General features: G+C 38.3%; 6 protein-coding genes and 1 pseudogene across 9 annotated transcripts; 3 read left to right on the top strand and 4 right to left on the bottom strand.

Annotated features, from left to right (window-relative positions):
* The first annotated feature begins 35,263 nt into the window (after positions 1–35,263).
* LOC114281750 (downstream neighbor of Son) lies at positions 35,264–49,369 on the top strand. Of its 2 annotated transcripts, none has more exons than XM_028224310.2 (15): positions 35,264–35,565; positions 35,743–35,875; positions 40,769–40,842; positions 40,918–41,062; positions 41,210–41,298; positions 41,385–41,532; positions 41,621–41,814; positions 43,641–43,861; positions 43,951–44,049; positions 44,249–44,370; positions 45,986–46,087; positions 46,564–46,673; positions 46,855–46,942; positions 47,767–47,954; positions 48,972–49,369. In XM_028224310.2, exons 2-15 carry the CDS (start codon positions 35,765–35,767, stop codon positions 49,189–49,191), a joined length of 1,911 nt encoding a protein of 636 aa, XP_028080111.2. In that variant the 5' UTR covers positions 35,264–35,565; positions 35,743–35,764; the 3' UTR covers positions 49,192–49,369. The 2 variants fall into 2 exon arrangements, with proteins under 2 accessions (XP_028080111.2, XP_028080112.2); XM_028224311.2 differs by having other exon boundaries at positions 35,265–35,565; positions 35,756–35,875.
* Positions 49,370–50,287: 918 nt separating this feature from the next.
* Positions 50,288–51,699, bottom strand: LOC114281749 (putative carbohydrate esterase At4g34215). The gene is made up of 2 exons (XM_028224309.2): positions 50,803–51,699; positions 50,288–50,667 (listed from the first exon to the last, which is right to left on the bottom strand). Exons 1-2 carry the CDS (start codon positions 51,418–51,420, stop codon positions 50,434–50,436), a joined length of 852 nt encoding a protein of 283 aa, XP_028080110.2. The 5' UTR covers positions 51,421–51,699; the 3' UTR covers positions 50,288–50,433.
* Positions 51,700–85,818: 34,119 nt separating this feature from the next.
* LOC145803692 (uncharacterized) lies at positions 85,819–86,568 on the bottom strand. The gene is made up of 2 exons (XM_082897007.1): positions 85,949–86,568; positions 85,819–85,855 (listed from the first exon to the last, which is right to left on the bottom strand). Exons 1-2 carry the CDS (start codon positions 86,566–86,568, stop codon positions 85,819–85,821), a joined length of 657 nt encoding a protein of 218 aa, XP_082753133.1.
* A 10,920-nt stretch (positions 86,569–97,488) lies between these two features.
* LOC145803691 (uncharacterized) lies at positions 97,489–100,153 on the top strand. The gene is made up of 3 exons (XM_082897006.1): positions 97,489–97,764; positions 98,055–98,477; positions 99,506–100,153. The coding sequence occupies exons 1-3, from the start codon at positions 97,489–97,491 to the stop codon at positions 100,151–100,153; spliced, it is 1,347 nt and encodes a 448-aa protein (XP_082753132.1).
* A 6,941-nt stretch (positions 100,154–107,094) lies between these two features.
* On the bottom strand, positions 107,095–112,653 carry LOC114281748 (transferring glycosyl group transferase). Of its 2 annotated transcripts, none has more exons than XM_028224306.2 (2): positions 111,132–112,653; positions 107,095–107,600 (listed from the first exon to the last, which is right to left on the bottom strand). In XM_028224306.2, the coding sequence occupies exons 1-2, from the start codon at positions 112,418–112,420 to the stop codon at positions 107,360–107,362; spliced, it is 1,530 nt and encodes a 509-aa protein (XP_028080107.2). In that variant the 5' UTR covers positions 112,421–112,653; the 3' UTR covers positions 107,095–107,359. The 2 variants fall into 2 exon arrangements, with proteins under 2 accessions (XP_028080107.2, XP_028080108.2); XM_028224307.2 differs by lacking the exon at positions 107,095–107,600 and adding an exon at positions 108,075–108,533.
* Positions 112,654–113,744: 1,091 nt separating this feature from the next.
* On the bottom strand, positions 113,745–114,245 carry LOC145803690 (uncharacterized). Its single transcript, XM_082897005.1, has one exon. The coding sequence runs from the start codon at positions 114,243–114,245 to the stop codon at positions 113,745–113,747; it is 501 nt and encodes a 166-aa protein (XP_082753131.1).
* Positions 114,246–114,576: 331 nt separating this feature from the next.
* Positions 114,577–116,725, top strand: LOC145804592 (acyl carrier protein 1, chloroplastic pseudogene; annotated as a pseudogene). The gene has a single exon (XR_014346611.1). The product of XR_014346611.1 is annotated as an acyl carrier protein 1, chloroplastic pseudogene (transcript).
* Positions 116,726–144,179: the final 27,454 nt, after the last annotated feature.

Raw genomic sequence — 144,179 nt, 5'->3', positions numbered from 1 at the left:
CGTAATCTGGCCGACGATGAGCTGGGAGTCGCTGAACACCCGAATGTGGCTGACTCCAATGTCCTTGGCGAGGTGGAGTCCTACTATCAATGCCTCATATTCGGCCTCATTGTTACTGGCATTAAACAAGAAATGGAGAGCACATTTGAAATAGCTACCCTCAGGGGTGGTGAGAATGAGGCCAGCCCCACTACCTTCCCTGTGGGATGATCCGTCGACGATGAGAGTCCATGAATGCGGGTCTTCTGGCTCGGTAGGGGTTGGTGGGGGTGAGGGCACAGCGGTTGGGGTAGGATTAGTGAATTCCAGGATGAAATCCGCGACAACCTGTCCCTTAATTGTTGTTCAAGGCAGATAGGAGATGTCAAACTAACTGAGTTCCATTGACCACTACATGAGTCTGTCGGAAAGTTCTGGTTGTTGCATGACCTTCTTCAAGGGTTGGTCGGTGAGAAACACTATGGAATAGGCCTGGAAGTAAGGACGGAACCATCTGGAGGCGTTGACCAAGGCCAAGGACAATTTTTCTAACAGTGGATAATTCTACTCTGTTCCCCTAAGAGCCCGACTGATATAGTAGACCGGCCGTTGGACAGAGTCGTCTTCCCTGATAAGAGCTGCACTGACTGCGGTGCTTGAGACGGCTAAATAGTGGAAGAGGGGCTCACCCGTAATTACTTGTGAAAGGAGGGGAGATTTGCCATGAACTGTTTCAACTGCTGAAAAGCTTCTCCAGATTCAGTTGTCTATTCAAAAGTTTGCCGAAGAACTTTGAAGAATGATAGGCACTTATCTGTTGCGCGGGAAATGAAGCGGTTGAGGCCGCAACTCGGCCAGTGAGCCTTTGAACCTTCTTAACCGTTCTGGGTGACTGCATCTCAATCAAGGCCTTGATCTTTTCAGGGTTAGCTTCAATGCCCCGCTGGCTGACCATAAAACCCAGAAACTTTCCAGATCCTACGTCGAAGGCGCACTTCTCTGGGTTGAGCTTCATTTGGTACTTGCATAGGGTGGCGAAGGTCTCTTGCAGGTTGGACAGATGATCAATAGAGAGTTTGCTCTTGACTAGCATGTCGTCGACATATACTTCCATATTCCGACCTATCTGATGATGGAAAACAGAATTGACCAACCGTTGGTAGGTGGCCCCAGTATTCTTCAGTCCGAATGGCATCACGCGGTAGTGGTAGGTACCTCGGTCGGTAATAAAGGATGTATGTTCCCAATCGGACGGGTGCATCAGGGTTTGGTTGTACCCAGAGAAAGCATCCATGAAGCTGAGCATTTGATGACCGGCCGTGGCGTCAACCAGCAAATCTATGCGGGGAAGAGAATAGTTGTCTTTGGGATAAGCTCGGTTTAGGTCAGAGTAATCGACACAAAGTCGCCATATGTCATTGTTCTTGCGGACTAAGACCACGTTTGATAACCATTTAGGGTAATCCACGTTTTTGATGAATTGGGCCTCAAGGAGCTTGTCAACCTCTACGGCTATAAGTGTATAGCGCTCTGGATGGAAGATGCGCTGCTTCTGGCAGTAAGGTCGGAAATGGGGTTCGATGCTGAGGCGGTGAGTTATGAAAGAGGGGTCAATGCTAGGCATGTCTTAATGGGTCCAGGCAAATACATCATTGTGCTCGATCAGGAGGGCAGTAAGGTCGACCTTAGCTTGGGGGGATAGTTGGCTGCCGATCTTGGCAGTTTTCATAGGGTTGATGGGATCGATGGGAACCTCAACGAGCTCCTCCACCGGTTCTCCTCTAACCTGCTCGTCCTCATCTCGGACGTCAAGTCCTTCAATGATCATGGCCTCCTTCAGCTTGACTTCCTTGAGTGAGGCGACATAACATTCCCTGGCTACGGTCTGCTCTCCCCTTACTGTCCCGACGCCCAGGTCGGTAGGGAACTTTATGGCGATGTGGTAGGTTGAAGTGATAGCTTGGAAAGCGTTAAGGGCGGTGCGGCCAAGGATGATGTTGTAGGCAGAGGGACAGTCGATCACAAGGAAAGTGACCAACTTGGTAGTCTGCCGTGGGTATTCACCGATGGTGAGGAGGAGATCGATGGAGCCGATGGAGGTCACCCGGTCGCCAGTGAAACCGACCAAAGGGGTTTGGAGGGGAGACAGACTTTCCTCCCCAATCTTGAGCTGGCAGAAGCAGTTGAGGAATAGGATGTCTGAAGAACTGTCGTTGTCGATGAGAACCCGTCTAACCTTATAATTAGAAAGGAGGGCAGAAATGACGAGAGGGTCATTATGAGGATAACGGATGCCTGTACAGTCGGCGTCCGTGAAGGTGATGGGCTCTGTCTACTGCTTGGGCTGTTTGGAGGGTTGGTCTACCGTGGCAACTGCTTTGTCCGAGCCTTACCTTATCTTCCTGAGTTCTGCCCTCTGAGCGGAGCGGGATGGTCCGCCACAAGCAAGGCCACCTGAAATGACTCGGATTTCACCAACTGGCGGAGGGGGATTACCTGGCGGCCGAGGCTGTTATGGGGGGCGATCGTGGCCTTGGTTAAGTTGGGCTGGCTGCCGGGGTGGGGTACGCCGGCGGTTGTTTCTAAGGGGCTCGGTTCTTTGCCTCTACTGTGGGCCGGTATTCGTGAACCGGCTGAGATGCCCTTGACGAATTAGGGTGTCGACCTGATCCTTGAGGTTGATGCAGTCATCAGTGTTATGGCCATGGTCCTGGTGGAAACGACAATATTTGGACTGGTCTTTCCGATTGGAAGGGGTCCGTGAGGGTATAGGCCATTTGAGGGGGTAGTCCTGTTGGATCTGGTGGAGGACTTGTTCCATGGGAAAATTAAGGGACGTGTACCGCTCGAACCGACTGGGTGGTCGGGCTGGTGTCGACCGGTCAGCGAGAGGAGGTCGGTCGGTATAGTGGGGTGTTTGGCTGTTATACTGGGTGTTTCTGGGTTCTAAGTCTTTTCTCTTTTCTCTGGGGGTCGGTTTTTTAGGTATTGGATCCTGCCGAGCGGCTAGTGAATCTTCAGCATTCATGTATTTCTGGGCTTTGGAGAGTAGGGCTGCCATGGAGGTCAGGGGGTTTTTGGAGAGGGAGAAGAGGAAATCAGACAATCGTAGCCCAGCCATGAAAGCCGTGAGGATGACCTTGTCATCGTTTTCCGCTACTTGCAGGGCTTCGGTGTTGAAGCGGGTAACGAAATTGTGCAGCGACTCCCCATCGGTCTGACGAATGTTGAGGAGTTGGGTTGCAGGGCGGCGTTGGCGCTGGGCTCCAATGAAATGGCTAAGGAAGGAGTCGCTGAGATACTGGAAAGTAGAGACAGAGTCTGCTGGTAACTGGCTGAACCACAGTCGAGCTGACCCCTTCAGTGTCACGGGAAAAGCCCGACATATGATCTCGTCAGGGAAGGCATGGAGGATCATGAGGGTACGGTAGGTCTCCAGATGGTCGACTGGGTCCGTCGTACCGTCAAAAGAGTCAATGGTGGGCATCTTGGCGGGCAGAGGTTTGTCCCGGATGGAGGCAACAAATGGTGAGCTTGCCATGGTAGAGGGTTTATGCTGAATGTTCTGCATGACCCCTTGGAGTTGGAGCTTCATTGCTCGGAGTTCAGCGTCCCAGAGGAGAATGTGGTCACCATGGTCAGTCAATGGGGGCTGGACGCTGCTGGCTTCCCCTTCAGGGGCTGGTGCCACGACCGAAGGGTGTGGGGGTGAAGGTGGTAGATTTATATGCGGGGGAGGAGGTTGCAAACCTTCCAAGTTGGGTGGATAGGGTTGCGGAACAGTATGGCTCGGGGCTCTTTCTTGGTTAGGTGGAATATCTGGAGGTGGTGGAGGAGGCATTGGAAGGTTTCTTTGGAGTAAAGCATTTATTAGGGCTTGGTTTTGTTCGGCCATGCGGTTAATGCTGTTGGTAAGCTCAATGATATACTGTGGTGGGTTGTTTGGATTGGAAGGGTCGGTTTGATGGTCGGCAGCATTATGGTGAGAAGCCATGGATCTAGTCGTGACCATACACTTGGATGGGTAGGAGGAAAAGGTTGTTAGGACAGGGTCTCCGGTGACAATGAGCACAACTGGCGTCCGGATAAGAACCACTTCCCACAGACGGCGCAAACTGATGATGCAGTTTGTCCCAGTGAATGGATCGGATTGGTCCAAGCTCCTCAAGCCCAGGTCCAAATGATCAAGCCCACCGGATAACCTGCAAACAAGTTCAACGGGGAACGGGGTATTCCCCCAGTGAACCCTCCGACGAGCAAGTTAGGAAGAGAAGTAGAGTGTAGATGGAGAGATTAGAGATAGAAAAGCTTAACCTTCTTCTTGTCTTCAACGTTTGCTTATATCCTTTGGTAATTATTTCGCTGTCCCTTCCGACCTGACCTCCTCGCCGAAAGTCTATGCTGTAACTTACCTTGTTCAGGGTAAGGGGGTCCTGTTCCGACGGAGAGGTGTTGTCGTAATAAATGCTGTGATGGGCTGCATTAATGGTGATGTGCAGTGGCAATAACTTTGCAGATCTTTGTCTGCTGATGTGGCTCGTCCTTCACCTGCCATGTGTCTGAATGTCATTGGCTCTTTATGCCCTGTTGGATTCCAGCTGTCCTGGACCTCATCAGCTGGGTTATGTATTGGGCTCCAAGTGATGGGCTTGGGTTGTTCATAGTGATTCATGGCCTTTATGGGCTTATACACGTCAATATATATGTTTTTATTTTTTATAATTGGATGTTTGGGTCAATTTGTATACATCTCGATTAGTCTTAGAGTCTTAAAATTAATGACTAAACAAAACTTCAATGGTCGCTTGAAGTGATTTGAACTAGAGATTTTGAATCTTATTCTTAAGTTTCTATCGTTCAATCAACCTCTTAAAATTGGTCTTACAAACAAAAGAGAGGAGGATGAGGGAGGGGAAAAAGGAGAAGAGATAGAGGGCAGAAGGAGGGACATATAAGAAGATGAATTTTATGAAGATAATCACCTTATTTGGTTTTAATTTTCTGAATTCAATTTTTTTTTTAAAATTGAGTTTTTTATTTTTTATATTTTTTATTTTTAGTGAATCTTTTAAATATTCTAAGTAATTTTTTTTAAAAAAATTTTTAGATGCACCTAACCTAAATATATCTAAAAAATAAAATATTTGTAAACAAATATTTAAAAAAATTAATACTACACAACAATATAAAAATGTACTAAATTTTTATTATTTATTTTTTTGTATTTTTGGTATTTAGTAAATTTTTTTTAAAAAAAAAATCACAAATATTATATTTTTTAATTGTAATTATATTAGGTGTATCTAAAAAATAAAAAAAAATTACTTAAAATATTTTTAAAATTTTACTAAAAACAAAAAAATACGAAAGATAAAAAATTTAACTTTTAAAAATTGAAACCAAACAAGATGAATGCAAGAAGGATAAAAAAAATGAAAATTTTATCAAAAAATCACGATTAGATTAATTTGGTTTTGTCTCTTAAAATCAAGGCATTCCATTCGTAAACTCTTTCTTCTTCATAAGTTTTATTATTATTATTATTATTATTATTATTATTATTATTTTTTATCTTAAAGGTAAATTGCACACTGATTTGAAGTTTTTAAATAAGATGCTCACTAAATTGGTTGAGGTCACTTAGTTGAATATGTTTATAATTTTATCCATGAAGCATAATATATGTCACTTACTGAAACCAAACGAAACCAAACTAAGCCAAACCTTAAGTCTTATCAAATGGGGTCGACTACATGAATCCTTCTCCTCCACGAGACTCTGTCAAATGCCATTTTGTTAGTTAAATTAAAGTATATTCATATCTCTATTTACAACACTAGCCAACGTTAATCTAGGCCTACCGGGTTCCCTAACACTTCCATCTACTGTCACTGCATCGCATCTGTTCACTACTGCCTCTGTTAGTCTCCATTGAATATGATCAAAGCATCTCAATCGATTCTCTCTACACTTATCTTCTATCGGTGCTACTCCTACCTATTCACGAATACACTCATTCCTAATTCTATCTTGTTTACTTTTGCCACACATCCACCTTAGTATCCTCATCTCAGCCACACTCATCTTATCTACATATTTTTTCTTGATTGTCCAACATTTCGTCTCATACAACATTACTGGTCTAATAGTCGTTTTATAGAACTTACATTTTAGTGTAGTGTGGTATTCGTTTATTGCACGGTACCCCAGACGCACTTCTCTATTTACACCATCCTGCCTTAATCATATGGGCCACATCCGCATCAATCTCTCCCGCTGTTGTGATAATCGACCATAAATAATGAAAACGTTCACTTTTAGGCACTTTTTGGTTCTTAATCTTTACTCCTCCCCTGCTTTCATTGTTACTATTACTAAATTTACATTCCATATACTCTATCTTAATTATGCTTATCTAAAATTCTTTAAATTCAAGTGCTTTTCTCCAGATATCCAATTTTGTGATAACTCATTTTCTAGTCTCATCCACTAACACAATATTGTTTGCAAAAGCATACACCATGGTACGTCATTTTGAATATTTCTCGTCAACTCATCCATAACTAAAGCAAAAAGATAATGACTCAAGGTAGATTCTTGGTATAACCCTACAATGATAGGAAATTCCTTTATCTCTTCAGCAGGCGATCTAATAGTGGTCATCACCCCTTCATACATGTCCCTAATCACATTAATGTAATCTTTTGTTGCCCTTTTCTTCTCTAACACCCTCCATATTATACCCCGAGGCACTCTATCATATGCTTTCTCAAGGTCGATAAACACCATATGAATGTCTCTTTTCTTTTCTCTATACTTTTCTATTACTCTCCTTAAAAGATAGATCGCTTCCATTGTTGACCTACCAGGCATAAACCCAAATTGATTATCTAACACCTCTGTTATATCTCGTAATCGGCGCTCCATCACCCTCTCCCACACTTTCATTATATGACACATTAGTTTGATTCCTTTATAGTTGTTACAATTCTGGACATCTCCTTTATTCTTATAAATTGACACTAAAATACTCCTCCTTCACTCGTTTGGCATGTTCCTAGTCAACAAAATTTTGCTAAACAACCTAGTCAACCAAGCAACTCCTTTTGTACCCAAACACTTCCAAGCTTTAATAGGGATATCATCCGGTCCTAAAACCTTATTCGACTTTATCTTCTTAAGTGCAAACTTCACTTCAAAGTTTCTAACCCTGTGATAGAACCTATAATCTTGGTTTATCGTATTACTGACTATTTCTTCCCCTATTGACGTATCTCCATGTTCCTCATTTAATAGTTACTCAAAATAGTTATTTCATCTTTTCTTAATCTCTTCATCCTTTACGAATATCTTAGAATCCTCACTCTTAATACACTTAACTTGATTAAAATCTTTTGTTTTCCTCTCTCGTATCTTAGTAAGTTTGTATACCCTCTTCTTTTCTTCCTTACTATTTAGTCTAGTGTATAGGTCATCATAGACTTTCAACTTAGCCTCTCTCACTATTTTCTTGACCTCCTTATTAGTCAATTTATAGCTCTTAAGATTTTCCTTTATTCTATGCTTCTGCCACTTTTTAAAGTACTCTTTTTTTGCCTTAACTAACGCTTGAACCTCTTCTTTTCATCACCAAGTTTCCCTAGAGCTGGGTCTCATTCCTTTCGACGCTCTAAGTACTTCCCTTGAGATTCTCCGCATACAATTGGCCATCGAGTTCCACATAGTGTTAGCATCATCTTCCAAGTCCCAAGTCCCAAGTACTTTCCTTATCCATTCTATTCTGAAATATTGCTAGTTTATCCCCTTTTAGGTCCTACCATCTCGTCCTACGACACCAACCATCCTTCCTAGCTTGGTATTGCCTTTTAAAACATAAATCTAGTATCAAAATCCTATGTTGGAAGGCTAGGCTCTCTCTAGGAATCACCTTACAATCATTGCATTTTAGGTGATCCACTTTTCTTACTAAGAAGTAATCTATTTGGCTATTAACTGACTCACTTTTAAATGTTATCAAATGCTACGCCCTCTTCTTATATATAGCTAGTATTGGCCACCACCAAGTCAGAAGGCAACACAAAATCTAAGATACTCTTTCCAGCCTCATTTTTGTCACCAAAACCGTATCCACCATGCATTCTTTCATAGCCTAATTTATCTATGCGTATATGGTCATTAAAATCTCCACATATAACCAGGTTCTTTCCTACGGGTATCTCTTTTAAGATCTCATCCATTTGCTTCCAAAAATCCCTCTTAGTCTGATTATCTAATCCTACTTAAGAGGCGTATGCACTAATAACGTTCACTATATTTCCTCAAATAACTAGTTTAACTAATATAATCCTATCACATTTTCTAATGACTGGCATTACACTCTCCACAAGACCCTTGATAAATATGATTCCTACCCTATTCCTGCATGTATCCTTACCACTATAATATAGTTTAAAATCAGTATCCTCAAATTTCCCTAGTTTTCTCACTCGTCTACGTAGTTTCTTGTACGCAAGCTATACTAACTCTTCTCCTAATCATAACATCTACCAATTCCATCATCTTGCTAGTTAAGATTCCTATGTCCTAGTGGTTACCCTAAACCTATAGTATTGGACTAGCTTTTTTACTCGTGCACGTCCAGAAAAACACGGGAACCTTTACCCATTTTTCAACGCACCCAGGTGTCGATGCGGCGCCCTTTGCTCACTTTTCGAAACACTTGGAAGCAGGCGCAATGCGTCACTTGAGGGAAACGACCTAGCATTTAAACGATTCAAAGTAGGATTCATTGCCATAACGGATCCGAGCGGCTTGTTTACGTGTTTGATGTCAGCTACCTGACACACAACCTTCTTCTTTTACTCGAGCTTGGGACCGACAGAGTTGTTAACCATCTCGACGGAGGTAATATTGTAGACACCCCATTTTTAACCGTCCTCAAGACTTGGACGTCACCGTTTGAACACTCGGTGATCACCCACATTTGTGTTCGTTTGGAGTTCCCGGAGGTCTCGGCTACGCGCCTTGCCTCAGGATCTCTGAATTCGACCGTTTAGTGTTTGGTTTTGCACCAAACACTTGCATTTTGCCTTGGAAGGGCAGGGAATGCCTTGTGAGACATCCCCACACACCACCGGCTATGGCCAAAGGCCACCGGTTGATTTTTACTGCCACCGGCAATGTATATTGCCGGTCGGCACTATTTGTTGCCGGTTGGCACTCTTTTTTGCCAAAATGGCATCTTTGGCCGGCCGACTACTGTGCATCTGCTTTTGCAGATATTTTAAGATAGCTGTCTTGCTTTTGGCTCCCCTCCATACACGTGTATGGAGGGATCTCCCTCTTTAGAAGCTTGTCTTGTAAGCTTTACAAGACAATAAGCTCTATAAAGAGAGGGGCTCTCTCTTGTTGCAAGGGTTAGACACTTGAGATATTTTAGAAAGTTTAGACAGCCATTTTTAGGGTTTTGAGTTCTAGGGTTAGAAACCATACACTTTCTATCTCTATATCTCCCTCTTGTGTGTGTTAAATTGTGTTTGTGTCTTACTATTGCACACAAACACATAGTGTTTCACCTTCACTTAGCTACTGAGGTTCTAAGGGGTTGATTTTGGTGTTTTGGGGCTGGATTCAACCTAAAAGGAGCTGTTGGAGCATCATTGTTGAAGAGGTCTTCAAGGGTAAGAATCTTACCCCTTTTTACCCCATTTTTGCATCTTGTTTTTGCCTATCTTAGAGCTGTTTTTGTGCTTAGTGTATAATACAAAAAGTTCTGTTTTTTAGCCCTCTTGATTGTTTGTTAAGAGTGTTTTGTGGTTTGGAGGTGTTTGATCCCTCCTAGGCCTTGAAAGGCCCTCATTTTGTGTTATTTTGTGCAAATTTTGAGACTTTGGTGTTTGGGCCTCTTCACCACTGAAATCTTGAGGGATTTCAGTAGTGAAGATGGTGCCTTGAAGTCTCCAAAAGGGAAGGGCCACCCCCTCCCCTTGTTGTCCTTGAAATGGACCATTTTTGGCCTCTTGAGGGAGCATCTAGCTAAGCTTCATGTTGACCATGCCTTGGCTGTTTTTTATGCCTATTATATCATAATATGTCTCTGTTTATTGTTGGTTTTGGTACACCATGCATGCTTAGCACACCTACCATGTAATGCCTTGTTATTGCCTTAATATGCCTTAGGTTGTTAGCCCTTGTTCAAGCATGTTTTAGGCTTAGTCTTGTGAAGCTTTTGTGCACATTTTGCCATGTCTTAGGTCAGTCCATGGTTGTTTGGGTCGGATTTGGCATGCTTAGTATAGCCCCTTTGCATTCCGGCTTGTTGGCCTTAAGTATGTGAATGTATAGCATGACATTTTTGCATTGATTTGGTGATTTGGAATCATCCACCATGTCATTTCAGTCCCCTTTGCATGCCTATATGTTTGCCTTGGATGCCTCTTTAATGCTTTGAAAGCTTATGTGGTATGCTCCATGTTTTGGCCATTGCACATGCCTTTGAATTTGAGCCACTGAGATGCCATCTAGGGAGTCCCCTTTGCATGGTCTAGGTCTGCCTTAAACCTATTTTAAGTCCTCTTAGCCTTGTGAGGCTTGGTTGGCTTAGCCATGGTTCAAGTCCCCTTGACTTGCTTCAAGTACTTGGACCATTTACATGCTAATGCTTAGCCTATCTTGTTGCTTGGTTTGACACCATCTTAACATGATTTTCAATGCTTACTTTGCATGCCATTAGTCCACATTATGCCTCTTTCAATTGTGTTTGAGAGTTGCCTCATTTGTGCCTAAGTGTTGGCCCTTTAACATGTGCATGTGTGTATGTGTTTTGGTCCTTTATTTTGGCCACTGTTTTAGGCCTATTTGGAGCTGCCTAAATCATGTATAAGTCCATCTTTTCATCCATTTGCATTGCCACATGTTTGCTTGTATGCTTGCATAAGTGCCTTGCCATGACATGTTGCATCCTTAGCTTGCATGCCTAGGTTGCATCACATCTTGCATGCATGCCTTGTTCCTTGACTTGGTGATAGGAATTGGGCCTTGGATTGTTTGTTTTGGTTTGCATTTCATTTGACATGAAAATTGCACACTTGACTCTTTGGGCCATCATGCATGGAAATGCGTGATTGGTGGTCCGAGAATCGAGACACATGTCCTTTTGAGTCACAAGCATGATAGGGGACATGAATGGTGCATATATGCCTTGAATTGTGCTGCCATGCTTTGCCTTGCCCTATGTTGCTGTCAATTGCAGATTCTGCAGGAACACTCTGCCGACCGGCAGTGTCAAGTGCCGACCGGCAATCCTTTCTCTGCCGATAGCTTCACCAATGGCCGGTGGCCACATAACACTGCCGGTGGTAATCCTATTCAGCCGGTGGTGTCCCCAATGTCCAAAGAAGCAGTACTGAGGTTTTGACAGCCTCCAGAGGAGTAAAGGAAGGAAAACAGAGGCAGCCTATGCATGGCGGTGCATTTCCGAGCAGGACCGAGCATGCATTGCATCTAGCTCTCCTCCCGAGGCGGTTTACTGCTTTTCCTAGATTAGTTAATTTGCTTAGCTGATTAGGCAATTTGTAATATTTAATTAGCTTGCGTAGTTAATTAATTTGTATTACTTATTTGGTCCCTCTGAGTGAGGGCAAATCTGTAATAAGTGTGCGTGAGTGTGTGCATGTCTTCCAATCCCCACTTCTTTCTTCCCTTTTACTTACCTGCTTTGTTGGTTAGTATTAGGACACGTTTAATTTAGCATACCTTATGCTATGCATGCGTGCATTCATGTATTTGTATTGCATGCATTAGGCTCGGTACATCACGCTAACTGCATTTGTACTTCAAATTCAAAACTGAATATGTGATAGTTGATCGCATTTCACATGCCATGTTTAGGTTAGCCGAGCCTATCTAATTGCATCCTGTATGTGTTGCATTAGTCAAATTGACATGAACTAGAACCATGCATGTTTGCTAACTAGTTTATTGTTTTGGCACGGAGTACGATGTAAGTATTTATGCTTTAGCATCTCGCATGCGTGTGAATGTTAACATGATAGTATGCATGCCATGCGGCTAGATGCTTATGTGATAAATTGTTTGAATGCCTGTGGGTGAAGGCTGGATTGTTTGAGTTGGAAACACTCGTTGAAATCCGTGTTTTAGCCTACTTGCGGGTAGCAAACTCCAAGGTACTTTTTAAGACAAACGGATATGCAATGCTTATTTCCAAATTAGGCAATCTAGTCTATACTTGTTTGCTGTGGGCATAACATAGTAATTCTAGGCTAATAACCGGAATAAGAACACATAACGTTTTCAAAATCAGATATCATGGTTAGTAGAGGCCGGTCTTCGGACCGGGCGAAATGGGGTGCTCATAGCTGACCTTCCCCGATCGTACCCTAGCTCCCGAGCCGAGACAACTCCGGTGATGACGGACATGTGGCCTTCGGCACCGAGTCAGGGTTTCCTAAATTCTCCCATTTTAAAATATTTAGGTGGCGACTCTGTATCTGGCAAAGCAGTCCATGTTTGGCACTACTTTCAAAAATCTGTTTCTCAAAACGATTTGCCGGATTTGAACTCTTTGGTTCAGATTAAGAACCGTGACACAAATCGAGTCCGAACTGTAGCATGAGGCCCACGGGCACGTCTACAGTTTCTGGCGACTCTGCTGGGGATTTTAGAGAGCTTGACTCAAACTCGTGATATCCTGTTTTGATTTCGCTTATGTGTTTCTTTGCATTGCATGTGCATTGGTGCATCTAGGAACACCGTGTTTGCCATCTGCCATTCCTGAACGGTTTGCCGGAGGCTTGTCTTGTCAAGGCATGACCATAAGGCTGACCAGTTATGGGCTCTGACAGTATGGGAACACAAACCCCGGTTTTACCGGGGCACCCTTTTTGACCATTCGACCTAGTGCATGTTCGGATCCATAGTGACCATTCCAAGATAGGACAGGTTGCTTACCCGATATTAGGTTGTTTGAAACCGCTGCGTGCGTAGTGAAACCCTAGCTCCTGACAAAACAGGACAAGGAAACCCTCCCCCAACATAGGGGTGTTTTGTCTCTCTTTACTTATAATGTGCTTTTAGAGTGTATCTCTACAGGGAACGTACATATCAGTTTGCAAGATTGAGTATCGGGCCCGAGGGCACCAAAATCAGTGTTGTTGAGAATCAGTTATCTGCGGGCATCAGGGTTCAATTTTGGGGACAGTAATTCCGGGGAACAGTTATCAGTAGTGGAGTACATTTATTCGGCTACACCTGTGTTTGATCCGTTTGGGGCTGAAATGCTGTTTGTTTTTCCCTTCAGGGTTCAGAGGGTCAGAGGATTGGTACAGAATAGCCAGTGTTCCCCATTTGCTGAGGCAAGACTTATGGCGGCACAGACTTCAGAAGAGTTTGTGGTTATGACGACTGCATTAGATCAAGGGATCGCTCTGTAAAGTGAGACCAACATTGATATGCCACATCCACCCAGGTCGCCTGTTGTGCACCCGGTCTGGGCCCCCCAGTTGTATCAGGCCCGTGAGCCCACCACCTTTGAACTAATGGGGATGATAGGTGATCTCCAGAGGTCTGTGTCGGATCTCACCTACGGAATGTCAGCTTCACCTCCAGCCGCACCATATGCCGGGAGTTTTGTACCCCAGGAGCCCTCGCTATTGGGGCGAATTGTGATCGAACTCAGTCAACCGGAGATGACCTCCAGCTACGGCAATGACATGCCAGCATCAACCCAAACCCTCAATCAGGCTGAGGCCAGAGGAAAAGACAAAGCAAAGGTAGATGCCGATCCTATTGAACAACTGCTGTGAGCAGTCGAGACTTTGAAAGCCAGGGGGATAAATAAGCAACAGATATCCGCAGTTGTGGCAAAAACTGTGGAGGATGCTTTCCCCACTCCACCTGAGGGTAGTTCAAGTCAGTCAGAAAATCGGGATAGGCCCCGTCATGCCAAAACAGTTCCTCCTATTCCCAGCCTTGCACCAGGGAAAGATCAGAAAGCTAAGGTGGCGCCTGCCGACCCTTTCGCTTGTGCGGCTAGTAAGAGCGCTTAGACTCCGAAGTACCTGCCCCGGGGGCGCAGGGCCTTTCATGCTCTCTACATGCCTCTGTCCAAGGCACTTCAGATCCTTGCCGAGAAGGGGCACCTTAAACCCTTGGAGCCTCGGCCACTCCCGAAGAATCTCCCTGCCACGCATGATGCCGCTCAGTACTGCGCGTACCACCAGCAGACAGGCCATCCAACCGACAATTGCTCCCGCCTCCGTCATGAGGTGCAAGATTTGATTGATAACGAGGTTATCCTCCCGCCCACCTCAGCCAAGTCCGTTACTACCCAGTTATTGGATTTTGAGGACACAGATACTGCGAGTATGTAATCAGAGAGTGAACCACCTGCGGGCGGCATTCGGTATGTTTTGGATGTGGCGTCTAGCACGCATTTTTTAGCATCGGTGAAACCGAGTTTTGTGAATTCTGGCTTGGGTATCAAGTCAGTCTTTTATTTTAAGTCTGTCTCTTTGTTTTGAGTCAGTCTTTTTGCTTAAGGGTCTGTCTTGTTGTGTCGAGTCAGTCCCCTTTGTATAGAATACCAGGTGATTCTGGGGATGTTGTCCCGAACACCATTTTGTCTTGTAATTATTTGTTTTGGTTTTTGAATCTGTTTCTGCTGAGGGGCCAGTTATACCAACAAATCTGAATGAAACAGCTGTGGTTATCTCATTTTCACGTTTGCTTAATTGTGCCAGAGGACTTGAATGGACTGACAGTACATCTCGCCTGCTCTCCTGTGCGCCAAACTCATTGCATTAGCCTAAGTTTTTCAGAAACCCCTTTTAACACTGTGGTGATGAAAACGAAGATGAAGGAATTCCTCGGGTTTTGCGAAATTTTGATCATTATGAGAGAAAGAGAAGCATGCTAAGCCTTTTAATGAATGAAATCATGCTTGTCGGCGTGAGTACTGAGAAGGATCCTGGCTTGGTCCAGATTGGTTCCACACTATTTTCGGCACGAGCGATTCGTCGCTTTCTTAAAAACTTTCAAAAACAAATGTTTTACACGGCCCTGTGAAGACCTGTGTGGAACCGCTCTTGAGATTGTGTAGCCTAGGATCACTCTCAGCCTCAAGATTCAACCCGTCCGTTTCAAACCTTGAACCCGTTCAGCAAGTTCAACGGTCAAACGCCATGCAAGGTCTATATGGCCAGTTCTGAAGCAGCCCTCGAGCAAGAGGCACCAAAGCCGAATCAGAAAGAGTAGATCTCGCCGGAAGAAGCTCGTGGAGCAACCGGGATGGATTCTTCTACAAATCATTGCAACAGCCATTCTCCTAGATACAGAGAGGCTTTAATTTCAAAAACCATTCGGCATGGACTTGTTACACTTTTACCCTTTGAGAGGCTCGCTGGGTCGAAAACCCGGAAGGGCGACCCAGGCAAAAGTTAGAGCAAGAGAAAAATACAAAAAAGCAAAAAATACAAAGAAAAGAAAAGAAAAGAAGCAAAAAAGAAAAGAAAAGAAAAAAGACAAGAAAAGACAAAAAATGCAAAAAAGAAAAGAAAAAGAAATGAACAAAAGAAAATGAAAAGAAGCTCGCAAGGTCGAAAACCCACATCGGGCACCTTGACAAAAGTTAGAGCCTGAAAAGTGAAGGTTAAAATACCCGAGTGTACCTTAACCGGAACTACGTAAGGCTTGATTCCCATGTTTGGGATACGTAGGCAACTTCATCCTGAAGTCCAGCCCCCAACGCTTTCATAGCGTCTCAGTCCATGCAATGGTTTCGGCTTCATCCCAAAGTCTAGTCGCCAATGCCTTCCAAGGTGATTGTGTCCATATATCTGTTATGACCGTCTTCGTCATCTTTGCGTCCAAGAGTTCAACCATCACTGATGAAGACTCTCTGCGGACTGCTGCGGCATCATCCAAACAAGGGGCAACTTTCCGTTGCCACGAGTCGTTGTAAGCCGCCATTCAAACCAGGGGCAACTCGCCATTGCCATCCCCCCCTCTAAGCCAGGGGCAATTTTCCATTGCCTCCGATCCAAGGTCGCGCATCTTAAACAGTAAGTTCCATGCTCGTTGAGCATCAGCCGTTTGCAAAAATAATTTTTGAAAATTTTTACTGAGGTTGACTATTTTCTCGAAAACTATTTCGTTTTCCAAAATTGGACCATTTTCTTGGACCCCAAAAGGGAAATTTTCAGTGCTTACAGCCTGACTTGCATGGTTTTCAAATCAAAAATCGAACAAGTATGTTAATCCGACTCTCATTTTGATCAAAACTGTTTTAGTGGAAAGCAAAAGCAAAAGATGGTCAAAATGATGAACTAGGGGCACAGTTGAGTCAGGTGTTCTGTCTTTCCCCCGTCGTCAACATACTCGCCAGGAGGGCACTCTACCCGCCAGAAGAAGTAGCTGTGAGCTAACGGCATCGGGCATGAACCCACACCTTCCTATTCATTCATTAATCACCCTGGGGAGGGACGAAAAATGAGAGAATAAAGAATAGAGAGGTGTAAGTTGAGAGGAAAAGGTGAGTCAAAGGGTTTTGAGAGAAAAACCGAGCCTGAGGGCCGAGTGATGTGAGAATCACAGATCAGAAAGGGTGGAAAACAATACCCAGAGAAACTGGCTCCTCGTGATCTGAGGTCCCCCATCGTCGTTGACGCGCCTGTGTGTCGTGTCTTTTGTTGTGTTTACTTCAACCTTTGTTTTAGGTCTCTTCCGAGCGTGTCTCGTTATGTTTAGGTCGTGCACCTCTTTGTTCGAATCCTGCCCGCTGTGTTCAGTTGTAGGCTCGATACCCCGGTTAAGAAAACCCCTTTTCCGAAAGTTAATCGTTTATGTTCAGAATGTTGTGTCATTCTCTATATTCGATTGTGTTTCAACTCCAGTTGGTTTCACCTCCGTAGTCCGTCTTGTCAGATTGGGCTGTTTGTTCTGGATTTGCTGTGTGTGCAGAATGAACCGAATGCTGTGTTATGGGCTGTATGCAGATTAATCCCCAACAGAGTAAGGGCTGTGTGTCCAGAATCAGGCAGTGGGTTGCTTGGGTTACTTTGCTGTTGGCTGTTTAGTTATCTGATTATTACAGTGCAAGTGTTCAATTTTCAGACAACTAATCAATTTCATTTACATTGAGATGTAATATGGTGTGATGCGATGCAAAGTATGAAATGTAAAGATATACGAATGTAACACTTTTTAAGATAAAAAGTTCATTTCATTATCCATCTTTTCAAGTACACAAGTTTTGGAAACAAAAACCTGCCTGCGGCAGTACAAAGCATCCTAACTACCAACAAAAGAGAAAAGTACAAGAAAGGAGAAATAGCAAAAATCCGCATCCGTGTCAAGCACTCCGGGGGTCTGCCCTCGCCCTCTTCTTGGACGAAGGTCCAGGAGCATCATCAGTATCGTCGTCAGAGCCCGAGCTAGTGCCGCCTCCAGTCTCCTCCTCTGATGACTCTGACTCCGCCTCTGCCTCCGCCTCTGACTCCTCGTCGTCATCATCATCCGAGACTGGAGCTCGCGAGCTACTCCCGACATGAGTGCGCCCCGCCTTAGTGCGGGGAAATGCTCTGCCCTCCTCATCTCTCCCCCGGGCAGGGACGGAAGGTCCAGCGGGAGCACCTCCTGCCATAGGAATCTGGAAAGGAGGCTGAAAAAGTACATAAAAGGGAAATGTATCAGTATACTGTAGACAGTTTATCAGTGCAGAATGCAGTGTATGAGTACAATGTGAGAATGTCATGGGCAGTCTATGAGTGCAGAATGCAGTGTATGAGTACAATGTGAGAATGCCGTGGGCAGTTTATCAGTGCAGAATGCAGTGTATGAGTACAATGTGAGAATGCCGTGAGCAGTTTATCAGTGCAGAATGCAGTGTATGAGTACAGTGTGTGAATGCTGTGAGCAGTCTATCAGTGCAGAAGGCAGTGTATGAGTATAGTGTGAGAATGCCGTGAGCAGTCTATCAGTGCAGAATGCGGTGTATGAGTACAATGTATGAATGCCGTGAGCAGTTTATCAGTGTAGAGTACAGTGCAGAATGCAGTGTATGCAGTGTATCAGATGTTGTGAGATCAGTGTATCAGGTGTTATGCTGTGCATCAGATTACGTGAATCAGCTTGTGAATGGTTTGAGGCCAGTGTCAGAAGAACATACCGGAATGTTGTAGAGGGCCAGGAGATCAAAAGTCCGCTGAAGCATCCCCATCATGGAGACATTCATCTCCAATGACTGCCGGGTATACTCAGAAGAAGCCTGCAAAAGTATCAGATGCATTAATATTCTGTGGAGTATCAAATAAACTGAAATGAAATGACTGTACAAAAATGCAGTAATACATACCGGAGGTAAGTCGGGGACACCGACAAACTCATGATCAGCCGGCGGAGGGGCGAAGGAGATCTGATAGGTCGCCCCACCCTGCCCTCGGAAAGTCAATACAGCGGGCAGGGCGGGCCAGCCAGTCCCCCGTCCTCCCTGAGCTCCGCCCCTGCCACGGACTCGAGCCCTCCTCGAAGCCCCTGCTCCAGCTCCCGCTCCTACCCCAGCCGCTGGCGCCACGGGCCTGGCTCCCTCGGCTCGACAGCCGCCGCTCAGAGGCTGCATAAGGTACGTCTGCACGTACTCTCTATAGTCGCCGATGCCTCTGAAGCGGACCTCCTCCCAGCCGATAGTGTAATCGTCCATCTGCTCGGTGGTGAGCCTCTCGGTCTCCCTCATGTCCGCAGGAGGGTGAACCGGGACTATCTGCTCAGGTAACCCTAGGGTCTGGCGTAGGAAATGCTCACCCAGGTACCAAGCCCGACAGACCGGGCCCTCCAGTAAGATCCGAAAACGCGAGGTCTCCTCAGCACCGGCAAACCGGTCCCACATCACCGCCGGCAACGGAGCCCACGGCTGCCACGTGATCTGAAAGTGACATACAGTTTGTTATCTACTGTTTTTGAAATATGCAGTGGAATGGCGAAGCTTAAATGAACTGCAAGTAAAACATACCTCGGCGGGGGTAATGGTGTCGAAGTATCGGCGGAAAAAACTGAATGTCTCTCGCGGCCTCCGGGTGCATCTCCTGTCGAAGCGTCGCGAGAACGGGACGACCAGAGGAGTCTCTGTGACTGGTACGGGAGCAAGCCTAGGAAAGTAGGTATAAACCCACAACTGCAAGATAAATACCAGTGCATTTATCAGATAAAGCAGAATATAGAATAAAGCGGAAATGGCAGAGCCGTGTGTCGTGCAGTGTATTGTGTACAGAGTGTGCAGTGTGAGCAGTGTACAGTCAGTGTAAAGCAGAATGTATGTGTGTGCCGCGTGTACAGTATACAGCAAGTATGAAGCAGACTACAGTGTGTGCAGTGTACAGAGTACAGAAAATACAGGACAGATATGAAAAGCAGAGAAGAAATGTACCTCCCAAGCCCGCCAGTAGCCTCCGAGCAACTGTTCGCTGCCGCGGGAAGCTGAGCTCATGTACCCGTAGAGAGTGGCCAGAGCGGCGCCACCCCAGTCGTAGTGCAAAATGTCCCGGACGTCCACCAGTGCGCTGAGTAGACAGAGAGGCACAGTGTTCCCCCGGTCGGCGAAGATGGTCGTCCCGAAAAGAACATGAGGAAGCCGCGTGCGTACCTCTCCACGGCCTCCGGAGTCATCGGAGCTGCATCAACGAGAGTGGGCTGGACCCTAAACTGCACCTCGAACCAGGAGTACCGGACAAAGCCTGGACGAGCTAGAGGTGGCGCCTCACCCAACAGATGAACCTGAGCGGCAGTCCACTCATCCATGTCACTGTCAAAGGGGATCGGATCACCCCCTACCCCGATGCCTGTGAGCATCGAGAAATCGTAAGGGGTCATTGTCATGTCCCCTGCTGTGGAGAAATGAAATGAATCGGTGGTGTCCCACCACCTCTCCGCCAGAAACGGCGAGGAGAGGTCTGCATGTAGTAAGCCTGGAGAGTCCTCGGCAGAAGGCGCCGAAGCCCGCCTGGTCCACTATGCGACGGACCGCGTCAGGAAGCTCGTCGTACCACTCCCGAGAGCCAGTGTTCCCATACCCGCGAATGGTATGGGAATCCCCCTGTAAACAGAAAACAACAATTGCAAGGCAATATTCAAAATACAGTTCTAAGAAGCATACAGATGTAGCATGCGTGCAAGTTTGACAGATTTGAACAAATACCAGGTGCCGGTGTGCTTACAGTGGACTACAGCGTGTGATGCGTCAGCATGTTTAGATGGTTCAAAGCAGATGTAGCATGCGTGCAAGTTTGACAGATTTAAACAAATACCGGGTGCCGGTGTGCCTGCAGTGAACTACAGCGTGTGATGCGTCAGTGTGTTTGAGTGGTTCAAAGCAGATGTAGCATGTGCGCATAGTTTGACAGATTCAAGCAAATGCTGGGTACCAGTGTGTATGCAGTGAAATACAGTGTGTTTGGGTGATTCAGGGCTAGTGCAGTGTGTGTGCATGTGTCAGTTTCAAGCAGATATCAGTTGTACGTATGTCTACGATCAACTACGGTATATAGCACATCAGATTTTAGCAGTTAAAGAGCATAAATAAGCTACGACAGTTTTTGCGCCCTACATTGCAGAAAGTAAAGTAGAGGAAAGAGAGTTACCTCGGAAGCGCCGAAGGACAGGTGGGAGGTAGGCTCACGCAGCAATAGCTCCGGTGGCACGTGCCTCTCGAAGCTCCGAAACTGGCGTAGTCCGTCGGGGGGCAGAACATGAATCGCCGGCCGGTAGGTCGCCGGGTCGAACGGACGCTCGCTCAAAGGAAGAAGCTCGACCCTAGGATCCATCTCGTGATCCGGGGGAGTCCCGCCACGTGGAATGTCGTCCGCCATGTCGAGAATGATGAGAAAATAGCCGGAGGAAGGAAAACCGGGCTAGAATACGGAAAGTCAACCGAAAAGTCAACTCCCGAGAAGGTCAGAAATGGCCGGAAAGGCCGGGATGTGAAAATGGCACGAAAATCAAGAGAAAAGTGAGGGGAACAAACCTCGAAAAAGTGGGAACGCCAAAGGAGGCACCGAAACAAAGATGTGTTCGGTTGAAAATGTCCGAAACGCGAAGAAAATCGCGAATCCGACGACGAAACGGGCGTAGAACGCGAAGAAACGAGCAAAAGAGGAGAGGAAAACGCTCTAGAGGGAGAGTGTGTGAGATTTCGACGGAAAGGAAAGTGAGAAAATAGGGTTTGAAACCCTATTTTAAAACACCCGAGGTGAAATGTCGAATCTGCCCCGACTCAGCAACTTTTTGCCGGTCGGCAATATTTTGTGTCGGCCGGTAGTATATTGTGCCGATGGAGTTATTTTGCAGCTGGTGGACAGCCGGCGGCCTCTCCTCCCGGCCGGTGGTGTTCCCACAACCTTGTTTAGGCCATATGAGAAGTTTCTGGTCTTCATAGCTCAAGAAAGTGCAAGAAAGTGTATCTCCGATACTCAACCGGCCTCCGTTTTGACCTCGGACCGCGTATTCTGTGCGTAGCACTCCAACTCATGCAACGTTGTATCCTTTGATATCCTTTTTGCCTCTTACAAGATCCAAAAAGTTGCCCCGTGTGCGTTGCACGCGTTCATCGCACTATTTCGGTGCATTACATCGCGCTTTCATGCGCCTCATAGTTGCATTGTTATGCATACACTACATGCGTTGTAACACGCACCCCTTGCATTGTCATGCACATCTCTCATGCATTGTCATTGCATTTTTATTACAAGCATTGTCATGCATTTCAATGCATACGTCGCCTCGCGCATTGTTCGCATCGTCGTGCATTCCCTTACCATGCATTGTCATGCATTCCGAAACACATGCGTTGTTACGCATTTAAGTCCATTTACATTTTACTTTCCGTGTGGCATGCGTGTTACACTTAGCATCATTTCACATTCCGTGTGGCATACGTGTCACACTGGGTTTCATTTGCATCTTATGAGGCATACGTGTCTCATTTGTTTCATATTGCATCTTATGAGGCACGCGTGTCTCATTTGTTTCATTTTGCATCCTATGAGGCACGTGTGTCTCATTTGTTTCATTTACATTCCGTGTGGTATACGTGTCACACTGGGTTTCATTTTGCATCTTTTGAGGCATACGTGTCTTATTTGTTCCATTTTGCATCTTATGAGGCATACGTGTCTCATTTGTTTCATTTTGCATCTTATGAGGCACGCGTGTCTCATTTGTTTCATATTGCATCTTATGAGGCATACGTGTCTCATTTGTTTCATTTTGCATCCTATGAGGCACGCGTGTCTCATTTGTTTCATTTACATTCCGTGTGGCATACGTGTCACACTGGGTTTCATTTTGCATCCTATGAGGCACGCGTGTCTCATTTGTTTCATTTACATTCCGTGTGGCATACGTGTCACACTGGGTTTCATTTTGCATCTTATGAGGCACGCGTGTCTCATTTGTTTCATTTTGCATCTTATGAGGCATACGTGTCTCATTTGTATCATTTTGCATCTTATGAGGCATGGGTGTCTCATTTGTACCATTTTCATCGGTATGTGTGCCTCATTCTCATCGACATACGTGCCCTATTTGCATCGGCATGCGTGCCTTATTTTCATCGGCATGCGTGTCACATTTCCATTGGCAGGTGTGCCCCATCTTCTTCATTGACATGCGTGTCACTTTTTCGTTGGCATGCGTGCCCCATTTGCATTAACATGCGCACCTCATTTGTATAGAACATGCATTCACTCGCACTGTTTTGTGCATTTCAAATCAATCGCACTGTTTTGTGCATTTCAAATCAATCGCGCTGTTTAGCGTATCGCACTGTTTAGTGCATTTCAATCGCGCTGTTTAGCGTATTGCACTGTTTAGTGCATTTCGAATCACTCGCGCTATTTTGCGCATCGCACTGTTTTGTGCAATTTATCATTCGCGCTATTTTACGCATCGCACTGTTTTGTGCATCGCATTTCAATCGCACTGTCTTGTGCACTCGCGTTGTCTAACGCATCGCGCTATTTTGCGCATCTCTTTGCATTTCGCATGCATTCCATCGCACTGTCTTGTGCACTCGCGTTGTCTAACGCATCGCACTATTTTGTGCATTTGTTTGAGCACTGTTTTGTGCATTCACTCTGCATCGCACTGTCTTGTGCACTTCATGGTCTGGCGAGACCTTAAACACGCACGGTCTGGCGAGACCTTAAACACGCATGGTCTGGCGAGACCTTAAATACACACGGTCTAGGAGACCCAAAATCCTCTGAAGGTGCAAGTCCTTCGGTGTTTGTCGTGCCCGAACGACTGTTGATAAGTTGCATCATACGTGTATCTTAAGCCGCGTGTTGTCGCACATTCCATGCAACATGCATTTCATGCATCATTTGCATTTCAAACAAAAAAAAAAAAAAAACATGCATTGTCATGCATATATTTTGCATCCCGGTCTAGGAGACCCAAAATCCTCTGAAGGTGCAAGTCCTTCGGTGTTTGTCGTGCCCGAATGACTTTCGGTGGTCTGGTAAAGCCACCTGCCTATGTTTGCGGTGAGTTCCTAGAAGACCAACTGGGACGGTGGAAACTAGAGTTCGAACGGCTTATGCCTAGAACGCAAAGGTTCGGGAGTTCCAAGGCTAAAGACTGGTTTAAATACCCAGGGGTGTATCCTTGGCTTGAAATCTGTATGGAAGCCCCATAGATTAAGGCGGCATGTCTGCGCCTCAGTTCTGGATACTGAACCAACCTAGTATATCGCCCTGTTGGTAAGATAGGGAAAGCTGCAATCATAGCCATTGCATAAACATGCATTGTCATGCATTTCCATTGTAGCTTGCATGCATCCGTTGCATTTTCCCCAGCAAGTCGCATCATACTGCATTGTCGTGCATTTTTGTAAATATCCATTCCATTGCATATTTGTAGATATTGCATTGTAGATCGCATGCATTTCGTTGCATCACCTTCCGCCTATGGCTTGCGCCTTTCCAGGTTGAGCTTGATCTGGTATGTGCCCATACTTCTCGTGTCAAAGCATAGTTTAGTGGACCGTTCTATGTTAGCCGCGGCTTGTACGCGTACATGCCTTTCCTAGGCAAGATTTGGTTTGGCCCGCGTGCCATATCCATTGCATTGTCGATCGCATGCATTCATTGCATCACCTTCCTCCTATGGCTTGCGCCTTTCCATGTTGAGCTTGGTCTGGTATGTGCCCATACTTCTCGTGTCAAAGCATAGTTCAGTGGACCGTTCTATGTTAGCCGCGGCTTGTACGCGTACATGCCTTTCCTAGGCAAGATTTGGTTTGGCCCGCGTGCCATATCCATTGCATTGTAGACCACATGCATTCATTGCATCACCTTCCGCCTATGGCTTGCGCCTTTCCATGTTAAGCTTGGTCTGGTATGTGCCCATACTTCTTGTGTCGAAGCATAGTTCAGTGGACCGTTCTATGTTAAACATGGCCTGTATGCGTACATGCCTTTCCTAGGCAAGATTTGGTTTGGCCCGCGTGCCATGTCCATCGCCATCTTCCTAACATATCCATATATATTACATTGTAGTGTAATTTTTGCATTCGGCATTAGGATCGTTGTCCTTTCCCCAGCGGGTCGTTTCCCCTCTTATGTCATTCCACCCAATACTCGTTCTTGTGTTTGTTTACGATGCTCATAGTTCAGTTGACCATTCTATGGTAGGCAGACTTGTTACCTCCATCAATCTATTTGACATAGGTGTGGTTTCGAACCACTCGTGATTGGATCGTGATTCAATTGCTTTGCATATAGTTTGCATTGTTTCACTTACATTGCATCTTCATTTGCATTGTTTATACATTGTTTTGTATATATTGCATATCATTTTGCATCCATTTTGCATTGTTATGCATATCGCTAACAATATTGTACCTGTTGAGTTTGTTTTCTTTGCAGGCACGATATTGTATGTACGGTTCATTTGAGGCTGGTGCAACCAGACGAGCCGCACAGGTATTGTATCCTCCGAGTAAGAAATATCGAGAATTGCATAATTCTCTTACATCCTTTCTGCATTGTAATGTAGTTCGGTGTATGCTAGCTTAAAATTGTCGCATGTATGCTTCATTACAGCTTTCTTTGCATGATCATAAGTTATGCTCGGCTTCGTGCATTGTCTTGCATTTTGCCCCTGCCTTCGGGCGTATACCTTGTTTGTCTTGCATATTTGTCTAAGTCTTCGGCCTTGTCAAAAATGGGTCGTCTCTGGGCTTTGACATTCACTCCCGTCATTGTTATGACTTTCGTGTTCTGTCAAAGAGGGGCAACTGTAGACACCCCATTTTTGACCGTCCTCAAGACTTGGACGTCACCGTTTGAACACTCGGTGATCACCCATATTTGTGTTCGTTTGGAGTTCCCGGAGGTCTTGGTTACGCGCCTTGCCTCAGGATCTCCGAATTCGACCGTTTAGTGTCTGGTTTTGCACCAAACACTTGCATTTTGCCTTGGAAGGGCAGGGAATGCCTTGTGAGGCATCCCCACACACCACCGGCTATGGCCAAAGGCCACCGGCTGATTTTTGCTGGCCGGTCGGCACTATTTGTTGCCGGTCGGCACTCTTTTTTGCCAAAATGGCATCTTTGGCCGGCCGACTACTGTGCATCTGCTTTTGCAGATATTTTAAGATAGCTGTCTTGCTTTTGGCTCCCCTCCATACACGTGTATGGAGGGATCTCCCTCTTTAGAAGCTTGTCTTGTAAGCTTTACAAGACAATAAGCTCTATAAAGAGAGGGGCTCTCTCTTGTTGCAAGGGTTAGACACTTGAGATATTTTAGAAAGTTTAGACAGCCATTTTTAGGGTATTGAGTTCTAGGGTTAGAAACCATACACTTTCTATCTCTATATCTCCCTCTTGTGTGTGTTAAATTGTGTTTGTGTCTTACTATTGCACACAAACACATAGTGTTTCACCTTCACTTAGCTACTGAGGTTCTAAGGGGTTGATTTTGGTGTTTTGGGGCTGGATTCAACCTAAAAGGAGCTGTTGGAGCATCATTGTTGAAGAGGTCTTCAAGGGTAAGAATCTTACCCCTTTTTACTCCATTTTTGCATCTTGTTTTTGCCTACCTTAGAGCTGTTTTTGTGCTTAGTGTATAATACAAAAAGTTCTATTTTTTTGCCCTCTTGATTGTTTGTTAAGAGTGTTTTGTGGTTTGGAGGTGTTTGATCCCTCCTAGGCCTTAAAAGGCCCTCATTTTGTGCTATTTTGTGCAAATTTCGAAACTTTGGTGTTTGGGCCTCTTCACCACTATAATCTTGAGGGATTTCAGTAGTGAAGATGGTGCCTTGAAGTCTCCAAAAGGGAAGGGCCACCCCCTCCCCTTGTTGTCCTTGAAATGGACCATTTTTGGCCTCTTGAGGGAGCATCTAGCTAAGCTTCATGTTGACCATACCTTGGCTGTTTTTTGTGCCTATTATATCATAATATGCCTCTGTTTATTGTTGGTTTTGGTACACCATGTATGCTTAGCACACCTACCATGTAATGCCTTGTTATTGCCTTAATATGCCTTAGGTTGTTAGCCCTTGTTCAAGCATGTTTTAGGCTTAGTCTTGTTCAAGCATGTTTTAGGCTTAGTCTTGTGAAACTTTTGTGCATATTTTGCCATGTCTTAGGTCTGTCCATGGTTGTTTGGGTCGGATTTGGCATGCTTAGTATAGCCCCTTTGCATTCCGGCTTGTTGGCCTTAAGTATGTGAATGTATAGCATGACATTTTTGCATTGATTTGGTGATTTGGAATCATCCACCATGTCATTTCAGTCCCCTTTGCATGCCTATATGTTTGCCTTGGATGCCTCTTTAATGCTTTGAAAGCTTATGTGGTATGTTCCATGTTTTGGCCATTGCACATGCCTTTGAATTTGAGCCACTTAGATGCCATCTAGGGAGTCCCCTTTGCATGGTCTAGGTCTGCCTTAAACCTATTTTAAGTCCTCTTAGCCTTGTGAGGCTTGGTTGGCTTAGCCATGGTTCAAGTCCTCTTGACTTGCTTCAAGTACTTGGACCATTTACATGCTAATGTTTAGCCTATCTTGTTGCTTGGTTTGACACCATCTTAACATGATTTTCAATGCTTACTTTGCATGCCATTAGTCCACATTATGCCTCTTTCAATTGTGTTTGAGAGTTGCCTCATTTGTGCCTAAGTGTTGGCCCTTTAACATGTGCATGTGTGTATGTGTTTTGGTCCTTTATTTTGGCCACTGTTTTAGGCCTATTTGGAGCTGCCTAAATCATGTATAAGTCCATCTTTTCATCCATTTGCATTGCCACATGTTTGCTTGTATGCTTGCATAAGTGCCTTGCCATGACATGTTGCATCCTTAGCTTGCATGCCTAGGTTGCATCACATCTTGCATGCATGCCTTGTTCCTTTACTTGGTGATAGAAATTGGGCCTTGGATTGTTTGTTTTGGTTTGCATTTCATTTGACATGAAAATTGCACACTTGACTCTTTGGGCCATCATGCATGGAAATACGTGATTGGTGGTCCGAGAATCGAGACACATGTCCTTTTGAGTCACAAGCATGATAGGGGACATGAATGGTGCGTATATGCCTTGAATTGTGCTGCCATGCTCTGCCTTGCCCTCTGTTGCTGTCAATTGCAGATTCTGCAGGAATACTCTGCCGACCGGCAGTGTCAAGTGCCGACCGGCAATCCTTTCTTTGCCGATAGCTTCACCAATGGCTGGTGGCCACATAACACTGCCGGTGGTAATCCTATTCAACCGGTGGTGTCCCCCAATGTCCAAGGAAGCAATACTGAGGTTTTGACAGCCTCCAAAGGAGTAAAGGAAGGAAAACAGAGGCAGCCTATGCATGGCGGTTCATTTCCGAGCAGGACCGAGCATGCATTACATCTGGCTCTCCTCCCGAGGCGGTTTACTGCTTTTCCTATATTAGTTAATTTGCTTAGCTGATTAGGCAATTTGTAATATTTAATTAGCTTGCGTAGTTAATTAATTTGTATTATTTATTTGGTCCCTCCGAGTGAGGGCAAATCTGTAATAAGTGTGCGTGAGTGTGTGTATGTCTTCCAATCCCCACTTCTTTCTTCCCTTTTACTTACCTGCTTTGTTGGTTAGTATTAGGGCACGTTTAATTTAGCATACCTTATGCTATGCATGCGTGCATTCATGTATTTGTATTGAATGCATTAGACTCGGTACATCACGCTAACTGCATTTGTACTTCAAATTCAAAACTGAATATGTGATAGTTGATCGCATTTCACATGCCATGTTTAGGTTAGCCGAGCCTATCTAATTGCATCCTGTATGTGTTGCATTAGTCAAATTGACATGAACTAGAACCATGCATGTTTGCTAACTAGTTTATTGTTTTGGCACGGAGTACGATGTAAGTATTTATGCTTTAGCATCTCGCATGCGTGTGAATGTTAACATGACAGTATGCTTGCCATGCGGCTAGATGCTTATGTGATAAATTGTTTGAATGCCTATGGGTGAAGGCTGGATTGTTTGAGTTGGAAACACTCGTTGAAATCCGTGTTTTAGCCTACTTGCGGGTAGCAAATTCCAAGGTACTTTTTAAGACAAACGGATATGCAATGCTTATTTCCAAATTAGGCAATCTAGTCTATACTTGTTTGCTGTGGGCATAACATAGTAATTCTAGGCTAATAACCAGAATAAGAACACATAACGTTTTCAAAATCAGATATCATGGTTAGTAGAGGCCGGTCTTCGGACCGGGCGAAATGGGGTGCTCATAGCTGACCTTCCCCGATCGTACCCTAGCTCCCGAGCCGAGACAACTCCGGTGATGACGGACATGTGGCCTTCGGCACCAAGTCAGGGTTTCCTAAATTCTCCCATTTTAAAATATTTAGGTGGTGACTCTGTATCTGGCAAAGCAGTCCATGTTTGGCACTACTTTCAAAAATCTGTTTCTCAAAACGATTTGTCGGATTTGGACTCTTTGGTTCAGATTAAGAACCGTGACACAAATCGAGTCCGAACTGTAGCATGAGGCCCACGGGCGCGTCTACAAATATATGTCACTTTTGTGCACATTTTGTATAAAAAATACTAACAATTCAGGTTAAATTGAACCAGATTGAGACAAAATCATTAATTTATGGTCAAAATCAGACTAATTGAAATTACAGGGATCAAATGACAAAAAAATAAAAATATAGAGACTACCAATATAATTTGCTTAATTGTTAGAGAACAAAAAAAAATATGGCTTAACACTTTGTTTGGGACTTGCGAGAGAAAGTAAACGATTATGTAAGTTAGGAGAGAAAAAAATAATAAAAATGATTATGGTTTCATTTGAGATGTGAGTTGGCTTTTTAACTTTTTTGCTATTTTAGTTTGAGACTAAAAAGTCTTGTTTGAGATGGACTTTTTGGCTTTTCTAACTTTCGTGAGAAAAAAAATAAAATAATTATGATTTAGATATGACATGTTGTCTTATGCTACCTCATATCTTCGGCTCAATCGCTGCCACTTCCCCCATTCCTCGTCCTAGACTGTGACTTAACCATCAACACAAACGATCTCCCAAATTTATTTCTTGATTCCAATTGAGTTTACATGATGTTTGATTCAAAATAATTATTTGATTCCATTATGTTTACAAATGTACATACAATAATGTGCATATTTGGTCAGAGGCTATAGTTAAAATAGTTAATAAAGATAAAATATGTTAAAATAGTGAATAAGATAAATGTCACATTCAATTCATAATTATTTTATTTTTCTTGCACGACCATCAAATCAATTACAACAAAAAAATCAACTATCATCCCAAATAAAATATTTTTAGCTAGGCTAAAATAGTCAAAAGAGTTAAATAGATAATCAAAATAACCTATTCACAAATGGGGCTAATATATTTATACAAAGTCGGTCCTGAAACCTCAAGTCCCTCTATGGCAGTGTTTGGGAAGCCAAATTTAGGTTTTTTTGGACTAAAATTTACAAAAAGACAAAATAAGTTAAAACAACTAATAAGACAAAAATATCACATCAAATCTATAATAATTTTACTTTTTGTTTTACAAATATCATATTCAACTATAAAAAAATCCAAACATATTTCAAAACACACAAATTTTAATTTACTAAAATACTTAAAAACTAAAATAGCTTACTTTCCAAATGGGACCTATGTGTCAAGGTCACCCCGACTTAATTGAATGCTAAGTCGCGTTTTGGTGTTTTTAGATGAGACCCAAATGAGGTAACACCTAAATTAATGAATCTTTTAGGTGATTTTATGTTTTTGCGATGTAGAAATGTAGACATATGCTTAGAGCATCTTCAAGGGAAGAGGTAAAAGAGCATAATGAGGTATTTTTGTTAATGTAATTGGTTTTTCCCTCCTCTAAGTGTACGTTTGGCAACCGAACTTTTTAGTCAAAAAGTTATTAAATTAGTCAAAAAGTCAACAATTTATACCAAAAAGTCAAAGATTATCTTTTCTCTCTACTTTTTGTACATCTTTTCATAAAGGCCAAAAAGTCATCCCAAATATACTAGTTTTTTTTAACTCATATTTTAGCCAAATAGTCAAAAAGTTACTAAATTAGTCTGTTCTCAAACGAGACCTAAGGAATTTTGCATGCATATGGAGAAACAAAATGTCTATTTTGATTTTGACTTTTCATAGCTAGTTAGCCTTTAGGACTATTTTGGGAAGATGGTTATAATCATTTTTTTGGTACAAAACTACTTATAAGTAGTTTTTTTGTGAGAGAGGAAGTGAGTTATAATTTGGGAAGTGGATTATAACCCACTTTCCAAAAGGGGCCTTATTGAGAGGCAAAAGGATTTTTACTGAAATTGCTCTTTTCATATGATCAAGTACTCTTGTTTTAGTTAATTTTGTGTTTGTATATTTCATCTAATTGATTTAATTTTGTGTTTGTATATTACCATTTGAAAATATGATCATTTAAAAATATTTTTTTAGAAAATAATTTTGGCCTTGTTTGAGGACATGTTTTTTTAGTAATTTTTTGATTTTTTGGTTAAAATATGATGAAAAAAAAATTAGTATGTTTTGGATAACTTTTTGACTTTTTACGAAAAGATGTGCAAAAAGTAGAGAAAAAATGAAATCTTTGACTTTTTGGTATAGATTGTTGTCTTTTTGACTTTTTTAATAACTTTTTGACTTTTTTGCTAAAAAAGTCACTTGCTAAACGAGGTCATAATATAAATATTTTTAAAAATAATTTAATTATATAATTTTTAAAAAATATTTACAAATGTCACGTTAACATATACAATATATTATAAAAATAATATTTATTCATTTATCTAGGTTTATAATATATATTTTAAAAATTAGTTAAGTTAGCCTCTGTTTGGCAAGATGGTTTTGAGGCTTTTTTGGCTATTTTAGCCACAAAAAACAAAATAGGCTATTTTAGCCATAACAAACAAAACATCACATCCAACCTATAATCATTACATTCTTCTCTCACAAAAAAAGTCAAAAAAGCCAAAAAGCCAAAAAGCCCTTCCCAAACCAAGCTTTTTAGCCCAGGCTAAAATAGCCAAAAAAGCCAAAAAGCCAAAAAGCCAACCTACTTCCCAAACCAAGCCTTAGCTAGATTGATTAGTTAAAATAAAGAGTATGGTTAGAGTGTCTACTAACTAAATTAGGCTTCGTTTGGGAAGCTATGGTTTGGGCTTTTTTGGCTATTTTAGCCACAAAAAACAAAATAGGCTATTTTAGCCATAACAAACAAAACATCACATCCAACCCATAATCATTACATTTTTCTCTCACAAAAAAACTCAAAAAAGCCAAAAAGTCCTTCCAAAACCAAGCTTTTAAACCCAGGTTAAAATAGTCAAAAAAGTCAAAAAGCTAAAAAGCCAATCCACTTTCCAAACGGAGGCTTAGTTAGGTAAAATAAAGAAGGCATTTTTTTGGTGTACTTTTGCAAAGTATTTTATCTTTACCCTTAGGTTTTGTTTGTCATCTCTTAAAAAAGTCAAAAAGTCACTATCCCATTTAAGTTATATCATCTTATTTAAGTCACATCACTTCAAATTCAATCCATATTTCATAAAAAGTCAAAAAATACACTTAGGGGTGGTTTAGGATGTTCTAAATAAGTGCACTTTTTAACTTTTTATAAAAAGATGTGTAAAAAAGTTGAGAGGAGATGTTGATTGATATGACAAAAAAAAATAAAAAAATAAAAAGATAGACTAAAATAGTATATGCCAAACAACCCCTTATTTAGGGGCCATTTCCCAATATAAGCCATTTTTGTATTGTATTTCCAAAACTAGGCCAACTTCTGACGGAATTCCAAAACTAAGCTAAAGCGCCATTACTATTCGCGCTTTTACTGTTAGGAGGCAAAAAGTTGATGAATAGTGAAATCGCTATTTGAAATCGCGATTTTAATTAAGAAAACGCTGTTCCAAATCGCGCTTTTAACATAAAAAAAATTTCTGAAAAAAACGCTATTTAAAATAGCGCTTTTACTGTGCATATAATAAATTTTTTCTTTTTTTTTTTTTTTAAAAAACGCCATTTGAAATGGCGTTTTTCCTGTTGACTCACAACAACCCACACACTCACACAAATATGCACACCCATAACACTCCAACAGTGAAATAATATAATTTATATATATAATAATAATTTATAATAATTAATTATATAATTTTTATAATTTTCGTAAATATAAATCATTTTTAGGTTATGAATGGTTTGATTTATAATACGTATGTAAGGATAAAAATTTTTATAATCAAAAATAATTTTTTCAATTTTTATAATCAAAAATAATTTATAAATTATCAAAAATAATTTATAATACGTATGTATTATTTAAATCTTTACATTTTTTATTTAAAATTTTTTACAGTAAACCGATCTTCACATTTTATAATACGTATGTATTATTCAAAAATAATTTATAAAAATTTATAATTAATACGTATGTAAATAATTTAATACGTATCTTCACATTTACATTTACAATAAACCCATCTTCACATTTACATACGTATGGTTTAAGGGTAAATTTTTTTATAAATGACTTAAATGATAAATCAGACCATTCATAACCTAAAATTTTTTACCCTTACATACGTATGGTTTAAATAATTTATAAAAATTATTGCCATACGTATGTAAAAATCGATTATAAAAATTGCAAAAATTGATTATAATTTTTTTTATATATAATAATAATTTATAATAATCAATTATATAATTTTTATAATTTTTAAATTTTTTTAAATTTTTACAATTTTTACAATTTTTTTACCCTTTATTTTATAAATAAAGGGTAAAAAAATGATTTATATTTACGAAAATTATATTTTGCAATTTTAAAAATTATAAATAATCTAAATGTGAAGATGTATTTACTGTAATAATTTTTGAATAATTTTTGCAATTTTTATAATCGATTTTTACATACGTATGACAATAATTTTTATAAATTATTTAAACCATACGTATGTAAGGGTAAAATGTGAAGATCGGTTTACTGTGAAAAATTTTAAATAAAAAATGTAAAGATTCAAATAATACATACGTATTATAAATTATTATAAAATTTTTTATAATACATACGTATTATAAATTGTTTTTGATTATAAAAATTATAAAAATTATTTTTGATTATAAAAATTTTTATCCTTACATACGTATTATAAATCAAACCATTCATAACCTAAAAATAATTTATATTTACGAAAATTATAAAAATTATATAATTAATTATTATAAATTATTATATATATAAATTATATTATTTCACTGTTGGAGTGTTATGGGTGTGCATATTTGTGTGAGTGCGTGGGTTGTTGTGAGTCAACAGGAAAAACGCCATTTCAAATGGCGTTTTTAAAAAAAAAAAAAAAAAAAAATTATTATATGCACAGTAAAAGCGCTATTTTAAATAGCGTTTTCTTCAGAAATTTTTTTTATGTTAAAAGCGCGATTTGGAACAGCGTTTTCTTAATTAAAATCGCGATTTCAAATAGCGATTTCACTATTCATCAACTTTTGGCCTCCTACCAGTAAAAGCGCGAATAGTAATGGCGCTTTAGCTTAGTTTTGGAATTCCGTCAGAAGTTGACCTAGTTTTGAAAATACAATACAAAAATGGCTTATATTGGGAAATGGCCCCTTATTTAGAGCATTCCAAACAAGTACTCTTGCTCTTACAATTTGCAGAGTTGTTCAAAGAGATTGAAAAATGAATATTATATATATATATATATGTAATTATGTACTTGTTTTTGTGTAACAAAATTGGATGAAAATTAGTTTAAAAAGTTCGAAATTAAAATACATAATTAGAAAGTTAAAGGAATATAAAAAGTAGAACAAAAATTGATTAAGGGGTTGTTTGGAGTGTCCTAAATAAGTATATTTTTTGTCTTCTTGAACTAAAAAATTGAGGAAGAAAATATGGATGTTTGGGTTAACTTTTTAACTTTTTATGGAAAAATGTGTAATAAAAAATTATAAAAATTGATTTGTAGAGAAAAATTAGGATTGTGAGTTGTGCAACCGTAGGTGCTGTTTGGTGTAGTTGTTAAAATAGATTATAGATGATAGCTGAACAGATTATAGATTATGACTTTTATCAGAAGCTGTTAATCTGTTTGGTATAGCTGTTGGATTATAGATTTAAGTTGCTAAGTAGTGTTTGTTAAATAAGCTGTGAAGTAACTTTTTTAATTAACTTTTTATTTTTTATTATTTACTATTTGTCTACATTTCTCATAAAAAATAATAATAATATTTTATAGTCCATTTGTGTCTTTTTCTATTTTTTAAAAAATAAGAATAAAAAAATCTAAGAGTATAACCGTGAATTAATATGTCCACAGCAGAAGCTGATAATCAGAAGTAAGGGGTGAGCAGCTTCTCAGAATCAGTTTTTTTCACTTAAAATAAGTTGTTAGAATCAGAAGCTGTTTAAAATAAGTTAACCAAACAGTCCAAAATAACTTTTTAAAAGTCAGAAGTCATAAGTTGGCTAAAAAAAGCCCTACCAAACACCCCCGTAATTGTTGACTTTTGGTGAATAGTGTTAACTTTTTAACCTTTTTTAACTTTTTGAGTTTTTGAATTTTTTACAATATGTCAAACTTGGCCTAAAATACTACTAGTAACAATGTTCCCAAAAAAAAAAAAAGAAAAAAAAAATTTGAATTAAAAATTAAAAATTAAAAAACTTATTTTAAAATCTCAAATTTTTTGCTTTTCCTTTCAAACCACCCAATCTAAAGGGGGGTGTAAAGGTTTTGAATTACCAAAACGACGTTAACGACTGACTTAACTGCGTCGGGCACAGGGAGGGAAATTGAAAAGAGTTCAAACGAGGCCCAGACCCCCCCTCTCTCTCTCTCTCTCTCTCTCTCTCTCTCTCTCAGATTTGCCCTAAACACATCTCATTTGGGGCAAATCAACCCAAAAATCTGCTGCACAAGTTCGAAGCAGAGATTAGGGCACCGATTGTTTTCTAGGTTTTAATTTTTTCTCTTTAGTTCCAAGGAGATTTGAATCGCAGGGGTACGAATTTGTCTCCTGAAATTGCTCTTTCTTGTTTGTGTTATTTCGAATCTGTTGTTTGTTTTCTTCACCTATTTTGATCTAAAACCCATTTTCAATCATTTTGCGTATCTATATGTAGCAATATCAAAATTCAAGTATGTATCTTTATACACTGATTTGACTGTTGTTTTGAAGTTATATTGTATAGCATATTAGCATGGCGAAGGTTGCTACTCAGGGCCCTGTATCTTCCAGTGCTCTTCATTTTGGTGGGGGGGCTTCAAAGGTTAGCACTGCAGTTAAAAGGAAGACACCTTCAGAATTGAGGGTAAGTTGTCAAATTTCTGATTTTTATTTATATGCAATTTCTATATATTCAGCTTCAACTTTGGCTTGCTCTATTTATATTTGGTGGGTTATCTATTTCCCCGATGGTGAACCTGAGATTTTATCTACCACGAACTTGTTAGAGCTGTACAAAATATGGAATAGAATATATATGTTGTGACTCCGTGGTTAAATGGGTTTCAGTCTATTATGGTTAGGACTTAGGGGCGTGTCAAGGGTTCTTTGAATTTCACCATGGTCAATGTTGTTGTGGTAATATATGTTGTGACTGCTCCGCAGTTAAATGGGTTTAAGTCTAATATGGTTAGGGGTCTGTCAAGGGTTCTTTGAATTTCACCACGGTCAATGTTGTTGTGGTAATATATGTTGTTTTTGGATGTTATTGTTACACTACTCTAAGGGACCGAAGCCCTGTAATTTTTGGTTTTTCCCCGATAAACCAATTGTTTTAAGTAAACTATTTTATATTGTTGCTGTAAACTTTGAATTAAAGCTCTATTTGTCATGGACATTGACATTGGACATAGTGATCAGTAGTGGCCCAAGGTTTTTGGAGGTCTCAGACTAAACATTAAAGTAAAAGCTTTATGTAACTAACGGCTTTGGAAAGAAGGGACCTTCGAAAATAAGAATTTTTTCAAATTTTTTTGTAGGCCTTAGGCGACAGCCTAAGTGGCCTAATGGTTGAGACATGGCAATAAAACAATATACTTTTATTTGCTATATAGATTAATATTACATCTACAAACAATCAAAATTAACAAAAACTAACACTACTTCAATATAAAAAAACCCACTCTTAAGTTAACTTCTTATCATTTATGTTTTTTATGGATGATCTATTAATTCTTTAAATCTAAGTAAAAAGTAATAAACATTCAACATCCAATATCCATCAAAAGCACTAAAGAATAGGGAAAAAAAGATTAGTTGGCATGTCCCTGGTGTGACCCCTGAAAGCAAGTAATTAAATGTCCCCGTGTTTGACATTGCTACAACACCTGTTTTGGAGTGTTGGTGCTTCATAGCCATGTACATACCTGTTAATATACACCTCCTACACCACTAAAACCTACCACTACCACTACACACCTCCACTACTCCTCACCCACTCCACCTACCACCTCCACTTTACCTACTACCACCACTCACTCTACACCTACTACTCCCAAAACCTCTCTATATATAGGACTTGTAATATACAGATAAAAATATCAATATACACAACAATCTTGTAATCTATCAATTCAATACAATCTATCAATAATACAATTCTCTCTATATTTTTATACATTAAATCTTGCATGGTATCAGAGCAAGGTTAAACAACTTAGTAATTCCGCTTCACCGGCGGGCGGCAATCTCGCCTTGGCCGCCCGCCGGACAAACCCAAATTTCCTTCATTTCTTCTTCACTAGTAGTTCTGTATTTGGTTCTTTGACAACTCCTAATGTGTTTGGCTCAAGCACTGTTTTTGGTCTCAGTTCTTCAGCTTCCTCTTCGGAGACGAACTCCATTAGCACCAGTGGTGCCACTTCAAGCGTATTTAATTCCACTTGGCAGCCCACCAAGCCTTCATTTAACTCAACATTTAGTTCTGCGTCTCTGTCAACTGGGTTCTCCTTTGGAGCATCCTCGGTTTCTGTTGCTGCTACCAACAGTGCCCCTATGATGTTTGGTTCAACCGCTCCATCGCCAGGGCTCGCCTTTCAATTTGGTAGCCAACAACCAAATCAGAGCGCTCCGCAAAATCCATCTCTATTTCAGTCATCGGGTAGTCTAGAATTTGGTGCTGGAGACAGCTTTTCATTGGGTTCTGGTGCGACCACTGACAAGTCTGGTCGAAAAATTGTCAAAGTAAAACACAAGAACCGGAAGAAGTAAGACATTAATGTTGCAGGTAATTGGTTTCTTGGCCATCACCCACGGTTATATGGGTTAATGTGAAGATTATTGTTATTCTCAGTCTCAGGGTTCTCTTTTTGGCACCAGTGGTGGAACTGGGGTTGCAACTGTTACGCAGAGCATGCCAATTCACTTTGGGTCATCCACCACCCACTTTTGCCCCACCAGTGCATGATTCTCGGACAGGGTGCCAGGCACCAATACATGCCACTCAGCACCATATCATCCACCCACTTTTATTTTATTATATAATCCACATACCCATCATTCTTTTTCCCACTCAAATATATTATACTAGCCTTCATTGATTCCACTGGCTTCCAACACTTCATTTTATTTTTATTTTTTTTATTATTATTATTTTCAAAAAAAAAAAAAAAAAAAAAAAACGCAGAGGAAGATCTGCACACCAAACTCATTTTATTCATGTCGAGACTCATCCCAATCACCATGTTTCCACATACAAAAAAAAAAAAAAAAAAAAAAAAAAAAAAAAAAAAAAAAAAAAAATACAAAGAAACAACCACATTCACAGGTGGGATTTTTCTTCTCTACTCTGCCGCCGGTCTTTTCTTCTTGCCTCCGTCCTGGGCGGCCCTTGCCGGTGCTGCCTCCGTGTTTCCCACTCCACTGGGCACGATCACTACTCCCTGCTCCTCCACTGCAGTATATGGCGGCCCTCCAAATCGGAACATCACGGTGGCCTTCCGCTTCAGCTCCTTGTTTTCTGCCCTTAGCACGCTTATCTCTGCTCGCGCATCCTTATACATGCGTTGGAGCAGAGCCAGCTGGGAGTTTAAATGCTGCACCTCATTTGTCCTACTCTGCAGCCGGTTCGACAAGTTTGTGACCGCCGTCATGCTTTCCACACATGCCTTCAGAGTATACTGATTGGCCTCCACATCCGACTGCACAGCCATTTTTTGCTCCACCGACTGCATCGGAAAGTTCAGCGGAGCAAACCCAGCAGTGTTTGGTTGAGGTTCACTGGCCACCGCACCAGTTCTCTCTCCTGTGGACTCGTTCAGGTCGGGAAAGAGGGTAAGCAGCCCGCGGGAAGACGAAGCCATTTTTTCTGGGCAACAGAGTGTTATAGAGAGTGTTACAGAGTATCTTCTCAGCAAAACCTTCTCAGCAAAACGAAGAGTTTTTCAGAGGATTTTCGCCAATTGTTTGTCTTCGCCTCTGCCTCAGCTCTGTCTTGGTTAAATAGCCGAGGCAGCCACGCGCATCGCGCGCCTCTTCTCGCCGACAAACAGGCACGCCTTTTGATGCATTCGGGCACGCCTTTTGATGGCACGCCTTTTGAGGGTGCGGGCACGCCTTTTTGAGGCACGACTTTTGAGAGTTTGATGTATATATCCATGTATCTCTTTTGGGCAGCTTTCTCAATCCCTTTGTTTCAACCTCAAATAGGTTTCTATCTTTACACCTATTTGAGTTTGAGGGGGGGTTATACACAGTATCATGTTCAAGTCACCCCATGGCGCACTCCCTAAGTCGCCCCCTTGGTGCACCACCACAAGCTTCTACAACGGTCCGACATGACCCCGTAAACTGTCTTCTACAACGGTCCGACATGACCCCGTAAACTGTCTTCTACATCGGTCCGACATGACCCCATAAACTGTCTTCTACAACGGTCTGACACGACCACACAGTGTCTGCTACATCGGTCCGACATGACCCCGTAAACTGTCTTCTACAACGGTCCGACATGACCCCGTAAACTGTCCTACTACACGGTCCGACATGACCCCGTAAACTGTCCTGCTACAACGGTCCAACATGACCCCGTAAACTGTCTTCTACAACGGTCCGACACGACCCCGTAAACTGTCTTCTACAACGGTCCGACATGACCCCGTAAACTGTCTTCTACAACGGTCCGACATGACCCCGTAAACTGTCCTGCTACAACGGTCCGACATGACCCCGTAAACTGTCTTCTACATCGGTCTGACACGACCACACAGTGTCTGCTACAACGGTCCGACATGACCCCATAAACTGTCTGCTACATCGGTCTGACACGACCATACCGTGTCTCCTATCCTGTTTTATTTATCAGTTTATTTTTCTGTTTTGTGACTCTCTCCAAACTCAAGTTGGCTAGTGCCTATCCTCCTTGAGTTTGAGGGGGGCTGTTAATATACACCTCCTACACCACTAAAACCTACCACTACCACTACACACCTCCACTACTCCTCACCCACTCCACCTACCACCTCCACTTTACCTACTACCACCACTCACTCTACACCTACTACTCCCAAAACCTCTCTATATATAGGACTTGTAATATACAGATAAAAATATCAATATACACAACAATCTTGTAATCTATCAATTCAATACAATCTATCAATAATACAATTCTCTCTATATTTTTATACATTAAATCTTGCAATACCTTTTGAAATGGATTGAAATTCTAAGTGAAATGGAAGATTGCGCTCTGCAATATCACCTGTCTTCACCAAAATTTTGATTTTGTTAGTGTAGTTTTATTTTGTTATTTTAATATCTTTCTACTAAATATCTCATTGTTTTACTCATTAAATGGATTGGAATTCTAAATGAAATAGAGGACTGTGCATTGCAATATGCCCTCTGTCTTCACCAAAAAATTGATTTTGTTGGTGTAGTTTAATCTCATATTTTAATATCTTTCTTTCTAAATATCTCACTCTTTTACTCAATATTCTCAAAATTTACCTCTTGTAAGCAATGTTATGTTAATTGGATATCATCAAATAAGCTGCCTATTGTTGTGGCATTTATTGTTGTACGTGTATGCCATCTACTTATTGGATGTAGTGATCTGCTAACTTCTTATGTTATGTAAGGTTTCATATGGTAATTTTTTTTGCTTTCAAATACAATCAAGCTTGCAAGAATCTTTAACTTACCAAAATTCTAATGGTAATGGCTAATATATTCTCTCGGCGTTGTGTTTCAATGACAGGGAGAACAATTGAAGCGAAAGAATGTTGTGGAGCTTGTTGATGAGTCTCCAGCTGCTGAGCTTGGTTTTCTGGAGTAAGTTTTGCCTCTATTGTTTCTGTTGGTTACTTTTGGATCTTGCTTGATAACAGTTTTTTTGACTTATGTTAGGAACACAACCGGGATAGTTTGTGGGCTTAAGAAACCAGATTTATCAAAGAACCGTAGATACATTGACACCCGGATGGACGAGGTATATCCGGTCAGAAAAAGCAGCATTAGGCTTAGGATGCTTTCTAGAAAAGAAAATGCAAAGGTCAGTACATTGTTTTAAAACTGTAATATTTATGCTGCTGTATCTAATGTGGTGATTTAAATCTTCATCGTTCTTAATTTTCTTCTTATGCTTTGATCTGCAAATGCTGTCATTTGACAGTTAATATATTTGTTTTCTCATGAGCAGGAAAACAGTCCTGTGGAGCATAATGGCAGCCTGAAGAGCTGCTCTGTTCCGTCAGATTTGGCTGCCAAAAGTCAATCACAGCTTTCACAGTAGGACTTTGCAGAGTGGTCTTCCTTATTTATAACGATTAGATTATTTGTTGCATTTTTCATTTTCTTGCTTTGTTTGCTGGCAGCCCGGAGGATTCTTTTGCTTCAGGTACCAGAGATGGTACAGTGCAAGCTTGTAAAACAACTGAAAAATGCAGTGAGAATACATTTCGTAGTGTTACAGAGCTATCAGCAGGTGGAGAAAAGCTATCTGGCCGGGAAACTGTTGATTTGGTATTTCTTTTGTCCGTAATATCCTTTTGCGATTGTATTTAAAATATCTCTTCTATGGAAACAACCTGACATATATTTTTCTTGTCAGGACAAAGCTCTGAAAGGACTGGTTGCTCATGAACCTCCTCCCCGTTCCAGTTTAGCTTCTGATTCTTCTGAAAGAAAAGGTGATTTCACTTTGGGAAATTTATGCTCGGAATTCCATATTCCTGGTCGAAAGTCACCTCTGGATTTTACATTGAAAACAACTATGCGGGTGGTGTCCTCTTCCTCTGTAAATTGGTGAGGCTACTCACATTCTTGTTTGCTCTAATGTGTATGTTGCTACTGCTTAGAGATAAGGGTATAGTTGATGCTTCTCTGTTCGTAATTTCAATTGACTGCTTGTGCTTGATATGATTTGATGCAACATTGAGGACAAGGTTATTTTTAAAGTGTAGGGGAATGATATGATTATGATCTTCTATAAAATAATTGGCTCAGATATTATTTTTTTTAGTTTCATTGGACAACTAGGAATATGAACTTTCATATTTCTAGTTGTCCAATGAAACTGAAAATAACGTTCTGCCTGAGAAATCTATCCAGCCGGATCTTCTCCATCCCAACGTGGGAATTCAATTTTCATCCGAGGAAGTCCTTGGTCTATGTCCCAATGAAACCCAATATGGTTTCTGTGATGGGATTCTTCCTGGACATTATTAGGGTTCATCACGATCTTCTTTCCATGATCTTCGTGGTGTTGTGGCAATACCAGATCCATAAGCACTGCCATGTTGATTGAGGAGTTCATCATGCTCAACATTGGTTCTTGCCATTTTTGATCAAGCAGAATTGAGCTCTGATACCAAATAAAGGATTAACTTCACAAATGAAAAAGAAAAAAAGAAGGATAAACTAGAGAATGGGGGGAATAAATTGATTACTTCGGAGGAGATCATACCACCAATTAGATCACTTCAAGGGGATCTAGCCTCCACAAAGCCTTGAAGCAATTATGTTTTTTCTTCCTTCTTCAAGCTGTATGGCATCTGCATAAATTTATGGGCTAATAGAAATTTTAAAATAAAGGTCAAACACTACTAAAACTAAATTGTTTCCATAAATCAAGCATATTAATCCTGAAAACTCTCCCAATTATTTTATAGATCATAATGGTATCAATATCCTTGATTACAACTTTAAAGAGGGGACTGAGATAAGACAAAGCAACCAGCCCCTTAAAATCCAAAGGTGTAATGACATTCACGAGGGCTAAAATTTGGAAGCACGTAAAGATGCTTGACCACCACCAATGGACACATATAGACCTTGTGAAGTTGGCTACCTAGGTCTTCATTGCTCAATGTTCAGGTGATGAGGTGGCTGGAGTAGATCAAAAGATCATTTTTGTCTTTCCTGTCTTATGCTTAATTCAATGTGAATTCAGGGAAATAATCCTTGTGGGAGTGTAGAGGTACTCATGGAAGAGTAAGGCATAAACTCGGGTCATACTGCCACCACCTTGAATTATGGACTCACACCTTGGGACTGTTGTCCAAATTCCAGACTTTCAGAAATATTGATGCACCATCTGATACAAGATTGATCCCACAAATTTAGGGTCCTGTTTCTTTCCCCGACGGGGTCTATAGTTGAAGAGACGTCCCCATTGTTTTGTTTTATCTCTTGATTCTCTTTTTGTTTGTTAGAGAATTATATGGGAAAAGTTGCTGATGGTGCACTAGTGGGACACAACTATACTTGGGGGACATTGTTTTTACCTTGTTTAGAAACATTTATATTCTAGTTTATTTTACTGGAATGTATATAAAAGAAAAATTTGTTAACTCTTAACAGAATTTGTAATCATGTCGGATATTATCTTTTATCATTGATTATGAAATTCATATTCCATATTCTAAAATGAAAAGTAAAGAATTACCATGTATTAGTTAACACAAAGCTTTTGATGGCTGCTGTCTCTTTTATTAACTCAATGTCCATGCACGGATTATGGCCTCCTTCGTTTTTAATTAGATTGCTTGTTAATGTTTTGTTATTGATTAATTTAACTATCTTGTGGTGTTACAATCAGCTGATTGATTATTTTTTATGTGATTGTTTAGGTTTCATAGGTTAATAGCATGTGGTGCCTATAGTGGTGGGGCCCAGTTTACCAGTGCCTTTCAGGTTGGCTGTTCTGAAGGTCAAAAAATGAGCTCCTCGTTAGAGTTTACTTCCACTACCCAAGTAGTTAACCCAAGAGCTTTACATTCATGGGTGTACCCGCAGTCTTCTCTACCACCATCTATTATATCAGCGTTGACCTTATCTTCAGCAGAAGGAGGTTTGCAGCCAGAATAGTAACGTTTTGTAATACCATTTTTTTGTTTTAATTCTAAAATTTAAATCCTTAATTTTTTTTTCTTTGTTCAGTCCAAATGGATTTCTTGAGCAAACGACAATTGGCATGGGAGGATGCATTTCGGAGTCTTTACTACATGCTTCGGAAGAGTGTGTGCGAGATTTTTTATGGTAATTACCTTTATTCATGCTTTTGCAATTTTGTTCATCAAATCCATCGATCGTAAGAATTTTGTGCAATAGGTGAATGATGACTTCATCTGTGTATTCTTCGTGATCTTCCATTTTAAAAGTCTGTTCTATCTGCCTTTATCTACCTGCCAAAATAAGTACTTACATTGATTTGCTCTTATAATTGGAACTTTTCCAGTGTGCACTGCACAGTTTGTGGTGATGTTCATTGGTGATGATGGTTCGAAGGAAAGTAAGCGCACATGCAATGCATACATATCCCAATCTACAAGAAGTTTAAGGTCATTGTTAAGAGAGCATGTAAGATTTACTTTCTAAGCTTCTTGTCAGGTGCTTGTACTTAGATAACAACTAACTTGTAATCAGTTATATGTTTTGCCTTGAACTTTGTTCTGATTGTGCTCTGTTTACTGCATGCCCAAGAACTTAGCTTCATATGTTGGTCGAACCTTTTGTTGTATGTATTTGTTGGTGAAATTGGTTAAACTATATTTTAATTGCTTCATTCTTGTTATTGTACTTTCTCTTTGTTTGCTTAAATGCAAATGTTTTATTTGGGTTGTCAGTGATTGTTAGCTAAGGTGGTAAGGCTGGGACGGCCCTTGGCATAGAGGTCAGGTTATATTGTGACTTGGGCGTCACGTGTTTGAAACCTGGAAACAACCTCTCCACATGAGGGGTAAGGCTGCGGACATCTCCCTAGACCTTGCAGTAGTGGAAACCTTGTGCACTGGGCTGCCCTCCCTTCCTTTTTGAGGTGGTTGCTGGTGGCAACTTGCCAAAAAATTTAACCAAGGAAAATAAGCAATAATTTATGTAAAAAAACTAAAAAATGAATGGGTAAGCAATTTGGAGTTCCTAGTGCTTATGACTTAAAGTGGTGTGCAGTTACAGGATTCATAGGTGCATGATTTGCAGTTACAGAAGGGTAGTTGCTGTTGGGGGTATTTTTGGAAATCAAAAAAAGGTGACAGCCGCACCAACTTGAGTGCTGGCTTTATATAATAGCATAGATAGTATAGATTTTTAAAATTAGAGCTCTCAACCATAAATACTTCTTCTAAGTAGTAATGTAGTGGCCTTGATGCCTGATTATCTTCAGGTTCCGATTAACATGCTTTAAAATTGGTTTTCCATGGCATGGCAAAACCGTGGTAATTACTACTACTACTACTACTGCTGGTACTACATTTGCTGTGCACTAATGGTATGGAGGCATTCATCTGTTATTTTCCCACAGAGGACTCAAATTTTTTGGTTTGTCATAATGGCATTGTTGCAGAATAGGTTTGCATGGTCAGTTTTTCTTCTCATACTCCATCTCATGGCAAATATTTTGAAACACAAAATTTAACGCTTTGTTCTATATATATATTATTTATTTATTTTTTGGGTAAAGAGGGAATGACATATTGGTTGCTTTTTAGCATTAGCTGTTTAACCTAGATTTGAGGGAACTTATCCTTGAGAGAGTGCTTCTAATATGCATAATTGATATATTAACCATGGGGGCTTAACCTGGTTAATAGGAAAAACTTCTTTGCTAGTTAGTCTATATAGACTGTGATGGTGTTACAATCCAACTAAGCATTGGGGAGTTGTTTGGATTGACTTGCTACTGCCGAAGAAGGTTATCCTTACAAAATTGGCTGCTTGCTGCCTTTACGGCATGTAAAATTTTCTCAAGGATGTAATAATTAACTTTTCCATTTCCTGGAAATTAAAGGCTTGAAATTTCATTAATGCAAGTTAACTCACTTTGGAACCTTTAGTTCACTTTTACATTATGAGCTTTTCAGGTCTGGAAAATATTGCATTGTGCCTGATATGTTTCTATTTTTAATTTGTCCTGATGAATTTTAAATTATTATTATTATTTTTATGTTCTTTCTGATGGGTTTAAATTATGATTTAGGATATTTCTTTCTCTATGCCTCTTTGCTATTCTAAAGTTGAGCAAACTACAACAGAAGACCTGGTTGAGCTCTCAGAGATGGAGAAACATAATCTGGGCCAGGTATACAATTCATGTTCATATTTTTATTTATATTTTTAGTGCATTTCATCTCATGGATCGTCTACTTAGACCTTAGGTGGAGCATGAGATTCCTCTGTAGGGCATCAACTACTTTAATAATTTCACTGAAGGGCCTTCTGTTCCAAGTTCCAACTGCTCTTGCTGGTGGTCTTTATTTATCCTTTTATTTGTAACAACTTTTGTCAGTTAGGTAGAATGTGAAGTGCAGTTCTAAAATGCTTTCATAGCTCATGTGATGTTTATCTCTGTCGTTGCAACATTTGATGAGGGTTTTCTTAGTGGGAGTAGTTGGGAGCACGACTGATGTTTAGCAGAGACCTGACAATCCTACTGGCTAGCTGGAGTGTTCTTGTACAAACATTAGTGCCATTTCAATGGTTTTTACCTACCATGCTGCTTCTTAAGTTCTTTCTTGTGCTTTATCATTAATTGGTGCCATCCTATCTTTCATGCAGATTCGTCGCCAGAGTTCTATGTCTAACGTGGATAATAGCCCACAATCTTTGCTCGCATTCAATGGAAACCAAAATGTGCATGGGTTATATGATTTTCTATTAAATTATAGGTGGGTATATGAATATCATGTCTGATTACAACACATATGTCTTCAGTACCCTTTAAACTGAAAGAAAGGGAGAAAACTTGACCTTTATATTATTTACATTTTTTTATATATTAAAGATTTTTTTCTATTTAATTCTATCACTGGATTCTAATTTCATCTTTTTTGGCTGCCATTTTTCCAGATTTTTATTAACCTCTTTGACTAGTATGGATGTCCCTGTATTATATTCACCAGTGCCATTTCAAAACGCTGCCCTTTCTTGTCCAGAGGTAGGGCTGCTTAGTATGTGCATTGGTAAACAAGCTTTTTGAATCTTTGCTATTTTTATCCACTCAATTGGAATTGGCTTTGCTTTGTCTTCCATAGTATTACTCAAATTTTGTTATATTACACCATTATGCTATGGAAATTTTATAATTGGTTAACTGCAAATTTATTAGTTTTTGCTGGATGCACTAGGCAATTGAAGCTTTCTTTTTTGAAAATTAAATGGTGAAGGGAATTTTCAGTTCCTTTTTGAATTAGTAATGTGGATTTCTATTAACTTTTAGAGGTCCTCAAACTCTCTTTTCTCTTAAGAGTCTTAGTGTCTCATTTTTGTTGCCTAGAGTTGAGAGTAACACTGTGCGTGCTTACTGCCTGATCTACTAGGAACAAGATGCAATTTCTCTGATAGAATCCAAAATCCATAACCTAGAATCTGCCTTGTTTGTGCAGGGGACTAGCAAAACTGTGTCTATGCTAGTTTGTGAACTAGCTAAACCACTTTAAAAAAAAAAAACAATTAAAAAAAAAATAAAAATAGAAGTATAAACTTACTACCAAAAGCCAAAGTTGCTTCACATGAAACTGGGTAAAGACCCTTACAAACATCATAGTTACTTTTGATTTATCCTATTAGATATGTTAGAAATTATAGCATATCCTTATTTAAATGTACTTCTTTTACTGTATGCTATTTCATTCTTGGCCATGAATCTTATGTTGTTAAAACTAGATTGATTGTTGTTCTTTCTACAACTTGGATTGTGCCACAATTATTATACAAAAAACATAATCCTGCTAATACATGTTTGTTTGCCTTCTTTTGTAGGTTAGATGCAAGGAAGTGAGAAGGGCTGATAATATATCTTTTCCTCTAAAGGAATTCAACATGAAAGATGAATCTTCATCTTCTGGTTTCTGCTATAGCATTGAAATCAAGGATGCATATCTTCCTCCATGGGTAATCAGCAGTTTTTGTGAAGCCATGTGCTCTGAGGGAATGAGCTTTGAGGCAAGGTATGAAAAATTCTAACACTGATACATAAATTTTCACTTTATGGACCATATTGAAGACGGATCTTTATGTCGTTGCTGAAAAAATCTTGCCTTTATAAAGTTTTGCTGTTCTTTTTGCATTTTTTTGTTTTTGTTTTTTGATCCATTATGATTCTAAATTTGATTCATCAGAAAGGAAGTAAATATCTAATTGAAGTCTCTAGAGTGGGTGGCATTCTAAGTGGGCAATACTTGGGTCCATCAGATGTTTCAACAAAATCCCACTTGATTTCTAAGATTAATGTTTTATTTGTGTTGATCATGAAGTAAGGTAGTTCCCAGCAAAAAATATAGTTGTTAGTGGTTGTAATTGATGGTTCCTGGATTGTTCATGGGGTATCTCGCTAGGGTTGCATTTGCATGTGTTTCCTTCTCCATATTTTGGCTGATCAACTCTCACCGTCTCCCTCTCTCTATATCTTTGCTATAATAGGTTGGTTATGGAATTGAGAAACCATAATGTAACTGACTCCACTAAAGGGTTAGTGCACTCTAATGGGATGTCATATAGCCATAGGATTGGGACACATGGCACAAAGGTACAGTCTAGCCTGTGGTAAGCTCACAATGCCCTATCACATACAATTAAAGGTGCAACTCAAACTCATAGACTCACACAAATATCATCAAAGGGCTAGAATTCACTCTTACACGATTACATGGCATTTTCTTGAGAAAACAATTAAAAGCCTCGTGATGAACAATCAATATGCTTGGAAAAATCGTAATGCGTGAAATGTGTACGCCAATACATAAGAATGGACTAAGTCCTTTCACAATGCTTCTTTCAGGGATTAATGATATGTAGCCTATCCTATGATGGTGGTGTACATGAGCCAATGCAGGCAGATTTCAACCTTATCATAACATTGCTTTCTAGAATTTATTTTGTATTTTTCTAAAGGGTGTTGGCATTATTACGTAGCTATTATTTTGTATTTACTTAGTGGCTTATGCATTAGTTTTGGTGACATGCAGTTTTGTTACGGAATCTACCACAACTGGGTTGAATGTTGGTTTCGAGACCATTTGCCAGAAAGTGAATCCTCATCAACCCACAGCAGTTGAAGGCTTGCAAGAAAGTAGAAGTGCTTTTGGTATTTCAAACACCATTTTTTCTCTTCACTTGCGTTCTGCCTTTCTAAAAGGTTTGAAGTACAGTAATGGTTCTTATACAGCTTCTGTTTCATCCGTTTGACATTCTGTTTTACATCGTCTTTCCATAAATGAAACAGTGAACTCTTGTTTTCACGGCATAATGGTGATTATTTTTGCCCTTTCGGTTTTTGGTAGAAAATGCTAACCATTTCTGTATTTGATGTAATCTTGTTGAATTGTTTGATCTACACTTTGATTGAAATTGTATTTTTATTTAACCCAGATTAGAAGTTAAAAAAAAAAAGAGGAAGAAAAGAATTGAAACAGTTGTTAAACTACTGGCAATTTTTAAACAGTAACATTGGTATAACAGATGTAGGGAACCATGTAAGCATCACATAGACAAAGAAAACGCTTCAAAACGTTTGGTTTCGCAAAAGGCTCCATATTTCTTTTCTGTTGTTGCCGACTGAAGAATTCAGTTCCCATCTGATTTTTACATGCTTGAAAGTGTTTAGGTCTAAAGATACTCTGGATAAGATAGCAGCCAGGCTCAAGCTTGGTAGCTACCTTGCTGCTGTGTTTGGTTGAGAGATTTGAGGAGGGATTTGGAAAGGGAAATGAAAAAAGTAAGTGAAATGTGAATAAAATATGTTTATATTTTATTTAGTTTCACACATCATTTTTCTTTTTCTTTCTAAATTTTTTTTCAAATCTTTTAACCAAACATTGCGTACATGGTCAAGAAAAAGAAATTAAAATCAAATTGGGCTGGAAATGTGCAGAATTTTTTATTCCCAATCTTTGGCTGGATGATTGGGTTGGTGACCAGTCACTATCTAATACAGTAAAAGTTAACTGAAGTTGGAGAGATGTTCCTTTCTCTATTCGAATCATTGAGGTGGATGAGCATTAAATTGCTGCACCTGCTATAACTTTGCTAGTTTGTGAGCTGGAATTCATTACTCACCATTGCCTTTTGGAAAATTTTATTAAAAAAAGGAAAAAATGTGCATAGAAATCGGCGAAACAAAAGGAAGTCTCACATTAAGACCCCACCTCTTGTGAATGTTCTTTAACGGGGTTCTATGCATGTAAATGCACTAATTTTATTTGGGACTTCGGGACAACAAATTGAAAAGAAATGTGAATCACCAACGCAACAAAACTACTAATCACCACTGCAACAATAAGACTTTACTGGACAAAATTTCACTGCATGATATACTCTTTAGCCAATATTTTGGCCCTGATTAATAAGTCAAGTACAATCATTTGATATCCTCTTCAACAATGAAGTTCAAATATCCAAACACGAGGTTAAAAAAAAAAAAAAAAAAAATCAATTGTGAGAAGTTTTGGGGGCATTACTCTGGAGTGGGGTGGGCAGAGTGTGGAGGAATGCATCGGCCAACATCTTGCCTAGTTGAACCTCGGCTTGAGTGGTAAGGTGCAGATGATCTGGTTCCAGCTGCAGTCCCTTGGCATCCACACATTTTACATGGGCAAGATGTATTCCCAATTGAGCTTCTCTCACTTTCTCAATATAAGGTCCCTGTCCTGATGCCAATGCCACCTACCCCATATAACCAAAAATCAATTTCAAACTTTTGAAGCAGTTGATTAAATGAGTTCCAATCCAACCCAGATTATTCAAAAAGATTTCATATGACATGAATTGGAATCCAAATCGGGCTTCGATAATATATACCTGAATAATGGGTAGCAGTGGAGATTGTAGATCAGCACGCAGGTCCATGAAGAATCTCTCAAGTCGGCCCTTGTACAAAGCAGCATCCTGGAGATTCACAGTGTCGCTCTCACCCTGATACCACAGCACTGCTTGGATCGATCCACCACCATCTTGCAAGGCCGCACTAGCCCTCCTCAACAACTGGTTGTAAAGGTAAGTTCCACGTCCCCACTCGCTTATCTTGGTCCCCTTGGTCCCTCCGACCGCACAAGGGACCAATCCCACAACCCCCCTGATGCTGGAGTCCTTCTTGTGCAACACTGTATTGGCAAACACCATTCCAGGTCCAACCCCGCAAGTAACGTTCACATCAATGTCCTTGTGGAGGGGCTCGCTTGCCTGCACCCACTTGAGCTCCGAGCTGAGTCGGAGGATTGCCGGGTTAGGTTGACATTGAGGCGGCACGACACCGTCCCAGGTGAGGTTATTAATGCCGCCTCGGCCGGACATGTTGCTTTGTCCGGCCAAAATGAAAATGTTCTTGTTGTTGTTGTTGCTGTTGTTGTGGTCTTGGGAAGAAGCAGGAAACACCAAACCAGCGTAAGCCAGAAGCATCAGCCAAACAAAACCAAGCATCGCTTTGCTTTGCGGTTTCTTTGTTTATGTCTCAACTCAACTCAACTCTACTCAAATGCAAATGGTGTGAAGTGGGGGACTTGGCCTGCTTTTTAGAAAGGAAGCTGATTCCATGCCAATTATTTTACTCACCACTTGGCTGACCTAATAGTTTGTTTTAATACTTCTCAAACCTAGTAAACTATTCAAATTATGACAAGAGAAGTATTCATAATTTTCATAATTATATGAACAATTTGTATTTTAAATAAATTTTTAGAAAATGTATTGGTGATTTATCCTAAATACATTAGATAGAGATAAAGATAAATATGCTAGATAGATAGGTTGCAGACACTCTTCCTTTTGGTTAAGGCGCTGGGCCTAACTTATTTTGATTTTAAGGAGGGAATAGAATAACTGTAAATAACACAAAAGAAAAAGGATAAATTGAGAAGAGAAAAGTACAAGCCTCAACACTCTATTCTAGTATATAGATATATAAATATATCACGGTCGCATAACAAATGATTAATTTTGTTAATAAATAAATTATTAAATCAATTAATAATTTTTCATGATATGAAAAATATCTTTTAATGAATAATTTTAATAGTTTTATTATTTTATAGAAGTATAATTAGATTTTTTTTAGCACTCAATTCATAAATCAAAATTTAAATTTTATTTAATCAAAAATTCACATTCTAAAATAGTTTATCAATAAGGACATACCTATGTATATGTCCGTAAGAGAGAGAGTAAAGTATGCGAGTGTTTTTGATCCGCCATTTCGTAGATTTGCGGTTTCATCATTTTTTAAAAATCTTCATTGTCTTTATGCTTACGTATGTATATGTATGTATATTTGTTCTTTTATTCTTTTTTTTTTAATATTTGGCTTTTGTATATTTGTTTTGATCTTATTAGACATATTTGTTTGGCTGATTAAGAGCATCTATAAGGAGATAGTTAAATAAGATTTGTTAGGTATTTTAATTAATATAAATCTAATTTTGAGCTCTAATGAGCTAGCTATTGGGCTAGCTACTTTACCATCTTATTTTTTTGATGGCTACAATTGAAGAGCCTTAGAGGCTCTCCAAACAATTATGTATGTATATATTTTAGATTTTTGTATATTTATATCTTGGATTTGGGATTTTATATTATATGTATATATGTGTGTGTGCATATGTAGCAATTTTATGTGTTCTTTCAATTCCGTTTGATGAATTACGGAATAACTTATTTTGTATTTTGTATTTTTTTTTCTCCTCATTCTACAGGTTTTGTATGTTTGTATGGACAAATTTATTGTTATTGTAAATTTATATTAGTAAAATATCAACAATTAGTATTTTTTTATTTTTAAAATTAATTAAGTTAGTTTAAATGATTAGTTAAAATAAAAAGCGTGGTTGGAGAACACAATAGCTAAAGTAATTAGGTAAAATAAAAAGTATACTTTTTTTTATACTTTAACTAGTGAAAAGTAGAGAGTGTGGTTGGAATTGCTCTAAGTGCTCTATTGGGAAGCTAATAAAAAGTCAACTTCTAACTTTTTATCAATTTTTATCACATTATCTCTCCTATAATTTCCTTAAAAAAAATAAAATAAATTAAAAAAATTAAAAAATTACCTTTTTACTAACTTATAAAAATACTAAACGGTGAGTACATCAATAAATTTGGGCAGATAAATGAGACATATTTATTTGGCTGAATAGTGGTGAGTACATCCATAGATTTTGGCAGAGTCCATCCATAAATTTTGGCAGACAAATGAGACATATTTGTTTGGCTGACTAAAGTGTTGAGTACATCCATAAATTTTGGCAGACAAATGATGGGCTGGATTGATAGTCTAAAAAGATTAATAATCCTGTACAGCAGTTGGATTAACATACCTGTAGAGGTATCGGATTCAAAGGTTAGTCCACATATTGTTGGTGGACGGGTGTGAAATTATATAAAAGCCCCCTCCTCTTCAAACCTTTATCAAATCATTATCAGCATGAAATGGCAAAAAAAAAAAAAAAAATTTGTTTGGGGGCATTTGTGTATGGGAAAAGACACCCTCACATGGTGGGTTGTCTCCCATTTTTATTTTTTTATTATATATATATATATATATATATGTTTTATAATTATTCTAACATTTTAGTTTATAGGTGTTTATGTAATTTTATATGTTAATCTCATATCATTGTAGTACATATAAATAATTACACTTTATTCTTTATCTTCAAATTAATATTATCACATTACTAATTTCTTCATTTATTTTTATCATATTTATAATCTTATTTAATTTAATCCGTTCTTTTCTTTTTTTTTTTCGCGTGTGTGTTGAAATTGCAATATGATAGGTATATATCTGTGTATATGTGCGAAGAGATCTAAAGTTCATCGTCTAATCAGATCAGATCTGATCTTTAAAAAAAAAGGTTGAACATATAGACCAAAAAAAAAAAAGGATTGAACAAATCTAATCTGATCCGAAAAAAAGGCTATTCAAAAAAAGATTTCAATAGATCAGATTTGTTTAAAAAATTGAATAGATATTTTTTTTCTTCAATATATATAATTTTACACAAATAAAATTTAAACAGATTGTAATTTAACAGAAAGGTGTTAAACTTGAGAGATAACAAAAAAAAATTCAACAGATAGTTTTTTTTAGCAGATAGATTATATATAAAAAAATTTAAATAGATAGTCAAAAAAAAATTTGAACAAACAGTCAAAAAAAAATAAAATAGATAAAAAAATATTTGAACAACAAATAAAAAAGTATTTAAATAGATAGTTAAAAAAATTCAACAAATAGATAAAGGGTAAAATTGAAAATAAATTGTCCTCCAAAACAACAAAATGACTTTTCAACAAACTATTTCACCAAACTTAATGAAATATTATTTTAAGGACAATTTTACCTTGAAGTAAAATGACCATAATGGCCATCAAAACTCACCATTAATATTAAATCAAAGTTTTTTTGTACACATCATTTAAAAAATAAAAATAAAAATCTCAGTACACATTTTTTAAGTAAAAAAAAACTAAACCATAGTTTCTCCATTGTTTCTCACGTTCTCCATTGTTGTTCATTTTTTCTATTAACCATTGTTTCCTACACACTCTATAGTCAGATGTTCATTTATTCTATTGACCATTGTTTGCTACATACTCTATAGTCATCTATTGCTTGTAAAGCAATCCTCTCGTATTGCTTTGCTCTCTAAGTTTATACTCCATTGATTATATCGTTTTGTCATTAGTATCCACTATAATTCTTGATTTTTGTGATGGACGAATTGTGAAGCAATGGAAATTCAAATTCAAATAATAATATGCTTGGTTACAACAAAAGCAGTTATGAAAATGTAAGTTTTTTTATGTATATTTTTTTTTTCATGATTTTAATTCGGTAAACTAATGTTGAAATAGGTCACTTTTTTTCAGATATCAACTGTCGAAATTATTAATTCTATTTGAAAATTGTCACGACCCAAACTCGCCCATATAAGTTTAGCATCGTAACCAACTAGTAATCTTTGGATTACCAAAGGCCTCTGAACAGATTACAACATAATAAGGGGCTGAGGAAGCAAATATATAAAATATACATAGTCTATTGAGTTGTGTAGACATATATGAGACATAAATTTTAAAACTTTATATATAAGTACGTGACGTCAAAAGAAAGTAATCTTATGTCACATACATTACAGATATTACCTGAGAGGGTAATTTTTGGTGAAAATTGGGCCGAGCTATGAAATGGACTTTATGGCCCCAAAGTACGAAGGACCGGGTAAAATGGGCCGAGAAGTTACTCCGATCCATGAGAAATAAAGTTACTTCGGTCACAAGAGATGAAGTTACTTCGGCTCAGGAATAGTAAAGCTACTTCGGTTTGGACAACTTGAGTTAGTCCGGTCTCCGAGTTAGTCCGGTCGTGACGTATTCTGGATAGGTCGGTCAAGACCTTGCTATTCGGTAGCTCGGTCCCAACATATCATGGTTCATGCAAGGGAGAACCAAGATGAGGAGTAAATGGAAGGGCCGAACTAGGGATAGTTCGGCCTACCTCGTGGCTCAGCTTAGCCAGTTTACTTCGGTTAAATGGTAGTTCGGCCGTAGTAAAAACCATCCCACTTGGTTTAAGCAGTTGGGGGGGGTGTAAAAGGATAAGCATTATCCTTTAGGAGTATGAATCCTAGGAGGACTCTGCATGGAGAAATAAAAGTCCTACTAAGATTGTGCCACTCGAAACCTATAAAAGCTCACAAGCATCACCTTGGAGGAGGTAACATAACACAACATACAATTTTGCTTCCTGAATACATTGAGCTTTGTCTATTTGTCAAGTTTTCTGACTTAGGCATCGGAGAGGTTTCCGGCACACACCCGCCGGCTAGCTCACGTTTGTGTTTTCAGGTGACAAAGCGACGTCGTACGGAGGAGCGTGGACTTAGTCAACAGGATTATACGAGAAGAATTATTTCTTCCCCGTACAATTGGCGCCGTCTGTGGGAAAATTGGACAGAACAAAACCTCTTGATTAAAGCTTCTCCCCTTTACGATCAATGGCACACATGGAAGAATTGCCGCAGTCCGCTGTCGACGGGCTAACTCCAGAAGGGGGCGCAAGGCGTGAAGGATTACCTTCTGTCCCTCCCATAGCGGACTTGGAGCCCCAACGATATATCTCCAGGAGGGATACTAGAGGAAGGCGAAATAACAGCTCTCATTCACAAAGCCCTGACAGACAAAGAAGGAGGATTGACCCTCAAGCTCTGGAAGATCGCGTGAAAGAGCAAGACGAATTGATAAGAAAGATGGCGGCGGACATGGAGGCCTTGAAACGCCAGATGAAGAAAAAAGAAGTGGCGACAGGAGAGGGGCACAAAAACAAGACGCCCCATCGCCACTTAGAAAATCGTAGTAGGAATACTACACCCTCACAAGGAGAGAGTAGAAGCCTCAAGACAGGCGATACTCAATCATGGTCTTCCAGAACTCGTCACTCCAGGTCTGAGAGGGCGAGGTCTGAAAGATCATACACTGAAGGAAGCACATACTGGCCCTCTCATTCACATCAAACTAGATCTAGACAGACGGAATTACCCAGATCATCCGACTTACGAACCGTGCTCGAAGAGAAAGCACGATGCAAGGAGGATGCCAGGGCGCGGGATCTGCACAGAGTTTCTGCCTTACAGCGGTTGGCTCCTCGGACGCATGGAAGCGTCGAGGTTGGAATGCCAATACCGCGCCCAGCCTACGAACCAACGGACAAAGCACTGGCAAGACTATAGACTTCGCCATTTGTTCCAGCAATCGAAAACGCGCCCCTTCCATCAGGCTTCCTTCAGCCGAAATTCACCACATATGAAGGGAAGACGGACCCGTATTCACACTTGAGCCACTTTCGCCAAGTCATGGCCGTTTACAGACGAAACGAGACCTTAATGTGCATACTCTTCCCGTCTAGCCTTGGCGACCTAGGCTTGACTTGGTTCGAGAAACTTCCTGAGGGCAGAATAGCCTCTTGGGCGCAATTGGCAGAAGCTTTCGTAACAAGGTTCCGAACGAACACTAAAACCCCGGTGGAGATCGACCAGCTACTCTCCATCGACATGGGCGACAAAGAGACCCTAAGATCCTACAACAGTCGCTACTGGGAGACATTCAATCAGATTGGGGACTGCCCCACCAATATCACCATTGCACAGTATAAAAGAGGCCTTCCAGTTGGGAACAGACTGAGGGACTCGATCACCATGACGCCACCCCTCACTATGGAAGCCCTGATGGAAAGAGTACATCAGCACATCAGGGTAGAAGAGGATGGCGCACGAGCAAAAGCAAAATCTAGTGCGACCGCAGTACCAGAAAAGAAGACCTCAGCAAAGGTCAATACAGTAGATCGTCAGAGCAAAAACGGGCATGGCAGACGAGATAATGGAGAAGACCCGGATAAAAGATGGTTGAGAATCCGTACTGCCATAACCACGGTGTTCAAGAAACCGATATATCAGATTCTTAGCGAAATAAGAGATGAGCCTTTCGTCAAGTGGCCAGCTAAGCTAGGAGAAGCCCAGAAGGACTATGACGAAAGATCGCGGTGCACCTTCCACAAAGAGAAGGGACACCGCACGGAGAATTGCACACCATTAAGACAACACCTGGAAGAGTTGGTGGCAGCAGGCCATTTAGACAAATACATAGAAGGAGGGGCGCAACCAGCCCCCCAAGACCACAACCCCAACGGAATGCCAACCGACCTCCCAACTCAAGGCATTATCAATGTGATACATGGGGTCTTTGAGCCTGAGCGTGTATGCGAGCTCAGGGGGTCAATTAAAAAGGCTGAGCACTTTAGAGAGGTGCTAAGTGCCCAACCTGCCATCAAGAAGGGAAAAACCGAGACGACAAATGTTATGTCTTTTTCGGATAAAGACTTGGATCGAATATACTGTCCTCACAATGATGCCCTAGTCGTCACTCTTCGAGTTAAGGATTTTGACGTCAAGCGGATTCTGATTGACCAGGGTAGTTCATGTGAGATCATGTACTACGACACATTTAAACAACTAAAGCTACAAGACAAAGACTTGGCGCCTGCAGTATCTCCCCTAATTGGATTCAGCTCCATGCCAGAGTGGCCTGTCGGCAAAATAATTCTTCCAGTCAGAGCAAGAAGTGTAACAGAACAAGTGGAGTTCTGGGTATTGAAGGTCCCCTCCACTTACAACATTATCTTGGGCAGAACATGGCTACACGCCATGCGTTCGGTGGCGTTATCCTACCACTAGGTAATGCGGTTCCCCAACGACACCGGTATAATTGAAGAAGTATATGGAGATCAGATCATGTCAAAACAGTGTTTCGCCACGGTAAATGGCAGCCGCGCTGCCAAAGGATACGTTCATTCGGTGGAGGAACCTGAAAGCAATGAACTATTCGCGGATGTCGGCAAAAAGGCTGATCAGAAAGCGGTGGAGGACTTGGTGGAGGTAAAAATAGATGAGAAGAACCCGGATAAGTTCTTCTTTCTTGGCTCGTCGTTGTCCAGCACTGAGAGAATAGAGGTCTTGGAATTCTTGACTTCTAACATCGAAGTGTTTGCCTGGACGCCCTACGACATGCCAGGCATTGATCCAAACTTCATCAGTCACCAACTTAATGTCCACCCATCCGCCAGACCAGTCATTCAACGCACGCGCAGATCGGCACTCCACCACGCGGAAATAGTGGCGGAAGAAGTAGGGAACCTGCTGGAAGCAGGAGCAATTAGAGAAGTGCACTACCCAAGATAGATCTCCAACACAGTCGTAGTGCCAAAGAAAAATGGCAAATGGCGAGTCTGCGTCGACTACAAAATAGTCAACAAGGCGTGCCCAAAAGACAGCTTTCCTCTACCTCGAATAGATCAACTAGTGGACCTAACGGCAGGGCACAACCGAATTAGCTTTCTGGATGCATACAGAGGCTATCACCAAATCGCCATGCATGAACCAGACCAGGAGGTCACATCTTTTACAACTCCAAGAGGACTATACTGTTACAAGGTCATGCCCTTTGGCCTGAAGAACGCAGGGGCAACATTCCAACGGATGGTCACCAAGATGTTTGAGCCCTTGTTAGGCAGAACAATGGAAGCTTACATCGACGACATGGTGGTCAAAAGCAAGGATGAGAATGACCATCTTAAGGACCTAGGCGAGATGTTTGAAATCCTAAAGAAGCACAAGCTGCGCCTCAATGCGTCTAAGTGTGCATTCGGAGTAGGATCTGGCAAATTCCTGGGCTTCCTCGTGACCTACCGAGGTATATAGGCAGACCCCTCTCAAATCAAGGCAATCCAAGATCTGGAGAGACCAAACTCAGTAAAAGAAGTGCAGCATCTCACCGGCATGGCAGCTGCACTCAACCGGTTCATAAGCAGATCGTCAGATAGACTGCGACCATTTTTTCATGCCTTAAAAGCCAAGTTTGAGTGGGATGAAGAATGCGACTGAGCTCTGGAAAGCTTGAAGGAGTACATGTCTTCCCCACCACTGCTTGTTACTCCAGTACCTGGTGAAGAACTCTTCTTATACCTGGCGGTCTCTCAACACGCAGTTAGCGCAGTGTTGGTTCGTGCAGAAGGAATCCAACACTTGCCTATCTACTATGTCAGCAAGACGCTGTTGGGAGCCGAAACAAGGTATTTGCCACTGGAAAAACTGGCATTGGCTTTGATGATGGCCTCCAGGAAATTGGCACACTACTTTCACGCCCACACCATAGTCGTCCTCACAGCTTTCCCACTAAAAGCTTTGTTTGAGAGGGCGAACTTTTCTGGGCGGATTTCGAAGTGGGCAGTAGAATTGGGACAATTCGACATCAAGTTCCAACCCAGGACCGCAATAAAAGCCCAATCTTTGCCAGACTTCGTCGCAGAGTTTACTCCTGGAAGTCATCACATCTGCCCAGTCGACCTAACTGACACAACCGAACTAGGGACGGAAGTTGACGCCGGAATAGCCCAACCCCTAGTAGAGGATACTCAGTCAGACCCCAAGGCAAACCAGACTAAAGATAACAAGGAAGAAACAAGATGGCGAGGGGCAGACAGTAAGCATGGACCTTGAAGAAAACACCATTCTTGACCCCACGACATCATCTGACCCCTCCACTTGTTGGAAGTTATTCGTTGCTGAGATGTGGAAACTCTTCGCGGATGGAGCATCCAACCGGCATGGTGCAGGACTTGGCATAGTCCTCATCTCACCAGACGGCCTGATTGTAGAGGAAGCAATCAACCTTGGCTTCCTAGCATCAAACAATGAAGCAGAATACGAAGCGCTTCTCGCAGGACTCAAATCAGCATACTACATGAAAGCCACCGAACTTATGGTCTACAGCGACTCACAGCTGGCAGTAAATCAAATTTCTGGCGACTACGAAGCAAAAGATGATAGGATGGCCAAGTACCAAGAGTTGGTCAGAACAGAAATCAAGAAAGTTGAAGTAGTAAGGATAGAACAAATCGGCAGGGAGGAAAACAGCAGAGCAGACGAACTAGCAGGCTTCGCCTCAATGGCAGATTCCTCCATACCTCATCCACTACTAATCGACTACCTACCTAGACCAAGCATAAAAGACCCCGAAGCAGAAGAAGTATGTTGCGCAGAATTAGGCCCCTCTTGGATGGATCCCATCATCTTGTTCCTAAAAGACGGCATCCTACCAGAAGAGAAAAAAGAAGCCAACAGAATAAGAGCGAAGTCGCAACGATTTTGGCTATCTCCATCTTTGGCATTATACAAGAAGTCATTCTCAGGGCCTTACCTAAAGTGCGTTCATCCCAGCAAAGTGGAAGCATTCTTGTTCGAAATACACGAAGGGGTGTACGGAAGCCATCAAGGGGGAAGGTCGCTAGCTTACAGGGCCATTTCGCAAGGTTATTGGTGGCCATATATGCAGGCAGACTCAGAGAAATATGTGAAGAAGTGTGAAAAATGCCAGAAATTCGCACATCAAATACATCAACCAGCTAGAGAACTCCTACCATTGACTAGTCCATGGCCTTTCGTAATGTGGGGCTTGGACATAGTAGGACCACTTCCAACAGCACCCGGTGGCAGGAAGTTCTTTCTCGCGGCAACAGACTACTTCACAAAGTGGGTTGAAGCAGAAGCATTGGCATCAATCAAGGAAAAAGATGTGAAGAAGTTCGTCTGGCAAAACATCATCACTCGATTTGGCATACCAAAGGCCCTAATCTCAGACAATGGCACTCAATTCGACGGTAGAATCTTCAGAAGCTTTTGTGAAGAGTACAAGATAGAGTTTTATAATTCTACACCGGCATATCCTCAAGCAAATGGCCAAGCAGAAGCATCAAATAAAGTCGTCTTGGATGGACTTAAGAAAAGATTAGAGAAGGCAAAAGGAAAATGTGCGGACGAACTTCCTCATGTTTTATGGGCTTACCGCACCACACCTCGACGATCAACATGAGAGACACCATTCTCCTTAGCCTATGGAATGGAAGCAGCAATCCCACTGGAAGTTGGCCTCCCCACAATTCGAAGTGAAAATTTTGATCCAGACTTAAATGGAGAAGCCATAACATTGGAACTTGACCTTGCGGAAGAAAGAAGAGAAAAAGCACTGGTTCACATTGCTTCATACCAACGAGAGTTAATCAGAAAATACAGCAAAAAGGTACATTCAAGCCAATTCAAGATCGGCGATTGGGTACTGCGCAAAGTCATGGGAAACACCTTAGTACCAGGAGATGGAAAGTTAGGGCCGAACTGGGAAGGTCCTTACAAAGTGGTTGGGTTAGCAAGCAAAGGGGCATATCACCTAGAAGACAAGGACGGCAAAGCAATCCCTAGGCCATGGAACACTGCCAATCTCAAGTTGTTTTATTTTTAGCTTTTTCTCTTTCAAACATATGTAATTTTTTTTCCTCAATAAAACAATCGATTCTTTTTCAGCATGAGTTGATCTTTGTAAAAGTCAGTTTTAGTAAAGATAGGAATATTGCAAATCTTTTGTTCTAAGTTAGCTGGAAAAAAACTAACTTAGAGGTTGGCTGGAATAAACCAACACCATTCCTTAGCCCAAGATAAGGATCTAGGTTGCAGGACGTTTGGTCGAAATAACCAAACAATGTTCTAAGTTAGCTGGAAAAAACTAACTTAGAGGTTGGCTGGAATAAACCAACTCTTAGTACTCTTTAGCCGAAGTAAGGGTATGACTGAAGAGTGGTTGGCTGGAATAAACCAACTCTTAGTACTCTTCAGCCGAAGTAAGGGTATGGCTGAAGAGTGGTTGGCTGGAATAAACCAACTCTTAGTACTCTTCAGCCGAAGTAAAGGTATGGCTGAAGAGTGGTTGGCTGGAATAAACCAACTCTTTGTACTCTTCAGCCGAAGTAAGGGTATGGCTGAAGAGTGGTTGGCTGGAATAAACCAACTCTTTGTTCTCTTCAGCCGAAGTAAGGGCATGGCTGAAGAGTGGTTGGCTGGAATAAACCAACTCTTAGTACTCTTCAGCCGAAGTAAGGGTATGGCTGAAGAGTGGTTGGCTGGAATAAACCAACTCTTAGTACTCTTCAGCCGAAGTAAGGGTATGACTGAAGAGTGGTTGGTTGGAATAAACCAACTCTTGGTACTCTTCAGCCGAAGTATGGGTATGGCTGAAGAGTGGTTGGCTACAAAACAACTCATCATACTCCTCAGCCGAAGTAATTATGTCGGCTAAGGAGTGGTTGGCTGATAAGCATAGTTCAACCATTTAAAACTGGAATAGCAGTTGGAACAATAGAAGACATTACAAGTACAAGCACACATGAAAACCGGAATAAGAGCCAACAAAATTTTCATTCATTGAAAAACAATTACAAAGGGGCATAGCCCGGTTACAAAGACAAAAGGTAACAAAAAAGAGAAAAAGTGCAAAATCAAGAAAAAAGATATTTAATTTCGGCGTCAAAGGCAGCGTCAGCATCAACTTGAAGACCGGTTTCAAGCGGAAGGACGTTTTCAGTCGCAAGAGTGGTTTCGATCGGAACCACGGTTTCACCTGGTTGTTCAATAGTTACATCTTCCACCGTGGGCTCCGACCGAACTACCTGATCTACATTCGCAACCGGAGTATCCTCAGGGGCAGAGTCTTCATCGGAGTCTGAGCCCTTAAGAAGCTGCTGTTGCATGGCATTTGCATATTCCATGAGGGAGTCCGGTATAAAGTAGGTTGGAGGGTTGAAAACCTCGGTCTGAGGATCATGACCGAGCTTCTCAACGGCTCCCCTCCAACCGCACTTAAAGAACAGCTCCTTGGCGGCCTCACACTGTTTGACATATACATCTTCTGCTTTCTTGAAGCCTCTCTTTTCGGCCTCTTTTGCGCTCTCCTTCGCCTGGGATATTTCGGCATCTTTCTTTTTTTCAAGCTTTACCAGCTCGCGCAGGTATTTGTCCTTCAGAGCAATGGCAGCCTTCTGTTTTTCAGCTTCGGCTGAACTAACCAGTCCGGTCAGTCTGCCGATCTCACCTCGTAGCTCGGCCATTTCCTTTCTAGCCTCTTCCAGCTCGGCCGCTTTTGCCTCAGCTTCTGCTGCTGCTTGCCTGGTTACTTTCCTAAGCTCCAGCACTTTCCTATGAGTGATTTGGTTTTTCTGAATGGCCTGACAAAGCAAAGATTTCCCTTTAGCCGAAGTAGAAGTTGAAAAAAGAAAGTAGACAGAAAAACGACCGAAGTTGCTTACCAGAATCATGGATTTAGTCGTAGACCGGATGGCCTTCAGTTCAGTGTTTAACTGTTTGTGGTGGTGCTCCATGTCTTTGGGCAGACACACACTCTTGGCCAGATTGATGGCCAACAGGTGGTCTTTCTCAGCAACAACCGAGTCTGTATCTCGGATGTCTCGGTCTTTGAAAGTAAGTTTTGGGGCCCAACTGCCGGTAGTTCGGTCAGAAGGTTCCGGTTGAGGGCTCGGTGGCAAGCTCGGTGGAAGTGCAGGTTCTGCTTCATCAACCAAAATTTGTTCGATTTCAGCAGTCCGGGCGCGCTTGGTTCGGCGGGAAGAGGGCGGCTGTTGAGAAGGGAGGGCCACAACAGCAGGTTGCGATTGGCTGGGTGGCGTTACTTCGGGCCTGGTTGTCTCGGTTAAAAGAGCCCTGACTCTGTTCTTTTTCGCCATCTCTTCTTCGGCTGTCAGTGGGATCAGTCTGATCTCGGGCAAGGAGGGGTCCGGTTCTGGGGCGTCTTCAAGAAGAAAGTCGGTTACTCTGGCTTTCCGGCGACCACTGTATCGGTAGGTCGGATCGAATTGCAGCAATTTGGCCCAACTACGTTCAGGATATCGTAGTGCGGCTCGCAAAATTGTAAGGTTTGGATAACTGTATAAAGAGTGAAGGTGGGCAAAATCTGCGAGAAAAGACGACTGTTAGTCCGGTTGAAACATTAAAAGCCGAAGTAAAAAAAAAAAAAACGCAAGAAAGAAGACCGAAGTTAAATTACCGGGCTCTTCTTTTTTCCAATTTATAGGTCGGCCAGGAATTTGGGCTTGAAAATCCTCAAAGTTCCCAGAGACCCAGAAAAAATCGTCGTCGTTCAAGTCTTTGTCCAGTGTGTATTTTATTATCTTCTCTCGGCGGCGACGTATTCTAAGGTAATAAACCCATCCATCCTCTTTTGATCCAATGGAATATTGATGGAAAATTTCGGCCAGGCCAAGGTTTAGTCCGGCTTGGCGGTTCAGTTCGGCAATCCCCATAATGATGCGGTAGGAGTTAGTAGATAGTTGGGTTGCGCATAGCCTAGTTTGCCTAAGGAATTCGCAAATCAATGGCTGGACTGGAAACCGTAGTCCGATTTCTATGATGGATAAAAGGGTGAAGGGGACGAAGCCTTCATTGTCCCAGGGAATGACGTCTTTTTCGGCCAGGACCAGATGGACGTCGTCAGGTATTTGGTAGTCTTTCCTGAATTCGGTTAGGCCGCCCGGAGTATTTACTAAGTATCTATACTTCCCCATCTATCGTATAATTTAAGAATAAGTTATTTTGGTGCAAATATTGTGCTCAGTAGCTCGGTTGAGCGCACGCAGGAGTGCCTGGGCAACCTAAGTCTGCAAAGTAGAAAACACGGGTTAAGCACAGATCATTGGACCGTGCTACAAATTAAAAGCGAGGTTAAAAAGTCCTACTTCAGCTTTATGGACAGGTTTTATCTCGGTTCAGCAAAATGCTTGGTAGCTCAGTTTGAGCAAGGTTCTTATTAGCCAAATCTTGGCGGCATCTCGGCATACTGGCTTTGGAAACAATTTTGTTAGACCGGTTCATAGTCTAGGGACAGCTTTCTAAGTTCGGTCTAAAAAACTAAGAAAGCTGGCTCAGCCCCAAAGGCCTAAATCGGTTGAATTTGGAGTTTTGTTATTTTGGTTGAGCCTCTAGGAGCAGCTTTTTGAGTTTGGTTTAGAAACTAGGAAAGCTGGCTTAGCCCCAAAAGCTTAGCTCGGTTGAAGACCGAGGTTCCTTATTTATTAAAGTCAAACTTCGTTCGGTGGGCTTATCTCGGCTAGAGTTATTCAGAAGTTGATAACCTACTGAAAGTACTGATTTCTGGAGTTCTAGTTCGGTTATTATCTAAAGTGATCTGCCTATATAGGACAAACAGTATCCTAGTTCGGTTGCTACATGATTTTGGATCCAAGACCAGTTTTCTACAGAATAGTTCATACACGCATGAGTTCTACTAATTTTTTCATGAAAGAACATAAGCGAAGCAGAAATGGAAGAACATGTTTTGCAAAAATACAGTAAACCAAATGCATAGAGCAGATACGAAAGCAAAAACAGGGAAGGAAAGTAGATTTGCTTACCAAGATTGAAGAAAAGAGGACTGGAGATGGAAACAGTAACGGCAAATGAACACGAGCTTGGTAGTTGGAAAAGCAGAGGCACAAAGAGAGAAGATGAATAGAATAGGTGAATGATCCAAAGATGAAAGGGCTGTTTTGTGAAAAGGGAGAGAGGAAAAAAAAAAAAAAGCGGGAACTGTTCAAAATTTTCGTAGTACGAGGGCGGCGTGACAGCTGCTCACAGCCTATCAGAGCCTGCCACGTGTCATTGGAAAGTGAAGCGTTACAGTCAGTGATTGAAGAAACGTTTTGACCGAACGCGTAGAGCCGGAGTAAAATAAGCTCGGCTGGAGAGGCTAAGTGATTTTTTAGTTCGGCTGGAAAAGCTTATAGACGTTAGCTCGGCTGGTCACTAGGAAATCCCAATCATGCCGTGCAGATGGAATTAAGGGGCAATTGAGAGGGTAATTTTTGGTGAAAATTGGGCCGAGCTATGAAATGGACTTTATGGCCCCAAAGTATGAAGGACCGGGTAAAATGGGCCGAGAAGTTACTCCGGCCCATGAGAAATAAAGTTACTTCGGTCAAAAGAGATGAAGTTACTTTGGCTCAGGAATTGTAAAGCTACTTCGGTTTGGACAACTTGTGTTAGTCCGGTCTCCGAGTTAGTCCGATCATGACGTATTCTGGATAGGTCGGTCAAGACCTTGCTATTATGAATCCTAGAAGGACTCTGCATGGAGAAATAAAAGTCCTACTAAGATTGTGCCACTCGAAACCTATAAAAGCTCACAAGCATCACCTTGGAGGAGGTAACATAACACAACACAACATACAATTTTGCTTCCTGAATACATTGAGCTTTGTTTATTTGTCAAGTTTTCTGACTTAGGCATCGGAGAGGTTTCCGGCACACACCCGCCGGCTAGATCACGTTTGTGTTTTCAGGTGACAAAGCGACGTCGTACGGAGGAGCGTGGACTTAGTCAACAGGATTATACGAGGAGAATTATTTCTTCCCCATATAAGTTTAGCATCGTAACCAACTAGTAATCTTTGGATTACCAAAGGCGTCTGAACAGATTACAACATAATAAGGGGCTGAGGAAGCAAATATATAAAATATACATAGTCTATTGAGTTGTGTAGACATATATGAGACATAAATTTTAAAACTTTATATATAAATACGTGACGTCAAAAGAAAGTAATCTTATGTCACATACATTACAGATATTACCAAAAAGAGGACTTAGCCCGATATATAGATAGGCAGACAACTTGTTCATATACCAGAAAAAAAAATAAAAATAAAGTCTTATATGTTCGCAAAGCATGACTATCTAACATTTGAAACATCTTCCGGGAGGATCAAAGGTTAATTGACAAAACAAATTCCATGTCCTTAACTCTGAGCCTAGTCACCTGTTTGGTCACCTACATACATAACATAAATAGTAAGTGGGAGTCCAATAAATAATAACAGAGTAAAAGGTTCGATTAATAAACAAGTCTAAAAATTAAACTCGAGTTCGTTCATTTAATAAACAAATCGAGTTCAAATAAATTAAATTTAAATTATCCATGAACCGTTTAATTCGTTTACAACCGTATCAAAGGGGTATCAAATTCAAAGGTTAGTCAAGAGATTGTTGGCGGAGAGGGTATGAAATTACATAAATTGCCCCTCATCTTCAATCCTTTATCAATCATTACCAGCATGAAATGGCGCAAAAAACAAAAAAAAAAAAAGAAGAAAGAGTTTGGGGGCATTTGTGTACGGGGAAAGACACCCCACCTGGTGGGTTGTCCCCTATTTTTATTTTTTTATTAAAAATGTTTAGAATTCTAAAAATTTTATTAAAAATTTTATCAAATATTTTATATGAGTGTGTGATCCATATGAGACTCATATTGTGTGGGTCCCACACTCATGTGAAACATTTGGTAAAATTTTTATTAGAATATTTAAAATTTTTGGCATTATTCTTTTTTTATTATATATATATTGTAATTATTCTAATATTAATTAATTTAAGAGTATTTATATAATTTCATATCATAATATTATATACAAATAAATATTTTTTATTTTTTATTTTTAAATTAATACCATCACATTATTAATTTTTTCATTTATTTTTATTGAACTTATAATTTCATCAAACTTCTATTAAACAAAGGTGGCTATTTTTTTGTGCTTGTGTGTGTGTGTGTGTGTTCGTTCAAATTGCAATATGATAGGTATATATATGTGTGTATATGTGCGAAGAGATCTAGGGTTCATTATCAGATCAGATCTGATCTTTAAAAAAAAAGGATTGAACAAATCTAATCTGATATGAAAAAAAAGGTATTCAAAAAAAGATTTCAATAGATCAGATTTGTTTAAAAAATTGAATAGATAATTTTTTTTTCAATATATATAATTTTACACAAATAAAATTTAAACAGATTGTAATTTAATAGAAAGGTGTTAAATTCGAGAGATAACAAAAAAAAATAAAAATTCAACAGGTAGTTTTTTTAGCAGCTAGATTATATATAAAAAATCTTAACAGATAATCAAAAAAAAAAAAAATTTAAACAAATAGTCAAAAAAATTAAATAGATAAAAAAATATTTGAACAGATAGTCAAAAAATTAAACAAATAAAAAAATATTTAAATAGATAGTTAAAAAAAAATTAAATAGATAGTTAAAAAAATTCAACAGATAGATAAGGGGTAAAATTATAAATAAATTATCCTCAAAAACAACAAAATGACTTTTCACCAAACTATTTCACAAAGGATGAACCTCTCACCAATAAAAAATAGCCACTAGACCTAATGCTTTAGACAATTGCTAGATTGGACTTTTTAACAATGCAATTTTTTTTTACTGTTAAATTATAAATTTCTAATAAGGAAATAGTTGTAATTTCTAATATTGTAGGGGCAAATCATTTTTTAAACAAATCTTAAGGGTATATTTGTAATTTATCTAAAAATAAGAAAACTGCTAAATGCCCTCATCTTTTTCCTTTAGACCCCCACTTCCTCTTTATATATATATTTTTAATTACAATTTTACCTTAATATCAATTTTCATTTTTGAACCCATCTCTATCTTTCCAACTCTAACTCCAAACTTAACCCAACCTTCATCTCCACTTCGGCCGGCAACCTCCCTGCCATCACCAGATCTGACCACCCTCCACCCCACCATCACCTCCCACTTATCTTTACTCTCACCAGTGATCCTCCTTCTTTTTCCGCATTCTCTTTTCATTTTCATCATTACCATCACCGCTCTCCATCACTGTCAATCACATCTTCGCGAAACCCTATCCGCTAAACCCTAGTCACCGCGAAGGAGAGAGATCAATCAAGAGAGAGAGAGAGAGACGACCCAGATCAGAGAGAGATGGTGGTCGTGGGTCTAGTCTAGTATGAGTTGGCGACGACGGGAAAGTTGTTGACCAAGGGTTATAGGGGTTGTGATGGTAGGGAATGTGATAGGCCAGTAAGGACGACGATGATGATAGAAGTGAGTGGAGAAGAAAAAGAGAAAGAAAAAGAAGAGAAGAGGCTCTTATTAATATAGAGATATACATTTGCTTTTAATATTAAGAACAAGTTTGTTCTAGCTCTTGTACAGATGTACCGAGAGCTTCTATTTCTACTACGGCTGAGTATAAGGTCATTCAATCTACAAAAATCATCCAGTTTGATCCAATTTGTGTATGTGTGAGCAGTTTCAAACTTGCAGTAGGGTCGGACATACACCTGCCCACATTTACACTTTTTTTCTTTTATATAAAATTCTGGACAATTTTAACCTTCTATATTAGTAGATATATATACATATATATATATACATGCATAATATATAATGGCCTTGTTTGACAAGGGCTAAAATTTGGCATTTTAGGTTAAAATCTTAAAAAAAAAAAAAATAGACTAAAATAATTAATAAGACAAAATATCACATCAAATCCATAATCATTTCATTTTTTCTTTCACAAACATCACATCTAACTACAAAAAAATTTAACCATCTTCTCAAATACGAAAATTTTAGCCTACTAAAATAACAAACTTTTTAAACAAGGCCAATATATATTTCTAGTAAATTGAACTTTATTTATTTATATATGTAAATGAAACTTTTTTTATTTTTATTTTTAAGTATGAATCATCAATTTCTAAATCTTTGAGATTAAAATATTATGAATAAAAAATGATTCAAAAACAATAATTTTATGATAAGAAATATGGGATTTTATGGTTTAAAATAATATTTAGAAAATGATGAGAAAATGTTCAAAATAAATATTTAGAAAATGAGAAAAAATAGGTTCAAAAATAATTTTTTTTTAAAAAAAAAGTTTGAATTCACAGACCGCCCGCAATCTCTCACATATCCGCGAACCTTATCCATGCAACCTATAACCCAGGCGATTATGGATTTAATTTTAAAAAATGAGTGAGACCACTAAAAAGAGGAGCACTAATAGCTCTAAAGTGGTGTGGGTCCCAAATTAGTGGAATGAATCATTGTTATTTAATTTTTTGCAAAACAGAGACACGCGGAGGAGTTCAAATCGCAAATCAAATCACTAAAAATAGATCCGCGAGCCCAACAAACAGAGTGATTATTTTTTCTTTGGGCACACGGTAAAAACGACTCTGTTTGTTTATGTTTTCAAATTGGTTTTCTACACCAGAGTTTGAATATGATGTTTGTTTAGTGTTTTAGAACCATGTTTCGAAAGCTGTGCGGAGAGCTTTGTCTCAGCCGCTTTCTCAGCCGCACTTTTCAGAATTTTTTTTGAAAATTTTGTTTGACAGGGACGTCCGGCCGGTTGACCGGAATAGCGATTTTTTTTTTTTTTTTGCAATTGATATGTTAATTTTTATATAATTGAAAAAAAACATTTTTTGAAATTTTTAAAATTTTTTATGTGTTTTAAAATAATTTTGAGTTGTATGTTTAGTTATGAGTTGTAAATTTTTATATTAAATATCAAATGTCACATCAATAATTCCTCACTCAAATCAAAACTCTTTTCAAAATTCTTTACTAAATAAATTTTCTATATTCAAATCATAATTTTAAATCTCACAAACTCAAAATATAACCCATAAACTCAAATTATAAATACAAAACACAACCAAACGTAGGCCAAACCTCAGACCAAACGCCAACCAAACCTTCTCTCTCTCTCTCATCTCCGACTGTGGTCCTCGACTCCACCCTCTGTGTCCGCTTTCTTCGTCGACCAGATCTGCATCTTCGATGGCCAATCCCACTACGTCGTCGCCCTCTCGAATAATCTCATCTTTGCATAGACTCACCGATCCAACTTAGATCCGACCAGATTTCCGTCGTGTTCAACGGCTGTGATGATACGCTGCAGATCTGCTACTGTTTTCATCGCCACCGTTGAGGACCGTAATCTAGTGGTGAGGTGGGAGTCTACCATTGTCTTAGATTTGTAGTCTTTTATCTCATAAATTCTCTTTCTACCTTGATCTCTTAGATCCACGGGTTAAAAGGGGTCTTCTGAAACAACTTTTTTTTTCTTTGCTGAGGCGCAAAGGTTGAAGTTATTATATAAAGAGAGAAAGTGAAGTGAGAGTTTTTGGTCTTCCATTTCTTAGATCTGCAGTTTCATCATTTTTTTTTTGGTCTTCATTGTAAAATGAATTTTCTCAGTGACAAGGTTGTTAAAGATCGGGGTCTTAGATAGGATTATTTTGGGCAACCCCGGTTGGTAGCTCGTAAATCCGTGGGTCGATAAAGCAAAACGACGTCGTTCTGTCTTTTTTTTTTTGGGGGGGTCTTCGTCTTCCTATTAGGAGTAGAAAATCAGAGAAGGAGGGGAAGAAAGGAGAAGAAGAAGAAGGGAGAGGGGAGAAGAAGAAGAAGAAGAGTGGAGAAGAAGATCGGGAGGAGGAGGAAGGAGGGGAAGGGGAGGGGGCCATAAAAATCGGCTGGAGGGGGAGGCGGGGCCACGGCGAGGCTGAAGGACTGGACGAGCTCCTCGCGGCAGAGGCACAGGCGGCGAGGCGATGGCGTCGGCAGAGGCGACGACGTCCTCCTCTCTCCCTTTTCAAATTTCGGGCCATTCGACCCTTAAATTTTCGAGCTACCACCCAATTTTCTATTTTGGGAGTCTGTCAGGTCGGATTGTCGGATTGAATTGCGAATAGTAAGACTCTATTAAAATGATAAAAAAAATTGCAACAATTCTTATATGACAAAGTAATACTATCAAAATATATATATAGAATTTTTGAAAAAAAAAGAAAAGAAAAGCAATTTAAGGTAGCATTTAAACATTTTTTTTTAAAAAAAAAGAAGGCAAAAACATAATAAAAGCAAATACCAACATTTGTAAACCATTATCATTGTTTCTTAATGAAAACAAAACAAAACAAACTAAATAAAAGAAGAACAAATAAAAGATTAAAATAAGTCATCATGGTTGTCAAAATTATCATCATTGTTGCCACAATCAACATTAATCATTGTCGTAGCATTATCATCGCCACCACCACCATCCATGATTCTATCCAAGTCCTCAATGTCTTCATCAATAATAGCATCTTCAAAGTCATGATCAAAATCTCTTCGAGTGTCTATGTTTTGATCCATAGCATCATCATCACTTACTTCATGAACTTCATTATGTTCTTTACCAATATGATCACGACCTAAGTTGGAGTAAATAAAAAAATTAAAAGTAAAATTAAAATTATAATTTCTAATTAAAACTAAAAGATGTGTACATAAAATTATAAGCTTGTTCTAAATTCCTTGCAAGGGCTTTCATTTCGTCTTCATCTGAATCACATCCACGTCGAGCATTCCTATTAGGCACACTCAACCAATTTCCTTCTCTTGGAAGAGTCGGAGTCTCTGTCTCTCTGTTATCCGTTCATTATCTGATGGGACATCATCCAAACATAATGGATTCACGATTATTTATCTATTCATGTGTCGTCTCAATTTCAAATTGTGCATGACAAACACCAAGTCATCCATTCTCTTTTGATGCAAACAATTCCTCCATTTTGAATGTACTATCTCAAAAGCACTCCAATTGCGCTCACACCCCGATGAACTGCATGTTAAACTTAGGCCTCGTTTGGGATGCTACCTTTTTAGCCAATTAGCCAAAAAGTTACTAAATTAGCCAATTAGCCAATTAGTCATACCAAAAAGGCAACAATTACGGCTTCTCTCTACTTTTTGCACAGCTTTTCGTAATTAGTTAAAAAGTCATCCCAAACATACAAGTTTTTTTTACCTACCTTTTTAGCCAATTAGCCAAAAAGTTACTAAATTAGCCGGTTCCCAAACGAGGCCTTAATGTCCTAATTGCAAACCTTTTCAACTTAGGGCATTCATCACCAAAAGAGTCCTACCAATCAACTACATGAGAGTTGAGCTATAAATTTAAAATTGATGAAATGAAAACAAATAATAAGATATTAAAAATAATACAAATCAACTTATAATGAAAATAAAAAGTCACTTGGAGATTTCTTTTTTCTAGTCATGATTCCGTTTTGTATGCCAAAGAGTCCTCTTGTACTCTTGAAAACATCAATTTGCAAATCTCTCTTCACCTTCTCATTAACATCAGGTGTTGGAAAAATATGGTTTTATAGGCTTATTTTGGGCTAACTTTGAGCCCAAATTTAGATGGGGCCCACACGTCTTTTAAGGTGGGTCTAAAGAGGTGATGTGTTATTTGTCGCATGGCAAGTCACATGGTGAAGACGGTTTGTCAAAACCATTTATGAGTGAATGGAAAGTTGACGTTGTTTTCGGGTTCGTGGAATGGACTATTAAAGAAGTAAAATGTGGGTTTTCTTGAAATGGTTATCCCACATTGGAAACTTCAGAAAATTTATGTGTGTATATAAGTTCCAGGTGGCAACACTTGGGTTGGGCCCCAATGGGCACCCCAAGTTTGTAGAAGGGAGTAGTTATGGACAAATTAAATCTTGGCTTAAACCACCATATACGCGCACCTACACCGCCGCCCAGCCAGAAGCGGGTATAGGTCGGGTCAGTTCTAATATTAATTTTTTGGACAAAATTTATTTGAATTTTTTCAAATTCTTGTGGGAAAATTATTTGAATTTCTAAACAAAATTAATTTAATTTTTTGCGCCAAATTTTTCTGTCCAAACAGTGCCCTTGTTCAGTCCAATTTCCAGCAAGATCAAACAGGTTCAAACAGTCCAGCGGACAGATTAAATTCCAACAGGTTCAAACAGTTTATATTTGTTCAGTTTGAACCAGATCTTTTCATTTCAAATACATACCTATTCAGTTTGAATCATATATGTTCGGATCTGTCCAATGGTCACCAATTTTCCTATAAATAGAGATCATTTCTACCAGATTTTCACATCTAGAAATTTGTTTTCTCTTCCCGGTTTTACTCTTGTGCATTATTATTCTTCATATTAGTTTTAGGAAAAATTCAGAGAGTGTAGAACACATGTTTTGTTCGCCGTACAAATTGTTTGGAGTGCTACTATAATTTGTGTAAAGATTATTGTATACTGAGAGATAGACGCCATTCATCCGTAAGTACCTAAGCGGGGCGAATCTGTCTTAAGGACAGAGTGTCACACATTCGACTTGATCGTTTTTATTATTTTTCATTTTGATAAAGTAAATTCTGTAAGTAATTTATTTTTATTTGTTTCAAGTTATTTATTTTACACAGAAGATTGTTCCAATAATCTTAAGACAGATTCAAATTATTCTGTTTAAACAGAATTTTTCGTTTGTTTCCTTTCTTTTTTTTTCTTCTTACAGAAATTATTTTATGTGGTTTTACAAAATAATATTCTGGTTGAAAAAATAAATAGTAGTAATATACTGTTTATTTTTTTTACAACTAGTAGTAATATATTGGTAGTCATTAACAATTCATAATATTTATTTGTGAAGTTGGTTAGAAATTAATTTTGGTTTTCAAAAATAATTTATGAGTTTTCATTAATTAAAATTCTATTTTTAGTATTTTAATTTTTGAAGTGTTACAGAAATATTTTTCTGTGTGGAATTAATTTGTTTAAATAAAATTTTATTTTCAAATTAATTGAAAATAAAATTTTATTTTCAAATTAATTGAAAATAAAAGTTACAATTCTTGTTCCTTTTATTTTTACAGAATTTAATTCTGTGGTTTTGCTTTAACTTTACTATGCAGTATAAAATTCTAATTATAATTTTGTTTTGTAATTTAGAATTCATGGCTACTGAAACTAATGCTCAAACAAGTACTAGTATGGTGACTGCCATTGTACCAACCCCCTCTCTTGTTGTGACTGTACCAGTTAATCACGATGAAAAGCCAGAGAAGTTCCTAGGAACTGATTTTAAAAGGTGGCAGCAGAAAATGCTGTTCTATCTTACTACTCTCAACCTGGCACGTTTTCTCCTTAAGGATGCTCATACTCTGAAAGAGAATGAAACCGACTGGCAAATGGTTGCTGCAGTCGATGCCTAGAAATATGCTGATTTCCTTTGCCAAAATTACACCTTGAACGGATTTGACAACACATTATACAACATCTACAGTCTTATCAAGACGACAAAGGAACTTTGGGAGTCTTTGGAGAAAAAATACAAGACAGAAGATGCTGGCTCGAAGAAATTCATAGTAAGCAAATTTTTGGACTTTGTGATGGTTGATTCTAAAACTGTGATAAGCCAAATTCAAGATCCCCAACTCATTCTGCATGACATTCATGCAGAAGACATGTCTCTCAGTGAATCTTTCCAAGTTGCTGCCTTAATTGAAAAATTATCACAAGGTTGGAAGGAATTCAATAACTACCTTAAACACAAGCGCACAGAAATGACTTTAGAGGAATTGATTGTGCGCTTGAAGATTGAGAAGGACAACTGCAATTCAGAGAAGCGGGCTGGTAAGCATTCAATGGAGTCTAAGGCAAATGTGGTGGAACATGCTCCAAAAGCAAAGAAACGGAAGTTTTCTGGAGAAAGTTCCTCACAAGGCTCTAAAAGAGGGGAAACTAAGAAGTACAAGTTTAATGACAAATGTTACATCTGTGACAAAGAGGGACGTCGAGCCAAATATTGCTGTAGCAAAGGCAAAGGCAAAGGAAGATTAAACAAGAAGCTTGCTCAAGCCAATATGATCGAAGTGGACAGAATTTCCAATGGTGTTGAGGACATAAATCTTTCTGTAGTTGTTTTTGAGGCAAACCCTGTTGAAAATCCTAAAGAATGGTGGGTGGACACTAGTGCTACTCACCATATTTGTGTCGACAAAAAGATATTCACATCTTATTCTGTGGTGGATAATGGTGAACAACTTTTTATGGGCAACTCTTCGTCTCCTAAAGTTGAAGGATAAGGAAAGATCATTGTGAAGATAATATTAAGAAAGGAATTCACTCTTAACAATATGCTGTATGTACCGGACATTCGCAAGAATTTTGTTTCCGGATCTTTGTTGAGTAAAAATGGGTTTAGCCTAGTTTTTGAAAGTGACAAATTTGTACTTACCAAAAACGGGATATATGTAGGAAAATGTTACATGTCTGATGGCCTTTTCAAACTCAATGTAATGACTGTTGTACCATATGTTATTAATAAAGATACATCTTCTTCTTACTTGCTTGAGTATTCAAATTTGTGGCATGGTAGATTATGACATGTTAATTATGGATCTTTGCGTAGATTAATTAATATAAAATGTTTACCTAAATTTGACATTGATTTAAATCATAAATGTAAAATTTGTGTTGAGGCAAAATTAACTAAAACTCTTTTCTATTCAATTGAAAGAAGTACGGAACCACTTGAATTAATTCATAGTGACATTTGTGATTTTAAATTAATTCAAACTAGAAGTGGAAACAAATATTTTATCATTTTCATAGATGACTACACTAGATATAGTTATGTTCATTTACTTCGAACCAAAGATGAAATTTTGGAAACTTTCATTCAATATAAGAATGAAGTTGAAAATCATCTTGGTAAGAAAATTAGAAAACTAAGAAGTGATAGGAGCGGTGAATATGAGTAGTCTTTTGGTGAGTTTTGTAAAAAACATAGAATAATTCATCAAACCACTGCTTCTTACTCACCTCAGCAAAATGGAATTACTGAAAGGAAAAATAGGACTTTAAAAGAAATAATGAATGCCATGTTAATCAGTTCTGGATTATGTAGACATCCCATTTTTGACCGACCTTAAGACTCAGACGTCACTAATTGAGCGCTCGGTGATGTTGCATATTGTGCTCGTTCTAAGCTTGCAAAGTCTCGGCTAGGAGCCTTGCCTCTGGGCTTCGGAACCTTTTCGTGCCTGGCCTCGATTTGTGAATCAGGTCCTGTTTTCTCTGTTTTCTCTTCCTGAAGGGCGGGAGAGGTCTCGTAGACCATCTCTCAGTGGCCATAGGTTACGTTTTGTGGTCGTAGGCCATTTTTCCCGTTTGGAGACCAGTTTTCGATTTTTCGGAGCCGTCGGTCGTGTGCCTCAGTTCGGGACTGCTTAACTACCTCTGTTTGCTCCGATTTTTGGCACACACCTTGTTTCCTCTCCTTAGAGGGACACTGTGGCCCGGGAGACCACCTTCGTGGTCGCACGCCACTTTCGATGCTTAATAGTCAGTTTTCGGGGCCCCCGGCTGCGCGTTTTGGCCCCCGAACCTTCGTTTCGCATCGGTGTGGGTTCATTTTTGGCATGGACCCTAGTTTCATTGTTAGGAAGGTGGTAGTAGGGTGGGAGACCATCTTTTCTTCTTGGAGACCACCTTTCCCGGTCGGCCGGTTTTTCTTAACAGGTAGGTGGTCTCTCTCACTTTTAAGCCACATTTTCTGGTCTCCCATACCACCACTAAGTTGCATTCACCTGGGAGACCACCAATATGGGTTGGCCGACCACCTTTTGAGCTTGACCCTTTTGACCCTTGGTCGGCCGACCAGGGCAAGTGGTCGGCCGACCACTTGAACTGGTCGGCCAGCCTTCTGCTTTTTGGTCTCCCTGAATGCAATCCAGCTGTGCCAGCTGGGAGGCATTTGCTCCATCCTCCGAGGTTTGACCCTCTTGTTTTGGCTTCTTAAAGAAGCTTGGTCCTTTACTCTTAGCTTCTAAGAGAAGCTTGACCTTTTGTTTAGCTTCTTGAGGAAGCTTGACCCCTTTGGTCTAGCTTCCTCAAGAAGCTTGACCCTTTTGGTTTAGCTTCCTTTAGAAGCTTGGCCTTTTTGCTCCAAGCTTCTAGGAGAAGCCTTGGACCTCCTCTTCTATTAGAGGGAGCCTCTCCCTTATGAGCCAAGGTTGAGATTTTTGCATCTAAAGCTTATACACCTCTCTCCTTATATTTCTACACTTGAGCTCCAAAACTCCATAGCACTTGCACCATTGCCCTACACCTCCAAGCACAACACCTCCACCATCACTCTAAACACCTTGGAGCTATTTTTCAGAGGTTGAAAGCTTGCTACATTGGTCTAGAAGTTGCTGGCCTTCTTCTCTACAAGGGTAAGTCTCTATTTCCCTCTTTGTAGCCTTATTTTGCTTCATAGTTTAGTTCTATTTGCAAGAATATTTAGGCTTTGTCATAAACTGAAAAAAGTCTTGTTTTGAGCTTCTAAACATGTTTGTTTAAGGCCATTTTTCTGTTGGGGGTCATCTACCCCCTTGCATGCTTCATTTCCTCTTGTTTTGAGCTATGCATTAGAGCATTTGTGTTGGCCTTGGTTTGGCCTTTTAGCCACTGAAATTCAGCAGATTTTCAGTGGCTAACATGTATTTTTGAGCCTCAAAATCAGAGAGGGGTGACCCTCTCACCCCTTGTTTTGTTTACTAGTTTTGTTGGCCTTACAAAGGAGCCCCTATTTGCATGTTTCAAAGCCATGTTTCAGACCACTTTTTGTGAGTTTTGTGACCTGCATAGGCTCTGTCCAGAGCCCTTTTTGTTATGTTGAATGTCTATTATGCATGTGTAGAGTAATCCTCTTTAAGGCCTTCCAAAGGGGCCTTTACTTGCATGCTTCCTAGACTCATTTCAGGCCCTTTTCAGTGAGTTTTAGGGTCCTCATAACCTCTGTCCAGAGGTAGTTTTGCCATTTTGTGTGTCCATCATACTGTGTAGAACAACCCTCTCATTGGCCTTTCAAAGGAACACTTCATTCTAACATGTGTTGACTGAGTTTCAATGGGTTTTTGGTCATATTTTGGCATGCCATGTTTATGTTTTTGGCTGGTTTGGTGGTCCCTCATGTGCTTCATATACATGTAGTGTAAACCATGCTTACTATCCTATGTTGCATGTTGTTTTGGCCCTTCGTGTTAGCACTTTTTGGCCATGCCTTAAACTGATTTTATGCATGTTTTGGACTGTCTCAGCTCTGTTTTTGGGTCTCATAGTCGAATGATGCTTATTTTGCATGCTTGTAGTTCAATATCCATGCTTAGCTTTGAGTTTCAAGGTCTATTACATGCATATGCTGAGGTGTTTTCATGTTTTGAGGCCATCGCACATCATATTTCAGAGCTTACATGCATGCCATATTGTCATGTTTTCCACTCTTTAAATGCGTTTGAGAGTTGTGCATAAGTGCCTCGTTTTCGGACCTTTGAATGAGCTTCATTTCTATGCACTTTGAGCCATCATTTTAGGCCATTTTTCCACTGTCTTGGACCTGCCTAGGGTCTATTTGGGGGTGGTTTTTCGATTTGTGCATTGCTTTGTATACCCCTAGTGTAATGCACTTCACTAGTTTCAGTATTCGGGCCATTTAGCATGTATCGTGTGAAGTGTTTGCATGATTCGGAACCATTGTGTATCATATTTCAGAGTTGGATCATGTGCCATTCTATGCCATAATTCATCTTTTGCCATGCTTTGTTAGAGTTGCATGTTGTACCTTAGGATCGGTCCTTTGCATCCGTGCATGTTTGCATGCATTTCGGTTATCTCATTTTCATTATATGGCCACTGATTTGGGTGTGGTTGAGGTCCACTCATGTTGGTTTAAGTCCATCTTGCATTGTGTATGCCATTTAGTTCACGTTGTTGCATGATTTGATCATTGCATTGTGTATGCCTTGTTCGTTTAATTGTGTTTGTTAGTCTTCATATGCATTGCGTATGCCATATAGAATCATCTTGCATTGAGTATGCCATTGATTATTTCATAGCATTGTGTATGCTAGTAGCATGTTTGCATGTCATCCCTTGCATGTTTGCGTCATTCAGTGGCATTTGCATCTAGGTTGCATGTTAGAGTTGCATTCATGTATGTCATGCATATTGCATTGTGTTTGGAGTAGGGTTTAGTCCAAACACGGGAAACGAGGGACGTTTCATACTCCAAGTGACGGATCGTGCCTCGATTCTCGGTTGCCGACACTCTTGACTATCCATGATAGAGTTGTTGGCTTTAGTTGTTTATATGTGCATTCATTTTACATCGAGTCGTGCAATTCGACTTTTCGGCCATTATACATCGAGATGCGTGATTGATGGCACGAGGATCGAGGACTACATTCCCTAGAGCTTGTGCAATGATAGGAAGAGTGGTCGTGCACACATTTGTTGAAAATACATTGCCTTTTCCATCTCTTGCCTTTGTTGCAGAAAAAACCAGAAACCAGAGGTGGAAACTGGTCGGTCGACCAGATTTTCTGGCAAGCCGACCACCCTCTTTGGTCTCTACCACAAAGGGTGGTCGGCAGGTGGTCTCCCATGCTAATAACTGGTCGGTGGCCTTCCCAAGGTGGAGTTTCAGCCTTCTGGAGCTTTGTGCAAGTTTTTGAGGTCAATTGCAAACAAGGGTGAGATGAGGCATCGCGATGGAATTTACCGACGAGGCGACGCAAGCATGCATGCATCTTTCATCATTCGGAACAAGAGCTGAGGCAGTCCATTTTATAGCTTGCATACTAGTTTATTCGCTTTCCTAGTTAATTTGTTAATTAATTAGGGTTTTGTAATATTTAATTAACTAGAGTAATTAATTATTTATTCGGACTGTATTATTTATTCGGACCCTCCGAGTGAGGACACAATTGTAATAAGTGTGCGTGTGTGTGATGTATGTCTTCCAACCTCACGTCTTTCTCCCTTTTATTTACCAGCTTATGATGGTTAGATTAGGACATGTTTCAATTAGCATCTATATGTTCGCATGTTTGCATTCATTCATCTGTATTGGATGCACCGGGCTCGGCGCATCATACTAACTGCATTGTATTTTAATTCCAAGTTGAATACATGTATCGATTGTTGCGTCTCATATGCCATCTTAGAATAGCTGAGCCTATTGTAGTTTCATTTTTGCATGTGTTGCATTAGGCATTCTTAGCATAGTTAGGATTCATGCATGATTTCTAATTAGCTTCTTTCTTTGGCTCGGAGTACTCGGTAAGTGTTTATGCTTTAGCATCCTTGCATGTGTGTGAGTGACTGCCATGATAGCATGCTTACCATGAGGCTAACTGCTTATGTGATATAACTGCCTGAATGCCTGTGGGTGAAGGTTGGATTGCTTGGATTGGAACAATTCATTGATTGCGAGTTTTAAGCCCACTAGATAGTAGCAAAACCATGTTTTCTAAGCCCACTCGAGGGTGGAAAAATCTGCATTTTAAGCCTACTTGCGAGTAGCAAACCACTTTAAAAAACAAACATGAGATGTTTTGTTCCAATTAAGGCGATCCGGTCTATACTTGTATGCTGCGCGCATCACATAGTAATTTTAGGCTAATAAACCGGAATAAGAACACATATGTTTTCAAAACTCGATATCATGGTTAGTAGAGGCCGATCTTTGATCGGGCGAACGGGGTGCTCACGAAGTGACCTTCCCCAATCGTACCCAAGTTCCCGAGCCGAGGCAACTTTGGTGATGACGGACATGTGGCTTTAGGCAAACGAGTCAGGGTTTCTTAAATTCCCCAAAATAAAATATTTAGGTGGCGACTCTGTATCTGGCAAAGCAGTCCATGTTTGGCACTTCTTTCAAAAACTCTGTTTTCAAAAACGATTTGCCAGATTTGGACTCTTTGATGATTCATCGGTCTTGCATTGCACTCTGCCAGATTAGATACAGGATCGTGACTTTCGAGTCCGAACTGTAGTGATCCCCAAATGAACAAAACGGGATTTCCCTCCCGGGACGTTCGGGGACGTCTACAGTTTACCTCAGAACTTGTGGAGGGAATCAATACTTTCTGCTAATTATACACTTAATATAGTATCCCAAAAGAAAGTGAATGAAATACTTGTGGCATGGGAGAGTACCATCCTATAACTACTTAAAAGTGCAGGGGTGTTTTGCTAAAGTGGCTATTCCTAATTCTAGAAAGACTAAGATAGGTCCTAAAACCGTTGATTGCATTTTCATTGGTTATGCCAAGAATAGTAGTGCGTATCGGTTTTTGATTCATAAGCCAGAACATTCCGAAATGCATGTAAATACGATTATTAAATCTCGGAATGCATTTTTTGTTGAAATGTGTTTCCTAATAAGACTGGACAAGAGACTAGTACTAATAAAAGATTTTATGATGCTATTACTAGTCATGATCAAGAACAAGAGTAAGAGATAAATCAAAATGAGGAAGAGGAACTTAGGCGTAGTAAATGTGCTAGAACCTCAAAATCTTTTGGTCTAGATTTTCTTACATTTTTGTTAGAAAATGAGTCTTTAACTTTTAAAGAAGTTATTTTCAGTCCTGAGGCTCCTTTATAGAAAGAAGCTGCAAACAGCAAAGTAGAATCCATCTTGCAAAATCACACTTGGGAATTAGTGGACTTACCACCGGGTTGTAAACCTCTTGGGTACAAGTGGATTTTCAAAAGAAAAATGAAAGTGGATGGATCAATTGACAAATACAAGGCAAGACTTGTGGTCAAAGGATATAGACAAAAATAAGGTCTTGACTACTTTGACACATACTCACTAGTTACTAGAATAACCTCCATTAGAATGCTAATTGCCATTGCATCTTTGTACAATCTAGAAATTCATCAAATGGATGTGAAAATCGCTTTGTTAAATAGTGAGTTAGATGAAGAAATTTACATAAAACAACCAGAAGAATTTTCTGTTCCAGGAAAAGAAAAGAAAGTGTGTAAATTGGTTAAATCATTATATGGTTTAAAACAAACGCCAAAGCAATGGCATGAGAAATTTGACAAAGCAATGATGTCAAATGGATTCAAAATTAATGAATATGACAAATGTGTTTATATTAAAAACACAAGCAAGGGTTATGTTATAGTTTATCTTTATGTGGATGATATGCTCATCATAGGTAGTAATAATAACATGATTAAAACTACTAAGAAAATGTTGAATAAACATGTTAACATGAAGGACATGGGGATTGCTAATGTAATTCTTGGTATGAAAATTACCAAAACATCAGAAGGTTATGCCTTGTCACAATCACATTACATTGAGAAAATGCTTGACAAATTTAGCAAAGATGATAATCATCTTGCTAGAACACCTGTGGATGTTAATTTGTTTCTTTCTAAGAATGTATAGGAAAGTATTTCTCAATAAGAGTATGCCCAAATTATTGGAAGCTTAATGTACTTGATGAACTGCACTCGCCCGGATATAGCTTATGCAGTAAGTAAATTAAGTAGATATATGAGTAACTTAAGAGTAGAACACTGGAAAGTAATTATAAGGGTTCTAAGATACCTCAGATTTACTCGTAACATTGGGTTGAATTATACTAAATATCCAACAGTACTTGAAAGATACTATGATGCAAACTGAATATCGGATACTAGAGACTCGAAATCCACCAGTGGGTATGTGTTTACTCTTGTTGGGGCGGCTGTATCTTGGAAATATTCCAAACAGATTTGCATTGTTAGGTCTACTACGGATTAAGAGTTTATAGCTTTAAATAAAGCTAGGGAAGAAGCAGAATGGCTTCGCCACTTCTTTGAAGATATTTCAATGTAGCCAAAACCGGTGCTTACTATATGCATACATTGCGATAGTCAATCAGCAATATGTAGAGCATAGATTCATATGTATAACGGTAAGTCACGACACATTCGCCGTCGATAAAACACCGTGAGACAACTACTCTCTAATGAAATTATTTCCATTGAATATGTGAAGTCTAAAGACAACATAGCAGATTCACTAACCAAAGGGTTAGCAAGAGAGTTAGTTGAGAATTCATCGAGGGAAATGGAACTTAAGCCTATTAAATAAGAGTTACCATAACGATAACCCAACCTAGTTGACTGGAGATTCTAAGATCTAGGTTCAAAGAGACAATTGAGTTGTGTATGACTCAAAAGGATCACTGGGGAGTCAAACTCCTACTCATTTCTATGATGAAATAGTGATATCTGTAGTGTTTTAGGTTAAGTAATACTTTTAATGATTCTTATATCTAGGTATACCTAGTGGAGTATAGCAGGATACTCTTCATAAGAATAATCTATATAAGTGTGAACTGGGCCGGTTCTATGAGATTTGTGAAGCGTTATAATTCTCTAGAGCACTCATAAAAGACCAGGTTGTTCATGCCCAAAATGAACACAATAGTGAGAATTAAACTGTGTCTGGTAATATACTGTGTGAGTTCTATTGCCTTGATTTACACAAATGGCAGAACAGTTCAAGACATCATGTTCACTTGTTAACTAGTAAATCCGATAGTATCTCACAAGGGAAGGTTCAAAGCCAAAAGCTACCTATCCTTTGCAAAATATTTCCAATTTCTGTACTCTCTGTATTTAGATCATGTTGTTGCATTTTCTCTTCTTCAAATTCCATTCATGCGGGGGATTGTTGGAAAAATATGGTTTTCTAGGCTTGTTTTGGGCTAACTTTGAGCCCAAATTTGGATGGGGCCCATACGTCTTTTAAGATGGGTCTAAAGAGGTGACGTGTTCCTTGTCGTATGGCAAGTCACACGGTGAAGACGGTTCGTCAAAACAATTTATGAGTGAATGGGAAGTTGATGTTGTTTTCGGGTTTGTGGAATGGACTATTAAAGAAGTAAAATGTGGATTTCCTTGAAATGATTATCCCACATTGAAAACTTAAGAGAACTTATGTGTGTATATAAGTTCTAAGTGGTAATACTTGGGTTGGGCCCCAAGGGGCACCTCAAGTTTGTAGAACGGAGGAGTTATAGACAAATTGAACCTTGGCTCAAACCACCACACACATGCGCGTCACTGCCGCTGTTTGTCCGGCCAGGCGCGGGTGTGGGTTGGGTCGGCTCTAACATTAATTTTTTGGTCAAAATTTATTTGATTTTTTTCAAATTCTTGCGGGAAAATTATTTGAATTTCTAAACGAAATTAATTTAATTTCTTGCGCCAAATTTTTCTGTCCAAACAGTGCCTTTGTTCAGTCTAATTTCCAGCAAGATCAAACAGGTTCAAACAGTTCATACCTGTTCAATTTGAACTAGATATGTTCATTTCAAATACATACTTGTTTGGTTTGAATCATACCTGTTCGGACCTGTCCAATGGTCACTAATTTTCCTATAAATAGAGATCATTTCCAGTAGATTTTCACATCCAGAAATTTGTTTTCTCTTCCTGGTTTTGCTCTTGTGCATTATTATTCTTCATATTAGTTTTAGGGAAAATTCAGAGAGTGTAGAACACAGGTTTTGTTCGTCGTACAAATTGTTTGGAATGCTACTACAATTTGTGTAAAGATTATTGTATCATGGGAGATAGATGCCATTCATCCGTAAGCACCGAAGTGGGGCGGATCTATCTTAAGGACAGAGTGTCACACACTCAACTTGATAGTTTTTATTATTTTTCATTTCGGTAAAATAAATTCTGTAAATAATTTATTTTTATTTGTTTCAAGTTATTTATTTTACACAGAAGATTGTTCTAACATCAGAAACCATTCTTTCAAGACATTTGTACAACCTAATTTTAACCTCAACATCGGGGTTGAAAATTGGGACTGTAATGAAATTGAGGGTTCAAGAAGTATGCTGCAGCACGCAATGGGTGATGGAGTTGGGATTCTCATCTTCTATCAATGACGGTCCATATAGGATCATAGCTAACACCATTGAATAAAGAGTATTAATGAACAAATAAAAAGTTTAGGGAATAGAGCAGTAAAGTAAATAAGTTTAACTAAATCAAAGTTTACCATGAGAAAATATTATTGAAATTGCTTTGAATTTCCTCTTTTGCATGATCCATTGCCTCGTAAATGAATCCCATCGCCGGATGCTCATTCAAATCCACCAATCTAAGTACTTTAATGAGAGGTATCGTAGCTTTCAAGCACATAGAAACGCTCTTCCAAAAAATACCATTATCAAAAACAATATCTTCAATTTTATTACCTTTTTCAAACCTTGCAAATCGACTATTCCTCCACTTGAATGATGTAAACAAAGAGAAAAATGCACCATTATGCTCATAAAGGCACCTCAAGGTCAAGTAAGATGTGGCAAATCGCGTTACCACAGGCCTAATAAGTTTAATACCTTTGGTGAAATCCTTCATCCAATGAATAAGATTTGTTCTTGAATAAATATATGTCACAATTCTTTTTCCTTTTTTAATTGTAACTCGATGAAGTTGGATTTGCTTCTCAAAATCCTTTAACATCAAATCTATATAATGAGCTGCAAAAGGCATACAAAACAAGCTCTTCCTCTTATCTATTAACATTTCTCCCCCCAACTTATAAGTAGAAGCATTGTTGGTCACCACTTGCATAATATGCTCCACTCCAACCTTCTCAACAACCTTATCCAACATCTCAAAAACCTTTTCACCAGTTTTTGAAATGTTGGATGTATCCAATGATCATAGAAAGATAGTCCATTAGGGCTATTGACAAGAAAATTACAAATTGATCTTCTCTTTCTATCCAACCATCCATCGGACATAATTGTACACCCGGTCTTTTTCCATTGTTCCTTGAACTCGTCAAGTAATTGCAATGTTTCACGCACTTTTGTTTTTTTAAAATGTCACCCTAATTTCATGGAAAGATGGTGGCACAAGGCCTTTTCCATAATCTCCAATTTTTTTAACCATAAGTGGAAATATAGGGTTGTTGACGCAATTAAAAGGAATTGCACTAGTGTAAAAAAATCGGGCAATTGTTTGACAAACATCATCTCTCTCTTCTTTCTTAAACAATTGATTGATAGTTTTTTGATTTTGGTGCGGAGACTTATTCATCACAAATTTATCCATACGCCCATAATGTTTTTGTTTGTTTTCATGGCCAGCATGCAATAATTCCATTTTTTCATTAGAATCATCATCACCAATATCAAGCATCCTCGTTTTCTTATTTTGAGACTCTAATGTTTGAGTTCTTAAAAGACTCATAAATTTTTCTCTAACATCTTCCGGAACTTGGGGGCATGGTTTAACATTTTGATGAGTGCATGCCAAATGGTGTTTTAATCTATATATTCCTCCAGAATGAGTAACATTACAGTATTTGCATTTTATCTTTTTGCTTGCAGCATCCACTTCAATGCCATGTTCCCAACTAGGATCAGATCTATGACCAGCAACATTTTTCCTCTTCCTCCATCTTCTTGAACTAGAGGCTAACATTGTGTGCTGTAATTCCAAATTATGAAAATTAAAAGAAATTTTTTCGGTAAAGTTTAGGGTTGGCATTGTGTACTGCAATTGCAAATTTTGAAAATTAAAAGAATTTTTTCAGCAAAGTTTAGGGAAAAAGCAACAAAGAAGAACAACAGTAGCATAGCAGCAAAGGAGAACCAAGAAAAATGAAGAAGAAAAAGAAAAGAAAAAGAGAAACAGAACAAGAGGACTCATTGTTTGAGAAGCTTAAATTGGTTAGATTTGATAGTTAATCAAACCAATAACCAAATTGGGAAGGTACCATTGAAGAAATTTCCATCTAGTTTGAGAATTTGAAGCTTAACCATTCCAGAAATTTGAGAAGGAACAGAACCAAATATAAAATTTGAACTCAAATCCAAATGTTCAAGTGATCAACACATCATTCATACAATATATATATAATTTATAGAAACGAAAAAAAAATATGAGCAAAAAAAAAAAAAGTAACGAATTCGGTATTTATATATATAATATACAAAAACAAAACAAAATGAGAGCAATGAACTAAGAAAAAGAACAGTAGCGAAAAGACAAGAAGAAGAACAGCGAAGAAAAAGAAAAAAAAAGAGCAAGTTAGACTTAAAGAACAGCAGTGAAGAGAGAGGAAGATTCGAAGAAGAAGAAGAAGAAGCATACCTGGTTTGTGGTTGCAAATTCTGAAATTTGATATTGAATTTCTCTTTCCCCAAGTTGTATTGCCCTAATCATAGGTCAGGCTTCTCTGCTTGCTTTGTTTCTCTGCTTCTCTCCCTTTTTTTGTTCCCGATTTTGCTTTTAAGTTGCCAAAAAACCTTTCAAATCTGGATTGCATGGAGTGGCGATCCAGATATGCTCCCACCGATCCCAACGATCCTTCCATGATTCTACCACGATCCTGATCTAGGGTTGATCCGAAGCACAAGTCGGATCGAATGATGTATATTGGGTCGTAGGATCGTACAATCCGAATCACGATCTTAACAACCCTTCTCAGTACACAACCTACTTTTATCTTTTGCCATTGTTCATAAATTTCTTGAGAAAACATCTATGACAAAAATTTAACTCCTTTTTTGCATTTTTGATTAATATTTTTATCAAGTTTTGTATATGTATTTGTATGCCATGCCTTCACATGGATTTGGAGGTTTTGAGCAACCACAAATTGACGTGTTTGATTACACGTGTGTACGTTGGAGTCTTGAACGCCTTCAATGGAGAATAAGGTTGAAACATTTAACATCTTGAATACAACTCTTCCTATCATTTGGAACATGCTATTTTAGTAATTTTTTGACTTTTTATAAAAGATATACAGAAAAATAAAGAGAGTGATATAACAATTTATAGTGACTTTTGGATTTTTTAGCTAAAAGTGAAAGTTCCTTAGGTATGATATAATTAGAATAATTGTTTGTGGATAGAGACAAATAAAATATTTCAAATTCATTAACGCTGTGTTTGGTTGTGGAATTTGGGAAGAGATTTGAAAAAAAGAAAAGAAAAGGATAGGTAAAATATGAATAAAATATGCTTATATTTTACACACATTTTTGTCTTTTATTTTCTAAATTTCTTCTTAAATCTCCAACTAAACACAGTATAAATGTGTGCCTTGAGTGATAATATACATGGAACAAGTGGGATGTGGACGTAGAATTATTTGATTGTACCTAACACATTTGGGAGGATTGACTAACTTGGGAAGGCAGTGTTTTGAATTTTTCCGTAGGAAGTATACCCTAGAAATGCTTTTATTACACCAGTGTATCACAATTACAGGTGAGAAAATGAAATTGTTGATCACTTATAGTCGTGCTGATTCTTTTTTTCGACATCTATATATTATATATATATAAAAACAAGCTTTTAGGGAAAAACCATCTAGAAGTTTTAAATTTTCATTTTAAGAGCATGTTTGTTTGGTGGATTAGGTTGGATGAAATTGTTAGTAAGGGGATGGTTAGTGAAGAGATTGTTAATGTGAGAATTGTTAATGAGGAGATTGAGTAAAAGCGTGTTTGTTTTGATGATAGTGGGAGAGATGATTAGTGATGAGATTGTTAAATTATTTTTATATAAATAAAAATAAAATATTTCTATAATAAAAAAAATTCTAAAACAAATATAATTTTTTTATTATAAATAACAGGCTACACTTGGGTTAAAAAAAAAAAAACATAAAAAAAGGTGCTACTTAATCCCCTCACCACTATTTTTTCAATCCTAGCTTATTTGAGAAAAACCTAATCCGATTGGGGTGTCAGAGTGATACTCCAAGTGGAGTAGTAATCTCCCTCAACAAGGAAGCTACCAAACAAGCTATAGTGGGATTCGTCTTATTACTACTCCAATCCCATCCCCTAATCTGCAAAACAAACATAACCTAAAATTATTAAATTTCAATTTACAAATAGATTAAAAAACAAATTATTGACTAATATATTTAATTAATTATTAATTTAGAAATAATAATTATCCCTTAATTTATGGATTTCAAATGGAAAGATAACAAAATATTTCATAATTTCCCTTGTTAAAATCTCTCTCACTAATTTTCAAAAAATTAAAACATTTCTTCTTACTCTTTTTCTTCCTTCCCCAAACTATCTCTATGATAAAAAAAAACCCTACCTACCTTACATAATTCCAATATTTTTTTAAATGTCATATGCAACTTGCTTATTCCTAAAAAAGATTATATCATGCAAGAGAATATCACACCATTTTTATTATTTTTTTTCTAAGGTTGTTAACAGTTAGTTAATATTTAATTTTTTTCCTACTCATTACAATTTTATTTTTCAACAATACGATTTCTCCATTCGTTTACACCACATCACTTCCAATCTCTTTTTTTGCTTGAAGATCTATACTATATATATAATAGAACGTAGAGCTGTTTCAAAAGCCTTCAAAATGCCATTCTAAAATCCTCATAACTTTGAAAAATACGTGGCAACTCTCTTTTTAGTTTATAGCTCTTTTCCTCTTCTCTCAAAGACTTACAGAACAACAAATATGTTTCTCTCCTACCCTCAAAGACTTTCAGTCCCACTCTCCCACTATCCATAACTCCTATCTATAAAAAGTTGTCATTAAAAAAAAAAAAAAAAAAAACTTTCACTCTCCCACAACTCCTACAACAGATAGATATCCCTCTCCCATGTTACTCTCCCACCTCAAACAAATCTCTCCTATCTTTAAAGACTTTCAGTCCTACTCTCCCACTATTCTACAATATATATATATAAAACCCACCCATCTATCCATATCCTCTTAAACTATTACTTCCAACAATTCACTACTACAAATATCTATACATGTACTTTATCAACTTTCTTTATCAGCAGTGAACACTAGTAGTCTCCGACTACAGTAGTCCGCCTCTCGATCGAATGCGTGTCTCAATTTTTCTTTTTCTTTTGCTTTAATAATTTATTTTTTGTTCCAAGCATTTATGATTTTGTATTTTGACTATAAAGATTGCAGAAAATTGTAGTGTCCATGTCTCTGTTTTTCTTTTTCTTTTGATATAATAATTTGTCGCATATTGTATCAGACCAAATACATTCCATATCTTCACATTTTCCATCCCATTCATTGAGGAGATTCTTGGAAGTCCTTCATAGTTTTCATGCCATATAAGCGTGAATTAGAACATTAGTGATAAACTGCGTTAGAAAATCTTCTACCATCACCTAATGTTTGTTCCACCAATTTTGGTGCTATGGGCTAAATATAGACTGGGCCTTTTGCATACAGTAGCTGTTCTCGAACTACAGTAGCTGTTCTTGAACTAAACCCATTTTCTCTCACTTGATGAAACCCACTTTTACCACCCCTTCCAATCATTTGTGATTTTGTAATGTGCATGCCTCTGTTTTTCTATTTATTTTGCTCCAATAATTTATTTTTTTTCCAACCATTTGTGACTTTGTATTTTCATTATAAAGATTGCAGAAGATTAGAGTTAAGAATTATGTCGGTATTGTGGCTCAGGATTAAATAAGAGAGAGAACAAATTGGCTTACTGTTGACATTGTCAACTAAAGAACAAATACAGTGAAATTCACCCATGCTTTTCAATTTAACCATCAACTCTTTTTTATTTTTATTTTTATTTTTTATTCATAATCATTAATACTTCTATAGGAACTGCAATAAAATCCAAGTGACGGAGTACAACTGAAAATAATGTTATTAGTTTAAGATTCTTTATGCTTTAACTAATTCTATAAATCAACACTGCTTCATCAGAGACCAATGTTTAACCAATAACCATTTAACCAGAATGTGACCTTCCAAACATTACTGTTGTCTCTCAAAGCACAGCTCTGAGTTCCCATTTTCTTTTTGTGACCATACCACTCCCAAGCGTACACAAAAAACAAAAGGATAGATATAGTATATTTACATTAGCACACATCAATATTTATTTCTTTGTGGGATGTTGACATTTTTCATGTTGACTGTCAAGGTGGGTTAGAAATTATCTTCTATATAGGAACTTCAAAACAAGAATACCTCAAATACTACGTTTGGTAACATTTACGTTTTTCCTTTATGTTTTTAATTTTTGATCAAAGCATTTGTGATTTTGTATTTTGATGGTAAAGATTGCAGAAGATTGTAGTGTTGTTTCAAAAGCCTCCAAAATCCCATTCTCAAATTATGATAATTTTGTAAAATACATGGCAATTCTCTTTTTAGTGTATAGCTTTTCTCCTCATCTCTCATAGGCTGTCAAAATAATAAATAAAAAAATAGAAAAAAAAACAACACCCACATTTTACACTTTGGATATCCATCCATGTTATTTTTTTTAAAAAAAATCTATAATTATTAAATAAATTAATAAAAAAATATAAAATATAAAAATTACAAATATCCAATGTTTATCACGTTATTTACAAAAAAAAGTTCAAATATCTGTAACTTAAATAAATTAAAAACATATATACAAACTATAAATATTCAATGTCTATCACGTTATTTAAAAAAAAAAGAAAAAGAAACCCACAATTTTTATTCCTACAATTTACTCATGCATATCCAACACCCACAATTCACTGAATCAGACGTCTATCACATAAAATTTAGTAATATCTATCAATCACCCACAATTCACTGAATCAGACGTCTATCACATAAAATTCAGTAATATCTATAACTTAAGTCAATTAAATAAATCCCACTCTCAATTAAATAAATTAATAAAAAAAATACACATCCACAAAAAGACACTACTTTGTGTTTATTTTGTAATTTAAAAAATCTTCAAAAAAAAATCTAACAATAAATCAAAATAATTCCTCTTTTTCCTTTGTGTTTTTTCCCCCCCCATGTATAACAATAATTTGATTACGTTATCTTTGCTTACTTTAAAACTGTTGTGTTATAATTTTCTTTACAAAAAGTTACATTAGCTCCTCAGTAGATGCATGTTGTGTAATAGTTTTTAAAATTTTTTTTATATACTTACAATAAATAAGGATACTTACTTGAGATTTTGTATCCTTTATCTTTTGTATTCCAGTTTGAATCTATTGAAGAATAAGATAAGCAAACTTGAGTTAAATTCCAGATAAATCAGCACCAATTGGCTAACCATTTGATATTTCCAAGTTTGAAGTTGAATTACAAATTTTTAGATCTTTGGTTACATACTATTTTTATGAATTCTATAGCAAATGTTATCATGTAGGAGTTGATGATTTCAATGTGCAAAATTAACTACAAACAATTATAGACTACTATGTTTGTGGGTTTTTTTAGCAGATTTTATTGTGACTAGAAATAATTACTGACTATCATATCTATATATATAACAAATATATAACCTGCATGATTTTAGATCTTTGATACATTCTATTTATATGGATTCTACAGCAGACGTTATCCTGTAGGAGTTAATCATTTCAATGTGCAAAATTAACTACAAACAATTATAGATTATCATGTTTTTTATATGAAAGTTATATGTTACACATCTTTAAGTCATTATCTATACTATAAACTAATAGCATGAGCTATGTAATCTTCAATTTAATACTCTATTCAGGATGGATATGATTCTTAATCGAGAAATTAATCAAACACGACTTAAGTCCAAGATGGCTTGGTTGGTAGCCAAAAGAAGACTGCTTTTGACACGGCATTCTGATTGTAATGATCCAACCTTCAAGATTCGTCTTCTCAATATAGAAAATGAGGCTCAACATTTGAGAACCATCATTTGGCGTTTGAAAAGATTAAGAAGTAGTGCCCGTCGTAGTGGTAATCTATTGTCTTCTACACAATAATGTTACATTTCAAATTTTCTTACAATCTTATTAGTGAGACCTTCACATTTTCAATAATCTTTTAAGAATCACAAAAATAATAATACGATCTTATATTATATATTAGGTGTTGATAAACAATATGAAAATCGATATCAAAAATATCTTTCCTCCAAGTTGGCACAACTGGTGGCAAGAAGAAGATTACTTTTAACACAATATGATCGTAATGATCCTACATTAAAGGATCACCTTCGGAAAATAGAAAAGGAGAATCGACATTTGAAGGTCACAATCTTGCAACTCAAAAGAATGCAACATGGTGCTTTCAGACAAACATGCAGTGCCAATAATGACAATGCTCTAGGTGCTAGTCACGTTGGAGTTCAGATTCCTGTATCTGATGAATTAGACACAAATGAATTAGAAGTGCGAGCTCCTAATATTGTACCACCAACTTCAAATAGAGCACATCCACCTGGTAATAAACATTTAGCCAACTATGTACTCTATACACATTTCTTACAAACACTAGAAATTCATAATTATAATCTAAATCTAAATAATTTCAGGTAGTACATTTGCCACACGTTCTAGAAGGAGAAAAATTTCAGATCGCTTGAACTTTGGTGGGAGAACAGTGACATGCTCTAGATGTCATGCAACGATGTAGATAGAGGAAAAAGTAAGAGATAGTCTATTGAGTCGATCAAAATTTAGTCTTTGTTGTCAAAGTAGACAAGTGATGTTGCCTTTATTGCCAAAAGCTCTTGAATTTTTGCAACAACAGTTTACTCATGTGAGATTCAGGGAACACATAAAGAAATAAAACTCTCTATTATTGTAACACCCGCCTTTCTCTTTAGCTGTTGTTTTTTTTACGATTACTTTTATGTTTAATCTGGATCATGCATTTATTCGAGCCTTATATGTATATTTATAAGCACTGTGTCTGTTAACAGATATGTTCCCTTGTGAAAAGACCTGCCTGATTCGTTAGATTGTAGAGTTATAAAATTGGGTGGTGGACTAAGTGAGTGGGATTGGTTCGCCTTAAAGTAAGATAGATGATAGTGTGATTAATTAAGTAATTTAACTAAAGAGACTCTTATGTAGTTAATCTAAGTTAAAGACTTAGGATGTTTTATATATAAATATCTTGAACTCAATAGGAGGGAGAGAATATGAGAGCTAGAGCTTGAGTGGAGGCTAGAGAAGAAGAGGAAAGAATGAGAAGAGAAGAGAGCTTGAAACAACTTCACTAGATCAACTTATGAAGGTAAGGATTCTCCCTAATTTCTTGCATGAAGATGAAATTCTAGTTTGAACTCATAAGGTTGAGGGTGAGAGTGAGGAGTTGGGTAGTATAAGTCATGTTGTAAACCTAAAAAGAGGAACTCTTCCACTTCCTTGTCCACATACCATTACCTAAGCTCATTTACATGATTTTGCATGGTTTTAACCTAGATTTCCATGGTTTGTTGAAGTATAGAATTAACATAAAGCATAAATCCTTGTTTCTTTTACTTATGCAGGTGTTAATGAAATTATTGAAATCAAAGCTAAATTCAAGCCTTAATTTGAGTTTGAATCTTGTTTATACACTATGTTCGTTAATTTGTGGCCTTCATCTGGTTGGATTTGGGTTTGAGATTTGGAGGTTGAGGTGCAGAAAAACAAGGCAAAATTAGGTTCTGGAACACCCAGAACTGCGTGTGCGGCTAGGGAGCCCGCACGTATGGGAGTGCACTGGCGCATGTGCGGCAAGTGGGCCCGCACGTGCGGATTACAGGGGAAGGCTGGAAAGTATTCTGTCTAAAAGGTACGTGGGGGCACACGTGCGGAGAGGGTCCTGCACGTGCGGCCAAGGAGCTTCGCACGTGCGGTTGTTTGGCTGCCCCGGGTTCACTTTTCTGTGTTATTTATCTCACTCTTGGGCCTCCGTTAACGTGTTTTACGCTCATAAATGATGTCCAATTGCATAGCATAAACGTTTAACAAGAGTGATTTACATTTTAACCCATGAATCCTTAAGTTGTGAAACTAATTCATTGAGTGTTCGATGCATTAAATGGACGATGCTTATATCTATTTGTGTAGGTCAAACGCCTTATTCCGGTCGTCTGCAACGCGAAACGGACTGTGAGTAACACTGCTGAAAATATATGTATATGATTTAAATTATCTTTTCTCTGCTTTAATTTATATTTTAGCCTGATATGTCTCTCATGTGAATGAATGTGTTATTCTGATGTGTTTCTCATGTGAATGAATGATAATCCTATCCCAATTTCCATTAGTTACTACGATAACTTTGACACCTCCTCATATGAATACAATTTTGTTAGTTCCATTTCAATGAACTCATGTTTAACGTGGCAATAGCTACTATATCTGATCCTCGGTCTTTATGACCGTCTATCCGGTCTCCATGACTGCCCATTTAGTCTTCTAGACCACCTGTATTTACTACTTTTGAATATACTACGCGAAATGTTATGCTTCTCAAGCCTCAAATGAACCTGTTTAGTTTGTGTTTCAATGTGTATTATAATTATCATTCATGATCTCTTTATTCAGCTGTTATTCACCGGGCCCTAGCTTACATTTTGGTATATCATGTAGGTGATCCAGCTCAAGAAAAGACGTAGTGGTATCGGTCTTACTCTGGTTTTGTCGAGCTAACCATTGTACCTCACTACGAGGTTCCCATCTACCCAAGTTTTGATGTGGCCAATGTTCACCCTTCTATTGTGCGCCCATGTGTTTGGTCAGGAATTGTTGTCCATGAGTGTATCTTTTCTCCCTTTTAATTGTCTTTTTGAACAAACTTGTAATAGCATGTTGTACTTCCACGTGTGTATATGTATATATGTGTAGCAATGTCTTTTGCCTCATGTAAATGCACAGCTCATTGGATGTTTTATTTTCTTACATAATAGCTTCTACTAGCCCTGCTTATTTGCTTTACTTAGTTAGGCCTTTGGTAATCACGGATTACTGGCCGGTTACGGCCCTAAAGCTATAGGGGCGGGTTTGGGTCGTGACAATTATCCTTCATGTCCATGGGTGGGAAAATTGATCAATCAGTGTTAGATGGAAGGGATCTTTATGTTTTTCATATTAGTGGACCAACTTTTCATAAAATTGGTTCTCTACTATCGGAACCTAGAAAAAGGCCTAAATTTGCACAACTCTATATTTATGACATTGAGCATGAAATTCGTAATAGAATGGACGTTATAAATAGGTGTGACGGCACATCAGGAATTGATACGTCCACATTAGAAGGTTTACAGCCAATGTTGAATATCATCTATCCATATGTATCAATTTTTGCACTGCTCGAGACATGATCTGTGAGAATGGTGCTCAAGAATAGCATATTTGCATTTTGAGTTCAAGGGATGGAAGACAGTTCACTAGACCCACTACAACTGAAATTGCCGCATTAATTGTTGGTGATGGGTCTGAAAGCATTAGAAATCGTGACGTAATTGTTACAAAATTAGATGGACATTTACAAAGGATTAATGAAACACATCCTTCATACATGCCACTTCAATATCCATTACTTTTTCCCTATGGGACTAATGGATGGAGAAGGTCTATAAGTTTTACTCTGGGTACAAACAACAAATGAGAATGAGTATCAATGAGAGAGTTTTATGCATTTAGACTTCAATTTCGAGTTGGAGAAGGGAAAACGCTACTGCAAGGGGGGAGTTTGTTCTAACAATTTGTTGTTGATTGTTATGCAGCTATTGAGCAAGATAGACTAAAATTCATCAGGCATAAATAGAATATGTTACAGACAGATTTGTACAGAGGTTTAGAAGATGTTGTGTCTATGGGTGACAGTGATGCATCAGCTGTTGGTAGGAGATTTATGCTCTCATCATCTTTTACAGGTGGCCCACGAAATATGATTAAGCATTACCATGATGCGATTGCAATATGTCGAAATGTGGGATTTCCCGACCTTTTTGTCATATTCACTTGTAACCCAAATTCGTTAGAAATTCAACAAGAGGTAGTGCGTAATCCAAATCGACACACAGAGGATATACTAGATATACTTGTGAGATTTTTTTGAATTAAATTGAAACAACTTATGGCGTATTTCAAGAACCGAAAATTCTTTGGCAAAATAATTGTAGGTTTGTTTTTATTTGAACTGGTCAATTAGATTTGCTAAAGTTAGTTTAAAGTTAACAAATAATATTATTTTTTCTTGAATAGATATTCACGCCATCGAATTTCAAAAGTGAGGATTACCGCATTCGCACATTATCTTGACATTATCAACAGATGACAAGATAATCGCCAGAGGAAATTGATGATATGATTTGTGCTAAAATTCTTGATAAGGATGAAGATCCATTAGCATTTCAAACAGTGATGAGGTGCATGATACATGGTCCTTGTGGCAGTGCTAACCCTAATGCTCCATGTATGGTGAATAGAAAATGTTCAAAACATTATCTGAAGAATTTTTGCAGTGAAACGAGTATTGATGAAAATGGATTTGCTATCTATAAGCGAAGGGATACAAAGAAAAAATACATGGTTAATGGATTTGAAATTGACGACAGATGGGTCATTCCATATAACCGTGATCTTATTGTACTATATGATGTCTATATCAATATTGAGTGTTGTGCACACATCAAATTGATCAAGTACTTATATAAGTACATACATAAAGGTCTTGATCTTGCAACGATTGTAATTGAAGATAATGTTAATCGACTTAACATTGATGGAGAAAGTCGGTGTAGAGAAGCTGATGAGGTAAAATCATACTTAGATTGTCGATATATCTCCGTAATTGAATGTTGTTGGCGTATATTTGAGTTTGAATTACAAAAACAATATCCTTCAGTTGAACGATTGTAGTACCATCTACCTGGGGAATAATTTATTCTATTTAAAGACACAGATAACATTCCGTCAATTGTTAATCAGCCGGGGGTTCACGAGACAATGTTTACAAAGTGGTTTCAAGCAAATAGAGATCATGTAAAGGCAAATGCATTAAGATATGAAGAGTTTCCTAGCTCATGGGTTTGGAACTAGAAACAGAATAAGTGGAAAATGAGGCAATAACAAATATGCATAGGTAGATTGTATTATATACATCTTAATTCTGGTGAATGATATTATTTACGTATGTTGCTTACCAAGGTTCGAGGTGCAAAATGTTATGAAGATATTAGAACCGTTAATGGCATTGGTCACCCAACATTTAAATCTACATGCCTTGCATTTGGCTTACTTGATGATGATAATGAGTGAGACGCAGCTTTAACAGAAGCCTCAACATGGGCATCGAGAGCTCAATTACGAAATATGTTTTGCTCAGTGCTAATGTTTTCTAAGGTTACAAATGCATATGAATTGTGGGAGAATAATTGGCTTGACCTTACTGATGATTTACAAAATACAGTACGGCGGCAAATTGGGGATGGCAATATACGTCTCGAAGAATGTGAAAAGGATTGCTTGAAATTGAGCACATACTAAATCAGTATGAAAGGTCTCTTAAAGAGTTTCCTCCGATGCCACTACCATCATATCTATCAGGTCAAATGGTTACTAATAGGCTCATAAGAGAGGAGTTGAATTACGATAGCATTTTAGAAATGCAATCTTTTGAATCTTTGTATGTGGGATTGAATGATTACCAGTTGAAAGTGTTTAACACCATAATGGAAGCTTATTCCACTCATCATGGGGGCTCATTTTTTGTGTATGGTAGTGAAGGAACTGGAAAGACATATTTATGGAACATTTTAATTGCAAAATTTTGATCCAATAAGAGGATCATTCTTTTTGAAGCATCATCAGGTATTGCAGCTTTGCTCTTACCCGGGGAACGAATTGCCTATTCTCGTTTCAAGATTCCACTTGACCCTGATAACTCATCATGTTGTTTAATAAATCAAGGGATAGATGTGGCAAGGTTAATTCAAGAGGCGTCGTTAATTATATGGGATGAAGCACCAATGGTTAGTCATCATGCTTTTGAAGCTGTTGATTATACATTTAGGGACATATTGAAAAATACAAAACATTGTTTAGAGGATAAGGTTTTTGATGGAAAACTATTTGTGCTTGGTGGTGACTTTAGACAAATATTGTCTGTCGCACCTAGAGGTGGGCGTGAACAAACAGTGGAAGCTTCATTACCTAAGTCAACAATTTGGAAGCATTGTCAAGTTTTGCATCTTACCAGAAATATGCGTGTTACAGCACAAGATATTTCTAATCATATGCATCATGAATTATGTGACTTTGCAGAGTGGATTCAATTGGTTGGTGAAAGGAAAATAATGAGAAGCTCATTTAGTGAAGGCTGTGAACCTAATTGGATACAGATACTAGAAAAATTTGTTACAAAAAATGGAGAAAGAAATTTGCACCAGTTAATCGATGCCACCTATCCTGATTTCATAAATAAATATTAGGATATGTCATACTTAAAAGAACGAGACATTTAGCTCCCAAGAATAGTGATGTTGATGAAATCAATTCTATTATGTTTTCGATGCTTCCTAGAGAGATGAAAACTTTTAACAATGCTGATAAATTGTGTCCAACAGAAAGTGAGAGCAACATTTAAGACATGAATGCTCCCAAACTTTTGCATTCTTTGAATTTACCAGGACTCCCAAATCATTGTTTGAAGTTGAAAGTTGGAACACCAATAATGCTTCTAAGAAATGTCAACCAATCTTTGGGATTATGCAATGGCACTCGATTAATTGTTGATAAGATGGGAAATCGAGTAATTGAAGCTAGAGTTATTACAGAGTCTAGAGTTGGTGAGAAAGTATTACTTTCACGTATTGTTTTAACACCTTCCAAAAGTCCTGCTCCTTTTACAATGAAAAGAAGGGAATTTCCAATAAAGTTGGCATTCGCTATGACAATAAATAAGAGTCAAGGGCAAACTTTGAAGAAGGTGGGCCTTTATCTTCTGAATCTAGTCTTCTCTCATGGCCAACTGTATGTAACTCTATCATGTGTCACCTCTCCATCAGGCTTAAAGGTGTTGATTATTAATAAACAAGGCATACCAGATGATATCACAAAAAATATAGTTTATATAGAAGTTTTTAATGGCATTGATCAATAATTTTGTTCAAGAGTTTCAAATGTGTTTCATTTTCCTAGAAACAATTATTTTATTATTTCTCTTCATATATTGATTGTTTAAAATAAGTAATGTCATACGTGAAAACATATGTTGCATTTGGAATTTACATGTTTATATTTAATTTAATTGTCTGTACACATACTATGTTTAATTCATACAATTATTTTATTTTATAATTAAGTACCCTTTTTTTTCATTTTTTTTTGAAGAAACAATTTTTATGTTAACAATTATCATTATAAATTTTACTCAAATAATAATAAATGTGGTTTATTATTTAAAAAAACTTGGCTGACATTATATAACTGTATGCTAAATGTGTTAAATTCATTATGCAGATAAATATGCGACTCCTCTAAATTTGCGTGTTGGTGATTGTTTGGCCATGCAAAATGCTATAAATGAATTTGAAACTATACCGCATAAAGAGGGTTTACTAGTAGAAAATTTTGTTGAATGGAAAATCAAAATATGTCAAGCAATGCAAAAATTAGGAAAAAAAATAAGTGAAAAAAAAATTGATGGAAACAATATTAGACCTTTTACCATCGAGCTGGAATGAAGTAAAGGAAACAATTTTTCAAAAGCATGAAATCAAAGATGCCTCAGACTTAATGGATGCTTTAATGGAGAAGGAGCGTGAAGTTCATCCTCTATGGATTGAACTTGAGCAAGAGCGGATGACTCCAAATTTAACGGTACGAGAGCATATGTTACATAAAAAGCAAGTGTTTTATGAGCTTAGGAAAAAAGGTTTCCAGTCCCACATTGCAATATTAGTTAATGCTATAGTTAACACACTTCTAACTTCATGGCCTATTCAAGAAATTCATAAAAAAATTAAAAAAAGACTTCCAAGACATGAGAGCATTGATAGTTATGTTGGAGGAAATTGAAAATGATATGATTTGTTTACAAGCATTAGATGAAGTGGAGCAACGCATTGGTAATGAAAATATTAAAGTGGAATAACAGCAGCAGCAACAACAAAAAAATAATGATTGTGAAGAGAATGAAGTGAAGCAACAATCCAAAAATGAAGACAATTAAATCAACACTCCTCATACGATAATATATCTATTTTTTTAAGTTTGTTTGTATGTAAAAAATTATAACAAAAAATGTTAACACTTTTTTATTTTACAGGTACTTTTTGGGACATTTGGATATGATGAGCGACATCTATTGAGTTTTAATTTATCAAATATAGATAAATTTGGTTTATGACATTTAGTTTATTGTTAGTTTTTTTAGCATATATATATTTTAGACAGTAGTTTCACTGAGAAACATCTTATTTATTGTTAACATAGATTATTTCATTAGTTAGAAATCAAGTTTATTGTTTTAAGAAAAATAACTCAATTGGATGATTATAATATTTTATGAATATTTGCTTTGAAATATTGTCTTCACTTATGAAATTTAAAAAGATGATCTCTATGCATTATGATTATAATTTTATGAGTAAACTTTAAAATTAATGTGTTATTAAAAAATTTACACATTACTAAACTAATCCTGTGCACAGCACGGGTTTACCACTAGTATATATATAAGCAAATATAGTAGGTGTGCTCTTAGGCCTTCATATATCTATTCTTAATTTCTTAAAAAATCTAAAATTTTAAAAAATTATGTGACACTTAAGTTTCAAACTCACTCCTCTCACATCATTTCCATTTAAAATAAAAATTAATTTCTTTAATAATTTAATAATATATGCTCTTAGAAAAACAGTTATCCAAATACAAACTTATCAACAAGAGAGGGGGAAAAAAGAGAGAAAGCTATCCCAAAATTCAAAAATACTTGAATTGAAAATCCTTAAGACAAAATGGATCACCATTCCTAAAAATGGGATTTATAGGTAAATTTTCTTAAATACTATATATATATCAACAAAATTCAAAATAAAGATAATTTAAATTTGAATATATAATAAAGATAATCTATAGTTATCCATCCAATTTCACATCTCTATTCTCCTATATAAACAGTTATATTTCAACTGATTATAAACACATACAAAATTATTATGTTGCCTTTCTCTTCCCCCCCTCCCTCTCTCTCTCTCTCTCTATATATATATATATAATTTTATATTATTATGGGTATGGCTGAATGCTTCACACATTTGCATTCTCCCCTGAAATTTAAAAAGATGATCTCTATGCATTATGATTATAATTTTATGAGTAAACTTAAAAATTAATGCGTTATTAAAAAATTTACACATTACTAAACTAATCCTGTGCACAGCACGGGTTTACCACTAGTATCTATACTATATATATAACCAAATGTAGTTGTTTTGTTAAAAGCCTCCAAATATTTATTCTTAAATTCTCATAATTTTAAAACACTCTCTTTCCTATGTGGCAACTTTCTTTGATTGCCTTTCATGTTTTCTATTTTTCTTCATTTTTTATTTGTTTGATTAATTAAAATTAAAATTAATTTCATTATTTATGGATAAAGATTTGAATTTCAAAATTCCTCCATATAGATAAACATATAAAAATTAAAAATTAATTTTATAATCTACAGATAAAGATAAAAAATAAACAATTAATTTAAAAAAATTAATTTCATAACTTATAGATAATTTAAAATTTCTTCCCATAAATAAACAAATAAAAGTTGATAAATAACTTATAAAAATTAATTTCATGACCTACAAATAAAGATAAAGATTAAATAATTGATTTTTTTTTAAAAAAAAAAACAAAATTACTCTCTTTTTTTTCCCCCTCATTTCGTACTTTAATTAATTTCATTATAGATAAACATATAAAATTCATAAATAATTTATGAAAATTTATTTCATGACCTATAGATAAAGATAAAAATTTTAAAAATTATTTAAAAATAATAATTTCATGACTTATAGATAAATAAACATATAAAAATTGATAAATAATTGATAAAGATTAATTTCGTGGCCTACAGATAAAGATAAAGATTAAATAATTGATTTTCAAAAAATTAAAATAATAAAATTTAGATAAAGATATGATTTGTTAATCTATATATCTATCAAAAACATATATATCTAAATCTTTATTTTGATTTACTCATTTTTTTTTCTCCTATCACATATTATCTTTTTTTATTTAAATTTTTTATCTTATGAAATGCTCTTATCTATAACTTCTTATCTCCTATTAAATTTTTAACCATCTCTTGACAATTTTTATTATTCGTTATTATCTACCAAATGATAAAGATTATTAAAAAAAAAAATTATCGCTTTGAAGGATAATAGTATTAATAATGAAATAATAAAGGCTACATGGGAGAAGGTAGCACAAAAATCTCACAAAATTAATTTTCTTCACTATATTTATAAAAGGTAATAATTTGAGATTCTTTCTATTAGTTATTAAAAATAACTTGCATTAGATCATTGTTATGTTTTTTTTTTAATTTTTTTATAAGGTTGTCATTCGTTATAGTATTTCTTCAATCCCATCTCTAAATTCTCTCTTTGAAATTTTTGTTTTTTCAATAATTAAGTTTAGAATTAATTTCTTATCAAATTTGTTTTCTTGATCCTTATTTTATTGAAGGATCGGGCCGAATAAAACTTTCATATAATATATGAAATTAATGAATATAATACAAAGATGATAGGGAAGTACTACATATTTGTCAATATTTCTATGTTATTATTAGTTGATTTGCTAGATTATACTATCAATTTAGAGCCCATATGATTCAATTCAATGTTCATGACTTTATTTGTGTTTGACAATTTTTTCGTTGAGTAACCGATATGATTTTTTTTTTTGTACATGATGATTAAAGCTATCATTTGTTATATTTTTTCAAATATAATTCAAATAATTTTTTATCATTTTTTTATAAATAAAATGGATTAAAACTATTCTCTTATACAATTTTTATAATACTATGACATTCTTATCTTGATTAATTTTTTTAAAATGACATAGGAATTATGCAAGTATTATTCAAACTATGGAGAATGATTTATACTTTGATATGATATGAGTGTGTCATTGATAGAGGAAATCAAAGATAGAGAGTTGCTAATATAATTAATTAATGATTTGTTGGAGAAGTTCTTTTTATAAGCAAGGCAACAAACTTAGATTAAATTTTTTTAAAAACTACTTATAAATTATAATTAAAAGTTGATATTTATTCATAATTTGATCCCACAATGATAATATACACCACTGATTTAAAAGTCTAAGTAAATTTATATATATAGTATAGATGTTATCGAGTGGTTGTGATACTATTATTCTCAACAATTTTTATAATTAATAATTTCTTATGCATATCAAATTTTATTGTAAAATTTTGTGGGTTAATTATTGTTAACATCTACCTAGATGACTTAATATTATGGCTTGTCGCTATTAAGATATAATTTAAGATAAAAATGATTTATTTATCACACAAAATATATATAGTCTACTTTTCCGTGCATCGCACGGGTTACCGCTAGTATATATATAAGCAAATGTAGTAGGTGTGCTCTTAGGCCTTCAACTATCTATTCTTAATTTCTTATAAAATCTAAAATTTTAAAAAATTATGTGACACTTAGGTTTCAAACTCACTCCTCTCACATCATTTCCATTTAAAATAAAAATTAATTTCTTTAATAATTTAATAATATATGCTTTTAGAATAACAGTTATCCAAATACAAACTTATCAAGAAGAGAGGGGGAAAAAAGAGAGAAAGCTATCCCAAAATTCAAAAATATTTGAATTGAAAATCCTTAAGACTAAATGGATCACCATTCCTAAAAATGAGATTTATAGGTAAATTTTCTTAAATACTATATATATATCAACAAAATTCAAAATAAAAATAATTTAAATTTGAATTTGAATATATAATAAAGATAATCTATATTTATCCATCCAATTTCACATCTCTATTCCTCTATATAAACAGTTATATTTCAACTGATTATAAACACATACAAAATTATTATGTTGCTCTTTCTCTTCCCCCCCTCTCTCTCTCTATATATATATAATTTTATCTTATTATGGGTATGGCTGAATGCTTCACACATTTGCATTCCCCCCCCCCCCCGCGCTCTTTCTCTTTATATATAATTTTATATTGTTATAAGTATGACTAAAATGCTACACACATTTACATTTTTTGTCTAAATTTTAATTTTTTTGCAAGTGACATCATAAATATAATACTAAACTTGACGGCTAGAGAGTTTTTGAATTTTTTTTGTTGCATCAATGTTGAATATTATGTACCAAAATTGCCAAAAAAAAAAAAAAAGAAGTAAGAAAATTATTCGTGTGTGTCATTCTCATAATGAATTTCCCACCAAACTAAAACACTCTTTCCTATTTGAGAATTTCAACATAATTTAACTTGGCCATTAAGTGTCCACTATATTTTTTGGACCCAACTTCCCTCCAATAACTAGAGGGTGATGTTCGGCATTGGTGGGTCTTGATTCGGGCCCATGACGATAATCCAAACCGTTTAATATGCAGAACACGTTGAGTACATTATTCCTGTAAAAAATCACATTAATCGGTTATCGATAACCACTTGATCACATAACATTTTAATATAATTTTCAAAATAAATTGTGATAAAAATGTGATATGATCAAGTGGTTATCAATATCCTATCAATGTGATTTTTTAGCGAGACTGATGTACTCGATGGATTCCACACATTAAATGGTTTGGATCATCACCATGGGTCCGGATCGGGGCCTAACAATCCTGAACAGCACCCTCCAATTATTGGAGAGGAACTGTGTCCATATTTTTTTGCTTAAAATTATATCTTTTGAGAGTATTTTGATGATGAGTTCACATAATTTTATGATTTATATGTTTTTATGTAATATTTAATTTTTCTCTTTTACATTTGATATCAAATTTATTTTTTTAATAAGAAACTTGAATAATTGAGTCTTTCATTTTGTTTTGTTGTGTGTTGACAATAGAATATTATTTTTATCATAGTAAAATGTAATTCTCAATCATATGATACTAGTTGATTTTTTGCTGCAATTGATTTTTATTTATTTGCTTGTTTAATTAAATTACTTTTTCTATTTTTGATTATCAAATCTTATCAAAAATAAATAATAAAAGACAATCAGTGCGTATAACATTAAACCTAAAACTATAATACATCATATGTTTTGTAATCTTATTTTTATGTTATTCATTTTAAATCATATACATTCATGCATCGCACGAATTACGATTAGTACATGAATAATAGAAAGCTTCCAAACCAACACTATCATTAAAATTGTAAAAAAATGATTAAAATACAACAATGTAACTAATGTCAAAACTGTTCTACACTGTTTCTCTCTCTTCTGAATGCAAGTAAATGAAAAATTGAATGTAAAAAACTAATAAAATGTATAAATGTCTAAAATCATCACCCATTTTTCTAAAAGCTAGACTTAGGAGAGATCATAATGCCAGATTATTCGGTGGTTTGTCCCTCGGTTGTTGTCTTTGTGGGTGTTCCTTCAGAAAGAGAACTTAAAGGCACCGGCCCTGGAATCTGTTACTGATTCCCAGAAGGATGGTTTCTTCTGCTGGGCCTTTTTCTCCTCCGCTTTCAACACCAACTCATCAATAGTTCCGGGGAACGATGTCTCGATTGCGTTCTTAAACTTGTCATACAAATTCACTCGGTCTCTTGTTCCAGACACGAGTGTATCAGCATTTGGCCTCTTGAGAAAATCCAAAACATTCAGCAAATTCCTCCTGCGACACACAAAAGACAACAAAGTGAAGAACTCTTCGTGTGAAATGTTTTACTATATCATTAAGTCTAACTAGAAGGCGCTATGCTCTTTGCAAGAAACTAGCAACATCATATTACACTGATATCTGAATTTTTATCCTTGAAAAATTGTTATGTACATCAATTATTGTGGGTTTAACTAATTGTTCGTAATGAATTTTTCCTGTGTCAAATCATTGTTGTTCATCCATGGACACAGCAAGTAGTACTGTGGTGGATTAGTAGTATCTTTAACCCCTTCTCCATCTTGCTTCCTAATTTTCTTCCTCTAAAAAGTGTTTGTCGCAATTTATCCATTCCCATCACAGTTCACACCCCTTGCGATCATAAATTCTGATCAAATGGTTTAAATTCCTTACTTTCGCCAAAACGAACCATGATTTATTGGAAGTAAAGAAGAGTGGAAAAGTAATACAAAAAGAGATGGTGAAAAAGGCCCAAAATTAATACAATACTCTCCTTTTCTTTTATCAAAAGTATATTAGCAAAAATAGGCTTAATAATGTAAACCCTGTACACTCAAAAGAGCAAGGCCCATATGCCATACCTCCACAGGCATCAATAAATCACTTAAAAACTATACCCAAGACAAAACATATAAATGATAGACCTCTCTCAACCAGGAAAGAAACTGATAGTAAAGGTCCTTTCAAATCACATACAGGTTATTCAACATCATCAAAAGTCCTATTCCTTCCAATCTGTACACAAACACACAAAATTGCAGTCTGCCAAGTCTTCTCTGACTTCTTTGGGCAACAAGAACTCCAACTAGCGAGAAGCTCTCCCATTGAAAACGACATCACCCAACACCAAAAAATAAAAAACTCTGAGCAAATCAAGTTCCATAGCAATCTACTAGACAATGCGGAAGGAGTGACACTTTACCCTACCTGCTTACAGATACAACACCATTCAATCATTACTTTGCATTTATTCCTAAGGTTGTCAATAGTCAAAAGAGTCTCAAGGGCAATTATGCAAGAAAAAAATCAACCAAACCAAACCAAACTAAGCCTAGAGTAGAGTTAGCTACATGAAACATTGTTTGCCATTTTGATCGGGCAAAGATTATATGCTCAGTTAAATAAATTCATATATATTTTCACTACTATGCCCATATATGGTGATCATATCATTCTTTCTTATTGTTACATCTATAGGTCTTCATTGTACATAATCAAACCATCTTAATTTGCTTTCTTTCAACTTATCTTCAATTAATGGCACTCGTTAGGCATTTTCCTAGTCATTAGAATCTAACTAAAGAATTTTGTTAACCAAGATACCACTTCCTTATTCAAGCATTTCCACGCCCCAAAAAAAACAAAAAAAGCAAACAGAGGGAACACCCTCCACCACACAAATCCTGGTAGGAGCACACTGAAAGCACTTCTTTCTTAGAAACACTCCAATGGTCTATACCATATCAGCCGAATGAATTTCTGTGTCGTATATCAAACCAAAGAAGCCTCCAGGGATTGAATTTCCAAGTCCTCTAAAGCCCAACTGAGGATTGTCATCAAGCAAAAGATAATCTTGTACAGTCATATTGGAATCAATAGCCAAATTATAAAAGGAAAAAAAAAAATCTGAAAACACTTCTCTAAGTGGTCTATGGCCACTTCACAAATCAAGGCAAAACCTCACCCCTTCTCCCATTACCCACCTTAAAGAGGAATTTTTGGGCAAAATCATCCTAGACCCTCAGAACACCTTTCCACATCCTCACCTCATAATGGACCAATTACTCTGATCTCTCCCATACTTTTCCTTCCACAACCTTTTCCCAAGCCTGCCATTTTTTTAAAGCTAAACTCCACAGTCACTTATCCAACAAAGCTTTATTAAAGACCTCCAACATATGAACCCTTAAGCCTCCCCTGTGGATGGGCAAACACAGTCTGTTATCTCTCCAATCTCTTTGCCACTGAGTAATGAATAGTAAAAATGGACATAAAATAAGTGGGAAACCTTGTGAGAGCACTTTTAATCAAAGTCAATCTACTCCCATTGGATAAATATTCTCTTCTATTCCATGAAGCAAGCCTTCTCTCAAATCTGTTCACTACCCCTTCCCACACAGCTTTAGCTTTTTTTTTGATAAATAAAATTTATTAAACCAATAGCATCAAGGAAATGCTAAAGAACATAGAAACAGAAAACCCAAAAAGGGAACACCCAGCCAATCACATCACTTATAAAATCTAAAAGAGTAAACAAATCGGAGTCCACCTGCCCAGACACCCAACCACAAAGAACTTATTTTCCAACCAAAACACAGACTGAACAATCTCCTGAAAAATGCAACCATTCCGCTCCAACCAAATCAACCATATTAAGCATAAAGAGCCATAGCCTAAGCCTTCTGATGCTGCTTCCCAACCCCACCTCCTTCCCAACTCCATAAAACATCTATCACCCCTTCAGGCAACACCCAAAGGACACCAAAAGTAGACAAAATCACCGTCCACAAACGGAAAGCCACCGGACAATGAAGAAGCACATGATTCACAAGAGGCAACAAGACAAACACAAGATCCCAACAAGATAATCCAGATCACGCAACTCCCCCACTCTTATAAGAGCACTCATAACAAAATTAACATCTAAACCTGAAGCTACCTCAAAACATGGCAATACACACCTCAAGCACCTCAATTCCTCGTTCGTAGCTTCACAATAGAGAAGAGTATCATCAATGAAGGGAAAAAAAAAGAAAGGCTAGACACTGAAATATGAGGAGCATCCATGTTCCCACCACAAAGACACTTGCACATTATCTTACATTGTTTAACAATTTACTCTTAACTTTTAAAATTTTTATTTTTTTATTTTTTTTATGAGCAATTTACTCCTAAAAATTTAAAATGTATCTTGGAGCACTTACAAGCTTTAATAAATTGTTTTAAAACAATAAGAATCTTGACGCTCCCAGTCGTCTAGCAGCAAGGTTGGCTTAGTTGGCTACCGACCTCTTCAAGTTTCACAGATTTCACTCACATCATTAACTTGATCTCAAGTTACTCTACAAATTCAAGAATTTCAGTGGCCATATGCTAAGAAATAATGTTCTTCCTTAATGTTCTGGATCATCAGGCAAAACACCTAAGTTATTCATACGTTCTTTGTAAAGCATCTATTAATCTTTTGATCACTCTGAATCTCTATAAATCCAATTATTAGATGGTTAAAACAAAATTCTGACAGGTTCAGTTGGTATGGCATTGCGATTGAGTAAATTCCAGTTCCTCATAAATTACAATCAACTCAATCAATTTATTGCTTATCACTCAGAATATTGACTTAGGTTTGCCAATGCTAATAATACTTTAGAAGACATTATTCACCAACCGTGCTGATAAACCAGCACTTACCACAAAATGACATTTACAAGGCAAGACAAGAAAACTACAGTGAAATTATGACAGGCAGTTATCAGAAATTTCTCACGCATAGACAGTTTCAAATAAAATAAATAGGTACCATACCTGCTAACAAAATTCTGAGTAATTGCAATGGACTCTTCTAAATTGATCACGAGATGCCACCATCCATTGGGTACAAAGATCACTTCCCCAGCCTTACAAACACACTCAATGGGCTTCTTTTTCCATTCCTTTGTAGCAGCGTAGAAGTTCATGAACCACTCAATTATCGAAACAGGACAGGCCACCTCTGCGCCATCCGGGCTTGGATGCACCCCTGGTGGCACCAAATCAGGGGGGAACAAGACCCATTTCTTGGACCCCTTGATCACTGCATTCCAAGCAGATGTAGAATTAGGATCAATGTGGAATGATGAACCGGACCCAGCTGGTCCAATTATAATCCATCTATAATCTGGTCTCTCATTGCCCAAAACACCAAACAAGTCCTCATTAAAGTACGCTGGAACTTCATAATCCAAACCCAATCTTGGAACTTTCTCTGCAAATTTTGGGTCAAAAAGATACAAGGGCCTTTCTTCCCTAGCCTGATCCGAGTACCTAAAATAGTCTTCAAGCTTCATCTCCACTGGCCCTACTGAAAATCTAAGATCACCACACATCTCAACCAAGTATTCCCTATCCCATTTTTCCAATGCAACCCAATTATCTACACAGCCTTCCAGCAACACTGGCTTATTCGGTTCCTCAAAATTCAATATAAAATCATCAACCGAAATCCCTCTCCTCCTTTGTATATTATCCCTTTCAAGCCATTCAGGTTTCATTTCTAGATTAGCACAGAGCCAACTCTGAAACAAATAATCAGAATAGAAGTCTCTAACCTTCAAACCCGAAGACCCGATACTCGAAACAGGAAATGAAGGCATATATGCAGCAACATAAGTAGATTTCCAAGACCCATTATACAAAAACCCATCTTCAGAATTTTCCAAAACAAGGTTCCTCCAAATGGGTTCATGGTTAGAGAAAACATAAAAAGATTTACTAACAGTTGATAAAACACCCAAATGGGTGGCACTCAAGAACCCTAGAATTTCAAGAACAAGTTCATCAGTTAGGGTTTGGAGGTTACCAAGGCCTGTGTTTCTTGAATTATGGGAAGATGGGTTGAAGTAAAGATTACCCAGTGGTTGGACTCCATGAGAATGTGACGGAGCTGATGTTTTCAAACTGAAACATTCTTCAACATCTTCATCTTCTAGTGGGTTTGGAGGGTCTTGTTTTTCTGAAACAATGTTGTGTTTTCTGGGAAAAAGGGTTATGTTTATGTTCTTTCTCTTTCTCTTTCTCTTTGATGGCTTCAACAACAAATTCTTGCATTTCAGCATCGTAGGGTGGCTCTGTGAAAAACCACCGTCAGACTACGGCGGCGGAACTTGGAAAGAGCGGTCTGCACCCCGGAATGGGCTTTGTACGCTGGGTGCGGTTGCTACTACCTAGGGATGGGCAACACAGCGGGTCGGGTGGATTTGTACTGGTCCAGCCCGGATCCGTCCCCAAATTATATCGGGATAAATTGGGAAGGTGGCGTGATGGTATAGGATGGAAGGTGTTAAAGAGTTAATTTCCGTTTTAAATTTTTAGTTAGCGATGACACTAAGTTATAATATTTAGAGGTTGTTTGGGGTGTCCTAAATAAGTGTACTTTTTATCTTTTTAAAATAAAAAATTGAGGTTAAAAATATAGATATTTGGGTTAACTTTTTGACTTTTTATGAAAAAATGTGTAATAAAAAATTGATTTGTAGGAAAAAATTCGAATTGGGAGTTGTGCAGCCGTAATTGTTGACTTTTGGTGAATAGTGTTAACTTTTTAACTTTTTGAGTAATTTTTTGATTTTTTGACTTTTTTACAAGTTCCCAAACTTAGCCTTAGTCTCAGTCAAACATGCACAAATTACTCATTATGAGTTTTATAAACAAGTAAGCATGTACAAACACATTACAGGAACTATTCCTAACTTTTATTATCACTGGATAATATAAGGACACATGAGTATTCGTACAGATAATCTGATCTATCTAAAACTTTCTATATCTTAACATTTATAGGCATTTACAAATCAGTTATGAGCAGTTAACACCCCCAACTGCTAGGGTAAATTCAAACTAATAAAGGCTGCTGTAGAATATAACTGCTGGTAACTGCTTGGATTGTCTTGGACTAATCCCTTAATTCTAGCACTTTTTTTCATGGTTTCTTGCAAGCCTAATTGCTAATAACCGCCTCGTCTGTTAGCTTCGCATCATGTCAATAGAATTGCTATGAATTGCCTACCCATCTCAGCCTTTGAATCCTCTTGAGTTTGACCCACGAAATTGTAAGTCTTGGTCTATCATTAAGTGTCAAGCCCACTGATCTGTTTGACCCAACAAGTCCATGCTGCCAGTAGCATTTAGGCTAAGTATAGCCTTGCATTTGTCTACATTAAGCATCACTTGTCTTTGAGTCTTGTGGCATTACCATTGCCACATTGTTACCTTAACTTAGGCATACCTCCCTCATGCCTGAATTGAAAGGTTGACATAGGTGCAAAGTGCCACTGCATGCCAACCTAAGTGTCTAAGTCTTAAGGTGCTAACAAACCACCCCCACCAGAAGAAGCTGACGACTTTGTCAATAAGGCTTCTAAGTACTCTATAATTTGTTTCTCAAACTGCCATAGTCACATCCTTTTCCCAACTCACATCTACTTCAGGAGAACCTTTCCATTTAACCAAGTAATGAGTTCTTTGATTTTTCTTGCTTTGCCCCTCTGTCTTGTGATCCAGAATCCGTTCCACATCTTTGTCAAATTGTTTTCTAATCACTGGAGGAGCGCGTCGAGCTTGCGTTCGTGCTAGATTAACTTGATCCTCATGATAGGGTTTTAGGAAACTAACATGGATTGTTGGGTGTATCTTCAACCGGTCAGGCAACTTCAGCCTGTAAGCATCATTTCCCATACGTTTTAGAATTTCAAAAGGTCGATCATACTTGGGAATAAGGCCACGGTGCACTGTCTTACTACGTATCTTTTTCCAAATCTGTAGAGTAAGTTTCAGCAGCAGCCTGTCCCCTACTTTGAATTCCAATGGCCTCCGCCCTTTATCATCATACTTTTTCATCTGCTTGCTTGCCTTAGCCAAACTATCTTGTGCTTCATTTAGCATATGTTAGAATTTACCATCACCTACCACACACTTACCATCACCTACCACACACTCACCTACTACACTCACCTACTCCTCACCTACCACCACCTAACCTACATCTATATAATCAATCAATTGTAACAGAATCAAATATCAATCAATACACATCAATCAATAATATACATCAATTTTTCTTACATGGTATCAGAGCCAAGTTGAGAAGCTACTAATTCTGCTTCACCGGCGGGCGGCAGCCTCGCCTTGGCCGCCCGCCGGACCTCTACACATACCTTCCCATCGTTGCCCTTGACCTCTCATTTTCATAGCCAAATCTCCTACAAATACAGAAAGATCTCTCCGTATCACACTCTTCGTGCTCTCCGCCTCTCTCTCTCCTCATTTTCTTCGATCACAGCTTCAGATCTCTCTCTCAACCATTACAGTCATCTCCATCAATGGCTTTTGTTGCTGGATCTTCGATGTCAATGACCTCCTTTTCATGCTCATTCAAGCAAAACCAGGTGCCCACCAAGATTTCTAGTCTGAATTCAGTTTCGCTGTCAATCAACGGAAAATGCTTCCCATCTCTTAGGTTGCGCCCAGTGACGCATCGATTTCGGATTTCGTGTGCGGCCAAACCAGAGACAGTAGACAAAGTGTGTGAAATAGTGAGGAAACAGCTGGCACTACCAGCTGGGACTGCAGTCACCGGAGACTCAAAGTTCGCAACACTTGGAGCTGACTCTCTTGACACGGTGGAGATTGTGATGGGACTGGAGGAGGAATTTGGGATCAGCGTGGAAGAAGAAAGTGCCCAGAATATTGCGACTGTTCAAGATGCAGCAGACCTGATCGACAAGCTCATTGAAAAGAAGGCTTAATTACTTTGCAGGAAAGTTCTTTTTTTTTCTTTCTCATTTCACACAAGAAGATACCCTAGACTGGGTCAAAAAAGGACAAGAGAAGAATGCTCCATGTTGTATAATCAAAAGAATGGTCCATGAATTGTGCTGGTGGGCCCTACCACTAGCAAAAGCAATTTATAATCATGAATTTTGCTCCATGAAAATCGGCAGAGAGAGCACATGCATATGTGTTGCTTTTCTCTCTCCCATGTGACTCCACTGTAAAAGGTCACCCAATACACACACCCACGGGATTGACAGACCCACATGCACTTTCTGATGCCAACATTTTTTAATCAACCCCACTCCATTTTCTCTTATTTTAATATATCTCTCTATATATATATATCTATGTTTATTTTATTGCACAGACCATCATTTTTTTTTCCACTACCAAATATTATACTAGCCTTCATGAATTTCACTGGCTTCCACCACTTCATTTTATTTATTATGATTATTCTTATTTTCAAAAAAAAAAAAAAAACTCTTGCTGATTCACAACTCTTGCTGATCCACCACTTCGTTTTATTTTTTATTATCATTATTATTATTATTTTCAAAAAAAAAAAAAAAAAAAAAAAAAATCCATTCACACCCACCTCAGTTTTCATTCCAGAAACTTGTCATTTTTTTTCATGCCGGGATCAACCCCGATCAGCATTTTACACTAAAAAAAAAAAAAAAAAACACACACACAAAACAACCACATCCACAAGCAGGATTTTTCTTCTCTACTCTGCCGCCGGTCTCTTCTTCTTGCCTCCGTCCTGAGAAGCCCTTGACGGTGCTGCCTCCGTGTTTTCCACGCCGCCGAGCACGTTCACTCCCTCATACTCCTCCACTGCCGCATATGGCGGCCCTCCAAATCGGAACATCACGGTGGCCTTCCGCTTCAGCTCCTTGTTTTCTGCCCTTAGCACGCTTATCTCTGCTCGCGCATCCTTATACATGCGTTGGAGCAGAGCCAGCTGGGAGTTTAAATGCTGCACCTCATTTGTCCTACTCTGCAGCCGGTTCGACAAGTTTGTGACCGCCGTCATGCTTTCCACACATGCCTTCAGAGTATACTGATTGGCCTCCACATCCGACTGCATTGCCATTCTTTGCTCCACCGACTGCATCGGAAAGTTCAACGGAGCAACCTCCGGGGCGCTTGGTTGAGTTTCCAGTGCCACCGCACCAGTTCTCTCTCTTGTTGACTCGTTGAGGTCGGGAAAGAGGGTGAGCAGTCCACGGGAAGACGAGGACGAGGCCATTTTCTGGGCAACAGAGTGTTACAGAATATCTCTCGCAACAGAGTGTTACAGACTCTCTCTCTCAGCACAACGAAGAGTTTTTCAGACTCTCTCTCAGCACAACGAAGTTTTTCAGAGGTTTTTCGCAGCTTTTCTCTGCCTCAGCCTCAGCATCAACCTTGGTTAAATAGCCAAGGCAGCCACGCGCATCGCGCGCCTCTTGCCACCAGCCGACAACCGGGCACGCAAGCCAAGGCGCCCACGTGCCTCGCCATCATGTCCGGCACACCTTTTGATGAATTGGGCACGCCTTTTGATGGCACGCCTTTTTGACAAAATTGGGCACACCTTTCAAGGGTCCGACAAGACTCTGTAAACTGTCCCGACATAGATTCCGGTTAGTTTCTACAAGGGTCCGACAAGACTCTGTAAACTGTCCCGACATTGATTCCGGTTAGCTCCTTTATGGGTCCGACAAGACTCTGTAAACTGTCCCGACATTGATTCCGGTTAGCTCCTTTATGGGTCCGACAAGACTCTGTAAACTGTCCCGACATTGATTCCGGTTAGTTTCTACAAGGGTCCAACAAGACTCCATAAACTGTCACAACAACTGTCACAGCATTGTCTGCTACAACGGTCCGACATGACCCCATAAACTGTCTTCTACATCGGTCTGGCACCACCATACAGTGTCCTCTACAATGTTATGACACCACCATCCAGTGTCCTCTACCACGTTATGACACCACCATACAGTGCCTTCACCAACGGTCTGACACGACCATACAGTGTCTCCTATCCTTTTTTTTATTTTTATGTATTTTCTTGTTTTGTTCCTCTCTTCAAACTCAAGTTGGTTAGTTTCTATCCTCCTTGAGTTTGCGGGGGGCTGTTAGAATTTACCATCACCTACCACACACTTACCATCACCTACCACACACTCACCTACTACACTCACCTACTCCTCACCTACCACCACCTAACCTACATCTATATAATCAATCAATTGTAACAGAATCAAATATCAATCAATACACATCAATCAATAATATACATCAATTTTTCTTACAGCATATCTTGTTTAGCCCTTGCAAACCGGTATGCTGCTGGACATGTACCCCCTAAACCAGTCCTTGCCACTTCATGCGGAGTGAGGGGCTGTTGCCCCATTGCTAATTCAAACGGACTCATACCCGTGGCAGATAATCGATGCAAATTATAACAAAACTGTGCACTATCCAACAAATCAATCCAGTTCCTTTGACTTGCAATCACATAATGTCGGAGGTATTCTTCCAGCAAGGCATTTATTTTCTTGGTCTGTCCATCAATTTGATGATGATTTGATATAGAAAAACTTTAACTCGGATCCCATCAAATTAAATAGCACAATCCAAAACTGCCCCGTAAATCTGGTATCCCTATCACTAACAATATTCTCAGGTAAACCAAAATACTTCACCACATATTTATAAAATAGGTCTATTGCAACATCGGCAGAACAAGCATGAGGAACAGGGATAAACACAACATATTTAGAAAAGTGATCATCAATAACCATAACAGAACGCATACTGTTCACCTTTGGCAATCTAGATATGAAGTCCATAAAAACAGATACCCAAGGCTTCGTTGGAATAGGCAACGGTTGCAACAGTTCAGCCACCTTCTTTCTCTCTATCTTGTCTAGTTGGCACACTAAGCAAGTTCTGACATAGGCTTCTACATCTTCTTTTATCTTTGGCCAACAATAAGAACGAGATAGTAAAGCAATCATGCATTGTTGTCTGGGGTGACCCGCTCATTACGGATCATGAGTTTCTCTAAGCAACTCCAATCTCAGTCTTCTAACACTAGGGACATATAATTTATCTCCTTTGCCATGGAGTAGATCGTCTTCCAACCAATAGCGACGCATCATGCCGTCATTCATTTGCTTAACCAGCCTTTGATATTCAGAATCAATTGCAGCACTTGCCTGAATCCTTTCCAACAATTGAGTTTCAATGTTTGGTATCGCAGCGGCATAGTCCACAATTTCCTTTCGACTCAAAGCATCAACAACTTGGTTATGACGCCTAGACTTGTGTCGCCATTCGAAGTCATACTCTTCAAGGAACTCTTGCTATCTAGTCTGCCTTGGAGACAACTTCTTTTGTGTTTTGAAGAAAGTATTTGTCACATTGTCCGTCAACACTACGAATTTTCTTCCTAATAGGTAAACTCTCCAAGTTTGAAGACAATGCACAACTGCTGTCATTTCCTTTTCATGGGTAGAGTACTTCTTTTTAGCATCATTAATTTCCGACTCTCAAACGCAACCAGGTGCCTCTCTTGCACTAAAACACCGCCAATAGTCTTATCAGAAGCGTTAGTATACAATTTGACTGGAAGTTCAAAATCAGGTAATCGCAAAACTGATTCATTTGCAACAACAACTTTTAACTTGTCAATGGTCGCTTGACAACTTTCATCCCACTTCCATGGTTTGTCCTTTTTGAGCAAATCTGTGAGAGGTGTTGCCTTCTTTGAGTGTCTCTTAATGAACTTTCTATAATAATTAGCCAAACCCAAAAAGATCGTAACTCAGCCATTTTTCTTGGTGCTTGCCAATCCATGATTGCTTGCACTTTTCTATTGTCCATCTTCACAAGGCCTTTGCAAATCACATGCCCCAAGAACTTAATTTTTCACTGGGCAAACTCATATTTTTTTTTTTCTTAACATACAACTGGTGTTCTCGCAACCGAGTGAACACCATCCGAATGTGGGTTAAGTGATCTTCTAAGGACTCACTATAGATTATATTGTCATCCAAATAAACAACAACAAATCGATCGACATAATCATGGAATACGTTATTCATAAGATTATAGAATGTAACCAGGGCAGTAGTTAACCCAAATGACATCACTAGAAACTCAAAAGACCCACACCTCGTAACACATGTAGTCTTTGACTCATTTCCTTCAGCCACTCAAACTTGCCAATAGCCAACACGTAAATCCAATTTCGTGAAGTAAGTGGCTTTGCACAATCAATCAAATAGGTCTACCACCAAAGGGACTGGGTATTTGTTCTTTATAGTCATTTTGTTGAGAGCTCGATAATTAACACACATGTGCAAGCTTCCATCTTGCTTCTTTTGAAAAAGCACTGGGGCACCGTAAAGGGCCTTGGATGGTTGAACCAATCCAACATCCAATAAGTTCATCAATTGCCTTTGCAATTCCGTGAGTTCTATTGGAGACATTTTGTAGCATGCTTTCGCTAGAGGCTTAGCACCCAAAACAAACTCTATTTTGTGATCAGTGGCATGTCGAGGAGGAAGGGACTTTGGTAACTCTGGAGGCATTATATCCTCAAATTTCCTTAACACATTTACTACTTCATCTAGCACTTCTACAAACAGATTGGGTTTGATTTCCACCAAGGCAACAAGATAAGTCTCTGTGTCCTTTTTCAAACCATTGTGCACTTGAATTGCTGAGAAGGTCTCTGTTTTCCTCTTTGTGCCCTTGTCTTTGTCTGATTTACTACAACCAGCAACAAAGCAAGGCTTGTCTTCATCCGAAATAAGTATTCCATCCAAATATGGCATCAAAGCCATTTTTGCATTCACAAAAAAATCATTCTCTAAGATGACATCGAAATCATCCAAAGGAACCACCATCAAGTTAATTCGTCCAGTCCAATCTCTAATTATGATCTGTACTTTAGAAGCCATTCCTTGTACCGATTGAACCGCTGAATTTACCGCCTTGATTCGACTAGCACTGTAGGTAACTTGTAACCCAAGGGTTTGTACAACCTTTTTCGACAGGAAGTTATGCGTGGCACTAGTGTAAACCATTGTCGCAATGTCAGTAACCCTCAATGTCACCTTGATGTACATTAAACCCGTCATAGGGGCTTTGTCTGCGTAAATTGTATTAAGCAATTACAAGGGATTTATCCTAGTCGGCCCTTCAGAATCCGACTTCCATTTGTTATCTTCTGCGACCATAGCGTTAAGTTTCTCACGCTTGGGACAATCCTTCGCTCTATTGAGTCCGTCACAGATGAAACACCCTTTGTTATATTTCCCACCACTATTCTGAAAAGAGTCCCCTTTTTGCTTGTACTTGGAACCAACTTTGCCTTTCTTGCAACCAGACTTCTTCTCTCCAACCTTCTATTTCCCTTTTTTCTTAGATTTGCTAGTTTCACACGTGGGGTTTGCTCAACTTGCAGTCAAGCAGCCCATCTGCCGCAACTATGGCAGAAGGCAAATCTTTGACACCGAGTCTCCGTAGTTCCAATTGGGCCCAATTCTGTAACCTAGACATAAAGTTGAAAAGTTTATCTTCCTCCGACATATTCTTAATGTCAAGCATCAATGATCTGAATTCTTTCACATATTCCCTCACCGATCCGGAAGATGTGTTGCAAGGAAGGAATTTTTCTTTCATTTTTTTCTTAGGAGTCTCCAATGTTAAGATCTCTGGTTGGGTATCATCCCTAACACGTGTACGCCACCAAAGTTTAGCATCACCAGTAAGGTACATGCTTGTGATGGTAACTTTCTCCCCTTCTTGCACATAAACAGCCATAAAGTACTGCTCCATGTCCCAGAAAAAATTCTTAAGTTCCTTGGCACTCCGACTACCCCTGAAAGCCTTAGGGTCAAAAATTTTGATTTTCAAAGGGGTCTCACCATAATTCGTATACCCATAGACAACCTTCTTTACAAGGGTGAGTTCGTTAGTAACTTTTTGTAGTTTGTCCTTCCAAGCATCCGAAATGGCAAGCATATCAGTCATCACATCCTTGAATCGATTTGCTGTCGAGGTCTCAAGGGCAAGATATCCAGAAGCCACAGCATCCAATTGATCCGTTAGCGAGCGATTCTAATCACTAGGTTCACCTACGAGATTCTCCAACCGCGTCATTCTTTTCTTCAAGGCATCCATGCTAGACACCATTAGAGCACAACCTAGCTTTGATACCAATTGTTACAGGGTCAATTTTTGTTTTAAATTTCCAGCTTGTAATGACACTAAGTTACAGCACTTAGTCTCAGCCAAACATGCACGAATTACCCACTATGAGTTTTGCAAACAAGCAATCATGCACAAACACATTACAGGAACGATTCCCAACCTTTATTACCACCGGATAATATAAGGATACATGAGTATTCGTACAGATAACATGATCTGTCTAAAACTCTCTATGCCTTTACATTTTATAGGTATTTACAAATCATTATGAGCAGTTGACACCCCCATCTGCTAGGGTAAATTCAAACCAACAAAGGCTGCTGCAAAATATAACTACTGGTAACCGCCTAGAACTATCTTGGACTAGTCCCTTAATTCTAGCACTTTTTGTCATGGTTTCTTGCAAGCCTAACTGCCAATAACCGCCTTGTCTGTCAGCTTTGCATCATGCCAATAGAACTGCTATGAACTGCCTATCCATCTCAACCTTTGAACCCTCTTGAGCTTGACCCACGAAATTGTAAGTCTTGGTTGCTATTAAGTGTCAAGCCTACTGATCTGTCTGACCCAACAAGTCCACACTACTAGCAGCATTCGAGCTAAGTATAGCCTTGCATTTGTCCACATTAAGCATCACTTGTCTATGAGTCTTGTGGCATTGCCACTGACACATTGTTACCTTGACTTAGACATGCATCCCTCATGCTTGACTTGGACGGTTGACATAGGTGCAAGGTGCCACCACATGCCAACCTAAGTGTTCAAGTCTTAGGGTGGTAACAGAAGAGTAGCTACATATTAGGGTAAATTATAAATACCACCATTAAGATTTGCTTAAAGTACATATTGTCTCTTATAGTTTAAAAAATTACAAATATTTTCTTGTTGGAATTTTTTATTTAATAGAATTAACTAAAAAAATGAAATTCATAATTGCTCTCATGTATAATAATAAAATTACTTAAATTATTAATTGAAACATATTTCTCACATCATTAAAAATTGTTAATTTGTTTGATAATTTATTAATAAAAGGAGAGTTTGTTATAAGATTAGAAATTTCAAGGGGTGGAATATAATTTCCAGAATCACAGGAAGCGATTCATATTTTAATCAAACCTTAGGAAATGTATTTGTAATTTACCATACATACTAATATAGGTTGACATTTTTAAGGATTATCAATAAAAATTATAAAATGTCAAAAAAATTTCATAATTTTAAAGAGTACTTATAAAAAATTTCATGATTTGACTATTTTTTCAAATTAATTTTAAAGTTTATTAATTTAAATCTTGCAGTTATTTTTTAAGATAAATTACTAATAGACCATAATAATTGGATTTAATTTTCATCAAATTTTATTGAAAATAAGTCATAATAAAATTGTCGCTAAAAATAATTTTTTGTAATGATTTTTTATATATGTCGCTAAAAATTGATAATTAGTATTTTTTTTATCACGATTTTTATAAATTATCACTAAAACTTATAATTAGTGGCGTTTTTTTGTGATGAATTTTTTCAACTATTGCTGAAAGTTAAAAATTAATGACATTTTTTTGTGACGAATTTTTTAAATTGTTGCTAAAATTTATAATTAGTGATATTTTTTGTGATAAAATTCTTAAATTATCGTTAAAAATTAACATTAGTGACTTTTTTAATAGTATTTGATGAAAAATACCATTAATTATCCTAAAAACTATTAGATAATAAATCTACCTATTAAGACTTATACGTAAGTCCCTATTATGTCTCAATGTGCCTCTGTCTCCCATCCACATTTCCATTTGCAAATGTAATAGAGAAGCATTTTTGCACCCAAAAAAAAAAAAAAAAAAAAAAAACAAAAACAAAAAAAATCAAGATTTTGAGGTAATTGATGGCCTAATTTTTAAAAATAAAAAAATTAAGGCAATTCTTAAATGTCGTAAGTTCTTACAAATATACGTAAGTTATCTCACAAAATCATGTAAATTTTTATAAATATACATAAGTTAATCTATAAAAATTTAAGAAATCACAACTTATATAATTTTGTAAAAACTTATACAATTTTATAAACTTATGAAATATATCTTACACACCCAAACACTTTCCCAAAGATTATATAGAACTCTCTATGAGAATAATGTCGGTTTGTGTTGCTTTTGGTGTACAAAAATGCTTCTCCATCACATATGCAAACGGAGATGGATTGGGGCAGGGTAGGGTGATTAAATTAATGAAATTAAAAAGTTGGAGGTTAATTTCAAACAATGATCAAATTTTAAGATTTTTTTTTGTAATTATTTATAATTTTAATATACTTTTCACATAACTCAATATATTTTATATATATTTTAGGCATTTTAATACATATATATATATATATATATACATATTTTATAATTCTAAGAATTATTTTAAGCATTTTCTTATTAACATTAGTAAAAATCAGAGATTATATGATGCATTATAGAAAATAATTGATAAATAATTACAGTTAAAAAGATATTTGATGAAAGATTGAGAAATGAGAATGAGCACTACATGTAATATAATTGTAATTGTAATTTTATTATATTTAAAAATTAAATTATATATTATATACTTAATAATATATAATTTGAGGGGGGATCAGAGAAGGAAAAATTGTTCTCAACTCACTTCTATATATACACCTAATATATTTTAGGCATTTTAAACCATATATATACCATTGAAGTATTCCTAGTATACCCTTGAAGTAGTAGGGATCAAATTCTCAACTCACTTCTTTATTTATTTTTTTTGGGGGGGGGGGGGGGGAATTGTCATTTCATACTATGTACACCCTTATTTAGGTACATAAGCCTTGTTTGGCAAGGGCTATTTTAGCCTATTTTAAGCTATAATTTACAAAAAGACAAAATAGGTTAAAATAATTAATAAGACAAAATGTCATATCAAACTCATAATTATTTCATTTTTTCTCTCACGAACATCACATCGAACTAAAAAAAACCAACAATCTTTCCAAGTACAAAAGTTTTAACCTACTAAAATAGTTAAAAACTAAAATAACCAACTTTCCAAACAACACTATATATTATGCACTCTCGATATTTGTTGTTAGATGATTAGAAGTTAACTGAGTTCTTAATTATTTAATTGACTAATACTTAGCTTAGCTAAAGAATTGATAAACGTTTCAGCTAGAAAGAATCAACTTAAATCAATTGAATAATCTATTAGCTCACTTTTGTCAAAAATTTCCAATTTCAATGGAACCATTACATAATCGATTATTCTACTAATGATTTTTAGTGTAAATTATGTATGCTTATGAAATTATATTTTATTAGTAATGACTGGTCGTGTAGGTTACTTTTAATGTGACGCCCAATCTAGATCATGCATATGGCTGGTGGGTGCATACTAAAGACATTTTTCATATACAAGTGGGATATTTTTCTCAAATAATTTCACTAAAATTTTAATATTAAAAATACAAAATTTTAACTAGATTTCCCCCGTCTTGAAAAAACAAGTATTTATGTGCTAAGAGGTAAATCCCTACTACTTCAACGGTATACTAGGAATACTTCAATAGTAGTCTCGCAGTTAGAGATTTATGTATAAAAAAATTTATTTGAAATTAAAAATTAACCATAGAGTTTTAATAAAGAGATGATTTTCGCTTGCACATATTTGCTAAATACAACACTATTAATGCCATTTATTAGGTTTTTGTTATTGGCAATTTCATTTGACAAAATTTCTTTCAGTTGTAATTTCATTTGCCTTTACTTGGACCCGAGATTGTTTATGAGACAACTGAAAAAGTGAAACTGATACAGCAAAGACTGAAAACTGCACAGAGTAGACAGAAAAGTTATGCAGATGTCAGAAGACGGGACAGAGAGTATGAAGTGGGTGATCACGTTTTTGTGAAAGTGACACCAATGAAAGGCCAGACTCGTTTTGGAGTCAAAGGCAAGTTAGCGCCGAGATACGTCGGACCATATGAGATCATTGAGAAAATTAATCCGGTGGCGTATCAAGTTGCGCTTCCTCCTGAAATGGAGCATATGCATAGCGTCTTCCACATTTCTATGTTAAGAGATTACCTCCGGGATCCCTTCCATGTGATTGAGCCTACTCGGATAGTGTTGGGTGATGACTACACTTACGAGGAACGGCCTATACAGATTGTAAACCGACGAATCAAGAAACTGAGGAACAAAGAGATCCCGTTAGTGAAAGTTGACTGGCAAAACCACGGTGGCGTGTATGCCACTTGGGAAAGGGAAGATGACAGGGCCAAAAGATATCCTGAACTGTTTCCACTGAATCCTGTTTTCTTCCAGAATGAAGGTAACTCGAGTTTAGAGGACTAAACTCTTTATAAGGAGGGGAGACTGTAACAACCCTCATACTGTTTACCGATTACTGACTGATTGATTACCGATAAACACCGATTACCGTTAAACTGAATTGATTATGACTGATAATTGGACTGATTAAAAAGTACTGAACTGACTGACTGAAACTGGAAACCGAGTTGACTGAGTATATGTTAGTTAATTGCATTCTATCTGTTTGATTGTCTGATTATCTGTTCATGTTTATATGTTTAAACTGCTAATTGAAGGCCTTATCGGCGGCCGAAGTAGAAACCGATTGATGTTCCGTGACCCTCATAATTTATGTGATTTTATAGTACAATTATCTGAAAATTGATTAGGTATGATTAAATTAGATTAAAATAAGCTAATATAAGAGTTGGACTTATTTACCATTTTGCCACATGAGTGGCCCACTACTTGAGGCATCTTTGATTCTCATTACACTCACATAACACATTTCATCAGCTCTTATGTTGCCTCTAACCGACCAAGAAGAGAGTTAGAGAGAGAGAGAATTGTTCTTGTTGATTTAGCTTGTGAATTGCTTGGAAATTGAAGGAATTGGAACATAGGTTGCAAATTTAGCTTCCTCACCTTGTAACTAAAGCTCTAGGTAAGGAATTCAACCCCTCTTTGTTGTGTTTAAGCTCATTCATGTAAGATTCTTGAGCCTCTAGTGATTCAAGTCTAGAATTGGTTCATTGTTGTTGATTTGGAACTCATTTCTTGCATGCATGTTTGTAATGTAGATGTTTGAGTTGTTTTCATGACAAAGGTTACATGCATGTCCATCTTTTGGTCATACTCCATGAATTCATCATGTTCTTGAAGAAATGAGTCCATTTGATCAAGCTTTGAAGGTTGAATTTGGTTTGAATCCATGCATGTTTGCATGTTTTTCATATTTTTGAAAATGGGTTTGAATGTGGTTTAATTGACTCACCTTTGGGGCTTGAATTCATAAATTGAGCTTTGAAACTTGTTATGCATTGAATTTAGTTATGTTTTCCAGAATTTGGGCCCAAGAGGTCGAGTTTGGAGTGGTAGAATGCTTGGTTTGAGCTTGGGAGGCAGATCTGGAAATTCCAGATTTGGCTTCCTCGCTCGAGCGAAGGATTCCCCGCTCGAGCGAGAACCTTTGTCCAGGGCTCCGCTCGAGCGACCATCGAGCGACCATCGCGCGTAAAATTTCAGCATCCAGTACTTTTACTGTTTTGCAGACCGCTCGAGCGAAGGATTCCTCGCTCGAGCGAAGCCTTTGATTTTGGACTTACGCTCGAGCGTAGAAAGTCTCGCTCGAGCGAGGCTCCTATTTTCAGCAAACTTTGCGAAATATTTTCTAAGTGTATTTTTGCATCCTCATCCCATCCTAGGCATTCTTAGGCCTAGTTTAAGACATTTAGATGAGGATATCGTTGTAGAACACACCAAGGCAAATTAGGGATTAAGTGATTATATTTCCCAACTGTGTAGCTTAGTGTGTGTTCAACCTGTGAACTGTGTAGGGTTGGCAACTGGGGAGACACGCTCTAGCATACTGTAGCCCAGAACTCTGTGAGTAACAATTGTGTAAAGATATGTTCAACTGATATCTTTTGAATACTGAACTGAACTGTTTACTGAACTAGTATTACTGAATGAATGTATGTCCTTTATTTCTGAACTGTACTGTGGCATCCTTAGTACCTACGGTTTACTGTTACTGTTACTGTTACAGAGATCTCTGTCGGTTCCCTCGTGGAACCACTACTGTTCACTGACTGATGGCCATCATTACTGTTTGGTCTTTTAAGACCTACTGTTACTGTTCTGCTAATGGATGTACCACATATGACTGTTTACTGTACTGAATAACTGAAGTACTGATTGAATTGAACTGTTTTCATTACTGTAAGGACATTCATTCTAAACCCCTTTACGCTTTATGTTATTCACTGGGCTTTAGCTCACTGCTCATATATATATGTAGGTGTACAGGCACCAGATCGGAGCCAGGAGCGTCAGGGTAACTCCAGTTTTGTCAAGCCGGCCTTTGTGCCTCACTGCGAGGTTCCGAGTTGCCATGCCATGGCTTGGGGGTGTTTTGTTTGTCTTCCCCCGCCGTCTTCTGTACTGTCTAACTGTTCTGTATAGACTGACTGTTTACCGTACTGTTATCAAGGGATTAGGTCCCTGTACTGTGTGACTGTAAATTTTGTATAGACCGTACTGTTTTGTACAGACGGAATGTTTTCTGTACTGTTATGTAGGGTTGAGTCCCTAGTTTGAATGGATGTCAATATTGTACATACTGTTCTGTACTGTTTATGTATGAATGCATGAAAAATCTTTTTGGCATACTGACTGTCACAGCTCATTGGACATTGTTTAATTACTGTATTGGCTTCCGCCAGGCCCTGTACTCTGTTTTACTGTATTACTGTTAAGCAGGCCTTCGGTAATCTCGGATTACTGGCCGGTTACGGTGCTAAACCCATAGGGCCGGGTTTGGGTCGTGACAGAGTGGTATCAGAGCGATACTTACCACGAGTTATACCGCACACACGTGTCCAAATGAGCTATAGGGTGTCCTAGAAAAGTCATTAGGGCATCTCATGAGCATGATAAGTGTGTGGTTATGTTATGACTGAATGCATGCTAATGTGGTAAACTGTTAAACAAATGACTGCTTATGTTTAAAATTGTTATAACTGCTTATAGTGAAATGGACAATGCAAATGAACCTGAATCCTCGTCTACCGAGGCAAGAATGGAAAGAATGGAAAGAATGATAGAACTGATAACTGCTAGACTTGAACAACAACAGAACCAACCGCCCCTACCTCCTCCTCCTCCGGTACAGCCGGAACCTAATGTTAATGTGAATGATGGGGATATTATTGCTCTGACCCAGAAGTTCAGTAAAATGAAACCGCCATCCTTTCAGGGAGGCCTTGAACCGTTAAAAGCTGAAGCTTGGGTTCTGGAAACAGAAAAATTATTTGAAGTATTTCCGTGCTCAGAAGCAAACAAAGTATTGTTAGCTACCTTCACCCTACAAGAAGAGGCTAGAAGGTGGTGGATGTTGATCCGCGATACAAGCACTGTTTTGACTTGGGCTCAGTTCAAGGAGTCCTTCTTTGAAAAGTACTTCCCTCAGTGTGTCAGGGATAGAAAAGTGACTGAATTTGAACAGCTGAAGCAGGGCACAATGTCCGTTGCAGAGTATGAAACCAAATTTACTGAACTTGCCCGATATGCACCGCACATGGTGGATACTGAATATAAGAAGGCCAGAAAATTTGAAGGTGGCCTTAATGTGGCAATACTTGACCGGATAAATGTTTTGAAATTACCGACTTTTGTGGGTGTTCTCGACCGGGCATTGATGGCCGAGTCGAACATTGCAGCGGTGAAACAATCTGAAATACCGACAACTGAATGGCATGGAAAAAGGCAGGGTTTCAAATTCAAGAAAGGCAAGCACAACCCAGCCAATAAGAAACAGAACACGGGGTTGACGACTAGCCCCAGCCAAGGGAGTGGGTTCATACCACCCTGTCCTGAGTGCAGCAAGAAGCACAAGGGGGTCTGCTACAGAATATCTGGAGCCTGTTACAGGTGTGGCAAGGTGGGCCACATGGTTAAAGACTGCCCCTCTACTCCACAAGCCAGTAGTAAAGCTGCACCAAGCGCAGCAGCATCAACTGTAGCACCAAAGCCTAACCCCAGGGCTACCGGGAAAGAGCCCATGAGGCAGGGCCGAGTGTTCGCCCTAGTACCGGGAGACGTGCAAAATACCGAGACCGTTGTGTCAGGTATTCTCTCTATTTGTACACAAGATGCATATGTATTGATTGATTCGGGGTCTACACATTCTTATGTATCGCATGCTTTCTCACGGAAATTGAATAGACCCTTAGAACCTATGAACTACCTGCTAGCTGTATCATCACCCGTAGGGGGATCCATGACATGTGCTTATATGTACCCTGCATGTGAAATCATTGTTGGGGATATGCATCTGTTTATTGATTTACTGCCATTGAACATTGATCATTTTGATGTAATATTGGGGATGGATTGGTTACAAAAATATCATGCCACTATTGATTGTGTGACCAAGCAAGTTGTTTTCCGTCCACCTGGTCTGCCTGAATTCGTGTTTAATGGGAGTGGAGTAGTACCTCCTCCGTATTTGATTTCGTCAGTAAAAGCTGTTAAACTAATGAGAAAGGGGTGTAAGGGATATCTGTGTTCTGTACTGACTGTGTTTACTGATGATAGTATTAAAACTGATGTGAATTGCATTCCTATAGTCAGAGAATTTCCAGATGTTTTTCCAGATAATCTTCCAGGAGATTTGACTGACAGGGAGATTGAATTTACCGTTGATGTGATTCCCGGAACACAACCAGTTTCTAAAGCTCCATACCGAATGGCTCCAACTGAACTGAAAGAATTGAAAGTACAACTGCAGGAACTGCTGGATAAGAAGTTTATCAGACCTAGCACTTCGCCATGGGGTGCTCCTGTTTTGTTCGTCAAGAAGAAAGATGGCTCACTGAGACTGTGTATAGACTACCGTGAGCTGAACAAGGTAACTGTAAAGAATAAATACCCATTACCGCGTATTGATGATTTATTTGACCAGTTACAGGGTGCACAAGTATTTTCCAAAATCGATCTCAGATCGGGGTATCATCAACTGAAGGTTAAACCAGAAGACATTGATAAAACTGCTTTTAGAACGAGGTATGAACACTACGAATTTTTGGTTATGCCTTTTGGAGTCACGAATGCCCCTGCTGCCTTTATGGACCTTATGAACAGAATTTTTAAACCATACCTTGATGACTTTATTGTTGTATTTATTGATGACATATTGATTTACTCCAAAAGTATCGAACAGCATGAACAACATCTGAGACTTGCCCTGCAAACCTTAAGAGAACAGAAACTGTATGCTAAACTGTCTAAATGTGAATTTTGGCTTGACCGTGTTATGTTTTTGGGGCATGTTGTTAGCAAAAATGGAATTTCTGTTGATCCGCAGAAAATTGAAGCTGTAGTGAACTGGCCTAGACCAACAAATGTGACTGAAGTCCGAAGCTTTTTGGGATTGGCTGGATATTACAGAAGATTTGTCAAAGATTTCTCTAAAATTGCCCTACCACTGACGCAGTTAACACAAAAGGGGACATCATTTGACTGGACTGACCAAAGGGAATCTGCCTTCCAGGAGTTGAAAACTCGATTAGTGACTGCACCAGTTCTTACCTTACCTTCAGGTACGGATGGTTATACTGTATTTAGTGATGCTTCTCATAAGGGTCTGGGGTGTGTTTTAATGCAGAATGGGAGAGTTATTGCTTATGCTTCCCGACAGTTGAGACCACATGAAAAGAACTACCCGACCCATGATCTGGAACTTGCTGCAGTAGTATTTGCACTAAAAATCTGGCGTCACTACCTGTATGGGGTAACATGTGAAGTATATACCGACCACAAGAGTTTAAAGTATTTCTTCACACAGAAAGAACTGAATATGAGACAGCGGAGATGGCTGGAACTGATTAAAGACTATGACCTACAGATATCGTACCATCCGGGAAAAGCCAATACCGTTGCCGATGCATTGAGCCGGAAATCGGTTGGAAATCTAGCATGTTTGCTCACCGGACAGAAAGAGTTGCTTTGTGACCTTGAAAGATCTGAAATTGAAATTGTTTTACGAGAACAAGGTGGAACCTTAGCTGCTATTTCTGCTCAACCGGCACTGATTGAAGAGATTAAAGAGAAACAGCAACTGGATGATTTCTTGAAGAAGATCATCGAGGAAAGAGAATCCAAACCGAGACCGGGATTCAAATTTGAGAATAATGTACTGAAATTTCATGAAAGACTGTGTGTACCAAATGATACTGAACTGAAAAGAAGAGTTCTGCAAGAGGGCCACAACTCAAGATTTTCTATCCACCCGGGGAATACGAAAATGTACCAAGATCTGAAACAGAATTTCTGGTGGCCGGGAATGAAGAAAGAAATTGCTGATTTTGTATCCAAATGTCTTCATTGCCAACAGGTCAAAGCTGAACATCAACGACCTGTCGGATTATTGCAACCCCTACCCATACCAGAGTGGAAATGGGAGCATATCACGATGGATTTTATCGTCGGATTACCTCGCTCCAGGAAATGTATGGATTCAATTTGGGTTATTGTCGATAGACTAACCAAATCTGCTCACTTCTTACCTGTCAAGACAATCTATAATGCGGACAAATTGGTCGTTATCTATATTGATGAAATTGTTAGACTGCATGGAGTGCCTGTGTCTATTGTTTCTGACAGGGATTCGAAGTTTACATCGAGATTTTGGCAAAGTCTACAGACTGCATTGGGTACTGAACTGAGACTGAGTAGTGCCTATCATCCTCAGACAGATGGCCAATCAGAAAGGACCATCCAAACTCTGGAGGATTTACTGAGAATGTGTGTCCTTGATTTTCAGGGAAACTGGGAAAGTCACTTGCCCTTAGCTGAATTCGCCTACAACAACAGCTACCATTCGAGTATTGGTATGGCGCCCTTCGAGGCATTGTATGGCAGAAAATGTAGATCTCCAATTTGCTGGGCAGAAGTTGGAGATGGGCCTTTACTTGGGCCCGAGATTGTTTATGAGACAACTGAAAAAGTGAAACTGATACAGCAAAGACTGAAAACTGCACAGAGTAGACAGAAAAGTTATGCAGATGTCAGAAGACGGGACAGAGAGTATGAAGTGGGTGATCACGTTTTTGTGAAAGTGACACCAATGAAAGGCCAGACTCGTTTTGGAGTCAAAGGCAAGTTAGCGCCGAGATACGTCGGACCATATGAGATCATTGAGAAAATTAATCCGGTGGCGTATCAAGTTGCGCTTCCTCCTGAAATGGAGCATATGCATAGCGTCTTCCACATTTCTATGTTAAGAGATTACCTCCGGGATCCCTTCCATGTGATTGAGCCTACTCGGATAGTGTTGGGTGATGACTACACTTACGAGGAACGGCCTATACAGATTGTAAACCGACGAATCAAGAAACTGAGGAACAAAGAGATCCCGTTAGTGAAAGTTGACTGGCAAAACCACGGTGGCGTGTATGCCACTTGGGAAAGGGAAGATGACAGGGCCAAAAGATATCCTGAACTGTTTCCACTGAATCCTGTTTTCTTCCAGAATGAAGGTAACTCGAGTTTAGAGGACTAAACTCTTTATAAGGAGGGGAGACTGTAACAACCCTCATACTGTTTACCGATTACTGACTGATTGATTACCGATAAACACCGATTACCGTTAAACTGAATTGATTATGACTGATAATTGGACTGATTAAAAAGTACTGAACTGACTGACTGAAACTGGAAACCGAGTTGACTGAGTATATGTTAGTTAATTGCATTCTATCTGTTTGATTGTCTGATTATCTGTTCATGTTTATATGTTTAAACTGCTAATTGAAGGCCTTATCGGCGGCCGAAGTAGAAACCGATTGATGTTCCGTGACCCTCATAATTTATGTGATTTTATAGTACAATTATCTGAAAATTGATTAGGTATGATTAAATTAGATTAAAATAAGCTAATATAAGAGTTGGACTTATTTACCATTTTGCCACATGAGTGGCCCACTACTTGAGGCATCTTTGATTCTCATTACACTCACATAACACATTTCATCAGCTCTTATGTTGCCTCTAACCGACCAAGAAGAGAGTTAGAGAGAGAGAGAATTGTTCTTGTTGATTTAGCTTGTGAATTGCTTGGAAATTGAAGGAATTGGAACATAGGTTGCAAATTTAGCTTCCTCACCTTGTAACTAAAGCTCTAGGTAAGGAATTCAACCCCTCTTTGTTGTGTTTAAGCTCATTCATGTAAGATTCTTGAGCCTCTAGTGATTCAAGTCTAGAATTGGTTCATTGTTGTTGATTTGGAACTCATTTCTTGCATGCATGTTTGTAATGTAGATGTTTGAGTTGTTTTCATGACAAAGGTTACATGCATGTCCATCTTTTGGTCATACTCCATGAATTCATCATGTTCTTGAAGAAATGAGTCCATTTGATCAAGCTTTGAAGGTTGAATTTGGTTTGAATCCATGCATGTTTGCATGTTTTTCATATTTTTGAAAATGGGTTTGAATGTGGTTTAATTGACTCACCTTTGGGGCTTGAATTCATAAATTGAGCTTTGAAACTTGTTATGCATTGAATTTAGTTATGTTTTCCAGAATTTGGGCCCAAGAGGTCGAGTTTGGAGTGGTAGAATGCTTGGTTTGAGCTTGGGAGGCAGATCTGGAAATTCCAGATTTGGCTTCCTCGCTCGAGCGAAGGATTCCCCGCTCGAGCGAGAACCTTTGTCCAGGGCTCCGCTCGAGCGACCATCGAGCGACCATCGCGCGTAAAATTTCAGCATCCAGTACTTTTACTGTTTTGCAGACCGCTCGAGCGAAGGATTCCTCGCTCGAGCGAAGCCTTTGATTTTGGACTTACGCTCGAGCGTAGAAAGTCTCGCTCGAGCGAGGCTCCTATTTTCAGCAAACTTTGCGAAATATTTTCTAAGTGTATTTTTGCATCCTCATCCCATCCTAGGCATTCTTAGGCCTAGTTTAAGACATTTAGATGAGGATATCGTTGTAGAACACACCAAGGCAAATTAGGGATTAAGTGATTATATTTCCCAACTGTGTAGCTTAGTGTGTGTTCAACCTGTGAACTGTGTAGGGTTGGCAACTGGGGAGACACGCTCTAGCATACTGTAGCCCAGAACTCTGTGAGTAACAATTGTGTAAAGATATGTTCAACTGATATCTTTTGAATACTGAACTGAACTGTTTACTGAACTAGTATTACTGAATGAATGTATGTCCTTTATTTCTGAACTGTACTGTGGCATCCTTAGTACCTACGGTTTACTGTTACTGTTACTGTTACAGAGATCTCTGTCGGTTCCCTCGTGGAACCACTACTGTTCACTGACTGATGGCCATCATTACTGTTTGGTCTTTTAAGACCTACTGTTACTGTTCTGCTAATGGATGTACCACATATGACTGTTTACTGTACTGAATAACTGAAGTACTGATTGAATTGAACTGTTTTCATTACTGTAAGGACATTCATTCTAAACCCCTTTACGCTTTATGTTATTCACTGGGCTTTAGCTCACTGCTCATATATATATGTAGGTGTACAGGCACCAGATCGGAGCCAGGAGCGTCAGGGTAACTCCAGTTTTGTCAAGCCGGCCTTTGTGCCTCACTGCGAGGTTCCGAGTTGCCATGCCATGGCTTGGGGGTGTTTTGTTTGTCTTCCCCCGCCGTCTTCTGTACTGTCTAACTGTTCTGTATAGACTGACTGTTTACCGTACTGTTATCAAGGGATTAGGTCCCTGTACTGTGTGACTGTAAATTTTGTATAGACCGTACTGTTTTGTACAGACGGAATGTTTTCTGTACTGTTATGTAGGGTTGAGTCCCTAGTTTGAATGGATGTCAATATTGTACATACTGTTCTGTACTGTTTATGTATGAATGCATGAAAAATCTTTTTGGCATACTGACTGTCACAGCTCATTGGACATTGTTTAATTACTGTATTGGCTTCCGCCAGGCCCTGTACTCTGTTTTACTGTATTACTGTTAAGCAGGCCTTCGGTAATCTCGGATTACTGGCCGGTTACGGTGCTAAACCCATAGGGCCGTGTTTGGGTCGTGACAGACAGCACCTCCAAAGCAAAAAGCAAAAATGCAGTCGAAGTTGTTTGTTCGATCGAGGGAAGAATCTTTGGTCCTTGAAGTTTTCACCGACGGTAAAAATACTGAGAAGATGCATTTCTCGCTTGAGCAAAGACACTTGGAAAAACACGCGTTTTAGTCTCCTCGCTCGAGCGAGCACCACGGCCCTGGTCTGTATAAAGTTGCGATTCAATTGGTTTTTACGATACGGCTTCTAGATCTTCTTCTTGGGTATTAGGGGTTTCATCTGGAGTTTCTTTACTTGTTTCCTTTGATATCCGTAAGAGTTTATATCATGAATTGAGTGGATTATATCAAAGGGTTTGTTTGTTTTGTGTTATTCACAAAAGAAAGAGTTGTTCTTTGGTGGATTCTGGGGAATTTGGGCCTGAAGCTTTGGTGAATTCCGGAGTGGCTCATTGTTGTGATTCGACATCCACGTTATGGATTTAACGTTGGACAAGACAATTCCGAGGTGAAGACGGTGTTGGAAGAGACACATTGGGGTCGGTTCAATTTGGGTATGGATTTGCTAGGTAATTGAGAGTACACTTGTGTAATTCTTTTTTGTCTTCTTAGTGGATTGTTTTGTGGCTTTGGCTCGTGATTTTTTTTTATCACAATTAGAGACGCTCAAATTGTAGTTTTTCCATATTAAATCGTTGTGTTGTTTCATCTTTGATTGTTTGATTGAGATTGTTATTTATTGTTAAAAATTGATGCATAATACAAATCAATATCTTCGGAATTTTAGATTTTTCACCGTTCAATCAATAATTTTTGATTGGAGGTCACTCTTGCACGATGATTTTTGAGAGGCAAAGAACCAAATTGCATACAGAGTTGAGGCATACTTTAGAAGTAGTCTCTATTTATCCTGATTGTTGCCTTACTCTAGTTAGCTTATTTGGTGGACTTCTTGGATAGATTGAGCCTATTTATGTCAGCTTGGTTGGATTTGCTGATAGCTATTCTTGTGTGAATTTACTTTCCATATTTTTTTTCTTAGTAAAACAAAATCAATTTTTATTAAAATTGTGAGAGAGTACACGAAAAACTTGGGAAAAAGAGTATAATCTCTCTACTCATGCGGAAGGTGGAGCTTATATAGCCATAAAGGGTAGCGAGGCCAGTTACGTCCCAATCATGGGAAAGGGTCACTAGGGCGCTCAACAAATATAAACCCACGGTGTTCTACCTATTTGAAAACAAGGTGGTATCGAGGACAAACATCAGGAAGCCCCCGAGATACTACTCTATCTCTTCCATTGTCTTGGGCTCGCTCCCGTGGAACTGCTTGGCGAACTAACTGTATCTCACCATGGCTGGTCGGTACAGAGGCCGGTGCGTTCCTAACAGGTCGATCCAAGCAACCTCTCACTTCCCCATGTCTGTGTCAGAAGGAATCGGATCACTCCCTACTTCTAAGCCTGTGATCATGGCAAAGTCGTAGGAATTCATCGTCATCTCCCCAGCAGTAGAGAGGTGGAAGGAGTTGGTGGTGTCCCACCACCTTTTTACCAATGCTCCGAGAAGTGGCTGGCTCACTATGACGTGTGTTAGTTCGGAGCAGAAAAGGCCAAAGCCAGCCTCATCGACGATATTGCAGACCCCGACAGGAAGTTCATCGTACCAGTCCCTCACTGTCGTCACTCCGTTCCCCCTGTAGGCATGGGAGTCTCCTTGTGGCAGAGAAAAAGAGTGAATTAGGCATTAATGAAAGAACAGTCAGATGAAAGGCAGTGCAAGAAATGCAATTAAAGGAAAGGCATGAATGCATGAAAACATAGTTCATATCTCAGTAGTGCTAGAAGAAAGGTGGGAGTCCGGCTCCCTCAACAGGAGGTCCTCTAGTACACCACGAGCAAAGTCGCTGAAACGCCTAATACCTTCAGGTGGTAATATGTGTGTGCGAGAATGATATCTCATTGGATCGAAGGGCCGTACTCTTAGTGGTAACGGTTCCGGCTCGAACTCTGGCGCGAACACCGCCTTGAGGTCATCCTCAATGTCCTCTGCCGCCCTGCTAGCCTTGGCAACTGCTGGCTCCTCTACCTTGGCAATGGGTGGAAACACAGGTGGAACCTCGGGAGGAGCTCCATCATGAGATATACCGTCTGCCATTTGGAAAATGGGTGGAAAGTAGGTGAAAAGTGAAAAAAAAGGGCAAACTTGGAAAACCCGAGAAAGTTCACGAAACTCGAGAGAAACTCGAGGAGAACAAGCCTAGAGTGGTGAAAATCCAAGAAAAAACGATGAAATCAAAATCTGATCAGTTCAAAATGTAGAGAATTAAGAGGGTTTTATGGAAAAAGTGTGCGTAGGGTGTTAGAAAACGCATGTAAAAAACGAATCTAGAGAGAGAAAGTACTTAGAGAGAAGGAGAGGATTTTCGAGCTTGGAGAAGTGAGGAAATGAAGTGTCTTGACCTATACTTAAAGATCTGAGCCAAAAAGACTTATTTTCCCCAAAACTGCAATGAGTGGATGGCAAGCCACATTGGTGGCTGGCAAGGTTTTCTAATGGTCGGCAGGTGGCCGGTGGTTTCTCCTGGTGGCCAACGAGTGGTTGGTGGCTGTCCGTTGGGTCCTGGTGCTGTTTTGTGCTTTTCCTTCCTGAGTAGTGTATGGAAGGTTTTGTTTTGAAAGCTTGCAGCTGCGTTCTGGTGTGTGAACGTGTCTCACTTGCTACTATGAACAAGGTGTATCCTTTTAAACATGTTGCAACTCCTCCGAGAGGTAAATCGGAGATTGTCATCGGATATCGTTTTATTCGTTTTGTCAAATTATGTCTTTGTTCTCTTCCGTTGCATGGAATGTGCATTTCACATATACGTATGCTGCATGCGTGTCTCATATCATTTATGATTTGTGTATAGAACATGCTGTCAATTTCACATAGAATATGCTTTTGTTTCATGCATAGAATATGCTTTTGTTTCATGCATAGAATATGCCTTCAATTAACATCATACGTCGGTTGTCTATCTTGCATAGAATATGTGTTGTCATTGTATTGTCTTATTCACTTTGTGCATCTATCGCACTTGTTCATTTTGTGCATCTATCGCACACTTTCAGTCCTCCGAGTTGTATCTTGGGGTGCGTGAAGCACGAGCTTGAGCGGTTTTCTCGTATCTCAGGACGCGTGAAGCGCAACCTTGGATGTGTTGTATCTCGGGACGCGTGAAGCGCGAGCCCGAATGGTTTTCTTATATCTCAGGACACGTGAAGCGCGACCTTGGGCATGTTGTATCTCGGGACGCGTGAAGCACGAGCCCTAGCGGTTTTCTTGTATCTCAGGACGCGTGAAGCGTGGCCTTGGGCGTGTTGTATCTCGGGACACGTGAAGTGCAAGCCTGAGCGATTTTCTTGTATCTCAGGATGTATAAAGCACAGCCCTAGACGTGTTGTATCTCGGGACGCGTGAAGCGTGAGCCCGAGCAGTTTTCTTGTATCCCAGGACGCGTGAAGCGCGGCTCTGGGTGTGTTTTTATCTCGAGGCGGATGAAGTGCAATCTTGAGCAGTTTCTCTTGTATTTTAAGATGCATGAAGTGCAATCTTGGGCGTGTTTTATCTCGGGACGCATAAAGCGCGAGCTCGAGCGGTTTCTCTTGTATCTCGGGACGCGTGAAGCACGAGCTTAATCAGTTTCTCTTGTATCTCAAGATGTGTGAAACGCGACCTCGACTAGTTTTCGTTTCTCAGTTCCTCAGGATGTGTGAAATGCAACCCTGGGCGGTGTTTTCTTTCCTGGTCTCGTGTTTTAGTGTGGTCAGAGTGTGTTTTAGATCTTTTTGTAGAGAACCTGTGTTGGTTTTAAGCTTAAAACTGCTCATTCATATGTTATTAACTTATTATTACTTATTGTACTTGTTATTACTTATTGCACTTGTTATTGCTTATTGCGTCTTCTGTTATTGTTTATTGCATCATCTCGCATGATCATGAATTTTCAAAATAGCCGGCTTCGCGAAGCGTGTGAATCCAGCTTTCAAAGTTTTTGTGCATATCATTTGCATCTTGTCCTAGAACTACGCTGGTTTGATTCTCTGCAAAGGGATACATAGGTAGCTTGCGAGCTCAATCAAATTTAATTTATGTCTTGATTATTTGTCCAAGTCTTGTGGCTTTGTAAAAAATGGTCGCCTTCGGGCTTTGACATTCACTCACGTTATTTCATGACTTTGAATTCTGTCAAAGAGGGGTAACTGTAGACACTCCATTTTTGAATACCCTTACGACTTGGACGTCATCGCTTGCACACCCAATGATGAATATGCTTATCAAGTGCTCGAAGTCCTTAGCAGAATGCCACAGTTTTGAGCCTGCAAACCTTGCGCCCCTGTTGCATTATTTTTGGACCAAAACTAAAGATTTTCAAGCTTGCAACCTTTTGTGGCTTGTCGGCTCCTTCTATTGGCTGTTGGCCATTGTTTTTGGTTGCTGGCCACCAGTAATGGCCTGTCGGCCACTATTAGTAACCTGCCGGCCACCAATGTGTTTTGTAGATATTTTTCTGCTAGCTGTGCCAACTGTTGGCACAGATGCATGCACCTCTTTACATGTGTATGTCTTGATATTTCTGAGGGAGTTGCTTGGTTGTCTATAAATAGGAGGCCTCTCCTTCCATTTTGAAGGTTGGAATTTTAGAGCAAAAATTCTCTCTCTCTCTCTCTCTCTCTCTACAATTCTCTCTCTGTCTCTCTCTTGAAATTTCTTAACTTTTTGCAAGTTTTTGCCTATACACTCTTAACCAAACCTGTCAATCTTTGAGCTGAGGTACCTTTGAGCCTTGTTTGAGCTTTTGATGGTGTGTTTGCCTTGATTTGTTGCCTATAATTGATTCTTCTCTTTAAGAGGTATAAAGCTTTGCTTTTCTACTTGCTTTGATTACTCTTTTTTCTTACTGTTTTCCCACTCTTTTTAGGTTGTATAAACTCTGTATTTTTGGGCTGAAACTTGTGGTTTAAGGCCAATAAGGGTTTAAGGGTGGTTCACCTTTCTTTACACCTTACTTTCAAGGCCTTTGTCCTTGTGTTTCTTACCCATTCACTATCTTTTTTTTTTGAGCTTTTAAATACTGATTTTCAGAGTTATTTCAGTGGCTAAAATCATGGTTTGAAGTCCAAAATTGGAGAGGTTAGCCTTCCTTCTTTGTGTCTTGCTTACTAGCCTAGCATGATCTATATTTTAGCTTATTATCCTAGCTGTTTTTGTCTCAATTCCAGTATATTTTAGGACTTATTTAGCATTGTTTTAAGACTATTTTTTAAGTTTTCATTGCATTTGAGCCTTATATTGCATGCTTGTAGTGTAATTGTCCTCATAAGTTTGGTGTTTTAGGCCTTAGACAATTGATTGCATTTATTTAGTGTTTTTCTTACTTGTTCTCACCTTTAATCACCTCTGTAACCTCTCTCCTTTCTTGGCTTATTCTTTGTTTTGAAAGTGGTTTCAAATTATTTGTTTGTTTAAGCATGAGATTGAGGTGTCATGCTTAATGGTTTATTCCCTTTGGGGGTTTTTTACCAATGGTATGATGTCTCTTTCATGCCCAAGGCAATACTTGGTTTGAGCCCTCTTTCTATTAGAGGACTTAAAATTCACTTGTGGACTTAATTGATTAAAGAATTGAAAGGTATCTCAAATGGACTAATAAAATTGGTAAATAAAAAGGTGCAAGATAATAATTTGGTTAGGGTTCAATCGGACGTTAATTGAACCCTTGAGTCTTGAATCGTTTCATACTCATTAGTGATGAAAACGGTTCAAGATTCATTGTCAACTACTTCACTTTATCATTCATGATAAGGAGGCGGTTTTGAGAGTCTTGTTTTGTTGCATTCATTGAGCTTGCACACTTTGTTCATGAGCCATCATGCAATGAAATTACATCCGTTGATGGTTTGTGCTCAAAATTTTGCCACTCCTTTGAGCTGCTTAATGATAAGGAGGGGTAAGTTGTGCAAACAACCCTTGAGAATATCCTGTCCCTACTCTGTTTGTTCTCTGTTGTAGCAGGACAATCCAATCATCTATCATGACCTGAACCCGCCCCTATGAATTAAGGTCATAACCGGCCAGTATTCATGAGATTACCTACGGCTTCAAACCTGATTAAACGTGTTTCAAAAGAAATAAAGGGGCCATAATGGAAGCAGACTTAAAATTTTTGTCCAATGAGCTGTACTTATATGGAAAAGTAAAATTATTCCAAAAACATTTCATAATAACTTACACATATATGCAGACTTAACATTTTGTACATCCAGGAACTTCAAACATGTAGTCAGCCAGACAAAAGCTTATATATACATGGGTGGTCCAACGAATTCACCAAGGTAGTAAAAAGAGTAAACAAAAGGACAAAACAAAGTCTCGTGCGTGAGACATTCGGGTTGACTTCACAAAACTCGACTTCCTCTCGCACATTCTTTACTGAGGCTGGGTTTGGACATCTCTTTGCTCATCTACATACATATAAATGAGAATAAGCGAAAGCCCAGTGAATAATATCAAAATAAAAAAGTCACATTAATGAAATTCATAACAGATGTATTAAATGGTCTTAGACCCATCCATGTTTCTATCCAATACATCAAACGGCCTCGGGCCCAAACATATCAAATGGCCTTGGGCCCAATTCATTCTTATCAAATGGCCTCGGGCCCAACTCATCCATGTCAAATGGCCTCGGGCCCAATTCATTCATGTCAAATAGCCTTTGGCCGAATCATTTATGTCAAACGGCCTTTGGCCCAATCATTCATGTTAAACGGCCTTTGGCCCAATCATTCATGTCAAATGGATATTCGTTCACGATTCAAATTATCAAATCCATGAAACTTATATAGGAGTAAGCATTTGGAGAGTAGCATACTTCAAAATATCCTTACTAAGATATTACATATAGTGTTCTGCTGATGGATTTGTCCTTGCGCTTGACCCTACATATTTCATGACATATTGGGTTACAAGTGATTCGATCCGTTCTTAATTTATTTATTTTTCTTAGGCCTCTTTCTTATCCTTTTAGGCCATTTACAATGTCCAATGCACGCCTAAGAGTGCTTAGAAACGAAAGAGAACGGAAAACAAAACCCAAAATGACTTTTCAAAATTTCTAAAATAGGGCTCTCCGCTCGAGCGCAGCTTTGGTCACTCGAGTGACCTGCAAAACTCTGAAAAAGTACTGATTGCATGAATTTTATGCTCGATCGAGATTTTCGACGCTCGAACAAGGATTCTTGCAAAATAGGGTTCACTCAAGCGTAAAGTCTACTACTCAAGCCACTGTGCAAATCTCTACAAAATTTCTGGGAGCTAAACTTTCACGCTTGAGCAAGACTTTCCTTGCTCGAGCGGACTAGTCGAATTCTGAGTTTTCCAGCAAGCTGTTTAAGCTTCAAAACACAACCCCAAAGGCTCCAAAGTTTGCAAATCAATGCCAAATCATAGAAAAACATTGTGTATCATAAGAACTTGGATAATTTGAGACCAATTGTCCAAAATCATGGTCCATTCCCAAAATCATTCCAAATTCTCATCAATTTCAAAACTCATACATTCAAACTTCATACAAACTTCATATCTTCATGAATCATGCATGCATGTTAATTTTTCACTCTAATTCCATTTCAAATGGTATAAATGATGCTTAAAATCATGAAGCTTATGAAAACTATGCATGCATGTATGATTTGATGCCATATTCTTCATGTTCTAACAATCATCTTCTAAATACAAACATGAGTCCTTAGAATTGAGTTTCATACCATGATAATTCTTACATGCATGTGTATATTGACTTCAAATTCATCATATATAACTTAAACCTTGTTCTTGATTACCAATTCTATTTGAATTCATATAATTACAAACTCAAACTCATGAATCAAGGGTTGGTTACCCACCTAGAAGCTCTAATCCTTCCAAAATTAGCTAATTTCTTGAGTCTAGCTTCCAAATTCCCAAGCTTTGAGCCAAAATCCACAATCTGTGCCCTCTTCCCTCTCTAGAACTGTCCCTCTCTCTCTCTCTCTCTAGAGTGTATTTTAGATTTTGAGCTCAAATAGGGAGCTTAAGTATAAATAGGCCTATATATATATATATACTTCCCTAATCAACCTTGATTAAGGCTAATTAATTGTGCCTAATTTAATCAATTAAATCTAATTGATTTGGTCCAAATCAACTCTTAATTAAATTTCACCGTAGGTTCTAAAAATCAAGTTAAGCACAAAAATACAGTCAATTTTGGTTTCTGTCGCCTCTACAGTCTTTAATTAAATTTTATAACAAAAAATCAAACAGATTTTCCTACAGTGAATAGACAGAAATTCGAAAACACATATAATCATATAAATGGCACTCAAAATCATATTAAGCACATAATCATGATCGTAAGTAAGATTAATTAACATAACATAAGACAGGGTTATCACATCATCAGTGGCCGGCAGGCCACCATCAATGGACGGTAGGCCATCTGCCGGCCACCAGTGCAAAATCCAGTAGTGTACTTTTGAAGCAGAACATAATTAGTCTTGAGGTGGAAAGCAGTGCAAGTGTTCTGCTGTGCAATAGAGGCATCTGGCAGTAGAAACAATGGCTTTTTCGGGTGGAAAGTCCATGTATGCATGAGTATTCTTCGTTTCTCGAGGCGGATATCTTAGTGCTTTTTTCATGTT

The sequence above is a fragment of the Camellia sinensis genome, chromosome 12 (genome assembly GCF_055761805.1).
Source record: "Camellia sinensis isolate YWXY chromosome 12, ASM5576180v1, whole genome shotgun sequence".
NCBI lineage: Eukaryota > Viridiplantae > Streptophyta > Magnoliopsida > Ericales > Theaceae > Camellia > Camellia sinensis.
The sequence above is the reverse complement of the archived record's forward strand: the minus strand, read 5'-3'. Positions and strand labels throughout refer to the sequence as shown.

What these genes read in the sequence shown, in the direction of transcription:
- LOC114281750 (XM_028224310.2), top strand. Translation starts at nt 35,765, where the DNA reads ATGGCGAAGGTTGCTACTCAGGGCCCTGTATCTTCCAGTGCTCTTCAT. An exon ending in AGACACCTTCAGAATTGAGG is followed by an intron (nt 35,876 to 40,768) that starts GTAAGTTGTCAA and finishes TTTCAATGACAG; the next exon opens with GGAGAACAATTGAAGCGAAA. An exon ending in GCTGAGCTTGGTTTTCTGGA is followed by an intron (nt 40,843 to 40,917) that starts GTAAGTTTTGCC and finishes GACTTATGTTAG; the next exon opens with GAACACAACCGGGATAGTTT.
- LOC145803692 (XM_082897007.1), bottom strand. Translation starts at nt 86,568, where the DNA reads ATGTTGGATAAGGTTGTTGAGAAGGTTGGAGTGGAGCATATTATGCAA. An exon ending in TTCAATAATATTTTCTCATG is followed by an intron (nt 85,856 to 85,948) that starts GTAAACTTTGAT and finishes CAATGGTGTTAG; the next exon opens with CTATGATCCTATATGGACCG.
- LOC114281749 (XM_028224309.2), bottom strand. Translation starts at nt 51,420, where the DNA reads ATGCTTGGTTTTGTTTGGCTGATGCTTCTGGCTTACGCTGGTTTGGTG. An exon ending in CACTGCTACCCATTATTCAG is followed by an intron (nt 50,668 to 50,802) that starts GTATATATTATC and finishes TATATGGGGTAG; the next exon opens with GTGGCATTGGCATCAGGACA.
- LOC114281748 (XM_028224306.2), bottom strand. Translation starts at nt 112,420, where the DNA reads ATGCTGAAATGCAAGAATTTGTTGTTGAAGCCATCAAAGAGAAAGAGA. An exon ending in ACTCAGAATTTTGTTAGCAG is followed by an intron (nt 107,601 to 111,131) that starts GTATGGTACCTA and finishes TGTGTGTCGCAG; the next exon opens with GAGGAATTTGCTGAATGTTT.
- LOC145803691 (XM_082897006.1), top strand. Translation starts at nt 97,489, where the DNA reads ATGTTACAGACAGATTTGTACAGAGGTTTAGAAGATGTTGTGTCTATG. An exon ending in AGGATATACTAGATATACTT is followed by an intron (nt 97,765 to 98,054) that starts GTGAGATTTTTT and finishes ATTCTTGATAAG; the next exon opens with GATGAAGATCCATTAGCATT. An exon ending in GGTGTAGAGAAGCTGATGAG is followed by an intron (nt 98,478 to 99,505) that starts GTAAAATCATAC and finishes TGATCCAATAAG; the next exon opens with AGGATCATTCTTTTTGAAGC.
- LOC145803690 (XM_082897005.1), bottom strand. Translation starts at nt 114,245, where the DNA reads ATGCTAAATGAAGCACAAGATAGTTTGGCTAAGGCAAGCAAGCAGATG.